At 44.0% G+C, this 134,185-nt stretch overlaps 2 protein-coding genes across 3 annotated transcripts; both read left to right on the plus strand.

Annotated features, from left to right (window-relative positions):
* The first annotated feature begins 15,957 nt into the window (after nucleotides 1-15,957).
* On the plus strand, nucleotides 15,958-91,756 carry TMC4 (transmembrane channel like 4). 2 transcript variants are annotated; one of them, XM_056543299.1, is made up of 16 exons: nucleotides 15,958-16,076; nucleotides 36,028-36,223; nucleotides 38,887-39,035; nucleotides 40,688-40,849; nucleotides 44,753-44,832; nucleotides 51,753-51,898; nucleotides 58,852-58,999; nucleotides 62,606-62,779; nucleotides 76,569-76,726; nucleotides 76,908-77,034; nucleotides 81,276-81,373; nucleotides 81,477-81,660; nucleotides 81,760-81,890; nucleotides 86,161-86,316; nucleotides 86,406-86,484; nucleotides 91,011-91,756. In XM_056543299.1, the coding sequence occupies exons 1-16, from the start codon at nucleotides 16,022-16,024 to the stop codon at nucleotides 91,050-91,052; spliced, it is 2,085 nt and encodes a 694-aa protein (XP_056399274.1). In that variant the 5' UTR covers nucleotides 15,958-16,021; the 3' UTR covers nucleotides 91,053-91,756. The 2 variants fall into 2 exon arrangements, with proteins under 2 accessions (XP_056399274.1, XP_056399275.1); XM_056543300.1 differs by lacking the exon at nucleotides 15,958-16,076 and adding an exon at nucleotides 19,038-19,199.
* A 17,075-nt stretch (nucleotides 91,757-108,831) lies between these two features.
* Nucleotides 108,832-114,574, plus strand: LENG1 (leukocyte receptor cluster member 1). The gene is made up of 4 exons (XM_056542355.1): nucleotides 108,832-109,516; nucleotides 111,415-111,591; nucleotides 111,667-111,947; nucleotides 114,154-114,574. The coding sequence occupies exons 1-4, from the start codon at nucleotides 109,385-109,387 to the stop codon at nucleotides 114,359-114,361; spliced, it is 798 nt and encodes a 265-aa protein (XP_056398330.1). The 5' UTR covers nucleotides 108,832-109,384; the 3' UTR covers nucleotides 114,362-114,574.
* Nucleotides 114,575-134,185: the final 19,611 nt, after the last annotated feature.

The raw sequence follows: 134,185 nt of genomic DNA on the forward strand, positions 1-134,185 counted from the left end.
CCTCATACCACCCTCATGGAGTCTGTTTCTCACCGTTTGAGTGGGCACATGCACATTTGGAGCCTGCTGGAGGTCATTTTGCAGGGCTCTGGCAGTGCTCCTCCTTGCACAAAGGCGGAGGTAGTGGTCCTGCTGCTGGGTTGTTTCCCTCCTACGGTCTCCTCCACGTCTCCTGATGTACTGGCCTGTCTCCTGGTAGCGCCTCCATGTTCTGGACACTACGCTGACAGACACAGCAAACCTTCTTGCCACAGCTCGCATTGATGTGCCATCCTGGATGAGCTGCACTACCTGAGCCACTTGTGTGGGTTGTAGACTCCATCTCATGCTACCACTAGAGTGAAAGCACTGCCAGCATTCAAAAGTGACCAAATCATCAGCCAGGAAGCATAGGAACTGAGAAATGGTCTGTGGTCACCACCTGCAGAATCATTCCTTTATTGGGGGTGTCTTTCTAATTGCCTATAATTTTTACCTGTTGTCTATTCCATTTGCACAACAGCATGTGAAATTGATTGTCAATCAGTGTTGCTTCATGCGTGGACAGTGTGATTTCTCAGAAGTGTTACTGACTTGGAGTTACATTGTGTTGTTTAAGTGTTCCCTTTATTTTTTGGGGGCAGTGTATATACATATATACACACATATATATCCATTACAATCCCCCCTTAAAATAACTATTTTATCCTAATTTTTATCATCCCAACTCATTTTCCCCAATGTGTTTTCTCTAACGTTTCACTGTACTTTAGACGACCCATAGCTTGTCCATGGACCCCCTTAGAGCCAGACTTAACACATATGGAGTCAGATGTAGTCCCTATGGTTCACTGGTTTTATAGATGGCATTGAAGCTCTGTAATAGGGTTTAGGCTTCATCACTAGTCTCGAAGTCCAAATTCGTCATCACTGGCGTGGCATTCTCGACAGCCTTCTCACACATCTTCTTTAAGCAAGGCAAAACACAACACACAGCAAAAGCAAGGATTATCAGGATTATAAGTATGGTTATTCCTATTTGGGCCAAAGTCTTTTTCCACCCTCCCATCCAATCAAAGTATTGATCCCAAGGGTCTGAGATTCCAGAATTATTTTTAAGTTCTACTGATAGGTCTTCTAGTTTCTTAATGGCTATGGTTACTTTACCATTGGGTCCTGTATTGGCTGAGATATATGGGCAACAGGTCTCCCCAAACATTTTACAACCCCCCCCCCTTTTTCCGCTAACACCATATATAATGCCATACGATTTTGGAATGTCATAGTGGATGTGGCACTTAGTTGTTCGGCCTGACCTTTAAGAGCATCCACTGAGAAATTTAGGAATCACTGCTGGTTGTAATAAATATAATTAATCCAAACTACATTCTTGTTTATGGAAATCTGGGGTATTATAGACTCCAGCTTTTACTTCATCTCTAGCTTTAAATTTATCTGGGACCCCCCTTGGGACTCCTATAGCATCAATATACACATGGGGGTCAAGGCTCCCAGCAGGGGCTGCATGTTTACTTCTGGAGTGTGGTTCGGGTTCCTCTGTAGGTCCGGTAGTGAAAATGTGTATGGGCATAAGATCCTTGGCTAATATGCATTCTCCAGTCCAATTCCCTTCTAATCGGGTTCTGAGCTTCATGCCCCAAAGTATCCCATACCTTTACTCATCCCACTGGCTGGGCCTATCCTTTCTATATTTTTTCAAGTATTCCTTTTCCTTATAACATTGCTTCTTTACTATACAATCCCTTGACAAGATCATTAATAAATATATTAAATAGAATAGGACCCAAGACTGACCCCTGTGGAACCCCACTAGTAACAGTCAGCCAATCAGAATAAGTACCATTAATAACCACCCTCTGTTTCCTATCACTGAGCTAGTTACTTACTCACTTGTACACATTTCCCCCAGCTCAATCCTTCTCATTTTATGCACCAACCTTTTATGGGGAACTGTATCAAATGCTTTTGAAAAATCCAGATATGCGACATCCAGTGATTCCCCCTGGTCCAGTCTGGAGCTCACCTCCTCATAAAAGCTGATCAGGTTAGTTTGACAGGACCGATCCCTCATAAAGCCATGCTGATGTGGGGTCATACGTTTATTTTTATTAAGATACTCCAAAATAGCATCTCTTAGCAAACCATCAAACAATTTAAATACAACAGAGGTTAAACTAACAGGCCAATAATTCCCGGGGCCACTTTTTGGCCCCATTTTGAATATTTTGCTATGCGCCAATCCTGGGGAACAGTCCCTGTCACTATAAAGTCCTTGAATATTAAAAATAGGGGTCTGTCTATTATATTACTTAACCCCTTAAGGACATAGGGCGTATCCATACGCCCCTGTTTCCAAGTCCTTAAGGACCGAGGGCGTATGGATATGCCCTGAGCATTTCCGGCCCCCACCGCTAGCCGGAGGGGAGCCGGAGCCGGATGCCTGCTGAAATCGTTCAGCAGGCATCCCGGCATATCGCCCAGGGGGGTCATTATGTCCCCCCATGTCGGCGATTGCCGCAGATCGCTGGACAATTCAGTCCAGCGATCTGCAGCGGATTCCGGGTCAATCGGGTCTCCAGTGACCCGATGACCCGGAATTACTGGCTGATCGGGGCCGTCAGAGACGGCCCCGAACAGCCAGAGTCTGCAGGAGTGAGGTGGCACTGGTGCCACCTCACGATCGCCCTGATTGGTCGAACGGATTACCGGCCGACCAATCAGGGCGCCTGCTGCGGGTGTCACTCCCGCAACCCGCTCCGCCCCTCTTCCGGAGGACGTGAGCGGGTGCGGGAAGACGACCCCCGGTGCTGGGGACCCCGATCCCCGGCGTCCCTGTTGGGATCGGGGCCCCAGGAGTAGCGGCGGCGGCGGAGACGACGAGGGACTGACCTGTGCGGCTGGATCGTTGGAGGTGAGTGACAGCCTCCTGCTGTTGCTTAGCAACAGCTCCCAGCATGCAACAAGGGCATGCTGGGAGCTGTAGTTATGCAACAGCAGGAGGCAGACCACCACAACTCCCAGCATGCCCTTATGGGCATGCTGGGACTTGTAGTTTTGCAACAGCTGGAGGCACATTCTTTCTATGTAAAAGTGTACCTTCAGCTGTTGTGTAACTACAACTCCCAGCTTGCACAATCAGCTAAAGTGCATGCTGGGAGTTGTAGTGGTGCATCTGGTGGTTGCATAACTACAACTCCCAGCATGCCCGTTGGCTGTCGGTGACTGCTTAGAGTTGTAGTTTTGCAACAGCTGAAGGCACACTGAGTTAAGTAGTAAACCAGTGTGTCTCCAGCTGTTGCATAACTACAATCCCCAGCATCCCCAGCCAATGTAGTATGCCTCCGGCTGTTGCATAACTACAAGACCCAGCATGCCCTTCCGCTGTCCGTACATGCTGGGGGTTGTAGCTTTTGCAACAGCTGAAGGCACACTGGTTGCAAAACACTGAGTTTGTTACCAAACTCGGTGTTTCACAACCTGTGTGTCTCCAGCTGTTGCAAAACTACAACTCCCAGCATGCACTGATAGACCGTACATGCTGGGAGTTGTAGTTTTGCAACAGCTGGATGTCCCCCCCCCCCCCCCCCCCCCAATGTGAACTTACAGGGTACACTCACATGGGCGGAGGATTACAGTAAGTATCCGGCTGCAAGTTTGAGCTGCGTCAAATTTTCTGCCGCAGCTCAAACTGCCAGCGAGAAACTACTGTGAACCCCCGCCCGTGTGACTGTACCCTAAAAACACTACACTACACTACCACAAAATAAAATAAAAAGTAAAAAACACTACATATACACATGCCCCTACACAGCCCCCCTCCCCAATAAAAATGAAAAACGTCTGGTACGCCACTGTTTCCAGAACAGAGCCTCCAGCTGTTGTAAAACAACTACTCCCAGTATTGCCAGATAGCCACTGACTGTCCAGGCATGCTGGGAGTTTTACAACAGCTGGAGGCCCCCTGTTTGGGAATCACTGGCGTAAAATACCCCTATGTCCACCCCTATGCAATCCCTAATTTAGGCCTCAAATGCGCATGGCACTCTCACTTTGGAGCCCTGTCGTATTTCAAGGCAACAGTTTAGGGCCACATATGGGGTATCGCCGTACTCGGGAGAAATTGGGCTTCAAATTTTGTGGGGTATTTTCTGCTATTACCCTTTTTAAAAATGTAAAATTTTTGGGAAAACAAGCATTTTAGGTAAAAAAAAAATTTTTTTTTACATATACAAAAGTCATGAAACACCTGTGGGGTATAAAGGTTCACTTAACCCCTTGTTACGTTCCCCGAGGGGTCTAGTTTCCAAAATGGTATGCCATGTGTTGTTTTTTTGCTGTCCTGGCACCATAGGGGCTTCCTAAATGCGGCATGCCCCCAGAGCAAAATTTGCTTTCAAAAAGCCAAATGTGACTCCTTCTCTTCTGAGACCTGTAGTGCGCCAGCAGAGCACTTTTCACCCCCATGTGGGGTGTTTTCTGAATCGGGAGAAATTGGGCTTCAAATTTTGGTGGGTGTTTTCTGCTATTACCCTTTTTAAAAATGTAAAAATTTTGGGAAACCAAGCATTTTAGGTAAAAAAAAATAAAAAATGTTCACATATGCAAAAGTCGTGAAACACCTGTAGGGTATTAAGGTTCACATTACCCCTTGTTACATTCCCCGAGGGGTCTAGTTTCCAAAATGGTATGCCATGTGTTTTTTTTTTTTTGCTGTTCTGGCACCATAGGGGCTTCCTAAATGCGGATTGCCCCCAGAGCAAAATTTGCTTTCAAAAAGCCAAATGTGACTCCTTCTCTTCTGAGACCTGTAGTGTGCCAGCAGAGCACTTTTCACCCCCATATGGGGTGTTTTCTGAATCGGGAGAAATTGGGCTTCAAATTTTGGGGGGTATTTCCTGCTATTACCCTTTTTAAAAATGTAAAAATTTTGGGAAACCAAGCATATTAGGTAAAAAATAAAAAAAATCTTTTTACATATACAAAAGTTGTGAAACACCTGTAGGGTATTAAGGTTCACATTACCCCTTGTTACTTTCCCCGAGGGGTCTAGTTTCCAAAATGGTATGCCATGTGTTTTTTTTTTTTTTTGCTGTTCTGGCACCATAGGGGCTTCCTAAATGCGGCATGCCCCCAGAGCAAAATTTGCTTTCAAAAAGCCAAATGTGACTCCTTCTCTTCTGAGACCTGTAGTGCGCCAGCAGAGCAATTTTCACCCCCCATATGGGGTGTTTTCTGAATCGGGAGAAATTGGGTTTCAAATTTTGGAGGGTATTTTCTGCTATTACACATTTTAAAAATGTAAAATTTTTGGGAAACCAAGCATTTTAGGTAAAAAAATAAATTATTTTTTTTACATATGCAAAAGTCGTGAAACACCTGTGGGGTATTAAGGTTCACTTTACCCCTTGTTACGTTCCCTGAGGAGTCTAGTTTCCAAAATGGTATGCCATGTGTGTTTTTTTGCTGTTCTGGCACCATAGGGGCTTCCTAAAGGTGACATGCCCCCCAAAAACCATTTGACGCTCCTTCCCTTCTGAGCCCTCTACTGCGCCCGCTGAACAATTAACATAGACATATGAGGTATGTGCTTACTCGAGAGAAATTGGGTTTCAAATACAAGTAAAAATTTTCTCGTTTTTACCCCTTGCAAAAATTCAAAAATTGGGTCTACAAGAACATGCGAGTGTAAAAAATGAAGATTTTGAATTTTCTCCTTCACTTTGCTGCTATTCCTGTGAAACACCTAAAGGGTTAATACACTTACTGAATGTCATTTTCAATACTTTGGGGGGTGTAGTTTTTATAATGGGGTCTTTTATGGGGCATTTCTAATATGAAGGCCCTTCAAATCCACTTCAAACGTGAACTGGTCCATGAAAAATAGCGAGTTTGAAAATTTTGTGAAAAATTTCAAAATTGCTGCTGAACTTTGAAGCCCTCTGGTGTCTTCCAAAAGTAAAAACTCATAAATTTTATGATGCAAACATAAAGTAGACATATTGTATATGTGAACCCAAAAAAAAATATTTTGAATATCCATTTTCCTTACAAGCAGAGAGCTTCAAAGTTAGAAAAATGCAAAATTTTCATTTTTTTCATCAAATTTGGTGATTTTTCACCAAGAAAGGATGCAAGTTACCATAAAATTTTACCACTAAGTTAAAGTAGAATATGTCACGAAAAAACAATCTCGGAATCAGAATGATAACTAAAAGCATTCCAGAGTTATTAATGTTTAAAGTGACAGTGGTCAGAATTGCAAAAAACGCTCCGGTCCTTAAGGTGAAAAAGGGCTCAGTCCTTAAGGGGTTAAAGGGGTACTCCGGTGAAAACCTTTTTTTTTTTTTTTTAAATCAACTGGTGCCAGAAAGTTAAACAGATTTGTAAATTACTTCTATTAAAAAATCTTAATCCTTCCTGTACTTATTAGCTGCTGAATACTACAGTGGAAATTATTTTCCATTTGAAACACAGAGCTGTCTGTTGACATCACAAGCACAGTGCTCTCTGCTGACATCTCTGTCCATTTTAGGAACTGTCCAGGGTAAAAGGAAATCCCCATAGCAAACATATGCTGTTCATAAAATGGACAGAGATGTCAGCAGAGAGCACTGTGCTCATGATGTCAGCAGACAGCTCTGTGTTTCAAATGGAAAATAATTTCCACTGTAGTATTCAGCAGCTGATAAGTACAGGAAGGATTAAGATTTTTTAATAGAAGTAATTTATAAATCTGCTTAACTTTCTGGCACTAGTTGATTAAAAAAAAATAGTTTTTCACTGGAGTATCCCTTTAATTCCCTTAGAACACTGGGGTGAATGCCATCTGGACCGGGTGATTTGTCTATTTAGATTTTTTGTAGGCGGCACCGTACTTCTTCCTGGGTTAGACAGGTGACCTGTACTGGGGAGTTTACCTTATCACACTGTATTTCACCTGGCATTTCATTTTCCTTAGTGAGTACAGTGGAGAAGAATGTGTTTAATATATTTACTTATTCCTGATCTCCGTCTATAAGTCCCTCATACAGCTCCCATATAGTTTTATGCCCTTTATACAGTCCCCATTTAGTAGTAAGGCCCCTCATACAGCCCCCATATTTTAACTAAGCTATGCCCCTCATACAGCTTCCTTATAGTAGTAAGGCCCATCATACAGCCCCATATAATAATAAGGCCCCACATATAGCCCCAATTAGTAGTTATTCCTCTCATATAAGCCCATATAACAGTAAGGCCCCTCATACAGCCCCCATATAGTAATAAGGGCCCTCATACCGCCTCCATATAGTAGGTAGGCCCCTCCTTCCGACCCCATAAGTGGCAAGATTTAAAAGACAAAAATAAAACAAAACAAAATCCTCACCTTCACTACAGGTCATCTACTCTGCAAAGATGGGTTTATCTGCACAGTGGAGTTTCATTCTACACAGGGATTTTTTTTTAAAGTTATTTAAAAAGGCACTGTCACCAACATAAAAAATGTTGCAGATATAGTAATTCTATGATTCTCTCTCTAATATATGTCTTTAAAAATGTACAGTGATCCCTCAACTTACAATGGCCTCAAAATACAATAGTTTCAACATACAATGGTCTTTTCTGGACGATTGTAAGTTGAAACTAGACTCAACATACAATGCTACGGACAGTCCAGATATGTGAAACGCGTCAATGGCCGGAAGATCTGACTAATCAGAATGGGCATTCACTGGTAATACACCTGTATTACTGAAGTGCATGCACTGACTGGTGTCTGGTAGAGCCCCCTACTGTACAGGGAGGTATTATATGTTCTGTAATCTTTACCTGTACCAGGGTTAGCTGCTCCTTTGGACACCAGGTGAGGGCGACCATATGTTACTTTTTTTAGGACATTGTGTAGTGTACAGGACCCTGAAGAAGCTCCTGTCCTCTACATAGACCAGTGTTTCCCAAGCAGGGTTCCCCCAGCTGTTGCAAAACTACAACTCCCAGCATGCCCGGACAGCCTTTGGCTGTCCGGGCATGCTGGGAGTTGTAGTTTTGCAACAGCTGGAGGCTCCCTGCTTGGGAAACACTGACATAGACAGAGATTTACAGCTTCCAGCAGATCTTTCTTACTTTTATATGTAATGACTTGCTTTATCTATATTAGTTATCTACTTATTTTTCTTTAATCCTAATTTTTTCCTATTTTTGGATGACATTTTGGTGGCTTCAGAACCAATTACCAGGTTTCCATAGAGTTCTGGTCTCAACATACAATGGTTTCAACATACAATGGTCATCCTGGAACCAATTAATATTGTAACTTGAGGGACCACTGTAGCGGTTTTTAACTTATATTTGGCTGTTCTAATTCTGGCCACTAGATGTCCCCATACAGGCTAATTTAATATTCAGAATTTTATATTCAGTTCCTGGCCAAGTCATCTATTCTGCTGTGTACTCACACCAGGTTATCTGGATCCCTGTATCAGGGACTGAGAGACACAGAGAGTATGAAAGAAATGACACACAAGAAATGAAAGCTGACAAAGTTTGCTCATGCCCCCTGCTAGAGAGAGGAATGCAGGAGACCAGAGCAGCACAACGGGGCCGTTATCTGCACAGAACTATAATCAACACAAATAAAAGGGACATGCACTTGATCCTCATTAAAGTGTGAGTAACTTCCTTGTGATTTTTTTTTCTTCATTTTCCTTGGTGACAGGTACGCTCAAACTGAACTTTAATGTAATAAACAACCCTTCTTTCTCTCCTACTATTGAACTACCACTCCTGTCACGTGATAACCATCATCACAGGTTCTTCAGCCACATTACAGGTCCTACACCTCCAGCATCTAGCAGATACAGAGCAGGTCCTGGTTGTGTAGTCACTGCTGTTGAGTTGGTGTTGAGATCTTTGCACCTGAGTGTGATTGGTCAAGCAAAACTGGGGGAGATTCTGTCATTATGCCCTCCCCCCCCCCCCTCCACACATGATTTTCTGGGGGGGATGTGTCCCCCATCATTCCCAGTTCCTACACCAATGGCAGCTAAAATAAACTGGGTGCAGCTGGGTTTAGGGCAGGCTCAATACATTGTTGACGGCCACAGGATGTGTATATTTGTCCTGTGTCGTCAATAGGTTAAAGGAGAACTCCAGAATAGAAAAATTTCCTCCATACTGCCGGCAGTAAAAAAAAAAAAATAGATACATACCTTCCTTCGCTCCCCTGTGTTCCGGTCTTCGCCGCGATCCTGGTTACCGGTGGTCGGCGAGTCATACTGCACTCCCCCGCAGCAGGTGCCGGGACTGAAAACGTCACACTGCCGCTCAGCCTATCGCCGGGCGAGTCGGGACTTTGCTGCAGCCGGTGATTGGCTGAGTGCAGTATGACTCGCCGACCACCGGCAAAAAGGAAGAGGATCACGGCGGAGACCGGAGTGGGTTACCGGAGGCACCAGGGGAGCAAAGGAAGGTATGTATCTATTTTTTTACTGCCGGCAGTATGGAGGACAATTTTTCTATTCTGGAGTTCTCCTTTAATAAACATTTTTCTCCTCCATTCATGGACAACCATGGCAACAACTCCAGGTGTCTCCTCCAAGACAGAGACCTGCGGGGGCCACCACAGGATAAAGGCTGATCGTGTAAGAGCAGCCTTATAGAGATCAGTTAATTGGTCTCATTACGATGTTTGTTTCTTCTGCCTGGCAGGATGAGATAACTAGTTAACCCCTTAAGGACCGAGCCCTTTTTCACCTTAAGGACCAGAGCATTTTTTGCAATTCTGACCACTGTCACTTTAAACATTAATAACTCTGGAATGCTTTTAGTTATCATTCTGATTCTGAGATTGTTTTTTCGTGACATATTCTACTTTAACTTAGTGGTAAAATTTTGTGGTAACTTGCATCCTTTCTTGGTGAAAAATCCCCAAATTTGATGAAAAAAATGAAAATTTTGCATTTCTAACTTTGAAGCTCTCTGCTTGTAAGGAAAATGGATATTCAAAATAATTTTTTTTTGGGTTCACATATACAATATGTCTACTTTATGTTTGCATCATAAAATTTATGAGTTTTTACTTTTGGAAGACACCAGAGGGCTTCAAAGTTCAGCAGCAATTTTACAATTTTTCTCAAAATTTTCAAACTCGCTATTTTTCATGGACCAGTTCAGGTTTGAAGTGGATTTGAAGGGTCTTCATATTAGAAATACCCCATAAAAGACCCCATTATAAAAACTACGCCCCCCAAAGTATTCAAAATGATATTCAGTAAGTGTATTAACCCTTTAGGTGTTTCACAGGAATAGCAGCAAAGTGAAGGAGAAAATTCGAAATCTTCATTTTTTACATTCGCATGTTCTTGTAGACCGAATTTCTGAATTTTTGCAAGGGATAAAAAGGAGAAAATTTTTACTTATATTTGAAACCCAATTTCTCTCGAGTAAGCACATACCTCATGTGTCTATGTTAATTGTTCAGTGGGCGCAGTAGAGGGCTCAGAAGGGAAGGAGCGACAAGTGGTTTTTGGGGGGCATGTCACCTTTAGGAAGCCCCTATGGTGCCAGGACAGCAAAAATAAAAACATGGCATACCACTTTGGAAACTAGACCCCTCGGGGAACGTAACAAGGGGTAAAGTGAACCTTAATACCCTACAGGTGTTTCACGACTTTTGCATATGTAAAAAAAAAAATTTTTTTTTTACCTAAAATGCTTGGTTTCCCAAAAATTTTACATTTTTTAAAAGGGTAATAGCAGAAGACACCCCCCAAAATTTGAAGCCCAATTTCTCCCGATTCAGAAAACACCCCATATGGGAGTGAAAAGTGCTCTGCTGGTGCACTACAGGTCTCAGAAGAGAAGGAGTAACATTTGGCTTTTTGAAAGCAAATTTTGCTCTGGGGGCATGCCGCATTTCGGAAGCCCCTATGGTGCCAGGACAGCAAAAAAAAACCACATGGCATACCATTTTGGAAACTAGACCCCTCGGGGAACGTAACAAGGGGTTAAGTGAACCTTTATACCCCACAGGTGTTTCATGACTTTTGTATATGTAAAAAAAAAATTTTTTTTTTAACCTAAAATGCTTGTTTTCCCCAAAATTTTACATTTTTAAAAAGGGTAATAGCAGAAAATCACCCCCAAAATTTGAAGCCCAATTTCTCCCGAGTACGGCGATACCCCATATATGACCCTAAACTGTTGCCTTGAAATACGACAGAGCTCCAAAGTGAGAGCGCCATGTGCATTTGAGGCCTAAATTAGGGACTTGCATAGGGGTGGACATAGGGGTATTCTACGCCAGTGATTCCCAAACAGGGTGCCTCCAGCTGTTGTAAAACTCCCAGCATGCCTAGACAGTCAGTGGCTATCTGGCAATACTGGGAGTAGTTGTTTTGCAACAGCTGGAGGCTCCGTTCTGGAAACAGTGGCGTACCAGACGTTTTTCATTTTTATTGGGGAGGGGGGCTGTGTAGGGTATGTGTATATGTAGTGTTTTTTACTTTTTATTTTGTGTTAGTGTAGTGTTTTTAGGGTACAGTCGCACGGGCGGGGGTTCACAGTAGTTTCTCGCTGGCAGCTTGAGCTGCAGCAGAAAATTTGCCGCAGCTCAAACTTGCAGCCGGATACTTACTGTAATCCTCCGCCCATGTGAGTGTACCCGTACGTTCACATTGGGGGGGGGGGGGGAAACATCCAGCTGTTGCAAAACTACAACTCCCAGCATGTACGGTCTATCAGTGGATGCTGGGAGTTGTAGTTTTGCAACCGCTGGAGGCTCCGTTTTGGAAACAGTGGCGTACCAGACGTTTTTCATTTTTATTGGGGAGGGGGGCTGTGTAGGGGTATGTGTATATGTAGTGTTTTTTACTTTTTATTTTATTTTGTGGTAGTGTAGTGTAGTGTTTTTAGGGTACAGTCGCACGGGCGGAGGGTTCACAGTAGTTTCTCGCTGGCAGTTTGAGCAGCGGCAGAAAATTTGCCGCAACTCAAACTTGCAGCCGGATACTTACTGTAATCCTCCGCCCATGTGAGTGTACCCTGTACGTTCACATGGGGGGGGGGAAATACCTCCAGCTGTTGCAAAACTACAATTCCCAGCATGTACGGTCTATCAGTGCATGCTGAGAGTTGTAGTTTTGCAACAGCTGGAGACACACAGGTTGTGAAACACCGAGTTTGGTAACAAACTCAGTGTTTTGCAACCAGTGTGCCTTCAGCTGTTGCAAAAGCTACAACCCCCAGCATGTACAGACAGCGGAAGGGCATGCTGGGTCTTGTAGTTATGCAACAGCCGGAGGCATACTACATTGGCTGGGGATGCTGGGGATTGTAGTTATGCAACAGCTGGAGACACACTGGTTTGCTACTTAACTCAGTGTGCCTTCAGCTGTTGCAAAACTACAACTCTCAGCAGTCACCGACAGCCAACGGGCATGCTGGGAGTTGTAGTTATACAACCACCAGATGCACCACTACAACTCCCAGCATGCACTTTAGCTGATTGTGCAAGCTGGGAGTTGTAGTTATACAACAGCTGAAGGTACACTTTTCCATAGAAAGAATGTGCCTCCAGCTGTTGCAAAACTACAAGTCCCAGCATGCCCATAAGGGCATGCTGGGAGTTGTGGTGGTCTGCCTCCTGCTGTTGCATAACTACAGCTCCCAGCATGCCCTTTTTGCATGCTGGGAGCTGTTGCTAAGCAACAGCAGGAGGCTGTCACTCACCTCCTGCTGCTGCTCCACGATGCCGCCGCACAGGTCAGTCCCTCGCCGCCACCGTCGCTCCTGGGGCCCCGATCCCAACAGGGACGCTGGGGATCGGGGTCCCCAGCACCGGGGGTCGTCTTCCCGCACCCGCTCACAGCCTCCGGAAGAGGGGCGGAGCGGGTTGCGGGAGTGACACCCGCAGCAGGCGCCCTGATTGGTCGGCCGGGAATCCGGCCGACGAATCAGGGCGATCGTGAGGTGGCACCAGTGCCACCTCACCCCTGCTGGCTCTGGCTGTTCGGGGCCCGACGGCTCTGACGGCCCCGATCAGCCAATAATTCCGGGTCATCGGGTCACTGGAGACCCGATTGACCCGGAATCCGCCGCAGATCGCTGGACTGAATTGTCCAGCGATCTGCGGCAATCGCCAACATGGGGGGACATAATGACCCCCCTGGGCGATATGCCGGGATGCCTGCTGAACGATTTCAGCAGGCATCCGGCTCCGGCTCCCCTCCGGCTAGCGGCGGGGGCCGGAAATGCTCAGGGCGTATCCATGCGCCCTCGGTCCTTAAGGACTTGGAAACGGGGGCGTATGGATACGCCCTATGTCCTTAAGGGGTTAAAGGGATACTCCGGTGCTTAGACATCTTATCCCCTATCCAAAGGATAGGGGATAAGATGCCTGATCACTGGGGTCCCACCGCTGGGGACCCCCATGATCTTGCACGCAGCACCCCAGTTAAAATCAGTCCCCGGAGCATGTTTGCTCCGGGTCTGATTACCGGCGACCACGGGGCAGGCGGCGTGTGACGTCACGCCTCCACCCCCGTGTGACGTCACGCTCCGCCCCTCAATGCAAGCCTATGGGAGGGGGCGTGATAGGGGATAAGATGTCTAAGCGCCGGAGTACCCCTTTAACCCAATTGTTTGCTTTGCTGCCTTAGAAGTATGGAAAGATGATGTTTTGCTAAGTAAATTTGAGCTGTAATACATTAAATTTTGGTCCAAGAGAAGAGAAAGAAATCGGCAACTCACCATTCAGCTGGTATGTTCTTCTTTTATTGAAGCATACTCACATGAATATAACAAAAGGAGAGAGGGTAGTGGGGGGATAGTGATATGCGACCGAGCTCCTGTTTCGCACACTAAGTGTGCTTCCTCCGGAGGAAGCACACTTAGTGTGCGAAACAGGAGCTCGGTTGCATATCACTATCCCCCCACTACCCTCTCTCCTTTTGTTATATTCATGTGAGTATGCTTCAATAAAAGAAGAACATACCAGCTGAATGGTGAGTTGCCGATTTCTTTCTCTTCTCTTGGAACATATGAATATCTCATTGTGTCAGAGCACCACCAGCAGCATCTAGCTACACCAACGCATATCCAACACGTTTATTTCCACTAATACCGCAGTGCCGTGCTACTTCTTATATGAACATTAAATTTTGGGGCGAGCTCTGCAGCAGAAAACGTTGCACCTGTTTCCATGAGTGCAGGTATAGATGTCATAACACTTCCCCCATGCCTTGTTGTTTGACACTGTTTTCTTTTAAAATGTATGCAAGAGTTTTAGTGAAGTGTGTAGCATTGCTTAGGGAACCTGTGCTGTATAATGTGCTGTCAACATATGTATGGTGAATGTATTATTTATTGTATATGTGATTGACGATTGATTGCTAATAAAGGTATAAAAAAAAAACACTTTTAGTAGAAGCAATGATACATCACACAATTACAGTGACCGCCCCGACCTACGATGGCCCCGACATACGATCATTTCAACATACAATGGCCTCTCAGAGGCCATCGCATGTTGAAGGCAGCATCAACATACGATGCTTTTGTATGTCGGGGCCATCGCATAAACGGCTATCCGGCAGCGCAGACTGCTTCAGCTTCCACCGGATAGCGGTTTACGGTGCCCGTGTGGTCCGCTGACGATCACTTACCTGTCCTCGGGGCTCCGGCGCGTCCTCTTCAGGATCCCCTGCATCGTTGGCGCTCTCCATCGACGTCATCACATTGCTGCGCACGCCGTCCCGTCATCCAATAGGAGCGGCGTGCGTAGCGACGTGATGGCGGCGACGTGAGAGCGAGGATGCCGGGGTAGCAGAGGCCTTGCCGGAGCGTCGGGGACTCCCTGGGGACGCGCGACATCCAGGGCAGCGGTGACGAGCGGTGACGGTCCGGAGCGGCGGGAACACATGAGTATAACCTCCAATACCAGTGGTCTTCAACCTGCGGACCTCCAGATGTTGCAAAACTACAACTCCCAGCATGCCCGGACAGCCGTTGGCTGTCCGGGCATGCTGGGTGTTGTAGTTTTGCAACATCTGGAGGTCCGCAGGTTGTAGACCACTGTCCTATACTTTACATTGCACGGATCCCTCAACATGCGATGGTTTCAACAAACGATGGTCCATTTGGAACGGATTACCATCATATGTTGAGGGACCATTGTATTCTTCTGCATAGCTACACAGGAGTCTTGAAAATCTGGGTAAAAATCCCTGTGTAGCAATACCGCATATATATATATATATATATATATATATATATATATATATATATATATATATAGCAACAAGAGAATACAGCAGCACACTGCTAGCGAAAAGATATAGATAAAACATGAGTATATAGATAAAACATGAGTATATAGATAAAGCATGAAAAGCTTTACAGCTGTAATGCAATAAATGAAGATATGAAATTATGAGGTACTTAGCTTGCAAATTTGGTGCCAAATAGTGTGGACCGTCCCACCACGGTAAGGTGACCTCATTCTGGGACGGACCCTACAATATGAATATGCCTCTGTGTGAACAGTACAACAGGCATTGCAAGGTCTGAAACATCCAAGGCACCTTATATACACCTAATAGAGGTGGGTGGGGTGCAGGATATATATATATATATATATATATATATATATATATATATATATATATATACACACACACATATATAATGTGACAAATGTGACTATTTTAAATTTAACAAAAGCAGATGCCTGTACAGTTGGTTGTGTTTGGCTTTGTCTCTAGGTTCCTGGCTGGCACTATGGTACATTTACACATCAAACCTAATCCTAATTCTTGCCTGACCACTTTATTTACTTGGCTCCTCCAATAACTGTCTCCCAGTCTACGTCTCGTACATGGTATCACTCAGGGGCCACTCCTGTTTTATAGCTACATAAATACCAGCAACAAATCATTAACCAGCTGCTGGTAACATAAATTTCCCCGAGCACAGGCAGCTTCCTTGTTTCTGACTTTACTGAACTGCACAAGGAACTGGACACTGCTGGACATTTCCATGCAGGATGCATTATATTGAGAACGGAATTTCGGAACACAATGCGCATCCATTTGGGACCGGTAGGTGACAACTATAATTCACTTGTCAGAGAAGCACAGAAAATTCAGCTATGCGGGGTATGGAAGACGTATAGGTGTATACATCATATAGTACTGTATGGATCAGCGGGCACTGACTTGTAGCTGTCCAGTTAAAGGGGTAGTCCAGTGGTGAAAAACTTATCCCCTATCCTAATTATAGGGGATAAGTTTGAGATCGCGGGGGGTCCGACCCCTGGGGCCCCCTGCGATCTCTCTGTACGGGGGCCAGGCTCTCCGGCCAGATAGCGGGCGTCGACCTCCACACGAAGCGGCGGCCGACACGCCCCCTCAATACATCTCTATGGCAGAGCCGGAGATTGCCGAAGGCAGCGCTTCGGCTCTGCGATAGAGTTGTATTGAGGGGGCGTGTCGGCCGCCGCTTCGTGCGGAGGTCAACACGCCCCCTTCCCGCAGGCTGTCGGGGCTCCGTACAGGAGATCGCAGGGGGCCCCAGCGGTCGGACCCCCCGCGATCTCAAACTTATCCCCTATCCTTAGGATAGGGGATAAGTTGGTCACCACTGGGTCACCAACTGGACTACTCCTTTAATGGTCTATTACAACTCCCAATATGAGCTGTCTGAGAATGCTGGAAGGTATAGTTCTACAAAAGTTCGAGAGTTGAGTTGGAAACCACTGATATAGACTGTCAGCCAGGAGGTCATACAGGTGGGTGGCTGGACGAATGGGTCAAGTTATACTAAAGTCTGGTTTGGGTGGGGATTACAGTTGGTGTTGTTGAAAACATATAGGGGGCATTTATCAATTTTGCCTGTTGACAGTTTCTTTTTAGCCTTTTTTTTCACTTTGGTTTTCGTGGACATGGACCAAATTTATCATTTGGTGCAAGTTGTTAGTAATTTTGGCGCAAATGTTGAAATCAGCCGTTCACAGCGCCTTTTACACAGAACTTACCACCACAGAGGACAGTGTATTCTACCCTGTAGAGCAGCCATTTCGGGGTCCCTCCTGCAGTATATCAGCAAGCGATATGAGTTATTTTCTTTTGTGGGGTTTATAGCCACCATGTGAAATGGATTTTATTTTCAAGTTGGGTAGTTGTTTTTTTTTTTGTTACTTTAGTGCAGTGGTCTTCAACCTGCGGACCTCCAGATGTTGCAAAACTACAACTCCCAGCATGCCCGGACAGCCGTTGGCTGTCCGGGCATGCTGGGAGTTGTAGTTTTGCAACATCTGGAGGTCCGCAGGTTGGAGACCACTGCTTTAGTGCTTTACCTTTCCTGAACCTGTGCGGCCATGTCCAATCCTGGCTCAACGGAGGGTGAAGGTTCCTCAGAGACAACTATGTCGCAGGATAGTATTGAGCAGCACTGGAGGCGTCGCTGCTTTCACAAAAAAAATGTTTTAATGTATTTTGACGCCTTTACATTTTCTGACATTGCTAAGTGTGTTTTCCATGTGCAAAATTTCTTGGCGGTGATTTGCGCCCAAAAAAAACTAAAGGCGCAAAATTGCGCCAAAGATCGATTGGCGCAAATGATGAATTACTGACTAAAGTTAAAATCACACACAGGACCGTGTGATTTTGATAAAGTTGTAAAAATGACAGTGGATAAAATGCACCAAACTTTGGCGCAAAAAGACACTGCGCCAAAGCATTGCGGCAAAGTTATGTTTAAAAAAAACACATAAATCCTTTGATAAATACCCCCCATGGTGTCCTTTCTGATTTTCATATGTAAATCAACAGATGAGCAACCCTCCAGTAACCCTCCACTTCTGCTGGAGCCCTCTTTTCTCTCTCTGCACAACGCTTAAAGGGGTACTCCGGTGGTCAACATGTTTTTCCGTTTTTGACTTACCCTATTTGTTTTGTTTCATTTCTATTCTTGTTGTTTAGGCGACTCTATTTCCGTTCTTTGTTGTCTTTTTATCCCCCACTTTGTTTTCCTATCTTTGCTTCTATTTCCTGTTTCTTGCTGTGCTGAAAACTACAAATCCCAGCATGCCACATGCCTTGCTGGTTTGGGGCGGCTCCTTTATTCTATTTTTGTTTGTTACGCCCTTTACCCACCCTACTATTTTCCCAGGTCAGCCCCCTTATTCACAGTACACTAATATAATCAGCCCTGGTTGGGATACACTGTCATACACACACAAAAGGGACTACAACTCCCAGCATGTGTCATTCAGGAGTCTTCAGTCTGTAGTATAACACCAGCATGCTGCTTCTGTAGTCTCCTGGGGGTTGTAGTTCACCACACCTCTGTAGGGCATACACCAGTGTTTCCCAACCAGGGTGCCTCCAGGTGTTGCAAAACTACAACTCCCAGCATGCCCTGACAGCCTTTGGGCATGCTAGGAGTTGTAGTTTTGCAACAGCTGGAGGCACACTGATTTGGAAACACTGGTGTAACATGATGTGTATGCTGAATAGGCTAGAACAGTGTTTCCCAACCATTGTACCTCCAGCTGTTGCAAATCTACAACTCCCAGCATGCCCAAAGCCTGTCAGGGCATGCTGGGAGTTGTAGTTTTGCAACAGCTGGAGGCACACTGGTTTGTAAACACTAGCATACATACACACACACACAACAGGGACTACAACTTCCAGCATGTGTCATTCAGGACATATAGTGGGAGATTTATCAAAACCTGTGCAGAGGAAAACTTGCCCAGTTGCCCATAGCAACCAATCAGCTTGCTGCTTTCAGTTTTATGAAGGCCTGTGAAAAATGAAAGAAGCGATCTGATTGGTTGCTATGGGCAACTGGGCAAGTTTTCCTCTGCACAGGTTTTGATAAATCTCCCCCATAGAGATCTTTCCCAGTATGAGATTTCTTCCCCTGCAGTCCATACATCCCCAGCCCGTGCACCTTCTCATCCTCCCCTTCAGATAACACTTATCTTCTCTGTGTTTCTTCTCCTGTGCAGACCTGCGTCCTTAGAATACAGAGCAGGGGGGAGGGGAGGTGAGGAGCTTTGTACTCAGCAGGATGAGATGAGGGGGCGTGGCTTATTCCTCTCATGCAGACAGAGAGAAAAAAAAATGCTGTGACATCTTGTCCACAACAGACTCAGAACTGTGGACGACAGTAAAAGAAAACCCTCTGAACTACAGAACTTCCTGCCAAACAAACAGGTAAGAAAAACACATACATGCTGCCAAAACATATAACACATGTATATTGCAAAAAAACTAAACTTACAAAGAAGATGCCATATAGTCAAAAAAATTCACCACCGGAGTACCCCTTTAATGGCTTTCCTGGGATTTCGATCCCCAAGGTCTATCCTTTTGGCTGGTGCCTACCATGATCAGTTGATAAGACCACTGTGCTTTGGTGAAAGTTGTATTTTCTTCAGGCTATGTTCACACAACATTTTAAACTTAGCTATGAATCTCACCATCTTCCAGCCAAAAACAGATGTTTTTTTGAGCCTTTCGATTTTGCCATACTTCTAGACTTTTACAACAAACAGCTGTCATTTGGGACTTTTACATCAAAATATGTCCCAAATTACATGCCAAAATAATACATACTGTATTTTGAGATGTAAACGGCTGAAGAGAAAGCTTTAGCACATTTTACAGACACAAAATGAAAGCGAGTGTACACAAAGGGAGAGACTTCAGTAGGAAAAATCCAGCCCTTTTTGGAGTTATTTGAGCTACGGTGGATAACTTTATTTTATTATTATTATTTTTTTTTTATCAACTGGTGCCAGAAAGTTAAACAGATTTGTAATTTACTTCTATTAAAAACTCTTAATCCTTCCAGTACTTATTAGCTGATGAATACTCCAGAGGAAATTCTTTTCTTTTTGGAACACAGAGCTCTTTGCTGACATCATGACCACAGTGCTCTCTGCTGACACCTTTGTCCATTTTAAGAACTGTCCAGAGTAGGAGAAAATTCCCATAGAAAACATTTGCTGCTCTGGACAGTTCCTTAAATGGACAGAGATGTCAGCAGAGAGCACTGTGGTCATGATGTCAGCAGAGAGCCCTGTGTTCCAAAAAGAAAACATTTTCCCCTGTAGTATTCAGCAGCTAATAAGTACTGGAAGGAATAAGATTTTTTTAATAGAAGTAATTTACAAATATATTTAACTTTCTCGCACCTGTTGATTTAAAAAAAAAATACTATTTGGATGGGGAAATTGAAAAGAAAACCGCAATTTAGCAAATTTTGGAAGGTTTCGTTTTCCCGCTGTACAATTTACGGTAGAAATTACAGGTCAGTATGATTAAAATAATACCCATGATTGCATACTTTTCTATTATTGTACCACTTAAAAAAAATTCTCAAACCTTTTAACCAAATTAGTACATTTAAAATCCCTGTATTTTGACGGCCTATAACTTTTTCATTTTTCCGTATAAACAGTGGTATGGGGCTCATTTTATAAGCGGTGGTATGGGGCTGTTTTTGCGGAGTGATCTGTACTTTTTTTTTTGATACCCCATTTGCATATATCAAACTTTAAGGCTAAGTTTCCGATTGTTTTTTTTTCTGGCAGTTTTTGGAAAGCTGTCACTGCAGTTTTTGAGCCAAAGCAAGAAATGTATTCAAAAGGAATAGGACATTACACTTCTCCCTTATGGATCCACTTCTGACTTTGGCTCAAAAACTGCAGTGGCAATATTCCAAAAACTGCCAGAAAAAAAACAAGTGGAAACTTCGCCTAAATTAAAAAAAAATGTAATAAATTTTGGGAATATTATCCGATCATCCATTTTAGTGACCGCACTGCGGCAAATGGTGTAAACGTAAAAAAAATATCAAAGTCCAAAGTTGCTGATTTTTGGTCACATCATATCCCTCAAAAAATAAATAAAAAGTGATCAAAAAGCATATATGTGTAAAAGTGCAGATCAGGGTGAAAAAAAGAGGTGATTTACCAGCAAAATGCCAATTCTGATTGGTCAGTTCCTCCAGTTGTGACAGGTATCACAGATCTGGACTGTCTGTACATTCATTGTATGTTGAGTCTGGTTTCAAGTTACGATGGTCCAGAAAAGGGTCAGAATACAGCTATTTTAAACATACTCATTTCGTTTAAAAAATGTGGCCTTTTTTAAAAGCAAAAAAAAAGGTCAAATGTATTCACCCACAAATAATATATATTTCTTTTGTTTCGCAGATTTTATGGTAAAATCAATAGTGTCATGACAAAGTACATCTGGCCGTGCAAAATACAAGCTCTTATATGGTTCTGTGGATTGAAAATAAAACAATTATGTCTCTTTAAGGGCAAGGAGAATAAAACAAATATACAAAAAAATGGAAATTTACTGATCCCTAAGGGCAAAATGGGCTGCGTTCTTTAGGCTAAGTTTCCACTTGTTTTTTTTTCTGCCAGTTTTTGGAAAAATACCACTGCAGTTTTTGAGCCAAAGCCAGAAGTGGATCCATAAGGAATAGGACATATAAAGGAAGGACTTACACTTCTCCTCCCTTATGGATCCACTTCTGACTTTGGCTCAAAAACAGAAAAAAAAAAAACAAGTGGAAACTTAGCCTAAAGGATTTAGGAATATAATAGGTAGCTGCTTTACAAGAAGATGCCTACGAACATTTCTAACCAGACTAGCTTCCATCACAACATGAAGTGACTTAATAGAGCTCAGCGGCGACAGGGAAATGACATCTTCCATGGCTACTATCTAGTCTCAACATTGTTAACACAATAAAGGTGGGTCATTTGTGAGTAGATAGAGGTTGGTGGCAGGGGCGTTGCTAGGTCTCCAAAAGACCTGGGGCTAGAGCCCACAGCACAGCCACGCCCCTAACCACACCCTTAACCCCTTCCCGACCTATGACATACCTGTACGTCATGAGTGGGAAGGTGTTCCCGACCCATGACATACAGGTACGTCATGAACATTTTTGCCGCTACTCGCGGCATCCCGCAGCGCCCGGTAAGATGGTGGCTATCACTGATAGCCAGCCATCTTACCATGCGACCACGGGGGGTTTCATCCCCCCCCCCCCCCCCCCCAGCGATCGCTGCTATCAGCTAATCAAATCTGACTAGCTGATAGCAGCGTTTCGCTATGAGAATACCTAGCAGCGTGGTGTGTGAGTCCCGATCACGGGGATCGGGACACACACCGCTCTGCTAAGTGTCCCTTACCCGTCCCCCGGCGTCACTTACCCGGCCATGCAGTGTCCCGAGCGGTCCCGGCGCGAGCGGCGTCCTCCAGGCGGTCCCGGAGGTGGTGCGTCCCGGCTGTGAGTTTGCAGCAGCAGGGCGGCATCTTCATTGGCAGCAGTGAGATCGCCGTAAAGCGATCCCACCGCTGCCTTTGGGAGTTTCAAAACTGCAACTCCCAGCATGCCCAGACAGCCTTTGGCTCTCTGTGCATGCTGGGAGTTGCAGTTTTGCAACATCTGGAGGTCAACAGTTTGGAGACCACTGTATAATGGTCTCCAATCTGTGCTCTTCCAGATGTTGCAAAACTACAAATCTCAGCATGCTCAGTCTGTCCAGGCATGCTGGGAGTTGTAGTTCTGTAACATCTGGAAGAGCACAGATTGGAGACCATTATACAGTGGTCTCCAAACTGTGGACCTCCAGATGTTGCAAAACTACAACTCCCAGCATACCAGACTGCCCAGGCATGCTGGAAGTTATAGTTCGGCAACATCTGATCCTTCAGATATTGCCGAACTACAACTTCCAGCATGCCTGGGCAGTCTGGGCATGCTGGGATTTGTAGTTTTGCAACAACTGGAGGCACACTGGTTTGGAAACACTAAGTTAAGTAATAAACTTTCAAGTGTTTTGCAACCAGTGTGCCTTCAGCTGTTAGATAACTACAACCCCCAGCATGCACGGACAGCACCCATCTTGAAAAGTCCCCCCCCCCCTCCCATATACTAATGTGCCACAAACAGGAAGTTAATATCCCCAACCATTCCGATTTTATTAAGGTGTATCCATATGAATGGCCCACCCTGTACTATACTGGTGCAATTACTAGTACCATTTCCATAATGCTATACCAGTGCTATATATCCATAATACTGCTACAATTAGTATGACTGATACATAGAGCACTGGTATAGCATGGTGGGGGTGAAAGTAGTAATAATATGCCTGACAGTAGAATATAGAATAAGCAGCCCATTCTTCGGTGGGGGTTCAACTGCTGAGACCCCGGCGATCACCTCAGTTCAAGTGGCTCTCCAGCTGTTGTAAAGACAACTCCCATCATACCTGGAGAGCCTCAGGCGTTATGGGAGTTGTAGTTTTCTAACCGCTGTAGAGCCACAGATTAGGGTACATTGTCACCCATCATAACTGCAGAACTTACAAGTGATGGATACAGTCAGGAGAATACACAATAATACAGTGATCCCTCAACTTACAATGGCCTCAACATACAATAGTTTCAACATACAATGATCTTTTCTGGACCATCGTAACTTGAAACCAGACTCAACATACAATGAATGTACAGACAGTCCAGATCTGTGATACCTGTCACAACTGGAGGAACTGACCAATCAGAATTGGCATTTTGCTGGTAAATCACCTCTATTACTGAAGTACAAGCACTGAATGGCTGTCTGGTAGCGCCCCCTACAGTACAGGGAGGAACTACAAGTTCTGTACTACTCCTTACCTGTGCCAGGGTTAGCTGCTCCTTTGGACACCAAGTAAGGGTGGCTCCATTTGGGACACTGAGTGTACTGTATAGGACCCTGAAGAAGATCCTTTCCTCTACATAAACCATTGTTTCCCAACCAGGGGGCCTCCAGCTGTTGCAAAACTACAACTCCCAGCATGCCCGGACAGCCGTTGGCTGTCCGGGCATGCTGGGTGTTGTAGTTTTGCAACAGCTGGAGGCTCCCTGGTTGGGAAACACTGACCTAGACAGTGATTTACAGCTTCCAGCAGCTCTTTATCACTTTTATATGTAAGGATTTGCTTTATCTGTATTAGTTATCTACTTATTTTTCTTTAATCCTCCCTTTTTCCTATTTTTGGATGACATTTTGGAGGCTTCAGAACCAATTACCAGGTTTCCATAGAGTTCTGGTCTCAACATACAATGGTTTCAACATACAATGGTCGTCCTGGAACCAATTAATATTGTAATTTGAGGGACCACTGTATCAGTGACCTGAGTGATGTCTTCTGTTGTTGTTGCTGCTTTTCTTCTCTACTTCTTCTTGTCGAGGCACCAGGACATTTTCCAGCTTCATCTTCCTCTGCAGAACCTGACGTCCGGACATTAGTGTTAATTTCTTAGCAGATCCTCATCCTCTATATGAAGATAAAAATTATTATCCCCCTGCCAAAAACTGGGCCACCTGAATATAACCATGTCAGACATCCTCCAGACCCCTCTGTCCACCTCCTCCTCATCTACACTCCTCCAGGCTCATCTGTCTTCCTTCCAGCTCCTCTGTCCTCTTCCTTATCCAGACCTCTGTCCTCCTCCAGACCCCTTTATCATCTGCCTTCTCCAGACCCCTCTGTTGTTTGCCTCCTCCAGACCCCACTGTACTCTTCCTCCAGACCCCTCTGTACTCCTCCTCCAGACCCCTCTGTACTCCTCCTCCAGATCCCTCTGTACTCCTCCTCCAGACCCCACTGTACTCTTCCTCCAGACCCCACTGTACTCTTCCTCCAGACTCCTCTGTACTCCTCCTCCAGACCCCACTGTACTCTTCCTCCAGACCCCACTGTACTCCAGCTCCAGACCCCACTGTACTCTTCCTCCAGACTCCTCTGTACTCCTCCTCCAGACCCCACTGTACTCTTCCTCCAGACTCCTCTGTACTCCTCCTCCAGACCCCACTGTACTCTTCCTCCAGACCCCACTGTACTCCTCCTCCAGACCCCACTGTACTCTTCCTCCAGACCCCACTGTACTCTTCCTCCAGACCCCTCTGTACTCTTCCTCCAGACCCCACTGTACTCCTGCTCCAGACCCCTCTGTATTCCTGCTCCAGACCCCACTGTACTCTTCCTCCAGACCCCACTGTACTCTTCCTCCAGACCCCACTGTACTCTTCCTCCAGACCCCACTGTACTCTTCCTCCAGACTCATCTGTACTCCTCCTCAAGACCCCACTGTACTCCTGCTCCAGACCCCACTGTACTCTTCCTCCAGACCCCACTGTACTCTTCCTCCAGACCCCACTGTACTCTTCCTCCAGACCCCTCTGTACTCTTCCTCCAGACCCCACTGTACTCCTGCTCCAGACCCCACTGTACTCTTCCTCCAGACTCCTCTGTACTCCTCCTCCAGACCCCTCTGTACTCCTCCTCCAGACCCCTCTGTACTCCTCCTCCAGACCCCTCTGTACTCCTGCTCCAGACCCCACTGTACTCTTTCTCCAGACTCCTCTGTACTCCTCCTCCAGACCCCTCTGTACTCCTGCTCCAGACCCCTCTGTACTTCTGCTCCAGACCCCTCTGTACTTCTGCTCCAGACCCCTCTGTACTCCTGCTCCAGACCCCTCTGTACTCCTGCTCCAGACCCCTCTGTACTTCTGCTCCAGACCCCTCTGTACTTCTGCTCCAGACCCCTCTGTACTTTTGCTCCAGACCCCTCTGTACTCCTCATCCAGACCCCTCTGTATTCCTGCTCCAGACCCCTCTGTTGTTTGCCTCCTCCAGACCCCTCTGTTGTTTGCCTCCTCCAGACCCCTCTGTTGTTTGCCTCCTCCAGACCCCACTGTACTCCTGCTCCAGACCCCTCTGTACTCCTCCTCCAGACCCCTCTGTACTTTTGCTCCAAACCCCTCTGTATTCCTGCTCCAGACCCCTCTGTTGTTTGCCTCCTCCAGACCCCTGTGTTGTTTGCCTTCTCCAGACCCCACTGTACTCCTCCTCCAGACCCCACTGTACTCCTCCTCCAGACCCCACTGTACTCCTGCTCCAGACCCCTCTGTTGTTTACCTCCTCCAGACCCCTGTGTTGTTTGCCTCCTCCAGACCCCACTATACTCCACCTCCAGGCCCCTCTGTACTCCTGCTCCAGACCCCTCTGTTGTTTGCCTCCTCCAGGCCCCTCTGTACTCCTCCTCCAGACCCCTCTGTACTCCTCTCCTCCAGACCCCTCTGTACTCCTGCTCCAGACCCCTCTGTGGTTTGCCTCCTCCAAACCCCTCTGTACTCCTCCAGACCCCTCTGTCCACCTCCAGACCCCTAAGTCTTCCTCCAGGGTTCTCTGTTACATCGCATCCCCCCACCTCAGACCAAAACCTCCCCCGGAACCCTTAGTTTTTTTCCAGACTCATCCCCCCCCCCCAGATCCCTAAGTCATGTATATGTATATATGTAAGATGGCTGTGTTCCCCCTACAGACCCATTTGAGGGCTTGTTTTTTGCACCACCAATTTTACTTTGTAATACCACCAATCATTTCACCACAAAATCTATGGCGAACCAGAAAGAAAATATTTGTGGGGCAAAATTGAAAAAAAAAAAGCCATTTTGTAACTTTTGGGGGCTTCCGATTCTACACTTTTCGGCAATAATGATACCTATCTTATATAGGTTTGATTTAGTTATACTTCTGTTAAAAAATGATAACTTTTTTCACCAAAATTAGTACATTTAAAAATGTCCTCTTCTGACCTCTATAATTTTTTTATACAGGGCTTTTTTATACGGGGCGATATGAGAGGTCATTTTCTGCACCGTGATCTGTAGTTTTTATCTGTATCATTTTTGTTTTGACTGGACTTTTTGATTGCTTTTCAAAAAAAAATTTAGTGTATACAAAGTGATCACAAATATGCAATTTTGGACTTTGGTATTTTTATATGTAATCGCTATTGACTGTGCGGTACTCCCTGATGTCCTGGTACTTTAGGACACAGGGCATACTTGTACACCCAGAGTAATTCCGGTCCCTGCCACTAGCCAGGCGGAGAACGGACCGGGATGCCTGGTGAGTGGCAGGCACCGCGTGCAAACCCCTGGGTGACCCAGAAAAAAAGGGTGAACAGCACCTATCACCCTTTAGCAGAGAATGTCATTTTGAATACTTTGAGGGGTGCAGTTTCTATAATGGGGTAATTTATGGGGTATTTCTAATATGAAGGCCCTTCAAATCCACTTCAAAACTGAACTGGTCCCTGAAAAATTCCGATTTTTAAAAGCTTGTGAAAAATTTGAAAATTGCTGCTGAACTTTGAAGCCCTCTGATGTCTTCCAAAAGTAAAAACATTTCAACTTTATGATGCCAACATAAAGTAGACATTTTGTATATGTGAATCAATATATAATTTATTTGGTATGTCTATTTTCCTTACTAGCAGAGAGCTTCAAAGTTAGAAAAATGCTAGAATTTTTCACAAAGAAATTATGCCAGTATCGACAAAAATTTACCACTATGTTAAAGTAGAATATGTCACAAAAAAACAATCTCTGAATCAAATTCATAAGTGAAAGCATTCCCGAGTTATAAAATGCTTAAAGAGTACCTTTCATCAAACAAACTTTTTATATATGATAGATTTATATATGATAGAATCAACTTTCAAATTGGTTTTCATTAAAAAAATGTGCTTACTTTTAATTATTACTGTTTAAAAAAGTGACCACTAGGGGTCTCCCTAGCAGTCCTGGCCGCAAGCCTTTGTATAGATTTCGGACTCATACCGAAATCTATAGAGTCCGAAATCTCAGACTGCGGCCGGGACATGTGACCAGCACAGCGCTGCTCCCTGCCTGTCAATCAGACAGGAGGGAGCGAGTGCTGTGCTCGTAGCTGCTCCGGACGGGAGAAGCAGTACCCCCCCCCCCCCAGCAGGCTTCAGTGACGTAGCACCTGCTGGGGCACGTCCACATCCTACTGCCGGCAGCTCACACTATGTGAGCAAGAAGAAAGGTGAGATACAGAGCTTTTTATAGCTCTTTAAAAAAAATTAAGATCAGGGGGGGGAGTGTTAGGTGTAGGTAGGGAACATAGCCTGAGTTAGTTTAGAAAAGTTTACTTAGTGATAGGTACTCTTTAAAGTGACAGTGGTCAGATGTGCAAAAAATGCTCTGGTCCTTAAGGTGAAAATGGGCTTGGTCCTTAAGGGGTTAATAAACGTTATATTTTTATAGTTCGTACATTTACATACGTGGCGGTACTACATTTTGTTTTTTAAATGGGAAAAGGGGAGTGATTCTAACTTTTATTAAGGAAGGGGTTAAATCACTTTCATTAACTTTTTTACACTATGTTTTTTAGTCCCCACAGGGGACTGTACCATGCAATCTTCTGTTTGCATGCACTGTTAAATGCTATGCCATAGCATAGCATTGATCAGTGTTATTAGTGCTTTGCTGCTCCAGCCTGACATGGCTGACTGGAGCTTCAGAGCAATGATTGGATGAGGAGGCAGGTAAGGGCCCTCCCGTCGTCCTCTTAGCTGATCGGGACATTGCGTTTTTACAGCAGTGGTCCCTATCAGCTCCGCTGGGCTGCCCGGTCTTTTTTTATTTTTTTTATTTTAGACGCTGCAATCAACTTTGATTGCGGCGTCTAAGGAGTCAATGCCAGGCATCACCGGGACAGTGATGTTCGGTATCAGCCACGGGACCAACCCACTATGACGCGGGGTCAGCTCCTGAGCCCACGTCATAGAAGGGAAGTGGGACGAGGGCGTACAGGTACGCCTTTCGTCCTTAAGGTGTTAAAACTTCACTTTTTACATTAAAGATCAATAAAAAATCTAAAAATTAAAAATCATACATACATAATACATCTATCATACATACATCTAGCATAAATTCATACATCTTTCATGCATGCACACATCTATTATACATACATTTATCATGCATGCACACATCCATTTTTCATACATCTCAAGACGGAATTTCCACCACAGATACCACGGGCGGCACTAGGACTGCCCATACTGCGTTGCTGTCCCCATACACAGCAATGCGTTTTTGAGCAGATTTGCTCAGAAATAGAAATTCATTGCCGTCTTTGGGGACTGCAACACAGTATGCGTGATCCTTGAGCTGCCCATGGGATCTTCGGCGTAAATCTGTTGGGATATTTCAAAGTGTAAACCTGGCCTTATACATACATCTATCATGCATACATACACATACTTCCATCATGCATACACACTTCAATCATACATGCATATATTATTATACATACACATATCATACATACATACATCTATCATACATACAAACATTATACATATAAACATCTATAATACATACATCATACATACATCTATCATACATATATACATCTATTATGCATACCTTCATACCTTCTTGCCAAAAAAAATGCCAGAAAAAACACTAACACATTTTCCTGTGTTTGGCGTTTTTTTCTTGCGTCTTTTTGGGCATTTTTGCCTTTGTGTGGAAACTGCATTTTGGCCCCATTGGTGTCTTTTTAAGAATTTTGTTGGGTACCAAAAAAATAAAAAAGGATGCAGTAAAGATGAAAAAAATAGTATTTAACGAAATTTATATTTTTTAGAACAAAATTTTTGTAAATTTTTAAACAGATACCAATTTATGTGGTCGGGCAGGGACCTAAAAATGTAGCCGACAATATAAAAAATGTATTAAAGGGCCATTTAATTGTAAAAATAATATATTTTTTTATAATTAAATTTGTGAAATTTTTTATTAGTAATGCATTTTAATTATGTGTTTAATAAAGTGTGTGTTTTTTAGGTAGTACGACTACTCCCAGCATGGAAAAGACTGTACCTGTACACCTGATGTGATCGTCCTTTATATTGCAGAGATGCGGAGCGGCTCTTTACAGCGCTCGCATCTTTGCTATGAACTTCGGGCCGGCCAGCGATGTGAATAGAAATTCTCATCACTGATTCATATTTCCCGCTGAGAATGGTGATTGGCTGCCACATCCATAAATATGAATAAGTGAGGTGAATTTCTATTCACATTACTGGCTGGCCCGGAGTTCATAGCTGTAGCATCTCTGCAATATAAAGGACAATCGCAATGGGTGTCAGGAGTGACACCCGGGGCGATCTCTTAGTACAGGTACTACTACTCCAAGCATGGAACAGTCTGCTCCATGCTGGGAGTAGTAGTATTGCCTAAAATTTTTTAAAAATAATGAAAAAAAATGTAAAAAACACACACTTTATTAAACGCATAATTAAAATACATTACTAATAAAAAGATTCACAAAATTAATTATAAAAAATACATTATTTTTACAATTAAATGGCCCATTTATAAATTTTTTATATTGCCGGATACATTTTTATGTCCCTGCCCACCCACATAAATTGGTCCCTGTTTAAAAATTAACAAAAATTTCATTCTAAAAAATATAAATTTAGTTAAATACAATTTTTTCCATCCCTACTGTATTTTTTTATTTTTTATGGTACCCTACGAAATTTAATTATAAAAAGGTATCTCCATCCCTTTTTTGGATTGCTTAAGTCGAAAATAGCATAAAAACCACCTGCAAAAACGCTAAAGTTAAAACCCACACAGCGTTTTTCTTTAGCTTCTATGGGAGTAAAAATGACACGATTTCAGTGAAAAAAAAACACCATATGAAAAAACCCAACATGCTGTGATTTTGAAAAACTGGCAAGGAGCTGAAAACGGCAAAAGGATTTAAAAAAAAAATGCCAAACTGAAAAACGCCAAGTGGAAAAGGCATTTTGCATTTTCCTATTGACTTGCAGCTAACATCTGGCCACAGCATTTTTTTCACTGAAAAAACACCATGCGGCAGATTTGGCGTTTTTATTGGCGTTTTTGCCACACATAAAAACAAGTGGAAACTTAGCCTAAGGCCATGAGTAAACATAGTGGATTTGATGCAGAGTAGATGTAAATTATCTGTGCTTATATCCATGCTAAAGATTTGCTACAAAATTACAGTACAATGAATGTAAATTTGGGTCCTGCACTGACTATGCAGTGTAAACTCTGGACTCTCTGGGGGAGATACATTAAAACCTGTCCTAAGAAAAAGTTGCTAAGTTGCACATAGCAACCAATCAGATCGCTTCTTTCATTTTACAGAGGCCTTATTATAAAATGAAAGAAGCAAGACCGCATACGGGTGAAAAATGAGCCAACCGGAGTCACCATTTGACTCCAGTCGGCTCATTAAAGTAAATGGATTTCAGCGCTGGTCCGGCTGGGGTACGGGAGAGCCCGATTTGCCCCTCCCACAGCCGGATCCGGCACCCGTAACGTAAATACGAGGTGTGAATGCAGCCTTAGGCCAATAACAACACATTGAAGTATGTTCCCAAATCTGACACCCACAATACTCCCTGATTATTTGTCATGTTGTCTTGTTTTCCCTTCAATGTCATGTATTTATTAGACTTGTGCACTAGAAAAATTTTCGTTTCATTTCGTTTCGTTTTTTCGTTTTGGAAAAAAATTTCGGTTTGGCAATATTTTCAGTTTAGATTTTTCGGATACATTCGGTATTCGGGTATTCGTGTTGGTTTTTTCGGATACATTCGGTATTCGGGTACATTCGGTAAATCTTTAGTCTTTTTTTGGACTTTAGCAATCCTAATAAATAATTGAGATACCTTTTTTATTAAAATTTCGCAGGGTATCATAAAAAATCATAATAAAAAAGATACAGTGGTGATGAAAAAAATTGTATCTAACGAAATGTATCTTTTTTATTATGAAATGTTTATTCATTTTTAAACAGGGATCAATTTATGTGAGCGGGTAAAGCACTAAAAATGGAGCCGACAATAATGAAAATGTAGTGTGTGCGTGTTTTTCACTTTTTTTTAAAACATTTTTTAGGTAGTACTACTACTCCCAGCATGGAACACACTCTTCCATGATGGGAGTAGTAGTTACCTGTACTAATTGACAGATTGCAGGGGTCCCTTGCGATCCTCTTGTATAATGTATAGATGCGGCGGCTGCTCTTCTATGGTCCCCTGCACTCACGTATATGTACACATATTCATATTTCCCGCAGAGCTGTGATTGGCCAGATGGTTCCAGCCAATCACAGCTCTCTGTGAGAAATAGGAATATGTGTATATATACGGCCGTGCAGGGGACCATAGGAGAGCGGCCGCCGCATTCATACATTATACTGGAGGATCGCAGCGGGTGTCAGGAGTGATACCTGTAGTGATCTTCGCTTTACTACAAGTACTACCACTCCCAACATGGAGTACACTTTGCTCCATGCTGGGAGCTGTAGTACCTGTATTAATAGACAGATCGCAGTGGGTGTCAGAAGTTACACTCGCTGCGATATGTCTATTAATGCAGGTACTACAGCTCCCAGCATGGAGCAGAGTGTGCTCCATGTTGGGAGTATTAGTACCTGCAGTAAGGGACAGATCCCAGTGGATGTCAATCCTCCTGACACCCGCTGCGATCCTCCTGATGTGAATGTCGGGATCAGCTGTTCTCAGGGCTACAGAGCCAGGAGAACAGCTGACGCTGAGCCGTAGGTATATATCGTATATCTACTGCCCAGCAAGAACTTACAGTGAGCCTGCAATGTGTATATACAGTATACACATTGCTGGCTCACTTAACCCCTTGCTGAGCTGTGCGCTATGCGCAAGCCCAGCAAGGGAAGAGTTAACTTACACTGCTGGACAGTGTAGGTTAACCCTTTGGGCGGTATACACTATATACAGCTATCTATAGATAGCTGTATACAGTGTATACAGAAGACGAAGTCCAGCTTACTTCCCTCGAGTCCCGGGCCGGGTTCGTGTAGCTCCGCCCCCTAGTGATGACGTCATTAGGGGGTGGAGCTACAGAAGGGAACAAGGCTAGTTTATCTGAAGCTCTGTTCACATTGTACGTTTTGTATAATGTGAACAGACCCTTCTGGCAGTGTCTACCCAGACAGGGAGACTCCAGCTGTTGCTAAACTACAACTCCCAGCATGCCCAGACAGCCAAAGGCTGTCTGGGCATGCTGGGAGTTGTAGTTTTGCACCAATTGGTGGCTCCCTGTTTGGGTAGACATTGCATCATGGGTGCTCTCCCCAGCGGACAGCGGCAAAAATGTCATAACCAATTTTTTGTGTTTTTTTTTCTTCTCGTTTCAGATCCGTGTATGCAGAGGATTACTGCGGATTCGATGGATTACAGCGGATTATTTTTTTTCCCTTTAATAAAATGGTTAACGAGGGCTGTGGGGGAGTGTTTTTTTAAATAAAATAATTTTTCCAATGTGTTGTGTTTTTTTTTTTATTTTTATTGAATTTTCAGGGTTAGTAGCGGAAGCTGTCTTATTGACGGATTCCATTACTAGGCCAGGGCTTAGTGCTAGCCCCAAAAACAGCTAGCGCTAACCCCCAATTATTACCCCGGTACCCACCGCCACAGGGGTGCCGGGAAGAGCCGGTACCAACAGGCCCGGAGCGTCAAAAATGGCGCTCCTGGGCCTAGGCGGTAACAGGCTGGCGTTATTTAGGCTGGGGAGGGCCAGTCACAATGGTCCTCACCCACCCTGGTAACGTCAGGCTGTTGCTGTTTGGTTGGTATTGTGCTGAGAATGAAAATACGGGGAACCCTATGCGTTTTTTTTTTAATTTAAATAAAAAGATAAAAAAAAAAACGCATAGGGTTCCCCGTATTTTCATTCTCAGCCAGATACCAACCAAACAGCAACAGCCTGACGTTACCAGGGTGGGCGAGGACCATTGTTACTGGCCCTCCCCAGCCTAAATAACGCCAGCCTGTTACCGCCTAGGCCCAGGAGCGCCATTTTGACGCTCCGGGCCTGTTGGTACCGGCTCTTCCCGGCACCCCTGTGGCGGTGGGTACCGGGGTAATAATTGGGGGTTAGCGCTAGCTGTTTTGGGGGCTAGCACTAAGCCCTGGCCTAGTAATGGATTCCGTCAATAAGACAGCGTCCACTACTAACCTTGAAAATTCAATAAAAAAAAAAAAACACAACACATTGGAAAAATTATTTTATTTAAAAAAACACTCCCCCACAGCCCTCGTTAACCATTTTATTAAAGGAAAAATTAAATAATCCGCCGTAATCCATCGAATCCGCAGTAATCCTCTGCATACACGGATCTGAAACGAGAAGAAAAAAACACAAAAAATTGGTTATGACATTTTTGGCGCTGTCCGCTGGGGAGAGCACCCATGATGCAATGTCTACCCAAACAGGGAGCCACCAATTGGTGCAAAACTATAACTCCCAGCATGCCTAGACAGCCTTTGGCTGTCTGGGCATGCTGGGAGTTGTAGTTTAGCAACAGCTGGAGTCTCCCTGTCTGGGTGGACACTGCCAGAAGGGTCTGTTCACATTATACAAAACGTACAATGTGAACAGAGCTTTAGATAAACTAGCCTTGTTCCCTTCTGTAGCTCCGCCCCCTAATGACGTCATCACTAGGGGGCGGAGCTACACGAACCCCGCCCTGGACTCGAGGGAAGTAAGCTGGACTTCGTCTTCTGTATACACTGTATACAGCTATCTATAGATAGCTGTATATAGTGTATACCGCCCAAAGGGTTAACCTACACTGTCCAGCAGTGTAAGTTAACTCTTCCCTTGCTGGGCTTGCGCATAGCGCACAGCTCAGCCAGGGGTTAAGTGAGCCAGCAATGTGTATACTGTATACACATTGCAAGTTCACTGTAAGTTCTTGCTGGGCAGTAGATATACGATATATACCTACGGCTCAGCGTCAGCTGTTCTCCTGGCTCTGTAGCCCTGAGAACAGCTGATCCTGACATTCACATAAGGACGATCGCAGCGGGTGTCAGGAGGATTGACATCCACTGGGATCTGTCCCTTACTGCAGGTACTAATACTCCCAACATGGAGCACACTCTGCTCCATGCTGGGAGCTGTAGTACCTGCATTAGTAGACATATGGCAGCGAGTGTAACCGCTGCGATCTGTCTATTAATACAGGTACTACAGTTCCCAGCATGGAGCAGAGTGTGCTCCATGTTGGGAGTATTAGTACTTGTAGTAAAGGAAAGATCACTGGGTATCACTCCTGACAGCCGCTGCGATGCTCTTGTATAATGTATGAATGCGGCGGCCGCTCTTCTATGGTCCCCTGCACGGCCGTATATATACACATATTCCTATTTCTCACAGAGAGCTGTGATTGGCTGGAACCATCTGGCCAATCACAGCTCTGTGGGAAATATGAATATGTGTACATATACGTGAGTGCAGGGGACCATAGAAGAGCAGCCGGCGCATCTATACATTATACAAGATGATCGCAAGGGACCCCTGCAATCTGTCAATTAGTACAGGTAACTACTACTCCCATCATGGAAGAGTGTGTTCCATGCTGGGAGTAGTAGTACTACCTAAAAAATGTTTTAAAAAAAAGTGAAAAACACGCACACACTACATTTTCATTATTGTCGGCTCCATTTTTAGTGCTTTACCCGCTCACATAAATTGATCCCTGTTTAAAAATGAATAAACATTTCATAATAAAAATGATACATTTCATTAGATACAATTTTTTCCATCACCACTGTATCTTTTTTATTATGATTTTTTTATGATACCCTACGAAATTTTTATAAAAAAGGTATCTCCATAATTTTTTAGGATCGCTAAAGTCCAAAAAAAGAATAAAAAGATTTACCGAATGTACCCGAATACCGAATGTATCCGAAAAATCAAACTATCTATATCCTTTTTATTATATTTGTTATCAGAATGAATTATTCACGTTCGTTTACAGATAACGAATGCATTCGTTATTTACAGCTTTATGGCTGGGAAATAACGAATGTATTCGTTACTTTGCTATTCGTATTATCGTGGCTATTCGGGAATGTTCAAAATATGTTTTCGTGCATTCGGTTCGGTCCGAATGCACGAAAACGGTAAAATTCGTTAATTTAGACATTCGTGCCGAACCGAATTGCACATGTCTAGTATTTATTGTTGTCCGTATGTCCTGACTGTAGTCATGGAGTAATTCTATGAATGAAAAAACATTAAACACAAATACTGGTATGTGATCGGCAGATGTAACGTGGCAGAAAAATGAGCTGCCTGAGTCATTACTACGGTACCGAGGTCATGAAGAACAGCCATGGTCAGAAACTATCCCGCCGCCAAGAGAAGGTATTCTGGAAGACAAGTGGGTGGATATGTGGCTAGAGGATGAAGACAGGCCTATAAAAGACTTTTGTTGCTCTATGCAGAAGAAAAGGGAAATAAGGTAAATTATTATTTGCATGTTTTTATCCACACAATATTTCTTTTTTTTTTCTTTTTCACAATATGTAGTCAGATGCTACACTCCTTTCCATCTGACCCATACAATGTGTTAATTTTGGATATAAAGAGTTACTGTTTCTTAAATAAACTTCTGACTTTGTGACAATGTTGTTGAGATCCCCTAAAATGATTAAAGGGGTACTCCGATGAAAACCTTTTTTCTTTTAAATCAACTGGTGGCAGAAAGTTAAACAGATTTGTAAATTACTTCTATAAAAAATCTTAATCCTTCCTGTACTTATTAGCTGCTGAATACTACAGAGGAAATTCTTTTCTTTTTGGAATGCTCTCTGATGACATCACGAACACAGTTCTCTCTGCTGACGTTATTATAATAATAATGCTTTATTTATTGTTGTCCTTAGTGGGATTTGAACCCAAGTCCCCAGCACTGCAAGGCAACAGTGCTAACCACTGAGCCACCATGCTGCCCTTAGCATACATCTGCTATGCATGGCTGCTAAAATGGACAGAGATGTCAGCAGAGAGCACTGTGCTCGTGATGTCATCAGTGTTCCAAAAAGAAAGGAATTTCCTCTGTAGCATTCAGCAGCTAATAAGTACTGGAAGGATTAAGATTTTTTAATAGAAGTAATTTACAAATATGTTTAACTTTCTGCCACCAGTTGATTTAAAAGAAAAAAGGTTTTCACCGGAGTACCCCTTTAAATATATCTGGGTAAAGCGGATACCTGTGCACCTCACTCCCTGGCTCACCGCTCAGTCCAACTGAGATAGGAGACAGGTTCCATTAGTCTATGGAGCCTGTCATCTGCAATTAGTCAAACTAAGTGGTAAGCTGAGGATTTAAACACACAGCAGTGTGCTTCACCTGGCTATGTGTAATGATCAGAAGGGGGAAATGAGACCCTGACTAATCTAAACTTTATTTAACCCCTTCCCATGACGGCTCTAATCTGTCTTAGAGCCGCTAGGGTGTGTAGAGTGGGGTCCCGACTGATTTCAGGAGCCAAGGGCTGTTGCTAGTAGCCTGCGTGTGGCAATTGACGCCCAACGCTATTAACCATTTAGAAAGCAATGTCAAAATGTGAGTAAGTAGCATTATTGGTGGTGCAGTGGGTCAGATCTCCTGGTCAGGGGATCCGTTGTTCCGGCAGCCAGAGTGCTTACCTGAGCCTTGATGGCTGCCGGGGACTTCCTAGAGCCTGCCTGTAGAGCCCAGATCTGATGGATCAATGCAGGACATGTGTTTATCACTAATCCCAAACAGTGAATGGCATAATTAAAAAAATTAAAATAAATGTCAGACGTGATTCGCAGAAAAGCAAAAAGTCTGATCAATGCCAAAATGGTACCGATAAAAACTGCTGATTATCATCCCCAAAACTAATAATAAAAAAAAGTTGTATGTGTACAGACCTAAAATATCAAGGTAAGATGTCAGTTTGGCTTCATTGAGTATGAAATAAAAAACATTTCACCTCACAATTTTTTCTTTTAGTTTCGCAGCGTATTTTAATAGAAAAATAAATTAGTTATGGCCATGAAAATGCGAATAGGAAAAAAAAAAAGAAAAATTAAAGCTGATCCAATCCTGAAGGGGTAAAATGACAGTAAAAGCCCCACTAAATTTCCTTCAGTGGATCTGCTCCACCCAGATTCAACGTTAATTTTGCATAGAATTTTCAGCCAAAATAAACTTCTAAAATTCAAAGTTCCATTGGCTAATGGGCTTTTTTGGGCAGATTCAGCTATAAAAATAAAGATGTTCATTCTTTAAAGGGGTTTTCCGGTGCTTACACATCTTTTCCCCTATCCAAAGGATAGGGGATAAGATGCCTGATCGCGGGAGTCCCGCCGCTGGGGACTCCCGGGATCATGCATGCGGCACCCCGTTTGTAATCAGTCCCCGGAGCGTGTTCGCTCCGGGTCTGATTACAGGAGACCACCGGGCCGGCGGTGTGTGATGTCACGCCTCCGCCCCTGTGTGATGTCACGCTCCGCCCCTCAATGCAAACCTACGGGAGGGGGCGTGATAGCCATCACGCCCCCTCCTGTAGGCTTGCATTGAGGGGCGGAGGCATGACATCACACGGGGGCGGAGGCGTGAAGTCACACGCCGCCCGCCCTGTGGTCGCCGGTAATCGGACCCGGAGCAAACACGCTCCGGGGACTGATTACAAACGGGGTGCCGCATGCATGATCCCGGGGGTCCCCAGCAGGGGGGACTCCAGCAATCAGGCATCTTATCTCCTATCCTTTGGATAGGGGAAAAAAATGTGTAAGCACCGGAGAACCCCTTTAAGGGGAATTCAATTCCTTATTGGAAGCTCCGCTATGGAAATTACGGTGTGAGAAATACACTGTTTTAACCGAGCCTAAGACTGTATGCTATTAAAAGCACAAGCTCAACACAAACTCACTAGAAACCATTGCAAGGATAATTGACTGCCCCCTATAATGACAGAATTGTTATAAACTACAAGTAACTAAACCACTAATAAAAACAAGATTATATTGTAATAGATACACACGGATAGAGTAGAAGTGCAAACAATGAAAATAAAAAGCATCATTTTAACATGTAGAATGAGTAGCACAATTTTTATTCTGTTTTTATGCATACACATTCTTCTTGTCAAGGAAAAAACAGGAGAGAAAAATAGCAAAGAAGACAGGATGGGAGTCTTGGAAGGACGAAAGAACAAGATCTTGGAGAAAATTTAAGAGTATGACATCAGGTGTTCTACAATACTTTGTTCTATGGAAAGGCACTCTGCAAACTATTGGAGGTATGTGGGAAAATCCAATAAATAAATAAAGCTAATAATAAAATGTAACTCCAAGGAAATCACGCTGTCTACTCAGGAAGCAACACTGACTGATAATCAATTTCACATGCTGTTGTGCAAATGGAACAGACAACAGGTGAAATTATAGGCAATTAGCAAGACACCCCCAATAAAGGAGTGATTCTGCAGGTGGTGATCACAGACCCCATCTCACTATAGGTGCAGGCCATGCTGACTACATTTGACTTGACTTACTGACTTGTGGCTGCAATTTAGGTTGAGGCCTCCAGATGTGCTGGTCACTGACCCTGAGACGTCTGGACTGGACTCGTCAGAAAGTGAAACACAAGAGAGAAAAGAGAGAGAATGTAGTACCCCCCCCCCCCCCCCCCCCCAGCAAGGAGCCCATAGGCCAAATGCTGGTCAACTGGTCACCTGGTTCTCTCTGGGTAACAAACATATGACTTAAACATGTGACAACATTATCATGTGACTAACAATCACGTGACCCACTTCAAAGGGCCTTTACACTTAATATACAACCTAATCACATTATGGGGGAACACTGCAGGAGAGCCCTGAGGACGTACAGATACTCAACCAGACAGGACTGTAGGAACATATCCCGCACTGGGACATCAGAGTCAGCGTAGTGTCCAGCGCATGGAGGCGCTACCAGGAGACAGGCCAGTACATCAGGAGATGTGAAGGAGGCCGTAGGAGGGCAAAAACCCAGCAGCAGGACCGCTACCTCCTCCTTTATGCAAAGAGGAACAGGAGGAGCACTGTCAGAGCCCTGCAAAATGGCCTCCAGCAGGCCACAAATGTGCATGTGTCCACTTAAACGATCAGAAACATGAGGGTGGTATGATGGCCCAATGTCCACAGGTGGGGATTGGGCTTACAGCCCAACACCGTGCAGGACGTTTAGCATTTGCCAGAGAACACCAAAATTGGTAAATTTGGGACATCATATCTCGCTCCATCCACCAACGCCACATTGCACAACAGACTGTCCAGGAGTTGGCAGATGCTTTAGTCCAGGTCTGGGAGGACATCCCTCAGGAGACCATCCTCTACCTCATCAGGAGCATGCCCAGGCGTTGTAGGGAGGTCATACGGGCACATGGAGGCCACACACATAACTGAGCCTCATTTTGACTTGTATTAAGGACATTACATCCAAGTTGGATCAGCCTGTAGTGTTGTTTTCCACTGTGATTTTGAGTGTGACTTCATATCCAGACCTCCATGGGTTCATACATTTGATTTCCATTGATCATTTTTGTGTGATTTCCTTGTCAACTCATTCAACTATGTAAAGATGAAAGTATTTCATACGATTAGTTCATTCTTTCAGATCTAGGATGTGTTATCTTAGTGTTTCCTTTATTTTTTTGAGCAGTGTAGTTATCTGATAAAGTTCATGATATCCCGGATCAGGAAGGCAAAGAGAGCTGGCTTCAGCAAGGGTCAGGGCCGCCATACAAAAACAGGACCTTGCATCTACCATGTATAATTTAGAATATTCTTTTTTTTTTTTTTTTTTTTCATGTGGCAGCAGGGCCTGGGTACAGCTTTAAAATAATGATATAACTTAGTAGAAAAAAATCGTCTTTCATGAATATGTTTTTAATTTCTGTCTTATACAGGTCAATTTGGAACTGGAATACAGTCATACTTCACTTTCCTGAGGTTCTTGGTGCTCATGAACTTTGTTACATTCCTCCTTATTGCTGGATTCATTGTGATTCCCAACATCGCTTTTAATGAACTGGGTTTACAACAGACCTTTCCCATTTTTAACATTAGTGGTAAGTTTTAAACTCTGCAAGTGAGTTTGCAAATTGAATTATAAAAAAAATTATTGTCATTAACAACTTCAGGACTGCAGGAACATTTTCACATTTAAGACACTGTATTCTGAAAGTCAAGGGACTGACAGAGGGATCCATTTTCCTTTCTTTAGCCACCTACATAATTTTGACTCCAAAAAAGGGGGGGGGGAAGAAAGGGGGATTGAAGGATGAAATGTAAGGTAAACATTGACTGGGAGAGAGAAAGAGAAAATGAGCAGTGTGGTTGGATCTGGACCGAAAGTTGGATTTTGAGGGGGAGAGGAGACAAATGTTACTTTTCTAGCCTGATTGGTACTAATGATAGGAAGGTTTATTTAGGGGGGAGGGAGGTGGGGAAGAGGAGGAGAGGTAGTATTAGATAAGGCTAAAGGTGTATTTAGATGACGAGGGTCGGACAGGGCACTGGAACCAGATTGGAGAAATGTATAGGCGGGAGGGGAGGGGTAAAAGGAAAATTTTTCTGAAATATTGTCAATAGACAAAGAAAAATGTAAATGTGATTTTATATATGGTATGTGTAATTGTATTGGAAATAAAATTAATTTAAAAGGGACAAAAAAAAAAAAATACTGACTCCAAAGCCAATGCTTGATTTTCTTTCACTTGGGGCAAAGGCTCATTTTATTGTATGTAAATACACTGACCAAGGCAAAGTGATTTTTTTGTGGACCCCCCCTAGCAGTCAGAACCTGGGGCACATTTCCCAGTTGCCCTCCCCTAGTTACACCAATGCTATTGACCGGGTGTTAAACAGTTGGGCTTGGAATTGATGTAATGTGCATATCATAGCAGACACAGGTTGGCACAGCTCCTTTGTCCACACTAGATGTAACTATACACTCAGTGGGAAGGCAGTGCCAAAAGGAAGTACATCTATGTCCAAATGCAGCAAGGAGTTTAACTGTTCTGGTTTCATTAAATGTAGCTGTGAATGGTTGCTATAGGCAAGATTTCTTCTGTAATAGTTCCAGGAACTAAGGCTTTCATTAAAGGCAAACATGATATTGTGTTAATGTGTTCGCCCATAAGGTTAGTTTAAGCAATCATATAACATTACAAAAAAGGTCAAACCTTAAGTTTTGTGTTCAATTTTTGTGAATATTATGGGAACATCCTGGGTAAAACTGATGTATTGTGTTATGATAAGGGGGTAGTGCATGGCTTGGAGGTCCATTAACCCCTTAAGGACCCAGGGTTTTTCCGTTTTTGCATTTTCGTTTTTTCCTCCTTACCTTTAAAAAATCATAACTCTTTCAGTCTTTCACCTAAAAATCCATATGAGGGCTTATTTTTTGCGCCACCAATTCTACTTTGTAATGACATCAGTCATTTTACCCAAAAATCTATGGTGAAACGGAAAATCAATGTGAGACAAAATTTAAATTAAAAAAACGCCATTTTGTAACTTTTGGGGGCTTTCGTTTCTGCACAGTACATTTTTCGGTAAAAATGACACCTTCTTTTTATTCTGTAGGTCCATACGGTTAAAATGATACGCTACTTATGTAGGTTTGATTTTGTCGTACTTCTGGAAAAAATCATAACTACATGCAGGAAAATTAATATGTTTAAAATTGTCATCTTCTGACCCCTATAACTTTTTTTATTTTTCTGCGTATGGGGCGGTATGAGGGCTAATTTTTTGCGCCGTGATCTGAAGTTTTTAGCGGTACCATTTTTGCATTGATAGGACTTATTGATCCCTTTTTATTCATTTTTTCATGATATAGAACCAAAAAAGGGGAAAAGAAACCACTTGAAAGCGGACCGTGTATAAAATAAAATAAATTTTATTTAGGATAATTCAAAGACATGTAAAAATACACACACAGCGTGGACAAACAAAAGTGGGAACCAGGGAGCAGGGGGAGACAAAGAAGGGGGTAAAAAATATATATATATAGTCCAGGTGTGCTAAACAATGGTGCAAAAAGACAGGTATATCAAAGTGAAATTGAAGAGATTATATACACATAAGGCACATATAAGGGCAACATTGCCTCATAAAAATAATAAATATGCACTTGTCAATTGCAGTGCAAATCACATGATTAAAGTGCCAAAAACAAGCAAAATAGATAGATAAGACCAATATGTTTGAAAAAGCACACAAAAGCGGATCGCAATGAGAACCACATGTAATAGGGGCATGAATCAATAGAACTCCCTCCGCTCCCCAGTTACCCACCAGACCTCCAACGCGTTTCACCCAGCGGGGCTTTCTGCACAGTACATTTTTCGGTAAAAATGACACCTTCTTTTTATTCTGTAGGTCCATACGGTTAAAATGATACCCTACTTATGTAGGTTTGATTTTGTCGTACTTCTGGAAAAAATCATAACTACATGCAGGAAAATTAATACATTTAAAATTGTCATCTTCTGACCCCTATAACTTTTTTATTTTTCCGCGTATGGGGCGGTATGAGGGCTAATTTTTTGCGCCGTGATCCCTTTTTATTCATTTTGACCAATGATTTTTGAATTTGGCATTTTTTGGCGCACACGCCATTGACCGTGCGGTTTAATTGACGATATATTTTAATAATTCTGACATTTCCGCACTCGGCGATACCACATATGTTTATTTTTATTTACACTGTTTTTTTTTTTTTTTTATGGGAAAAGGGGGGTGATTCAAACTTTTAATAGGGGAGGGGTTAAATGATCTTAATTCACTTTTTTTTCCACTTTTTTTGCAGTGTTATAGCTCCCATAGGGACCTATAACACTGCACACACTGATCTCTTATACTGATCATTGTTATCCCATAGGGACCTATAACACTACACACACTGATCTTTCACATTGATCACTGGTTTTTCATAAGAAACCAATGATCGATGATTCTGCCGCTTGACTGCTCATGCCTGGATCTCAGGCACTGAGCAGTCATTCGGCGATCGGACAGCGAGGAGGCAGGTAGGATTTCACCGCGGCTATCCCAAACAGCTCCCTGAGCTAACCGGCATGGTTTCACTTTCATTTTAGACGCGGCGTTCAACTTTGAACGCCACGTCCAAAGGGTTAAAAGCGCGCGGCAGTGCGATCAATGCCGTGCGCTATTAGCCACGGGTCCCGGCCGTTGTTAGAGGCCGGGCCCGACCCGCTATGACGCGGGGCCACGCCGTGGCCCCGCGTTATAGATCGGGAGCGGACTCAAGGCGTACAGGTATGCCCTGGGTCCTTAACAGGTAAAAAAAAAATCAAGGATCAATGCATAACAGAAGGTATACGTTTTGCCTGAGTTACCCTTTAAAGGGGTACTCCCATGGAAAACTTTTTTTCTTTAAATCAACTGGTGCCAGAAAGTTAAACAGATTTGTAAATTACTTCTATTAAAAAATCTTAATCTTTCCAGTACTTTTTAGGGTCTGAAATGGTTTTCTTTTTGGAACACAGTGCTCTCTGCTGACATCACGAGCACGGTGCTCTCTGCTGACATCTTTGTCCATTTTAGGAACTGTCCAGAGCAGCATATGTTCTCTATGGGGATTTTCTCCTACTCTGGACAATTCTTAAAATGGACAGAGATGTCAGCAGAGAGCTCTGTGCTCATGATGTCAGCAGAGAGCTCTGTGTTATAAAAAGAAAACCATTTCCTCTGTAGTATTCAGCAGCTAATAAGTAATGGAAGGATTAAGATTTTTTTTAATAGAAGTAATTTACAAATCTGTTTAACTTTTTGACACCAGTTGATTTAAAAAAATAAAAAGTTTTCACGGGAGTACCCCTTTAGCTAAAAGTACCCCTGACCTCAGGGCTCCTTAATATATCCATCCCTGATGTAGGGTAGACCATTTACAATATAATGCGATAGGAGTGGTCTTCAAGTTATTCTTTCTTCTTTCTTCCTAGATAAGTGTTTTGAGTACAATCCGAATCCACAAGGACTACAGAGATTTTACATTTATATTATGGACATCCTCATGGGAACGGTGAGTATAAACATAGACAGTATGTTTATTCTATGACATTTAATGGCTTAGTCCTTGGTTAGTTTGATATGAGCAATGAGCTATGAGTTGGATCATTAGACCTGCAAATCTGGCTCGGACATTCAGCTCCCAGTGCAGGAAGGTTTGTACAGAGACTCTGCCTGCAACTGAAGTCCAAGCTGTATGATAGGACAGGGAGCCATTGGTTCTGTCCTGTTGCGGGCTCAGTGTTTTTTTTTTTTTAACTATGTGTGCAACACAGTTGAAAGCCATGCACTTGAGGGATCCAGGACATCTGTCCCAAATATCCCCAGATGGGCCCCCAATCCCTTGCAAATTGTTAGGATTGGGGGCCCATCCTGAAATATCATATGCCTACCTAAAAAGATGCATTCATAGGGAATGTTTAAAAGTGTTAAGAACTGAATACCAGATAAATGGCGCAAAAAGTCTTGAAGACAGGAGAAGATTCATCTTGGATCGTTGACAGGACATAGTACATGGGTAGATTTGAAGACAGGTGAGAGTGCGGATGTAGGGAAGTACTGTGGAGAGCTTTATGGTGAGATTGAGGAGCTTATATTGTATTCTAAAGTGAATGGACATCAATGCAGTTAATGGCAGAGGGAACGGGTTGGGCAGAAAGAAAAGTCTGGCTGCTGGATTCAGGATGAACTGGTGAGGGGAGATTCTGGAAAAGGAAAAACATGTTAGTAATAACTTATTGTGATGTGGTGAACCATGAATTCACGAACAGGATAGTATAGACTTATCTAGAGATCCTTTTAGTATCACCATTTTACTTTACTTTATTATGCATCTATTGACTATGCATTAATTTTCTTTTTTTTTTTCTTGACTGACAAATAGACTATTATTCGACTAGAAGTATGTATAATGACTTGGATGTTTCTACATACCAGAATAATAATCTCAATTATTATTTTGTTTTATACAGCATTTTCACTATACAACATATTCATTACCTAAATTATACACTTGTTTCGGATTAGTTTGCCTGAAGCTCTCTGACCAATGCCTTAGCTACTAGGGTATATTGGTTCTACACTCTTACCCCTAGAACTCTAACTAGACAACACTTGTATACTGTTACCTTTCTGGATACGTGCATTTTACTGAGCTACAGGAGCATCTTCTGGCCAGGAAGAGCATCCTGAACATGTAGGAGACAAAAGAACACATTAGTGCATAGACAGTGGTATGGAACTGCAATATAGCATGTCACAGTCCCTAAAGCTTAAGTTTTGTATTGTGTGAGATATATATTTTTGCATTAGGTGTACTGAAGTTTATTGTGAAGTACACTAGTGGAAGTTATGAGATGTACTATGTGTACATGATATTGGATGAAGTCAGTCTTGGTATCTTATGGGAATGTTTCCCATTAGGTGTCAGTGAGAGTGGCACAAATGTTACTCCTAGAGGAGCTGGGAGGGCACCTTGGAATAACCACTATAACACCTGAAAGAAAATGTTACCTTGTGTACAGAAACTGAGGTTCCTGTACAATAAACACCTACATTTATTCAACCTTTTACCATAAACCTTTTATTTAACCAGACAAAAAATTTCAGGTACTTTCACCTGCTGTATAAGTGCAAATCTTTAGCACACAGAAAATATATTACTCTATGGATCTGTACAGCAAACAGTCACACAAGGATCAACAGTCCACCTGTGCTAAGAGTCCATATTTTAACACGGCTGCTACCAAGGCCAGACACACACTTAGGAATCTCCCAGAACCAGGAGTCTCTCGGCCAGGGGCCGGGCAAAAGCTTGAGTGGTTGCATTGCTTAACCAGGAACTCTTCATGGCATAGTCCTGCCAGGTACCTTTCTTGAACAGGTTACTTAATAGCATAGTCTGTCAGGGAAACAAAGGTACTGGGTACCAGATAGTTAATAACAAGCAAAACAAGATATCAGCAGCTTTACATGTGGGATCTTCTGGAACCCCACCCTCACCTGCCAGGATTCTTTCTCCTCTTGAACATGAAACGAAGAGAGCAAGGTGGGTACCCCTTCATGGGGCTGATGGCAGTGTCCCACACAATATTAGTAAGCTTGGACTGCGACACAGAGGGGTTTACACTTACTACAAAATTAATGGCAGCTGCTGAGGCCACTGGAACTCCGGTTGGTGCCGGTTGATTCGGCCTTACCTCCTTCAGTTGGTGACTGTTGGTTAGGCCAAACCTCCGGGCATGGAGTAGGCCTAGGCACTTGTGAGGTTGGTGAATTCAGGTAGAAGAAACAGACATGGTCGCACATCTACAATCTTGTATAATGATCTAATTGCTTCTCAGCATAATATCAAAAACTAACAGGTTGTTAGTATACATTTTTGATCAAAAAGTACAAGCCCACTCGCCACGTCAAGGTCACCTATTTAGAGTGGGTCCCTAACGTCCCCAGCATAAAATGGCGTAGCACTGGGCGGCGACCACCACCGCCGTGACACCAGTGCCCACGGGTGGGAAACGACCCACTGGCAGAGCGGCTCCAATGCCACTCAAACCAGTCTATGGGTCGCACCTCCCCACAGACACGGCGCCACGGCAGCAACGGACGCCGCACAGCACCACACCAGTGTGAACAAGGTGTAACAGCACACTTACCATGCTCTCCCAGTCAGACTGGGAGGCTGCTAGGAAAGAAATGGCCCTTGTGTAGCTAAATACTACTTGTGAGGTTGGTGCCCACTGGTTAGGCCAAACCTCCTCAGGAGGAGTAGGCCTGGGCACATCTTCAGATGTGGAGACATCATGGTGGAACCTTGGCTGGCTTTTGTGATCCATGATGAGGGTGCTGACTCTTTCCTCTTCTCCACAGGCTGTTGTGGGTAGCCTTGTCTGCCTGAGTCCAAACGGATCCCCCTCCCAGTCTTCAGAGGGAAAATAGGCGAAGGGGAGTTGAGTCGGGTTCTTGGGCCTTGTGACTGCTGCGGCCCATTCTCCCCGCAGACTCTTGACCGGGGTGTACTAAACTATCTCCCCTGCCTCCAATGAGTGGTACTTTCTGGGCAGGTAGTCCTGCTGCACAGCCCTCCGGTTCACCAGGATGGTCCCCCCATGCCTGCAATCTTGGAGGGTACCAAATCCCTGGCATTGTCAAATTTAATGACAGTAGCGCGTCGGTGCTCTAGCGGTGCTTCACCCTCTCGGGGGTAATCCCACATTCTTATATAAAGGGCCTCCAGCTGTTTGGTATCCCTTTGTTGCTCTACCCTCACTTCATAGGGGAGATTCTTTGGCGCATAACGCTCCCTGTGCTGGGCTCTCAGCTTTTCTATAATTTCAGCAGTTTCAGCCTCCCTGCAGGCCCTTTCTCTCTGGGCTGTGGGGACCGGTGGATGGGACTTCCCAGGATGGGGGAAAACATGGTCCCACATATATTGGATTAACTCAGGTTCATCCCCGAACACCCATTTTGGAAGAGGGGGTGAGCGTGGGCGTGCACTCGGCAGGGGATCTCTGGCTCTGGGCTAGATGAGGAGGAGAAAGCGGCTTCAGCAAGAGTACTCACATCTGATTCCTCCGTTGGGATCTCAGCCCAGGACCCCCATGTCCGATGGTGAGGGCACAGTCTCAACGGTGGTGCTGCTGGCGATGTCCCAGGTGATCCCCCTTTTGGGGTAGCCGGCCACTCGTTGTCCTCAGGCAGCGGTGGTAGGTCGCAGGGCCCTTCGTTGCTGATGGACAACTGCTGCAAACGATCGGCCAAGTCTTGAAAGAGTTGCGCTGCGGCCGTGACAACTTTTCGGGCGCCATCTTGATGCTCACACCACGTGTAGCACTGTGCTCCGCCATGTCTGTACTCCTTGCTTCCATCTCCAGACTGAAGAGGTCCCGCTGCGGGGCTTCTTTTATGTGAGGCTTCCACAAAATGGCTGCCGGCCGGAAGGATGTCATCAGTGCAGCTCTGACTTCCCGTCCCCGGCGAACATCATCAGAAGATTAAAGTTCAACCTCGGCATCAGCACGTGTACTTGATGTCCACGCCCAGGGACGGGTCACCTATTTAGAGTGGGTCCCTAACGTCCCCAGCATAAAATGGCGTAGCACTGGGCGGCGACCACCACCGCCGTGACACCAGTGCCCACGGGTGGGAAATGACTTACTGGCAGAGCGGCTCCAATGCCACTCAAACCAGTCTATGGGTCGCACCTCCCCACAGACACGGCGCCACGGCAGCAACGGACGCTGCACAGCACCACACCAGTGTGAACAAGGTGTAACAGCACCCTTACCATGCTCTCCCAGTCAGACAAGGGAGGCTGCTAGGAAAGAAATGGCCCTTGTGTAGCTAAATACTACTTGTGAGGTTGGTGCCCACTGGTTAGGCCAAACCTCCTCAGGAGGAGTAGGCCTGGGCACATCTTCAGATGTGGAGACATCATGGTGGAACCTTGGCTGGTTTTTGTGATCCATGATGAGGGTGCTGACTATTTCCTCTTCTCCACAGGCTGTTGTGGGTAGCCTTGTCGGCCTGAGTCCAAACGGATCCCCCTCCCAGTCATCAGAGGGAAAATAGGCGAAGGGGAGTTGAGTCGGGTTCTTGGGCCTTGTAACTGCTGTGGCCCATTCTCCCCGCAGACTCTTGAATGGGGTGTACTCAACTATCTCCCCTGTCTCCAATGAGTGGTACTTTCTGGGCAGGTAGTCCCGCTGCACAGCCCTCCGGTTCACCAGGATGTTCCCCCCATGCCTGCAATCTTGGAGGGTACCAAATCCCTGGCCTTGTCAAATTTAATGACAGTAGCGCGTCGGCGCTCTAGCAGTGCTTCACCCTCTCGGGGGTAATCCCACATTCTTATATAAAGGGCCTCCAGCTGATTGGTATCCCTTTGTTGCTCTACCCTCACTTCATAGGGGAGATTCTTTGGCGCATAACGCTCCCTGTGCTGGGCTCTCAGCTTTTCTATAATTTCAGCAGTTTCAGCCTCCCTGCAGGCCCTTTCTCTCTGGGCTGTGGGGACCGGTGGATGGGACTTCCCAGGATGGGGGAAAACATGGTCCCACATATATTGGATTAACTCAGGTTCATCCCCGAACACCCATTTTGGAAGAGGGGGTGAGCGTGGGCGTGCACTCGGCAGGGGATCTCTGGCTCTGGGCTAGATGAGGAGGAGAAAGCGGCTTCAGCAAGAGTACTCACATCTGATTCCTCCGTTGGGATCTCAGCCCAGGACCCCCATGTCCGATGGTGAGGGGACAGTCTCAACGGTGGTGCTGCTGGCGATGTCCCAGGTGATCCCCCTTTTGGGGTAGCCGGCCACTCGTTGTCCTCAGGCAGAGGTGGTAGGTCGCAGGGCCCTTCGGTGCTGATGGACAACTGCTGCAAACGATCGGCCAAGTCTTGAAAGCGTTGCGCTGCGGCCGTGACAACTTTTCGGGCGCCATCTTGATGCTCACACCACGTGTAGCACTGTGCTCCGCCATGTCTGTACTCCTTGCTTCTATCTCCAGACTGAAGAGGTCACGCTGCAGGGCTTCTTTTATGTGAGGCTTCCACAAAATGGCTGCCGGCCGGAAGGACGTCATCAGTGCAGCTCTGACTTCCCGTCCCCGGCGAACATCATCAGAAGATTAAAGTTCCACCTCGGCATCAGCACGTGTACTTGATGTCCACGCCCAGGGACGGGTCGCGGAGCAGCGCGGGACATTTTCGCATGGAGCATGGCTTCACTGCGGATTTTGCACATTTTCACAGCAAAACAATTTTCGCCTCCCCCCTTACTTTTTCCTGTGCACCAGTGAAGCACAATCTCAATAGCAAAGTCCCGTACACTTTTGTGCACAATGATGATTGCAGCATGCGAAAATTTCAAACAGTCCATATAACACATTTCTTGATAGGGGGAGTACTATTGCTTTAGTAATGGTGGCTGAACAGCTGTAGGCACACACCCGAATCCTGTTCGTGACACCAAAAAGTTATGTGGTAGCCTGGAGGAGTGATGGTGTCTGGGGTATTGCGGAGTGGTAGTGTAGGTTATATGATTAACCCTTAGTTGTCGTGACACCAGGATGCGGTTTCTTTAGGGTAATGGTCCTACCGCCAACTGTCCCAGAAACGGTAGGGAGAAATAATTGAATGTCCACAACGGATATTGATGAAAACCGGAATAAACTTTACTGCATATTTTATGCAACTGCAGGTAACAAAACAGTCTTTTGTAAGAGGACCATGGTACAGGCTCCTCAAAGGTTTGCTGGGACTTCTGAGGTAAATGAGCTTAGATTTGCTAGCCACTGTGCTACTGACTTTAGGGTAATTTTGAGTTGCAGAAGTCACATAGGATTTGGTAGTTTTGAGCTGGATAACTCACGGTTTAGTAGCTGTGGAAGATTTAGGCTTCAGGCCTGGCTTGAATTGTAGAATTGTGCTGAGATGTGCTTTCTTTAAGTACCAGGAACAAGAGAGATGTTGCTTGCTTTGCAACCAGGAACTAAGAGCGAATTTAGTGGCAGCAGCCCCTTATATATTAAGGGGGCAGGTACAAAGCTCATTGGTTCTGCAAACCTGTCAGTCCTGACCTAAGGAACTATGGGTATGTCACTTGACCCAAAGGTCCTTGAACCTTAGCATAACATAATTTTATTTAAAGGCACGTTACATAGGTTTACTATAATTAAATATATAAATATATACACCAGTATACGTTAATACACATTTATATGAGGCGACTAGGGGTTAGCCCTCCAGGAGAGCCCTACTAGCATGGAGGGACTCTGGCTGAGGGGACTTCAGACAATGGGTCAGGACCAAGTCCTGTACCGGGACACCACAGTAACCTAGATCAAAATGAATAGAAGTAAAAAATCTGTTATTTGGTGTCTTGCTGCAATCTTCCTCTATGATTTTTACTATTTTTACATTTACACTTTCTTCCAGGGATTTATGGAGTTAACTTACATGTTTTATGGATTCTACAAGAAGATGTCTGTGAATTTGGCTTCTTTTTCTTATAATATTCCTCTAGCCTATCTTGTAACAACTCTGGTTTACTTTCTTCTCAGTTTGCTGTGGACAGTGACCAGGTAAGAATAGAAGTACGACACAAGAGCCTATTCAAGGGAATAGGCCTATACTGCAATAGCAGACACCATCCATGCACTGGCCCATATTTATCAATCAGCCTGAAACCCTAATTGTCTGTTTTTTTCCATTACAACCAATCACAGCTCAACTTTCACTTTACAAGAGCATGTTAAAATATGAAAGTTGTGCTGTGATTGGTTGTTACTGTGTTTCAGGCAGAATGATAAATCTGATTTCTAATCCTAGACAACATATTTCAAACCCCCAGCCCCTCTTTAAAGGGGTACTCTGGTGGAAAACTTTTTTTTTTAATCAATTTTTTCCAGAAAGTTAAACAGATTTGTAAATTACTTCTATTAAAAAATCTTAATCCTTCCAGTACTTATTAGTACTCTGTCAAGTAAGATAGGAGCAAGTGGCAATTGCTCAACAGCAGCAGACCTCACTAGATAGTGATAAAGTCTTAAGTATAAGGAGGCTGGACGCATTTCAGGATCACCATAGATTCTTTCCTCAGCAGCAAGGGTAAGATATCAATATCAGAATCATATCTTACCCTTGCTGCTGAGGAAAGGATCTATGGCGACCCTGAAATGCGTCCAGCCTCCTTATACTCCGATGTGGCGGTGCTGTAGTGCTGTCTCCTTAAAGATCCGTGTAGGTCAAGTTCACGGTGATGGATCTCTGCTCTGCAGCAGATAAGGGTAACTTCAGCATCCACGTGTAGCAATTGAGAACGAGGAGCTCGCAGATAGACAGAGTATTATCTGTCAAGTAAGATTGGAGCAAGTGGCAATTGCTCAACAGCAGCAGACCTCACTAGATAGTGATAATGTCTTAAGTATAAGGAGGCTGGACGCATTTCAGGATCGCCATAGATTCTTTCCTCAGCAGCAAGGGTAAGATATCAATATCAGAATCATATCTTACCCTTGCTGCTGAGGAAAGGATCTATGGCGACCCTGAAATGCGTCCAGCCTCCTTATACTCCGATGTGGCGGTGCTGTAGTGCTGTCTCCTTAAAGATCCGTGTAGGTCAAGTTCACGGTGATGGATCTCTGCACTGCAGCAGATAAGGGTAACTTCAGCGTCCACGTGTAGCAATTGAGAACGAGGAGCTCGCAGATAGAGTATTATCTGTCAAGTAAGATTGGAGCAAGTGGCAATTGCTCAACAGCAGCAGACCTCACTAGATAGTGATAAAGTCTTAAGTATAAGGAGGCTGGACGCATTTCAGGGTCGCCATAGATCCTTTCCTCAGCAGCAAGGGTAAGATATGATTCTGATATTGATATCTTACCCTTGCTGCTGAGGAAAGAATCTATGGCGATCCTGAAATGCGTCCAGCCTCCTTATACTTAAGACATTATCACTATCTAGTGAGGTCTGCTGCTGTTGAGCAATTGCCACTTGCTCCAATCTTACTTGACAGATAATACTCTGTCTATCTGCGAGCTCCTCGTTCTCAATTGCTACACGTGGATGCTGAAGTTACCCTTATCTGCTGCAGAGCAGAGATCCATCACCGTGAACTTGACCTACACGGATCTTTAAGGAGACAGCACTACAGCACCGCCACATCGGAGTTGCGCTGACAATTCCAGTAGTTGTAAGTATAATTGCTGTACCTGCACCAAGGCAGAGCCGGCTTCATACAGCCCAGACTAACGGAGTTGCGCCGCCGACTCTAGGAACTGCGAAAATCACGGCCGCAATCTACACTCCTGGCTCCTGCTTGCAATTGGAGGGAGAGGTGAGAGGTGCACAGCACCACCGTTTTGTTATTCACTCCTAAAACCCAGTTACAATTATTTCCTTGCCGGACATGGGTGCATAGCGCCGCTGTAACACTTGTGCAGTTACATTGTTGCAAGACCTCTAAAAACATCACTGAACAGTTATACAGTACAGTGGTCCCTCAAGTTACAATATTAATTGGTTTCAGGACGACCATTGTATGTTGAAACCATCATATGTTGAGACTATAACTATAACCTGGTAATTGGTTCTGAAGCCACCAAAATGTCATCCAAAAATAGGAAAAAGTGAGGATTAAAGAAAAATAAGTAGATAACTAATATAGATAAAGCAAGTCCTTACATGTAAATCACTGTCTATTTCAGTGTTTCCCAACCAGGGTGCCTCCAGCTGTTGCAAAACTACAACTCCCAGCATGCTGGGAGTTGTAGTTTTGCAACAGCTGGAGGCAACCTCTTTGGGAAACACTGGTCTATGTAGAGGACAGAAGCTTCTTCAGGGTCCTGTACAGTACACGCAATGTCCTCAGAAAAGGAAAATGGAGCCGCCCTCACCTGATGCCAAAAAGGAACAGCTAACCCTGGTACAGGTAAAGAGTAAAGAACATGTAATATCTCCCTGTACTGTAGGGGGCGCTACCAGACACCAGTCAGTGCAGGCACTTTAGGAATGCATGGGTTTTACCAGTGAAATATCCATTCTGATTGGTCGGTTCTTCCAGCCATTGACACGTTTCGCAGATTCCATAGCATTGTATGTTGAGTCTGGTTTCAAGTTACAATGGTCCAGAAAAGACCATTGTATGTTGAAACTATTGTATGTTGAGGCCATTGTAAGTTGAGGGATCACTGTAGTAACATTTCTGCAGTTACATTACTGAATTACTTTTAAAAGACTTTTTTTTTTTTTTTTTTTTGCTGGATTAAAAGCATCTGCAGGTCATTTTGCCGGATTACTGGACATTTGAAAATTTTTTGCTCTAATTAGAGACTATTGCATCAATTCTATATAGCAGTGGTCTCCAACCTGCGGACCTCCAGATGTTGCAAAACTACAACTCCCAGCATGCCCGGACAGCCAACGGCTGTCCGGGCATGCTGGGAGTTGTAGTTCTGCAACATCTGGAATTCCGCAGGTTGAAGACCACTGCTATATAGTGTTATAAGAATTGCATTTTTAATCAGCAGCAGTCCTCGATATATTGTATTCTACTATTTTTATGCTTTATTGTATTTTATAACTTGCTTATTCGTCATCATATAGCTTGAAGTAAGCCACAAGGGCCATGTAGCTTTTATAGACAGCTATTAGAGATGAGCGAACTTACAGTATATTCGATTCGTCACGAACTTCTCGGCTCGGCAGTTGATGACTTATCCTGCGTAAATTAGTTCAGCCTTCAGGTGCTCCGGTGGGCTGGAAAAGGTGGATACAGTCCTAGGAAAGAGTCTCCTAGGACTGTATCCACCTTTTCCAGCCCACCGGAGCACCTGAAAGCTGAACTAATTTATGCAGGAAAAGTTATCAACTGCCGAGCCGAGAAGTTTGTGACGAATCGAATTTACTGTAAGTTCGCTCATCTCTGACAGCTATATATACATATATAACATCGATATATTTTCAACAACTGTATGTATTGTGATTTTTTTTAATAAATACAATTTTTGTATATATTTATTTACAATTATTGAGACCCAGTATCCATTTAAAGGGGTTATCCAGGTAAAAACTTTTTTTTATATATATATCAACTGGTTCCAGAAAGTTAAACAGATTTGTAAATTACTTCTATTAAAAAATCTCAATCCTTTCAGTACTTACGAGCTTCTGAAGCTAAGGTTGTTCTTTTCTGTCTAAGTGCTCTCTGATGACACGTGTCTCGCCCAGTTTAGAAGAGGTTTGCTATGGGGATTTGCTTCTAAACTGGGCGGTTCCCGAGACACGTGTCATCAGAGAGCTCTTAGACAGAAAAGAACAACCTTAACTTCAGAAGCTCATAAGTACTGAAAGGATTAATATTTTTTTAATAGAAGTAATTTACAAATCTGTTTAACTTTCTGGAGCCAGTTGATATATAAAAAAAAAAAAAAAATGTTTTTCCTGGAATACCCCTTTAACTTCGAGCACAGTCACTTTCTATTCGTCCAGTTCCTAAAATGGAGAGAGTTGTCAGCAGAGAGCACTGTGGTCGTAACAGAAAATAAATCCCACAAGAAAAGAATTTCCTCTGTAGTATACAGCCGCTAAGAAGTACTGGAAGGATTAAGAATTTTTAATAGAAGCCATTTACAAATCTGTTTAACTTTCTGGCACAAGTTGATTTTAAAAAACAAAGTTTTCCTCCGGAGTACCCCTTTAAGAATATAAGATTCCTAGTACTGTCAGAAGATGCAAGCTTTTCTATGTAGCCTGTGCCTGAACTGCTGCAGTCAAATGAAATCTGCTGGCAGGTTTGTGGACCAATGGTGGCAAATTTTACATTCTATGCAGGCCTGCAGGTTACTACTACTATCAAAACAAAGAGATCAGTCCTCAGTGTCTCACCTGGTGTAATTTATAAAGCCAGTTGCAATTTATATACTATTTAATATACAATAATAAAATATTAATATCAAATTTCTCTAAAAGTTGCGCCTCCGCAGGGCCCTTGCAGTAAATAGGCTCACTTAAACGGGTATTCCAGGAAAAAACTTTTTTTATATATATCAACTGGCTCCAGAAAGTTAAACAGATTTGTAAATTACTTCTATTAAAAAATCTTAATCCTTTCAGTACTTATGAGCTTCTGAAGTTAAGGTTGTTCTTTTCTGTCTAAGTAATCTCTGATGACACGTGTCTCAGGAAACGCCCAGTTTAGAAGCAAATTCCCATAGCAAACCTCTTCTAAACTGGGCGGTTCCCGAGACACGTGTCATCAGAGATTACTTAGACAGAAAAGAACAACCTAAACTTCAGAAGCTCATAAGTACTGAAAGTATTAAGATTTTTTAATAGAAGTAATTTATAAATCTGTTTAACTTTCTGGAGCCAGTTGATATATAAAAAAAAGTTTTTTTCCTGGAATACCCCTTTAAGAGAATTTGTTAATACAATTCTTTAAAGAAATAGTGATCTAATATATTACTGCGGTTCACCCTTATACAAATTGTTAAATGTAAAAATCATATACAAAACCTGCAAAGAAAATGCATAGGAATAAACCTGTAAATAATAATATTGCCAAAAAAATATATATACAGTCCTATAGTGGAATAACCTGTAAAAATAAAGTCCTGAAAAAATAATAATGAAATGCAAAATCCAATTATATTGATTCCTAATGTTTCCAATCCTGTAAGTAAATGATATGTCCAAATTTGATACAATAATATTATTCCCAGCAGGCACTGTATCTTTAAATTAATAAATAATATTATTGTATCAAATTCGGACATATCATTTACTTACAGGATTGGAAGGGTTAAGATTTTTAAATAGAAGTAATTTACAAAACTGTTTTACTTTCTGGCACCAGTTGATTTAAAAAAATGTTTTCCACCGGAGTACCCCTTTAAAGGGGTAGTCCAGTGGTGAAAAACTTATCCCCTATCCTAAGGATAGGGGATAAGTTTGAGATCGCGGGTGGTCCGACTGCTGGGGCCCCCTGCGATCTCTCTGTACGGGGGCCAGGCTCTCCGGCCAGATAGCGGGTGTCGACCCCCGAACGAAGCGGCGGCCGACACGCCCCCTCAATACATCTCTATGGCAGAGCCGGAGATTGCCAAAGGCAGCGCTTCGGCTCTGCCATAGAGTTGTATTGAGGGGGCTTGTCGGCCGCCGCTTCGTGCGGAGGTCGACACGCCCCCTTCCCTTGGGCTGTCGGCGCTCCGTACAGGGTATCGCAGGGGGCCCCAGCGGTCGGACCCCCCCGCGATCTCAAACTTATCCCCTATCCTTAGGATAGGGGATAAGTTGTTCACCACTGGGTTCACCACTGGACTACTCCTTTAAGTACATCGCATATTGTAGGATTTAGTGGTGTGGATCTGTAATATAACAACCACAGACCTATATGAACCTATACTTCACCTCCAATAGCCTCTAATTACTAAGGTTTTTTTTACTCACATATGTTGTATGAATCTTTGAGAATAAACATAATGGAATGCTCTAAAGTATAGTTTATTACAGTGAGGTTCACACTGGGGGGTATTTATCAAAGGATTTATGTGGGTTTTTTTAACGTGACTTTGGCGCTCTGTCTTTTTGCGCCAAAGTTTGGTGCATTTTCTCCACTGTCTTTTTTACATCTTTATCAAAATCACACGGTCCTGTGTGTGATTTTAACTTTAGTCAGTAATTCATCATTTGCGCCAATCGATCTTTGCGTCTTCAGGTTTTTTTTTTTACACAAATCACCGCCAAGAAATTTTGCACATGGAAAACACACATAGCAATGTCAGAAAATGTAAAGGCGTCAAAATACATTAAAAAAATTTTTTTGTGAAAGCAGCGACGCCTCCAGGGCTGCTCAATACTGTCCTGCGACATAGTTGTCTCTGAGCGACCTTCACCCTCCGTTGAGACAGCATTGGACATGGCCGCACAGGTTCAGGAAAGGTAAAGCGCTAAAACAGTGGTCTCCAACCTGCGGACCTCCAGATGTTGCAAAACTACAACTTCCAGCATGCCCGGACAGCCGTTGGCTGTCCGGGCATGCTGGGAGTAGTAGTTTTGCAACATCTGGAGGTCCGCAGGTTGAAGACCACTGCACTAAAGTAACAAAAAAAAAAAACTACCCAAGTAGAAAATAAAATCCATTTCACATGGTGGCTATAAACCCCACAAAAGAAAATAACTCATGTCGCTTGCTGATATACTGCAGGAGGGACTCCGAAATGGCCGCTCTACAGGGTAAAATACGCGTCCTCTGTGGGGGTAAGTTCTGTGTAAAAGGCGCTGTGAACAGCTGATTTCAACATTTGCGCCAAAATTACTAACAACTTGCACCAAATGATAAATTTGGAGCATGTCCACGAAAACCAAAGTGAAAAAAAAGGGTAAAAAAAACTGTCAACAGGCAAAATTGATAAATACCCCCCATTGTGCCTACATACTAGTGCCACCCTAAAGGCTGTGTGCATGTGGCGATGCTTTGAGCCTACAACCTGATATTAACACTAAGCCTTATGTTTAATACACTTTGTTTCTTCAGATCAGTTCAAGGTTTCAAGCAGAGTTTGATAACAGAAAATTCATCAATGGCAAATTACACAGATAAAGTTCTCGCAGGCTGGGATTTCTGCTTCAAAGATGAAAAGATTGTAAAGCTGAAGCAGAGAAGTATTCGCTACGAGCTAAAGGTCCGTCCCTATTTCATGTCCTCTCACTGCACTGTACTGCCATATAATAGGTTGTGCGCAGCACATGTGCCAATACCAGAAATTGCTTTAACCCCTTAAAGGGGTAGTCCAGTGGTGAAAAACTTATCCCCTATCCTAAGGATAGGGGATAAGTTTGAGATCACGGGGGGTCTGACCGCTGGGGCCCCCTGCGATCTCTCTGTACGAGGGCCAGGCTCTCCGGCCAGATAGCGGGTGTCGACTCCCGCACAAAGCGGCGGCCGACACGCCCCCTCAATACATCTCTATGGCAGAGCCGGAGATTGCCGAAGGCAGCGCTTCGGCTCTGCCATAGAGTTGTATTGAGGTGGGGTGTCGGCCGCCACCTCGTGCGGAGCTCGACACGCCCCCTTCCCGCGGGCTGTCGGGGCTCCGTACAGGAGATCGCAGGGGGCCCCAGCGGTCGGACCCCCTGCGATCTCAAACTTATCCCCTATCCTTAGGATAGGGGATAAGTTGTTCACCACTGGGTCACCACTGGACTATTCCTTTAAGGACGCAGGGTTTTTCAGTTTTTGCATTTTCATTTTTTCCTCATCACCTTCTAAAAATAAAAACTCTTTCAATTTTGTACATAAAATTCCATGTGTTGGCTTATTTTTTGTGCCACCAATTCTACTTTGCAGTGACATTAGTCATTTTACCCAAAAATCCACGGCGAAATGGAAAAAAAATTAATTGTGCGACAAAATTGAAGAAAAAATGTCATTTTGTAACTTTTGGGGGCTTCCGTTTCTATGCAGTGCATTTTTCGGTAAAAATAACACCTTATCTTTATTCTGTAGGCCCATACGGTTAAAATGATACCCTACTTATATAGGTTGGATATTGTCGTACTTCGGAAAAAATCATAACTAGATGCAGGAAAATTTATATGTTAAAAATTCTCATCTTCTAACCCCTATAACTTTTTTTTTTTTCCCTGTACGGGCCGGTATGAGGACTCATTTTTTGCGTCGTGTTCTGAAGTTTTTATCGGTACTATTTTAATATTGATCGGACTTTTTGATCATTTTTTCATTATATAAAAGGTGACCAAAAATTCACTATTTTGGACTTTGGAATTTTTTTGCGCGCACGCCATTGACCGCGCGATTTAATTAATGATATATTTTTATAGTTCGGACATTTTCACATGCGGCGATACCACATATGTTTATTTTTATTTACACAGTTTTTTTTTTTTATGGGAAAAGGGGGGTGATCCAAACTTTTATTAGGGAAGGGGTTAAATGACCTTTGTTAACTTATTTTTTCCCCTTTTTTTTTGCAGTGTTATAGCTCCCATAGGGACCTATAACACTGCACACACTGATCTCCTATGCTGATCCCTGTAAAGCCATAGCTTTGCATGGATCAGTCAGATAGGGGCTCGATTGCTCAAGCCTGTAGCTCAGGCTTGGAGCAATCAATCGACGATCAGACGCTGCGGAGAGAGGTAAGGAGACCTCCGACTGCGTCCCAGCTGATCGGAACATCGCGATTTTATCGCGATGTCCCGATCAGCCCGACTGAGCTGCCGGGAAGCGTTTACTTTCGCTTTCAGACACGACGGTCAACTTTGATCGCCGCGTCTGAAGGGTTAACAGTGCGCGGCACAACGATCGATGCCGCGCGCTGTTAGCCCAGGGTCCCAGCTATGAGTAGCCGGGACCGACCCGTGTGATGCGGGTCACGGCATGACCACGTTTTAAACACCGGGGCAGGGCGTATGGCGTACAGGTACACCCTACATCCTTAAGGAGTTAAAGGGCAGAGGAAAATCCTGGAACTATGGCCCTCATTTACTAAGAGTGTTGTGTAGGTTTCTTTATGCATTTTAATTCCCTACAATTTTTTTTCCACGGTATTTACTAAGGTTTCCCTACATTTTCCACTTTCCCTACATTTTGCTTTCTTTACACATGCTCTGATCTGTCTGGTTTTCCTCACCTCAAATCCACCACATTTTCTGTGGAAAACTTATTAGTTAGTAAATATGTTGGGTTTTTGTGAAAATGTTGGGAACACGCCCCTTTTCGGAGACCACGCCCCCTTTTCAGGTTTTCTTTGCAAAATGGAGAGTCAGTCGGGGTTTTTTCAATTCTGGCGCAAATTCTGGCGCAAAATCTGGTGCAGACAGAATTTCTGGTGCAATGTGACAGAATCTGGCGTACAACCCGACAAAACATGTCGGGTTTGCAATAGTAAATGAGGGCCAATATGTCAGTGGACAGCTGAAAACTTTACATAGGTGACATCCATAAGGGTACCTAAAGGCACTTTTTATACCTGCCCTTTATTTATGATCCGTTTCAAGCCTTGACTTTAAAGGGGTACTCCCGTGCTCCAGCGTTCTTAACATTTTGTTTAGAGCGCTTCGAGCGGGCGGCCGTGATGGTAATTCTTTTAGTGGGTCAGAAACCCTGAATTTCCAAGTGTGAACCGTGCAGTAGAAGTCAATTGAAAACAATGGGACTCTGCTTCAAGCGGAATTTCCTAGCAGATATTTGACTGTGGAAACAGGCTCGACTTCTCTTAGCCACACTCCCTTTTCTAGAGACTTTTCGAAACATTTAAAACACCAATAAAGCCATCATTCTGGTATATTTTGCTTAGTATATCTCCCAAAATATTAGTGGCCACTGAAAGTGGCAGATGGAGTATTACATACGAGTTTCTGGGTGGCTCATGACAGTAGCTGCTCAGTTGTTATGTTACCATTGTGTGCTGTAGTTTAGTTTATTTCTATGCTGAGTACAATTTAGCTCATGCAGCATCACTCCATTGTTATGTTCTACAAGTGGATATCTAAGGACATCTAATAGGATGGATAAACTAAGCTTACGAAGCCTAGCTTATGTCATACAATATTTTAATGTGAAAACAACTAATTAAAAGCTCTCCTTTCCATACATTCTATTAGGACATAAGGATGCCATAAGGGGAGGGGGGGGGGTCCTGCACTTGACCACCCTCTAAGAGCCAAAGTGGACAGCAACTAAGTAAAAGTGGTTCCCACTCTTGTGGACCTGGTTTAACAATGATATCATGTAATTCATGAACAACAGGTTATGAAGCAAGCTTAAACAGGTGTTTTAGTTTATGAAAACAAATGGTGATAATTAAATAAAAAAGTAAGCATACTCACCTGCCGTGATCCCCTGCTGCTGCTTTTCTCAGGGCTCCTTTTCACCACTGATTTCTGGTTCCTAGGATGCATAGACCCAACAGGGATTGGCTGCTCAGCCAGTCACTGACCACAATGGTGATCTGTCTTGGCCAGTGATTGGATGAGCAGACAGTTCCTGCAGGATTGATGCATCACGGGAATCAGGGGGCAGCAGTAAGTGGCATGGGGAGAGAACAGTAAAGTAGTAGCAGGGGATCTGCCAGGTGAGTATGTTTTGTTTTGTCTTATTATCACCTTGGCTAAGAAGTAAATTTTTGGGGGGTGGACAGCCTATTTAATATGTTGATGGTTATAATAACAAAATAACTGTCATCGCTGTTCCTTTAGTATGTGATATGCAGCTATAAGCTGAAAGCTGTCTCTTTCTTCAATAACTATACTTATGATCCATCCAGGTTACTCTTGAAGAGGAAAAAATGAGGCATCTCCGTGCACAACGTACCATGGGTCAAAGAATTGGTATTTACTCGATCAGAGTCTTCCTCAATTTCATTGTGATCGGCCTCATATGTGGCGCTTTCTATTGTATCTATCGCTCTACACAAGAATCACAGAAGCTGCTTGAATCGGTGAGAATGGGCATATTACATGTTTAGAATGTTCATTTATTGCAGGTTATAAGTAGGGTATACTCCCATATTACAGAAAATGTGAAACCTCAAAATGTAGAAATTCCTGCGACATTCGAGGACACAACCTTTGTGAATATTGAATGCTGTGCTCATAGCCTCTAATGCCTCCTGACATTACCCTAAGGCTCTTTTTTCCACTTGGTAGTTTTTCTGGCAGTTTTTGGAATACTGCCACTGCAGTTTTTGACCCAAAGTCAGAAGTGGATCCATAAGGGAGGAGAAGTGTAAGTTCTTCCTTTATATGTCCTGTTCCTTTTGAATACACTTCTGGCTTTGGCTCAAAAACTGAGCTAACTGAGGCTAAGTTTCCACTTGTTTTTTTATTTTTTTTTCCTGAGTTTTTTTTTTGTGTGTGAAAGAAACGGCAGAAAAAATGCCAGTGCAATTTCCTGCGTCTGAAGTTTTTTTCTGGTGTTTTTGCATTTGAATGGATGCAGTAGGGATGGGAGAATATTTATTTAACAAAATTTTTATTTTTTATAACGAAATTTTAATAAATTTTTAATAAAGTGTGTGTGTGTTTCACTTTTTTTCCTCTACTTTTACATTTTTTTAGGTAGTACTACTACTCCTAACATGAAACACACTGTTTCATGATGGGAGTACTAGTACCTTTACTAATAGACATATCGCCCCGGGTGTCACTCCTGCGGAGCTGCTCTATACAGCGCTCGCATCACTGCACTATACTCTGGCCGGCAAGTGTTGTGAATAGAACATCACTATTTTCCGGATCGGCCGGATGGTTGCAGCCAATCACCGCTCTCAGCGGGAAGTATGAATGAGTGATGTTCTATTTATATCACTGGCCGGCTGGATAGTGCAGAGATGCGAGCGCACGAGAAAGCCGCTCCGCATCTCTGCAATAGATAGGACGATCGCATTGGGTGTCAGTAGTGATACCCGCTGTGATCTATCCTTAACTGCATGTACTACAACTTCCAACATGGAGCACACTCTGCTACATGCTGGGAGCTGTAGTACCTGCATTAATAAACAGATCGCAGCGAGTGTAACTTCTGACACCTGTTGCGATCTGTCTATTAATGCAGGTACTACAGCTCCCAGCATTGAGCAGAGTGTGCTCCATGTTGGGAGCAGTAGTACCTGCAGTTAAGGAAAGATCACAGCGGATGTCACTCCTGACACCCACTGTGATCCTCCTGTATAATGTATAGAGGCGGCCAGCTGCTCTTCTACGATCCCCTGCACTGACGTATATATACACCTATTCATATTTCCCACAGAGAGTTGTGATTGGCTGGAACCATCTGCGGGAAATATGAATAGTTGTATATATACGGCAGTGCAGGGGACCAGAGAAGAGTGGTCAGCCGCATCTATAAATTATACAAAAGGATCGCAACGGACGCGGGGCGATCTGTCACTTAGTACAGGTAACTACTACTCCCATCATGGAACAGTGTGTTCCATGCTGAGAGTAGCAGTACTACCTAAAAATTTTAAAAATAAAGAAAAAAAAGTGAAAAGTGAAAAACACACACACACTACAGTTTCTTTAAATAAATTTTTTTCCAACACTACTGTATCTTTTTTCTTTTTTTATGATACCCAACGAAATTTTATTTAAAAAAAAGGCATCTCCATCACTTTTTTGGATAGCTAAAGTCCAAAAAAGAATACCATCTGGAAAAACGTCAAAGTTAAAACCCACATATCGTTTTTCTTGGCATTTTTTTTACTCCCATAGACTTCTATGGGAGAAAAATGCCATGATTTCAGGGCAAAAAAAACGCCATAGGCTCAACATGCTGCGACTTTGTAAAACCGCCAAGGAGCTGAAAAACGCCTAAAAAGAGTGCATTTTTTCATTGATTTACAGCTGGCCGCATGGGGGCCGTTTTGGGCAAAACACTAAAAAAAAACAAGTGGAAACTTAGCCTTACAGCTCCCGGTCTCTTCCGACTACAGCTGTAAGGCTTAAACTGCCGGGACTGAAGTATACATTGGTCCCGGTAGTGCGGCAGGTCCCCGCCTGTCTGGGATTACACACAGCACCCCGCAATCATGTTGTCGGTTGCTGCTGGGGAGACAGAGCGATCTCCCTCACTCTGTCAAACCACTTACAGGCTGCGGTCGCTTCTGACCACAGCTGTAAGGGTTAAACAGCCAGGACCGAAGTTCACTTTGGTCCCGGCCATGTGGCAGAGTCCCGGCTGTATGTTACAGCTGAGTCCCTGACGCAATCTTGTGGGTACATTCGGCAGTACCCACGAGAACATGGATGTGTATACTCACCCAGGTGCGGGAACGTGTATAAACCCTGGACCTGTATACATGTACATGGTCGTTAAGGTGTTAAGTTATATTTAAATGGGCACTCTCATTAAAAAATTTTTTGCTATTGCACTTCGTATGGTAAATAAAAAATCTTTCTAATGTACTTTGTTTTAAAAAAAAATGACATTTTCTATGTTTTATTTGTGTTTAAACCCTTAAGGACCACAGGTTTTTCAGTTTTTCCACTTTTGTTTTTTCCTCCTCAACTTTTAAAAATCATGGCCCTTTCAATTTTGCACCTAAAAATCCATATGGTGCCTTATTTTTTGCGCCACCAATTCTACTTTGCAGTGACATCAGTAATTTTACCCACAAAATTGAAAAATGAATCATTGTGCGACGAAATTGAAGAAAAAACGCCATTTTGTAAATTTTGGGGGCTTTCATTTCTACGTAGTAAATTTTTTGGTAAAAATGGCGCCTAATCTTTATTCTGTAGGTCCATACGATTAAAATGATACCCTACTTATATAGGTTTGTTTTTGTCGTACTTTTGGAAAAAATCATAACTACATGCAGGAAAATTTATACGTTTAAAATTGTCATCTTCTGACCCCTATAACTTTTTTATTTTTCTGCGTATGGGGCGGTATGAGGGAAAATTTTTTCTACGTGATCTGAAGTTTTTATCGGTAGCATTTTTGTATTGATCAGACTTTTTGATCGCTTTTTGGACTATCGAATTTTTTTTTGCGCGTACGCCATTGACACTGCAGTTTAATTAATTATATTTTTTTACAGATCGGACATCTACGCACGCGGCGATACCACATATGTTTATATTTGTTTTTATTTACATGGTTTTTTATATGGAAAAAGGGGGGTGATTTGGACTTTTATCAGGGAAAGGGTTAAATCACATTTATTAACTTTTTTTTTACACTTTTTTATTGCAATGTTATAGCCTCCATAGGGGGCTATAACACTGCATACACTGATTGCCAGCACTGTTGCCAGCCATAGCTTTGCATTGATCAGTGTTATTGGAGATCGATTGCTCAAGCCTGAATCTCAGGCTTGGAGCTATCAATCACCGATCGGACGCGCCGGAGGAAGATGAGTGACCCTCCGCTCGCGTCCTAGCTGATCGGGACACCGCATTTTCACTGCGGTGGTCCCGATCAGCCCCAATGAGCAGCCGGGAAGGTTTTACTTTCGTTTTAGACGTGGCGTGCAACTTTGAACGACGCGTCTAAAGGGTAAATAGGGGCCTACAAAGAAAAGAACACAATACCTACAGTGAAATATGGTGGAGGTTCAATGAAGTTTTGTGGTTGTTTTGCTGCCTCTGGCACTGGGTGCCTTGAATGTGTGCAAGCCATCAAGAAATCTATGGATTACCAACAGATCTTGGGTCGCACTGTACAGCCAGTGTCAGAAAGCTGGGTTTGCATCCGAGATCTTGGGTCTTCCAGCAGGACAATGACCCCAAACATCAAAAAGCTCAAAAAGCACCCAGAAATGGATGGCAACAAAGCTATGGGGAGTTCTGAGGTGGCCTGCAATGAGTCCAGATCTAAATCCCTTTGAACACCTGTGGAGAGATCTTAAAATTGCTGTTGGGAAAAGGCGCCTTCCAATAAGAGAGACCTGGAGCAGTTTGCATAGGAAGGGTGGTCCAACATTCCGGCTGAGAGGTGTAAGAAGCCTATTGATGGTTATAGGAAGCGACTGATTTCAGTTATTTTTTCCAAAGGGTGTGCAACCAAATATTAAGTTAAGGGTGCCAATAATTTTGTCCAGCCCATTTTTGGAGTTTGGTGACATTGGGGGAGATTTATCAAAGGATTTAGACTGGTTTTTCCTGTCTAAATTTGTCGCACAGAAAGTCGCAGTCTAAATATGTCCGACTTTTCTGAGACTTTTGCTGTAGAGGATTTTTAGAACATGATGCATGCAAGTCTATTTTAGACGGAAATGCATTGGAAAATGCATTGGTGCTGAATTTATCAAGTGCGACTTTTGTGCGACAAGTCGCATCTGCCCAAAATACGCTGAAATGTCAGACCATGTTGGAGCAGGTCTAAATGCAGTTTAAGCTGTAGACCCTGAAGTCTGAGCACAGAATTTATCAAGGGCTGTGAGACCTTTGATAAATTAGGAGCACAATAGACAGGAGACTACCACATACGCTGGTCTATAAGCATACCCAGAATAGACTAGATTAGGAAATCTCCCCCATTATGTCCAATTTGCTTTTTTTCCTCCTATTTTTGGTTTCAATACACACAAAGGGAATAAACATGTGTATAGCAAAACATGTGTTACTGCAATCCTTCTCTCTGAGAAATACTTCATTTTCTTGAAAAATTTCAAGGGCGTAAACATAACTGCATGTGTATGTGTATATATATATATTATTTATTTATTTATTGTAGTTTATACATCAAACTTTCAATATTTCTTTGGGCATTCGCTAGATTATCAGATATCCTGGATCACAGTATGGTCAAGACAATAACTATTGTTCCACTACAATCAAAATAGTTTTGCCATGTTTTGCGTTTAGAAGACAAAATATTTCTAACATCGATTCACAGACTAAAATAATTTCTTATCACACGAATAAAACTTTACCCAATGGCTGTATGAGACTTAAAGGCATCCAGGATAGATTGTACAAGAGAACATCACTAACTTTACTGCACTCTACTATATTAACTTTACATTTACTTCATGTAAAATCCATTATTAAACTGTAATTTTTGAAGTTTTCATGATTCCTACCTCTTAGCTTCATGGCGTCTGTCCCTACAGTATCCCTTTGCCTTAGAATGACAAAATCTTCTTTAAATTTGCAAAATTGTGCAGGTCTAGTGGGAAAACAAGTTCACCACCGAACCGAGGAAATAAGTGTTAGGGATTGGATTCTACCCTGGGGAAAGTCTCCTAGATGTATGATGTCACAGCAGATGACATCACGTGTCTGTGTATCCATGGTAATTGTTGTGTACTGTACATTACTTACACTATGCAGAGTTATATACTGGGGATTTTGCTAACAATTCTAAGGACACAGCCCATTTTCGGCATGAGGACACAGGAAATTTTCATTTTTACGTTTTTGTTTTTAACTCCTTGCCCTCTGAGAACCATAACTCTGTTATTTTTCCATCTCCAGATCCATATGAGATCTTGTTTATTGCACGACCAATTGTACAGGGTGGGCCATTTATATGGATACACCTTAATAAAATGGGAATGGTTGGTTGTATTAACTTCCTGTTTGTGGCACATTAGTATATGTGAGGGGGGAACTTTTCAAGATGGGTTGTGACCATGGTGGCCATTTTGAAGTTGGCCATTTTGAATCCAACTTTTGTTTTTTCAATAGGAAGAGGGTCATGTGACACATCAAACTTATTGGGAATTTCACAAGAAAAACAATGATTTGCTTGGTTTTAACGTAACTTTATTCTTTCATGAGTTATTTACAAGTTTCTGACCACTTATAAAATGTGTTCAATGTGCTGCCCATTGTGTTGGATTGTCAATGCAACCCTCTTCTCCCACTCTTCACACACTGATAGCAACACCGCAGGAGAAATGCTAGTACAGGCTTCCAGTATCCGTAGTTACAGGTGCTGCACATCTCGTTTCTTCACAGCATAGACAATTGCCTTCAGATGACCCCAAAGATAAAAGTCTAAGGGGATCAGATCAGGAGACCTTGGGGGCCATTCAACTGGCCCATGATGACCAATCCCCTTTCCAGGAAACTGTTCATCTAGGAATGCTCGGACCTGACAACCATAATGTGGTGGTCACCATCTTGCTGGAAAAACTCAGGGAACGTGCCAGCTTCAGCGCATAAAGAGGAAAACACATCATCATGTCGCAATTTCGCATATCCAGTGGCCTTGAGGTTTCCATTGATGAAGAATGGCCCCACTATCTTTGTACCCCATATACCACACCATACCATCAATTTTTGTGTTCCAACAGTCTTAGAGAGATCTATCCAATATGGGTTAGTGTCAGACCAATAGCGGTGGTTTTGTTTGTTAACTTCACCATTCACATAAAAGTTTGCCTCATCACTGAACAAAGTCTTCTGCGTAAACTGAGGGTCCTATTCCAATTTTTGTTTTTTCCATTCTGCAGTACCTGAAACCACGGATACTGGAAGCCTGTGCTAGCATTTCTCCTATGGTGTTGCTATCAGTGTGTGAAGAGTGGGAGAAGAGGGTTACATTGACAATCCAACACAATGGGCAGCACATTGAACACATTTTATAAGTGGTCAGAAACTTGTAAATAAATCATGAAATAATAAAGTTACGTTAAAACCAAGCACATCATTGTTTTTTCTTGTCAAATTCTCAATAAGTTTGATGTGTCACATGACCCTCTTCCTATTGAAAAATTGGATTCAAAATGGCCGACTTCAAAATGGCTGCCATGGTCACCACCCATCTTGTAAAGTTTCCCCCCTCACATATACTAATGTGCCACAAACAGGAAGTTAATATCAGGAACCATTCCCATTTTATTATGGTGTATCCATATAAATGGCCCACCCTGTACTTTGAAATACCTTCATTAATTTTACCATAAAATGTAAGGTGCAGCCAACAATTTTTTGAGTGGGGAAATTAAAAAGAAAACCGCAATTTTGTAAATTTTGGATGGTTTTGTTTTCACGCTGTCAAGCCTGCTGGGAAATGCCCCTTCCCAGTCTGTGAATCTGACTGAGACTAAGCAGAAAATACAGAGCAATATCAAGGTAGAAAACAAAAAAATTATAAAAACAAAGGCAGGGGGTGGTTTATCATGATGAGGGCAGTGAACTGTGAAAATTATAAAATTTAACAATTTCAGGAGAGGTACTCTTTAATGGTGCGAAATGAAAGGGAAAAATTATTGAACACACTTACTGATATTTATTTAATATTTTATGCCATTGTTGGTAATGACAGCTTCAAGAAGCCTCCTGTATGGGGAAACTAATCTTGAAGGTTCCGTGGGCCTCTTCTATGAATCATGATCTTCAAATCTTTCCATGTATTTTCAATGGGATTTAGGTCAACTGACTCATTTTTCCACTTTAGTCTTTGATTGAATCCTAATACCCTGCAAAAGTCAACCACCCATTAGGACAAATCACGTGCAAAATTTAATGCGGAATGGACATTATCTTCTATCTCCAGTACGAACTTCATTTTTAACCTGGGAAATTTTCCTTGAATTGTGCAGAAAATATCAAGTGACCCAGAGCCCACCACGTGGAGGTGGCTGCATCATAGCGGGTTGGTCCCGGCGGCTAATGAAATCCGGGACCCTGGGCTAATAGTGTGCTGCACCGATCGTTGTGCTGTGCGTTATTATCCCTTTAGACATGATGTTCAAATTTGATTGCTGTGTCTAAAGAAACAAAAATACAATCCTGACAGCTCAGTTGGGCTGATCGTGACCATCAGGGTGAAATTGCGATGTACCAATCAGCTAGAACGCAAGCGGAGGGTCCATTACTTGCCTCCGGCGCGTCCGTTCGGCGATTGATAGCTCCAATCCTGAAATCCAGGCTTGAGCAATCGACCGCTGATAACACTGATCATTGCAATGTTAATGCATGGCAATGATCAGTGTAGCAGATCAGTGTGTGCAGTGCTATAGCCACTAGAGGGGGCTATAACACTGCAAAAAAAAAAGAGTGAAAAAAAGTTAATAAAGATCACTTAACCCCTTCCCTAATAAAATTAGGAATCACCCCCTTTTTCCCATTTAAAAAAAAAATTGTGTAAATAAAACTAAACACTTGGTATCGCCATGTGCAGAAATGTCCAAACTATAAAAATATATAATTAATTAAACCGCATAGTCAATGGCATATTCACAAAAAAATTCCAAAGTCAAAAATAGCTTATTTTTGGTCACTTTTTTATCATGAAAAGAATAAAAAGCGATCAAAAAATCCTATCAATACAAAAATTGTACCGCTGAAAACTTCAGATCACGGTGCAAAAAATTAGCCCTCATACTACCCCGTACACAGAAAACTAAAAACATTATAGGGGTCAAAAGATGACAATTTTAAACAGATTAATTTTCGTAAATTTTTTACAGAAGTAAGACAAAATCAAACCTATATAAATAAGATATAATTTTAATCGTATGGACCTACAGAATGAAGAAAAGGTGTTACTAATATGCTGCTGATTTGCGCCGTGTGATCCAACACATTATGTATTTTTATTTTTTATGATATTTATTTAATAAATGTATTTTAAAAAATGTTACACTTTTTTTTACATTCTTTTACACTTTTATTAAACTTTTTGTACATATGTCAAACTCCAAAGGCTAAGTTTTCACTTGTTTTTTTCCTGCATTTTTTTGTGTGAAAATTTCCTGTATCTGATGTTTTTTCTGGCATTTTTGCATTTGAATGGAAATTGCATTTTTGGTGCCTTTTGGTGTTTTTTTCAAAATTTGTACGGTACCAAAAAAAAAGGATGCAGTAGGGATGGGAAAAAATTTAATTAACTAAATTTTTCTTTTTTATAACAAAATTTTCTAAAATTTTTAATAAAGTGTTTTTTTCAATTTTTTTTCTCTATTTTTAAAGTTTTGTAGGTAGTACTACTACTCTCTACTGTTCCATGATGGGAGTAGTAGTACCTGTACTTATAGACATATCGCCCCGGGTGTCACTCCTGACAACCGATGCGATCTTCCATAATATAGCAGAGATGTGGAGCGGCTCTATACGGCCAGCTGGAGTATAGTGCAGAGATGTGGAGCACAGGAGAAAGCCGCTCTGCATCTCTGCAATAGATAGGACGATCGCATCGGGTGTCAGGAATGACATCCGCTGTGATCTGTCCCTAACTGCAGGTACTACTACTCTCAACATGGAGCGCACTCTGCTCCATGCTGGGAGCTGTAGTACCTGCATTAATAGACAGATCACAGCAAGTGTAACTTCTGACACCTGTTGCAATCTGTCTATTAATGCAGGAACTACAGCTCCCAGCATGGAGCAGAGTGCACTCCATGTTGGGAGCAGTAGTACCTGCAGTTAAAGGGGTATTCCAGACAAAACTTTTTTTTATATATATAAACTGGCTCCGGAAAGTTAAACAGATTTGTAAATTACTTCTATTAAAAAATCTTAATCCTTCCAATAGTTATTAGCTTCTGAAGTTTTCTGTCTAACTGCTCAATGATGATGTCACGTCCCGGGAGCTGTGCATGATGGGAGAATATCCCCATAGGAACTGCACAGCTCCCGGGACGTGAGTCATCAGAGAGCAGTTAGACAGAAAACAACAACTCAACTTCAGAAGCTAATAACTATTGGAAGGATTAAGATTTTTTAATAGAAGTAATTTACAAATCTGTTTAACTTTCCGGAGCCAGTTGATATATAATAAAAAGTTTTGGCCTGGAATACCCCTTTAAGGAAAGATCACAGCGGCTGTCACTCCTGACACGCGCTATGATCCTTCTGTATAATTTATAGATGCGGCCGCTCTTCTATGGTCCCCTACACTGACGTATATATACAACTATTCATATTTCCCACAAAGAGCTGAGTGGCTGGAACCATCTGGCCAATCACAGCTCTCTGCAGGAAATATGAATAGGTGTATATATACAGTAGTGCAGGGGACCATAGAAGAGGGGCCGGCTGCATCTATACATTATACAGATGGATGGCAATGGACCCTGGTGATCTGTTAATTAGTACAGGTACTACTACTAAAAAAAAAAAAGTGAAAACCACACAAAAACTACATTTTCAGTGCCCTGCCTGCACACATAAATTGATCCCTGTTTAAAAATTAATAAAAATGTTATTAAAAAGACAAATTTCATTAATGACTAAGGTCCGTTGTTAGGACCGAAATGCGTCACTTTGTCATGTCCTCTCTGTACTGAAGCTTTTATGCAATAAAGAATTAGTTCCTTCATCTGCGCTGGACATCCTGTTCATTTGCACTAACATGTCTGTTGGCGTTGCCCACGCCAGTCCTGGCGCTACGGGCGTAAGGAGTGAGCTGGACTTTCTTCTAATTAATTTTTTCCATTACTACAGAATCTTTTTAATATATTATTCTTAATGGTACCCTACGAAATTTTATTTAAAAAAAAAAAGGTATCTCCATCACTTTTTTGGATCGCTAAAGTTCAAAAAAGAATAAAAACTGCCTGCAAAAACGCCAAAGTTAAAACCCACATGGCATTTTTCTTAGCGTTTTTTTGCTCCCATTGACTTCAATGGGAGAAAAACAATTTCAGGGAAAAAAACACCATAGGCTCAACATGCTGCGACTATGCAAAACCGCCAAGGAGCTGAAAAACGCCAAAAAAAAGAGTGAAAAACACGCCAAAAGGATTTTTTTTTAAATGGCAAACTGAAAAATGCAAAGTGGAAAAATAATTTTGCGTTTTTTCATTGATTTACAGCTAACATCTATCCACAGGGGTTTTTCAATGGAAAAAATGCCCTGGGGAACAAAGGAACAAGTAGAAACTTAGCCTCACTGAGGCATATGCTCATTTTTTATCATAGAGGCCTATGAATGATGTACACAACTATGTGGTTTTATAATGGCATATGTTGCAGCTGTACATTTGGCAAACACAGTACAGTGCATTTGGAAAGTCTTCAGACCCTGCTGCAGCCTTGTGCTAAAATAAAAAAATATTCACATATTCTCCACATCATACTGCACTCAATACATAATGACAAAGTGAAAACAGAATGTTAGAAATCTTTGCAAATGTAATAAATAAAAAAAAAACTAAAATATTGCATTTAACATAAGTATTCAGACCCTTCACTCAGTACTTAGTGGAAGGACCTGTCTGCCATTCTTCCCTGCAGATGTCCTCAAGCTCTGTCAAGTTCAATGGAGAAGCCAGAGATTTTTGAATGGGTTCAAGTCAGGGCTCTAGCTGGGTCACCTGCTTAGAAAACTGACCACAAGACTGTATATAAATAGCCAAGTTTAATTTTCTCCCCTTCTGCTATGAGGTGTTTTTTTTTTTTTTTTGAGAAGGGTAGAGGGAGGGGTTGTTGGTAGTTGACTACTGTTTGTAAGGGGAGGCACACACACTCACCCATCCAGCGCAGCGCTCCTTCTCACCGGGCGCAATGCGAGTGACGTAACTGACGTCCCCCTGCGCGGCCATGCGGTGTGACGTCAGGCCGGCGCAGACGTGGGAGCGGAGGCCGGGCACAGTGCTGGTGAAGGTGAGGGGGGGCGTGATGACGGATGGGCGCACTGAAGGGGGGGGGGGGGGTTGCTCACGGACGGGCGCACAGCACACATAGCACAGGGGGGGGGTGTGCTGACGGATGGGAGGCCGGTCGGGCACATAGGGGGGTGTCAGTGTAGCTGGGGAGGGGGTGTGGGTGCTGCGGAGCGTCTTGGTGTCACCCCATTAGGTTGGTGTCACCCGGTGCGGGCCGCACCCCCCGCACCCGGGTCGCAACGCCACTGTCTTTTGTATACATACAATGGTAAAATAAAGTTGTCATTTAATTTAGTCTTGTGGTCAGTTTTTAAGTTAGTAGTTATTTAGCATTAGCAAATCATTAGTGTGCGGCTGGTGGTGTAGGTTATTTGTTTATTTCTTTTTTCTGGACATTCAAGGACATTCACAAAGTTGTCCCTAGCCAGTCCTGTGTTGTCTTGGCTGTGTGCTTAGGATTATTGTGTTCCTGGAAGGCGACCTTTCCGCCTAGTCTAAGGTCCAGAGTAATCTGGATCAGGTTTTTATTAAGAATATCTTTGTACTTTGCTCCATATACCGTAATCTTGGTTTCATCAAAACAGAGAATCTTGTTTCTTAATCTAAAAGTCCTTTAGATGCTTTTTTTTTGCAATCTCATTCATGTTTCATTTTACTTAGGATAGGCTTCTTTCTGGACAGTTTGCCACAAAGCCCAGATTGTGGAGTGCTGCAGTAATGTGTTTGTACCCTTCTCTAGATCTGTGCCTCCACACAATCCTGTGTCTGAGCTCTACAGGCAATTATTTCCTCCTCATGGTTTAATTTTTGTCTCTGATGTGCATTGTCAGTTGTAAGACCTTATATAGACAGGGCTGTGTCTTTCCAATTCATATCCAATCAAACTAATTTTACCACAGGTGACTCCAATTAAGATGTAGAAACATCTCAGAGATTATCAAGAATAATGGGAGTCCCCTAGAGCTAAGTTTTAAAGGGGTTATCCAGGAAAAAACTTTTTTTTATATATATCAACTAGCTCTAGAAAGTTAAATAGATTTGTAAATTACTTCTATAAAAAAAATCTTAATCCATTCAATACTCATGAGCTGCTGAAGTTGAGTTGTTCTTTGCTGTCTAAGTGCTCTCTAATGACACCTGTCTTGGGAAGTGTCCAGAGTAGAAGCAAATCCCCATAGCAAACCTCTTCTACTCTGTGCAGTTCCCGAGACAAGAAGAGATGTCAGCAGAGAGCACTGTTGCCTGACAGAAAAGAACAAGTAATTTTCAAATCTGTTTATCTTTCTGAAGCCAGTTGATATTAAAAAATAATTTTTTTTTCCTGGAATACCCCTTTAAGTGTCATATAAAGGGGTCTGAATACATATGTAAAAAAAATTGCTAAAAAATTCTAACTCTCACTGACTCTATCCCCGTCTTCATTTGTACCCAAAACCGCCTATAAATAACATTTTTCATCCCCAGCGTCTGCTCAAATTCCTGCCGTGAGCTAGGGAGAAAGGGGGCGTGGCCTGGGAGTCGCATCATCTGATGCCTGCCGGGGCACACTTCCTCCCTTCTTCCTCTTCACAGCTTGGTTTTTGTTGTAGATTGGTGACACTACCTACAATTCGACCGAGTTTAATTTTTTTCCTGTATATAATAAGGTCATATTATCATAATAAGATCAAATCATAACCTTTTTAATGAAGAATGGGTAGGAAAGTATTAAAGGGGTGCTCCACTGGCCAGCGTTCTGAACTTAAAGAGTACCTATCATCAACTAAACTGTCCCTAATCCCCCCTCCCCATCTGTCCCTGACTCTCACTGACTCTATCCCTGTCTTCATTTGTACCCAAAACCGCCTATAAATAAAAAAATTTCATCCCAGCATCTGCTCAAATTCCTGCCGTGAGCTAGGGAGAAAGGGAGCGTGGCCCGGAAGGCACAACGTCATATGGTGTCTGCCAGGGCACACTTCCGCCCTTCTTCCTCTTCACACAGGTATGTATATATAATGCCCATTACCTTGCTGCTTCCTGCTGAAGACCTCGATCAGACTCAGGAGAGGCAGACCCAATCCTCTTCATTGCATTGAGGGGGCGTGACCGTGACATCACAAGGGGGCGTGGCCAACCCCGGCAGCGCAAATACAGCGCTCGGAACATTTAGTTCTGAACGCTGGCCAGTAGAGTACCCCTTTAAGAAATAATTGAGGATCACACCTTATGTATTTTACAGGAATCAGTGAAGGGTAACTTTATCCTGGAACTTCTGGCTGGTTATCTGCCTTCAATCGTCATCACTGCTGCCAACTTCCTTCTACCGCTGTTATTTAATATCAGTATCAAGTGGGAGAAGTATACGCTCAGCATGGAAATAAGGCTGACACTAATAAGGTTAGTACAGAACTGAAGACCCCCCATGCAATAAATGTCCATTTTTCTGAAGATATAAGTGAAATAAAATACTTTACAAATACATTTTGTTAAACTAGAGCTCAACTTTTGAGTTCCTGAAACTGCAATAACATGCAATATGCAGGGTTGACAGATTGCTAAATTATTTAAATTTTTATAGGTGCGTATTTCTGCGGCTGGCCAGTCTAGGAATGTTGCTATACTCTCTGTGGAACAACATTACTTGTGAAAACATGGACAACAAAACACCGTGTGAGATGTGCGGATACAATTATGACTACAGTAATGTAAGTGATAAGGACAAATTACAGGAAAAAAGGACAACAAATGGGGGAAGATTTATCAAAACCTGTGTAAAGGGAGAGTGGAGCAGTTGCCCATAGCAACCAATCAAATAGCTTTTTCAATTTTTAACCCGTTAAGGATGCAGGGAGTATGGGCAAGCCCTTGCATACTGGTACTTAAGGACGCAGGGTGTACCTGTACGCCCTGGTCCCGTTACTGGGGTTTGAAGCGTGCTTACGAGCTGAGCATGCTTCCCACGTGGTGGGTCCTGACTGCTAGCAGCAGCCAGGACCCAGGGTTAAAGGCGTACTCCGCCCTAGACATCTTACCCCCTATCCAAAGGAGATGGGATAAGATGTCTGACCGCGGGGGTCCCGCTTCTGGGGACCCCCACAATCTCTCCTGCAGCCCCCCCAGTCATCACTGCACGAAGCTAAGTTTGCTCCATGCGTGATGACTCACAATACAGGGGCCGGAGTATCGTGACATCACGGCTCCGCCTCCTCGTGATGTCACGCTCCTTCCCCTCAATGCAAGCCTGGGGAGGGGGTGTGGCGGCCATCACACCCCCTCCCATAGACTCATACAGCCCCGTATGCAGAAAAATAAAAAGTTATAGTGGTCAGAAGATATTAATAACATAATAACTAACATAAAAATTTTGGTGCATGTAGTAAATTTTTTTTAAAGTAGGAAAATAAAATAAAACCTACATACATTGGGTATCCTTGTAACCGTATGGACCTACAGAATAAAGTGAAAAATTGGTGACGCAAGAAAAAAAAAGCCTATATATGGGTCTGTAGGTGCAAAATTGAAAGCATTATGGGGGAGATTTATCAAAACCTGTGCAAAGGAAAAGTTGCCCAGTTGCCCATAGCAACCAATCAGCTCGCTTCTTTCATTTTTAACAAGGCCTCTGCAAAATGAAAGGTGATCTGATTGGTTGCCATAGGCAACTGGGCAACTTTTCCTCTGGACAGGTTTTGATAAATCTCCCCCTATGATTTTAAGAAGGGGAGGAGGAAAAAATGAAAGCTCAAAAATGAAAATTGGAAGTCCTTAAAGGGGTACTCCGCCCCTAGACATCTTATACCCTATCCAAAGGATAGGGGATAAGATGTCAGATCGCCGCGGTGCCGCTGCTGGGGAGCCACGGGATCCTGCTGCGGCACTGCGCTATCATTACAGCACCGAGCGAGTTCGCTCTGCACGTAATGACGCGCAATACAGGGGCCGGAGCATCGTTACGTCATGGCTCCGCCCCCTCGTGACATCAAGGCCCGCCCCTTTCCATACAAGTCTATGGGAGGGGGCGCTGCGGTCGTCACGCCCCCTGCCATAGACTTGCATTAAGGGGACGGGCAGTGATGTCACGAGGGGCGGGGCCATGACGTCACGCGGCTCCGTCCCCTGTATCGCCCGTCATTACGCACAGAGCGATCTCGCTCTGTGCTGTAATGATAGCGCAGTGCCGCAGCAGGGATCCCGGGGCTCCCCAGCAGCGGGACCTCGGCGATCTGACATCTTATCCCCTATCCTTTGGAGTAGTGCAGTGAAAAATTACTTATCCCCTATGCAAAGGATAGGGGATAAGTTATAGATCATGGGGGGGTCTGACCGCTGGGATCCCCCACGATCTCCTGAATGGGGCTCTGGCAGTCTGTGGAAGCCGCCGTATCAACTCCCGCAGGAAACGGTGACCGACATGCCTCCACCATGTATCTCTATGGGATACATGGAGGAGGCGTGTCAGCTGCCGCTCCGTGCGAGGTCGGCACACCCCCTACCAGCAGACTGCCGGGGCCCCGTTCAGGAGATTGTGGGGGGTCCCAACACTCGGACCCCCCACGTGATCCATAACTTATCCCCTATCCTTTGTGAAGGGGATAAGGTATCTTTCACTACACTACTCCTTTAATTTCAGCTATACAGTGGTCCCTCAAGTTACAATATTAATTGGTTCCAGGATGACCATTGTATGTTGAAACCATCGTATGTTGAGACCATAACTCTATGGAAACCTGGTAATTGGTTCTGAAGCCCCAAAATGTAGTCCAAAAATAGGAAAAAGTGAGGATTAAAGAAAAATAAGTAGATAACTAATACAGATAAAGCAAGTCCTTACATATAAAAGTAAGAAAGATCTGCTGGGAGCTGTAAATTACTGTCTATGTCAGTGTTTCCCAACCAGGGTGCCTCCAGCTGTTGCAAAACTACAACTCCCAGCATGCCCGGACAGCCAAAGGCTGTCCGGGCATGCTGGGAGTTGTAGTTTTGCAACAGCTGGAGGCATCCTCTTTGGGAAACACTGGTCTATGTAGAGGACAGAAGCTTCTTCAGGGTCCTGTCCAGTACAGGCAATGTCCTAAAAAAAAAAAGTAACATGGGGTCACCCTTACCTGATGTCCAAAGGAGCAGCTAACCCTGGTACAGGTAAAGAGTAGTACAGAACATGTAATACCTCCCTGTACTGTAGGGGGCGCTACCAGACACCAGGCAGTGCATGCACTTTAGGACAACAGGGGTTTTACCAGTGAAATGTCCATTCTGATTGGTCGGTTCTTCCAGCCATTGACACGTTTCACAGATTCCATAGCATTATATTCAAGTTACAATGGTCCAGAAAAGACCATTGTATGTTGAAACTATTGTAAGTTGAGGGATCACTGTATGCCCATGTCTGCAGCTCTGGGCATGACATTGCTGATTAATTTTAAATTGAAAAGGGTATGCTTTAAAAGGAAAGGGATGTGGCTTAAAGGGGTACTCCGGTGAAAACCTTTTTTCTTTTAAATAAATCAACTGGTGGCAGAAAGTTAAACATATTTGTAAATTACTGCTATTAAAAAATCTTAATCCTTCCTGTACTTATTAGCTTCTGAATACTACAGAGGAAATTCTTTGCTTTTTGGAATGCTCTCTGATGACATCACAAGCACAGTTTTCTCTGCTGACGTTATTATAATAATAACAATGCTTTATTTATTGTTGTCCTTAGTGGGATTTGAACCCAAGTCCCCAGCACTGCAAGGCAGCAGTGCTAACCACTGAGCCACCATGCTGCCCTTAGCATATATCTGCTATGCATCTGCTATGCATCTGCTATGCATCTGCTATGCATGGTTGCTAAAATGGACAGAGATGTCAGCAGAGAGCACTGTGCTTGTGATGTCATCAGTGTTCCAAAAAGAAAGGAATTTCCTCTATAGCATTCAGCAGCTTATAAGTACTGGAAGGATTAAGATTTTTTAATAGAAGTAATTTACAAATATGTTTAACTTTCTGCCACCAGTTGATTTAAAAGAAAAAAGGTTTTCACCGGAGTACCCCTTTAAGATGTGACCAAAATGTATACATAGGGGGACATGTATCATTATTTGTGTATGGTAGAAGCATTTTACCCCTTTTCCCGAATTCTAAATTATGTGCAGAAGTGCTAAATTTATCAATCAAGTGCAATGAGCTTCATAAATTGCGGGTAAATATAGTAATCTCCTAAATCCACTCTTTGGAAAATAGAATCAATGATTTAGAGCATCTTGCTACGTTAAGTCCAAGTTGGCTTATATTTGCGCAAAAAAACCAGCTCTTGTGGCAAAATTTTTGGTGTAAAAAAAAGTACGCAGTTAATAAATCCATGTGTACTATAGATGTCACTCCAAGGTACCCTGATTCAGCCACATCTGGAGGACATGCTCTACCAAAACGTGCGCAAAAAAATTGCGCAAAAAAAGGGCTTGCGCAAAATTTTGCGCAAAAAAATACACACAAAACAGGGGTAAAATCTTTGATACATGTCCCCCATAGACTATAAACTCAATTTCTATAAAAGTAAGTCCAAAGTTCTGACACATTTATCAAGCAGCATGCGCTACTGTGATAAACATGGACCATTCTAAGACTAAGTTTATACTTTCAAATAGAGATGAGCGAACTTACTGTAAATTCGATTCGTCACGAACTTCTCAGCTCGGCGGTTGCTGACTTTTCCTGCATAAATTAGTTCAGCTTTCCGGTGCTCCGGTGGGCTGGAAAAGGTAGATACAGTCCTAGGAAAGAGTCTCCTGGGACTGTATCCACCTTTTCCAGCCCACGGGAGCACCTGAAAGCTGAACTAATTTATGCAGGAAAAGTCAGCAACTGCCGAGCCGAGAAGGTCGTGACGAATCGAATTTACTGTAATTTCGCTCATCTCTACTTTCAAACAAGCAACATATTCATTCTGATCTTGTGTTTGCAGTGCTGGGAGACACGGGTCGGTCAGGAGATGTATAAACTGCTGATCTTTGATTTCCTCACCGTCTTGGTGATGATACTACTGGTGGACTTCCCACGAAAGTAAGACTGGCCAGAACATACATTTTCATGAATGTGTGCGCGGTGTCCACCCTTATTACATACATATTTACATAAGTCTTTTTCTTATCTGTTTTTGTTGCAGGATGATAGTTGACCACTGTTCATGTAAGCTTATCCAGTTTTGGGGCCAGCAGGAATTTTTGGTCCCCCCGTTTGTGCTGGACATTATCTATGGTCAGACAGTTTGCTGGATCGGAACCTTTTTCTGCCCTTTTCTTCCTCTCTTAAACACAATAAAATACTTTATAATATTTTATATGAAAAAGGTAAGAGTTATTTTTCTACTGTAAAGTGGAAGAGAAGTGGTGGAATCAGCCAGAAGTATTGTGATAGGAAACCGCTAATAACAATTAATGTCTTTATAGGTAACACTATTCAGCAACTGCCGACCAGCCGATCGCACGTTTCGAGCATCCAGTGCAAACTTCTTTTTCCTGCTGGTATTGCTCCTTGGTCTTGCTGTATCTTGGGTGCCAGTTCTGTATAGCATATTTTCGTAAGTATTAGAATAATAAATACATAAGGGGGGAATTTTATCAGCCCAGCCTTCTACAGTACAAAAGTCACATATTTTTGCACATGCCACATTTTGCACAAGCATTTTGTGACTTTTTCTTACTTTTATGTGCCTCTGAGGCTGGAACTCCACTGAGGTTTTTTTTTTTGCAAAAAGCCATTTAAAATGCCAATTTTCCCCCACAGCGTTTTTTCAGTGAAAAAACGCAGCTTCCAGATGTTAGCTGCAAGTCAATACTAAGCTGCAAAATGCCAGATTCAATTGGGGTTTTTCTGTTTGGCGTTTTTTTAAGCCTTTTGGCGTTTTTCAGCAATTTGGGGCTCAGAGGCTGGATTTTCAAAACGCCGGACAAAACCTAGTTTGGCGATTTTTGCCCTGAAATCGTGGCATTTTAATTCTTTTTTGGACTTTAGAGATCCAAAAAAGTGATGGAGATACCTTTTTTATTAAAATTTCGTAGGGTACCATTAAAAAAAAATTAGAAAAAAGATACAGTAGTGATGGAAAAAATTGTACCTAACGAAATTCATCTTTTTTATTACGAAGTGTTTATAAATTTTTAAACAGGGATCAATTTATGTGGGCGGGCAGGGCAATAAAAATGTAGCCGACAATAATAAAAATGTAGTGTGTGTGCGTGTTTTTCACTTTATTTTTTTATATTTTTTAGGTAGTACTACTGCGCCCAGCATGGAACACACTGTTCCATGATAGGAGTAGTAGTACCTGTACTAATTGACAGATCGCCCGTTGTGATCCTCCTGTATAATGTATAGATGCGGCCGGCCGCTCTTCTCTGGTCCCCTGCACTGCCGTATATATACACATATTCATATTTCCCGCAGAAAGCTGTGATTGGTCAGATGGTTCCAGCCAATCACAACTCTGTGGGAAATCGGAACGTGCAGGGGACCATAGGAGAGCGCCGGCCGAATCCCTACATTATACCGGAGGATCACAGCGGTTGTCAGTAGTGATACCTGCTGTGATCTTTCCCACTACTACTCCCAACATGGAGCACACTCTGCTCCATGCTGGGAGCTGTAGTACCTGCATTAATAGACAGATTGCAGCAGGTGTCAGAAGTTACACTCGCTGCGATCTATCTATTAATGCAGATACTACAGCTCCCAGCATGGAGCAGAGTGTGCTCCATGTTGGGAGTAGTAGTGCCTGCTTAAGGACACATGACAGCAGGTGTCACTACTGACACCCACTGTGATCGTCCTGTCTATAGCAGAGATGGAGCGGCTGTATACATCGCTCACATCCCTGCTCTGCACTATACTCTGGGCTGGCCACTCACTCATTCATCTTTTCCTCAGAGCTGTGATTGGCTGAAACCATCCGGCCAATCACAGCTCTGGGCGGAAAATATGAACGGCCAGTGATGTGAATAGAGCAGAGATGCGAGCGCTGTACAGAGCCGCTCCGCTTCTCTGCTATATAATGGACGATCGCATCGGGTGTCAGACTGACACCCGGGGCGATATGTCTATAGTACAGGTACTACTACTCCCAGCATGGAACAGTGTGTTCCCTGCTGGGAGCAGTAGTACTACATAAAAAATGTTTTAAAAAAAGTTAAACACACGCACACACTTTATAAAAAAAAATTATGAAAATGTTGTTATAAAAAAATAAACATTTAGTTAAATACATTTTTACATCCCTACTGCATCCTTTTTTTATTATTATTTTTTTAACCCAACTATTTTGTAAAAAAAAACACCAAAGGGGCCAAAAACAGCAAATTCCACACAAAGGTAAAAACTCCAGAAAAAAAGCCAGAAAAAGACACAAGAACGCATGAAAAACTGCTGCAGTTTTTCTGGCGTTTTTATGCCACAAAAATCGCAGGGCAAAAATCTCAGTGGAGTCCTAGCCTTACAGTAGTTTTAAAATTTAGCTTAGAAATGTCCTCAGCTGCCTAACAGATTTTCAATGATATAAATAAGAACATAAATCTTTGATTTGCATCTTTTTATTAAAGGGGTACTCCGCTGCTCAGCGTTTGTAACAAACTGTTCCAAACGCTGGTGACGGCGCCGGGAGCTCGTGACATCATAGCCCCGCCCGCCGCCACGCCCCCTCCCATAGACTTGCATTGAGGGGTCAGGGCATGACATCATGAGGGGGCAAAGCTATGATGTCACGAGCCCCCGGTGTCGTCTTCAAGCGTTTGGAACAGTTTGTTACAAACGCTGAGCAGCGGAGTACCCCTTTAAGACCAACATAAATGTAATCTATACTTCATACAGCCAAAGGTTGGTGTGATTATAAAGTGTTAAAAGCCAACTACCAAAAATATAGAAAATAACTTTCACTGGTTCACAGACAGTATTTGGTCAGTCAAAACCAGGAGTGGGTTCAAAACACAGAAAAAGGTGCAAATATTTCCATAATAGTTTTCTCTGTATTCGTATTACTAATCCTTTCAGTAAGGGCCATATGGGGTTCAAGGGGAGAGGGTCTTGCTATGATGAGGACCCCTCATGTCTTACAATTTAGATGTTTCATTGTGATACAATGGCTGTCATTATGGCTTTTCTTCTGTGTTTTTATAAAATAAAGGAAGCACAAGTAAAAGGTGGGAGCAGTAATGGAGGGGATGTCTGGGAGTATGGATTAAAAAGAAAGTTTTCCAGAAACAGTAATACTTCTGTCCATGGGCTGTGACTGCTATTACCCATCAGCATTTACTTGAGTAAGAATGACTGCAGTACCAGTCAACGCTCACAAACAAGGAGTGGTGCTGTTTCTGGGACAGGAAATCAGATAGAGTGTCCTGGCCAGACAGGAAGTTGGGCTGAAAACATAGAGCAGTCCGTGTGTCAAAAGCAGAAGGAAAGCATGTAAAACAAGTAAAAATAAAAAAATAAAAAATAATAAAAAACTTTTAATTACCAATATATGTTCATTTATAAATACGTTTTAAAAAAAATTGGCTTTTTGGTCAGACAACCCCTTTAAGCTTTTTTTGTTCGAGTTAAAACGGCAAAGGATAAAAATGTAAAAACAATGATGAAACATGATAGAGATCGATATTCAAGGGTATCCTGCCAGAGTGACCATCACATATCTCTGGACATTGCTTGGACAAGCTCTGGTCAAGGCTATTGCTATTATACCTTGTTTTATTCAATTTTTGTACTGATTTTAGGTGGGAATCACAAGGGCCCTACGATACGCGCGTGTATTTTATTAGTAATAAATTCACATATTTACTTGTTGTACTCGATTAGGGGTCAGATGTCTCTCTTTTCGTACGACTCTGATTTCTGTCCATTTCTTTTATTCTTTCCCCTTCCTCCATTTTCCCTCTTTCCCTCTTTTTCTATATACTCAGCACTCCCTCCACTTCTTTCTGAATTATACCATCACTGAAAGTTCATCCCCAGAACTAGTATTATACTACAGTGGTCCCTCAAGATACGATAGTAATCCGTTCCAAATGAACCATCGTTTGTTGAAACCATCGTATGTTGAGGGATCCGTGCAATGTTAAATATAGGACGTTGTACTCACCTGTCCCCGCCATCACCGCTGCCCTGGATGTCGCCGTCCATCGCAACGTCTGTTGCCTGGGATCGTCGTTCCTCATAGCCGCCATTATGTCACTACGCACGCCGCTCCTATTGGATAACGGGACAGCGTGCGTGGCGACGTGATGACGACGATGGAGAGTGACGGCGATGCAGGAGATCCCGAAGATGACGTCCTGGAGCGCCACGGACAGGTGAGTGACCATCACCGGAGCTTACAGGGTCCCATAAATGGCTATCCGGTGGCCGCTGAAGCAGTCTGCGCTGCCGGATAGCCGTTTCTGCGATGGCCCCGACATACAAAAGCATCGTATGTTGATGCTGCCTCTGAGAGGCCATCGCATGTTGAAATTATCGTATGTCAGGGCCATCGTAGGTCGTGGGGTCACTGTATTACCTATACTCCCAGTATCATTAGCATTGATATCACTACTATTACCATTACTGTATACCCACCGTGTTCCAGTTTTTCCCTATAGAGAACATTAAGGACTGTACCCTTTTTTCTTATAATTTTGTATATATCATAGCACCTTGGGTATTGAGTGCTCACAGTTAACCTCTGTTCCCTACTTTCCAATCTATCTTTTGAGCTGCACATATCTACATATATCTCTGGACAAGCCATATACATTGTGATTACAGTCATGAAAGTCTTTATATCATTGATCAGAGTTACATTGTCTTTACCTTTCTATTTCCAGTATGACTCCATCCAAAGCCTGCGGTCCCTTTAGGAACCAGGTGTCTATCTGGGATACCATCTCCACATCAGTTGAGGCATTACCAACAGTTGCAAGGGAGTTCCTGCAGTTCATTGCCTCACAGGCATTTGTGGTACCATTGTTCTGCCTTTCATGGTGAGGTTAATAAAATCTTCGATGAGGATTTAAAATTGAAGCCTCGGTTTCTCTTCTACCTAATAAAATCCCTGTATTCTCTCCTACAGTATTGTCATGTTTTACCTCATGGCACTTGGAAGTTCATATGGAAAATTAGTGAGTGCACTCAAAGACCAACTGCAAATGGTAATCACAACTATATGGCTATTAAAGTGTATGTAAGAGACCTGATGCCCAGGGTTAGAGGTCAACACATTGATGTATTATCTCTATGTTTTTCCCTTATGTTATATACTGAATACCTGCTGCTTTTAGAAGCTTATGCATTGTGCGTTGGCAGTGCAGTGGGGAGCATGAAGTGGAACAGCAAGGTGTACAAACTGGAGTAACCAGGCCGGAGGCTTGGGCACAGACATGGTAAATTAAATTTAAAGGGGTTATCCGGGAAAAAAAACTTTTTTTTATATATCCACTGGCTCCAGAAAGTTAAACAGATTTGTAAATTACTTCTATTAAAAAAATGTTAATCCTTTCAGTACTTATGAGCTTCTGAAGTTGAGTTGTTCTTTTCTGTCGAAGTGCTCTCTGATGACACCTGTCTCAAAAACTGTTCAGAGTAGAAGCAAAACCCCATAGCAAACCTCTTCTACTCTGTGCAGTTCCCAAGACAAGCAGAGATGTCAGCAGAGAGCACTGTTGCCAGACAGAAAATAACAACTCAACTTCAGCAGCTGATACGTATTGGAAATAATTTACAAATCTGTTTAACTTTCTGGAGCCAGTTGATATGAAAAAAAGTTTTTTCCTGGAATATCCCTTTAATGTGGATTAATGTAAGGTTATACACTTGAGCTGTAAAAACAAAAAGTACAAATATGTACTAAATAATAAGACATTAGAAGAAGCTACTACTGAAAAGGACTTGAAGATATTGGTGAACAGTAAACTCAACTTAAGTGATCAGTGCCAGGCAGCAGCTGCAAAGGCTAACAAAGTCATGGAATGTATCAAGAGAGGCATAGAGGCCCATGACAGGAACATAGTCAGACCACACATCGAGTATTGGCCCTCATTTACAATTGCAAACCCGACATGTTTTGTCAGGTTGTGCGCCAGATTCTTTCACATTGCGCCAGAGTTGGAAAAAACCCGACTAACTCTTCATTTTGCTAAGAAAAATGGAAAATGGGCGTGGCCGCCAGTGAAAGGGGTGTGGTCTCCGAAAGGGGCGTGTTCCCGACATTTTCACAAAAACCCAACATATTTACTAAGGTTTCCACATAAAATGTGGTGGATTTGAGGTGAGGAAAACCCTACAGATCAGAGCATGTGTAAAAAAAAAAAAGCAAAATGTAGGGAAAGTGGAAAATGTAGGGAAACCTTAGTAAATACCGTGGTAAATAAATTGTAGGGAATTAAAACCACAAAGAAACCTACACTCCACTCTTAGTAAATGAGGGCCATTGTGTCCAATTTTAGGCACCTGTATATAAGTATATGGCTTAGGGCTGGTTCACACTATGATTTAACTATATGGGAACCGGATAAGACTGGGGGGAGCAAAAACCAGGTGCTCCCGTATCCCAGCCGGACCCGGCCCTCATCTAATTAATTTCAATGAGCCTACCGGAGTCAAACTGTGATTCCGGTCGGCTCCTTTTTGCCCCATATCGGTTTTCTGACCAGACCTAAAACCACCTATGCCACAGTTTTAGGTCCGGTCACAAAATTGGATATGGGGCAAAAATGAGCCGACCGGAGTCACCGTTTGACTCCGGTAGGCTCATTGAAATTAATTAGATATGGTCCGGGTCCGGCTGGGATACGGGAGCACCGATTTTTGTTCCCCCCAGCCGTATCCAGTTCCCCTATAGTTAAATCCTAGTGTGAACCGGCCCTTAACTGGAGAGGGTGCAGAGGAGGGCAACAAGGGTAATTAATGGTATGGAAGGATTACAGGACCAAGACAGGTTATCAAGCTTGGGGTTATTTACAGAGATTCTTTACTGAAAAAGCAGTGAGACTATGGAACTCCCTGCCACATGTGTAAGTGTCCACTATCTAAAGAGATACATAATATGAAAAATAAAAAATAGGTAAAGTCCAAAGAAGGGTTTAGAGCTACCTAAAACAGTGTGAATGATAACTTCCCTAATATGCAAGCCAAATCATGCCATTGCAGATCTCTAATTTGGGATTTACATGTCTTTCAATATTAGTTTCTGGTCTCATTAAACACTGTAAGCTTTCAGATAAACCTAAAGAGCTTGAAGTTCTTTAAAATGGTACTCCGCTGCTCAGCGTTTGGAACAAAATGTTTCGAATGCTTAAAGCAGGCGCCGGGAACATGTGACTTCATAGCCCCGCCCCCTCAATGCAAGTCTATGGGATTGGGCATGACAGATGTCATACCCCCTCCCATAGACTTGCATTGAGGGGGTGGGACGTGACGTCATGAGGGGGTGGGGCTATGACGTCACGAGCTCCCGGCACCGGCTCTAAGCATTTGGAACATTTTGTTCCAAATGCTGAGCAGCGGAGTACCCCTTTAACCCCTTAACGACGCAGGACGTATATTTACGTCCTGCGCCGGCTCCCGCGATATGAAGCGGGATCGCGCCGCGATCCCGCATCATATCGCGTGGGTCCCGGCGCTAATCAACGGCCGGGACCCGCGGCTAATACCACACATCGCCGATCGCGGCGATGTGCGGTATTAACCCTTTAGAAGCGGCGGTCAAAGCTGACCGCCGCTTCTAAAGTGAAAGTGAAAGTGACCTGGCTGCTCAGTCGGGCTGTTCGGGACCGCCGCGGTGAAATCGCGGCGTCCCGAACAGCTGATCGGACACCGGGAGGGCTCTTACCTGCCTCCCCGGTGTCCGATCGACGAATGACTGCTCCGTGCCTGAGATCCAGGCAGGATCAGTCAAGCGCCGATAATGCTGATCACAGGCGTGTTAATGCACGCCAGTGATCAGCATTAGAGATCAGTGTGTGCAGTGTTATAGGTCCCTATGGGACCTATAACACTGCAAAAAAAATGTTAAAAAAAGTGTTAATAAAGGTCATTTAACCCCTTCCCTAATAAAAGTTTGAATCACCCCCCTTTTCCCATAAAAAAAATAAAACAGTGTAAAAAAAATAAAAAATAAACATATGTGGTATCGCCGGGTGCGTAAATGTCCGAACTATAAAAATATATCATTAATTAAGCCGTACGGTCAATGGCGTACGCGCAAAAAAATTCCAAAGTCCAAAAAAGCGTATTTTGGTCACTTTTTATATCATTAAAAAATGAATAAAAAGTGATCAAAAAGTCCGATCAAAACAAAAATCATACCGATAAAAACTTCAGATCACGGCGCAAAAAATGAGTCCTCATACCACCCCATACATGGAAAAATAAAAAAGTTATAGGGGTCAGAAGATGACATTTTTAAACGTATAAATTTTCCTGCATGTAGTTATGATTTTTTCCAGAAGTGCGACAAAATCAAACCTATATAAGTAGGGTATCATTTTAACCGTATGGACCTACAGAATAATGATAAGGTGTAATTTTTACCGAAATATGCACTGCGTAGAAACGAAAGCCCCCAAAAGTTACAAAATAGCATTTTTTTTTGATTTTGTCGCACAATGATTTTTTTTTCCGTTTCGCCGTGCATTTTTGGGTAAAATGACTAATGTCACTGCAAAGTAGAATTGGCGACGCAAAAAATAAGCCATAATATGGATTTTTAGGTGGAAAATTGAAAGGGTTATGATTTTTAAAAGGTAAGGAGGAAAAAACGAAAGTGCAAAAACGGAAAAACCCTGAGTCCTTAAGGGGTTAAGGAGGTTTTCCAGGGTTTAAAAAAATACAAAGATCTTAAAGTGATAATTGTCATTGTTAGGGCTGTTTGTAGTATCACACAGTGTCTCATGTGTGCGCTGTAAGACCTTTTTCTATATCAGACTCTCATAGGAATACATAGAGAGACAGACTTTTGCTCTATGCAGAAAACAATATGAGTGTTTGATATAGTCTGAGAGAAGGACACATGATTAAAGGGGTACTCCGGTGGACAACTTTTTTGTTTTTTTTAAATCAGCTGGTGCCAGAAAGTTAACCAGATTTGTAAATGACTTCTATTAAAAAAATCTTTACCCTTTCAGTACTTTTTAGCTGCTGTATGCTGCAGAGGAAATTCTATACTTTTTGAATTTCTTTTTTTTCTTGTCCACAGTGCTCTCTGCTGACACCTGCTGCTCATATCAGGAACTGTCCAGAGCAGGAGGAAATCCCCATTGCAAAGCTATGCTGCTCTGGACAGTTCCTGACACGGACAGAGGTGTCAGCAGAGAGCACTGTGGACAAGACAAAAAAGAAATTGAAAAAGTATAGAATTTCTTCTGTAGCATACAGCTGCTAAAAAGTACTGAAAGGGTAAAGATTTTTTAATAGAAGTCATTTACAAATCTGTTTAACTTTCTGGCACCAGCTGATTTAAAAAAATATATATATATGTTTTCCACCGGAGTACCCCTTTTCTGATTTACAGTGGGGCTTGTAATTCAGAAATAAAGACAGCCATAAGAAAAGTAAGAAATCTTCTATTTACCTCACCTACATTACCAAAGGTAATAAAATGCTTGTAGTGCTTCATAAAAGTCTCAAAAGCTTCCCCGTTTTCGCTGTATTAATCCTGTTATGTATTTTTGGTTTATAGGAAAGAAGTAGAAAGATACTTCTGAATCAGGCGTACCAGTAGACACAGATTCAAAAACATCAATGAAGATGTCCACAAGTATAAACAATCTGAAGTGGATGGATGTTATTTTTTTAGCAAACCTGCACATATAGCACAGAACATGAGTTGGAGTCATGTTTGACATTAGTATAACTGTAATGTTATTGCTTGAAGCCCATGAGCCGGTAGCTTTAATCCATTATGGAACTAGAAAGCTCGGATGGTCCCTGAGGAGGCTGAAGAGTCTAATGACAGAGCAGCATTAATAATAATCCCCATGTCCAACCCAAAAAAACATAATTTTCATATAGGTAAAAGACCACCACAAGCCCCACACCAAAATATGTGCTATCTTTCTATAGTGGAAGCAAATCATTTCATATCAATAATATTGCTCCAATTTTTATCATCATTTTCAAAATCTATATAAGGTCAGATATCTCATATTATCTTGTAGAATGCCAGCAGATGTGATTGAATCCATTGCATTTCTTGAACAAAAATATTCAAGCAGGGACAACATCAATACCAGGCAAAACTAGGAAGATGGCAGGGACCACTAGACAGAGACCCTACAATTACAATGTACAGTAGATCAATTTACCACATCATTTGGAGCTGCCCATTAATGGGGTACTCTGGAACAGTTTGTTCCAAACACTGAGCAGCGAACGCTGGAGACGGCGCCGAGAGCTTGTGATGTCATAGCCCCGCCCCCTCATTATGTCATGTCATGCCCCCTCAATGCAAGTCTATGGGAGGGGGCATGACAGCAGTCATGTCCCCTCCCATAGACTTGCATTGAGGGGGCGGGGCATGATGCCATGAGTGGGCAGGGCTATGATGTCACGAGCTCCCGCCGCCGCCTCCAGCGTTCTTAACAGTTTGTAGCAGAGTACCCCTTTAAAGGGGGTTTACCATGAAAATAAATAGGTCTAAACTGATGACTTATATGAAATGAGACATATTTGCCACTACAAGTAAGTATCAGAAGTCAACCATTTTTGAAAGGCAGCCCTACTAATATAGGCTGAATGCTCACTTGTTTTATACTTGTTGCCATGGGATAGGTACTGTAGGCAGTTTTCTCTTCTGGTCAGACATGCTCAGTTGCTCAGTTCTCCTCACACATAGTAAATATACCGCAGCATACAGCAGCTACACTGGCCTATCACAACCTTCTAGAAGTGTATGTGTTAGTCTGGCTGAATATTAACTGGCCATGATGAGGTAAATATACCTCATAATATTGGGGAAGATTTATCAAAACTTGTCCAGAGGAAAAGTTGCTGAGTTGCCTATAGCAACCAAGCAGATCGCTTCTTTCATTTTTAACAAGGCCTCTGAAAAATGAAAGAAGCGATCTGATTGGTTGCTATGGGCAACTCAACAACTTTTCCCCCATTATGTACTGCCACAGCTTCTATATTACACTACATTATAACACTTCCATAATGTAACATTAAATTAACTTGGCAGGAGAGAACGAAGGATATTGTTCTCTATAAAACACTGTGGCCCAGATATATCAAAGAATGTCTACGGTAGAGTTATTTTCCCATGTTTATTTGAGTGGTGGGTTTGACTAGCGTGCATCTTATTTATCAAGATGGTGCAGCAGGATTATGAATTTTGCGCAGCTCTTCTGTGGTGGGAAAAGCTCTACCATATACACTTTTTCTAGACTCTTGTGAGGGAGGGAAGTAGACACTTTCCCGGGTCCAGAATTTGGCAGGTTAGGTGTTTTTACTTACTTTCACAGAGCTGCCGAAAATTTTTTACTTGCATTCTAGACGTTACAATCAAATTTTATTGCGGTGTCTAAGGGGTTAAAGCTGGGCATCACCGTGATCGGTGATGTCTGGCATTAGAGATGGGTCCTCGTGGCAGATAGCCGCCAGGACCACCTAGCTATGACCCGCGTTCATTTCCTGAGTGCGTCATAGAAGGGGAGTGGGACCCTGTCGTCCACAAGGGGTTAAAGGTTGAATTGTGGAAGGTAGAAATTATTCTCACGCCTACTGGTAGGTGGTGTAGCTTTGCGCCTAAAAAAGTACCTTTGTGCGTACAATAGCAACTTTTGTCAAAAGTCGCAAATGATAAATACGTGACCACTGCATGGTCAAAAAGAATGAAACTGTCTATATCAAAAGGCGCATAAAAGTCTCAAAATATGCTGCTTGTGCCTGAACTGCGCCAAAACATAAACAAAAAAAATGCTCTAAAAACAATCATAAATCTCCCACTTTATGCTATGTGAGGAGAGAAGAGATAACTTTACCACGATGAAGATTACAAAGTTCAAAGCAAAGCATGTAAACGTTAAAAGTTCAGCCCACTATGGATAAAAAGAGAGGATAAAAAAGATAAAAAGAGAAGATAAAAAGGATAAAAAGAAAGGATAAAAAGAAGGCAGAGACAAAAAAATAAGTCATAAATCATGTCTGCATTTATTTTCATTCACCCTAACTGCTGTGGAAAGTGGATCATGGTAAAACCCTTTGAATCTAGCACACTATCCCACCATTCCTCAATATGGGGTGCATGTCTACTTTTCCCTCTTTTCACATGATTGAGAAGGGTCCATAAGCCGATACATCTCTGGTCTGAAGGGAAGCGTTGGTGTTCTATCCTGGTGACAATTTTAGCTATATGAATATTTGACTATGATAATGATACATTATTTTATGTGTTTTATTTATTTTATGATTGAAGAAAAAAACAAATTAAATGAGTTTCCTGAACTGAGAACAGTTTTCCCAATGCAGAGTTCAGGGACCTTGTCCACATATACTATTTGTTTATATCAAGTGTGTCTACATAGAATTGTGTAAATAGAGAGATCTACTGTATGTCTGAATTGATATAGAGTTAATAAAAGAACCAGCATCCTACATTATCATTAACCCTGCGGCCTAAAATAGGTTAATAGAGACGCTGTTATGATTCGGCAGGCTGGATGTGGATCCTCTGTGTCAGCGAGGGATTGGCGTGGACCGTGTCGGTGGACCGGTTCTAAGATGCTACTGGTATTCACCAGAGCCCGCCGCAAAGCGGGATGGTCTTGCTGCTGCGGTAGCAACCAGGTCGTATCCACCGGCAACGGCTCAACCTCGCTGACTGCTGAGAAGGCGTGGGACAGAAGGACTAGGCAGAGGCAAGGTCAGACGTAGCAGAAGGTCGGGGCAGGCAGTAAGGTTCGTAGTCAATGTGGATAGCAGAAGATCTGGAACACAGGCTTTGGACAACACTAAACGCTTTCACTGGCACAAGGCAACAAGATCCGGCAAGGAAGTGCAGGGGAAGTGAGGTAATATAGACAGGGAGCAGGTGGAAGCTAATTAGGCTAATTGGGCCAGGCACCAATCATTGGTGCACTGGCCCTTTAAATCTTAGAGAGCTGGCGCGCGCACGCCCTGAGGGGCGGAGCCGCGCGCCAGGACATGACAGCCGGGGGCCGGAACAGGTGAGTGACTTGGGATGCGATTCGCGAGCAGGCGCGTCCCGCTATGCGAATCGCATCCCCGCCGGCAATGTCAGTGCAGCGCTCCCGGTCAGCGGGTCTGACCGGGGCGCTGCAGAGAAAGGAACGCCGCGAGCGCTCCTGGGAGGAGCAGGGACCCGGAGTGCTCGGCGTAACAGACGCCCTATTGACACCTACAGTATCCTGCCCATATTGGATGCTGCAGATTTGATGCTGTGTTCAGTCATTTAGTTTACACAAAATCCTCAGCTTCAAATCTGCAGTTGTCTTTATTAAACAATTCACTGAAATGTTAAAGGGGTTTAAATGGGTTTATTTGGCTTTCTGATATACTTTCTTTAATTGATTTTTACAACATCAAATTCACTGCTCGCTGCCCTTTATTGTTTACACTGCAATTTACAAAATTAGGAAACATGAGTGAATCCAGCTGGATATATTTTTTTGATTTATTTTATGTCTTTATTACAACTATTCTTGGAAAACTAAGTTTAATTTCACTGTCAGACATAAGAGTACATAAGAGCTTACAGCTCCAATGCTTAGGTATTTCCAACTAATCCTGTATATAAATATATGTTTTTTTCATGATAAATGGGAAAATTTCTGAACTTTTAAAAACCTGTTTACCTATTCTTAGGGAAATCTGGCGCACAACCCGACAAAACATGTCGGGTTTACAAAAGTAAATCAGGGCCAGTATGTTTCAAAACACTTTATAGGTTGTAAAGAACTGAAAATTGTCATTTGTTGTGTTTGCAGCATATTTACTGAAATCAAAAGCTATTTCAATCAAACTTTTAACAACATTTTAACTTTTTAAACATTTTAACAGGTCACGTTACATTTCAACATAGGCCCCCTTATTTGATAGTAGCTTCTAAAGTCTTGCGTCCATTGAAAATGTCAGTTTCTGCTTGAATTTGTTTGCAAGATGTTAGAATAGCCTCCTAGAGTTGCTGTTTGGATGTAAACTGCCTCCCACCCTCATAGATTTTTTGCTTGAGGATGCTCCAAAGGTTCTCAATCGGATTGAGGCAAGGTGAGGATGGAGGCCACACCATGACTTTCTCTCCTTTTATCCCCATAGCAGCCATTGATGCAGAGTTATTCTTTGCAGCATGATATGGTGCATTGTCATGCATGAAGATGATTTTATTATGGAAAGCATAGTTCTTCATTCTATAGCACGGAAGAAAGTGGTCAGTCAGAAACTCCACATACTTTGCAGAGGTCATCTTTACACCTTTGGGGATCCTAAAGGGGCCAACCAGCTATCTTCCCATGATTCTGGCCCAAAAATGACTCCACCACCGCCTTGCTGACACGGCAGCCTTGTTGAAACAGGGTGGCCGTCCACCAACCATCACGGCACTCAACAGTAAACAGGACTGTTTGAAAATTACGATAAGAACAGACAATCTCCAGAGAGCAAGGCGGGATGGATAGGAGCGCTGAGACAAGGTAAAGATTAAAAATGGTTTATTTCCCATCATGCAACGCGTTTCACGGACACCCGCTTCCTCAGGCAATATGCCTGAGGAAGCGGGTGACCGTGAAACACGTTGCATGATGGGAAATAAACCATTTTAAATCTATACCTTGTCTCAGCGCTCCTATCCATCCCGCCTTGCTGTCTGGAGATTGTCTGTTCTTATCATGTTTTTATCCAAGCGGGAAGAAGCTGCAGAGACACCTTGATGAAACACATTGTTCCATTGTTGTACTTGGCTGTAGTACAACTCCTTGTGGTAAGCGCAGTTCACATATAGCGTTACCGATTACACCCTGGTGTTACACTACGGAGCGCATCCGTTTGTGCTTTTTTATTTCTGTTTGAAAATTAGTCTTCATGTATTTTTCTGCCCAATGCAGCCGTTTCTGCTTGTGAGTATTGATTAGTGGTGGCTGAATAGAAGGCTTATGCACAGTTGCAAGACTCTGGAGGATTCTACACCTTGATGTCCGTGGGACTCCAGAGGCACCAGCAGCTTCAAATATCTGTTTGCAGCTATGTAATGGTATTTTAGCAGCTGCTGTTTTGATCCGATGCATGGATCTGGCAGAAATCTTCCTCAATGTGCCTTTATCTGCACAAACCTATCTGTGCTCTGAATCAGCCACAAATCTCTTAATAGTGCGATGATCACGCTTAAAGGGGTACTCCGGTGCTTAGACATCTTATTCCCTATCCAAAGGATAGGGGATAAGATGCCTGATCGCGGGAGTCCTGCTGCTGGGGACCCCGTGATCTTGAACGCGGCACCCCGTTTGTAATCAGTCTGATTACCGGCGACCACACGGCCGGCGGCGTGTGACGTCATGCCTCCGCCACCGTGTGATGTCACGCTCCGCCCCTCAATGCAAGCCTAAGAGAGGGGGCATGACAGCTATCACGCCCCCTCCCGTAGGCTTGCATTGAGGGGCGGAGCGTGACGTCACACACCGTCGGCCGTGTGGTCGCCGGTAATCAGACCCGGAGCGAACGCGCTCCGGGGACTGATTACAAACGGGGTGCCGCGTGCAAGATCACGGGGGCCCCCAGCGGAGGGACTCCTGCGATCAGGCATCTTATCCCCTATGCTTTGGATAGGGGATAAGATGTCTAAGCACCGGAGTACCCCTTTAAGTTTTCGCAAAATATCTAATGTTTTCATACCTCGTCCAAGGCATTGAACTATTTCACTCTTTTCGGCAGCATATAGATTCTTTTTCTTCCCCATATTGCTTGCAGAGCATATTGCTCTGATTAATAATGTGGAACTCCCACCATTAGTAGTTTTTCCCTACTAGTTTTTCCAAGGTGTCCGAGATTGTTTTCAGTGATCAAAAGAGCCCTGAGACACAATGCCATCCATGAGTTAAACTGAAAAACACAATATTTAATCTTTGTGACACTTAAATAGAATATGCATAATAATTTGGAACAGGGTGCAGACTGTCTGTAGATCAAAAGTAAAAAATCATTTAGATGTGTTTCCAATACTTTGAGTTTAAAGGGGTATTCCAGGCAAAAAAAAAATTTTATATATCAACTGGCTCCGGAAAGTTAAACAGATTTGTAAATTACTTCTATTAAAAAATCTTAATCCTTCCAATAGTTATTAGCTTCTGAAGTTTTCTGTCTAACTGCTCAATGATGATGTCACGTCCCAGGAGCTGTGCATGATGGGAGAATATCCCCATAGGAACGGCACAGCTCCCGGGACGTGAGTCATCAGAGAGCAATTAGACAGAAAACAACAACTCAACTTCATAAGCTAATAACTATTGGAAGGATTAAGATTTTTTTATAGAAGTAATTTACAGATCTGTTTAACTTTCCGGAGCCAGTAGCTATATAAAAAAAAAGTTTTGGCCTGGAATACTGTACCCCTTTAACCCTAGGCTATAGCAGAAAACTTTTTACATGGATGCATGTAATAGCCTTCCTGTAGATATGGTAGCTGCAAATACAGTGAAGGAGTTTAAATGGGCACTGTCATTAATCCCTTAAGGACCCGGGGGGTTCCGTTTTTGCATTTTCATTTTTTCCTCCTTACCTTTAAAAAATCATAACTCTTTCAATCTTTCACCTAAAAATCCATATGATGGCTTATTTTTTGCGCCACCAATTCTACTTTGTAATGACGTCAGTAATTTTACCCAAAAATCTACGTCGAAATGGAAAAAAAAATCAATGTGAGACAAAATTGGAAAAAAAGAACGCCATTTTGTAACTTTTGGGGGCTTCCGTTTCTGCACAGTACATTTTTCGGTAAAAATTACACCTTCTTTTTATTCTGTAGGTCCATACGGTTAAAATGATACCCTACTTATGTAGGTTTGATTTTGTCGTACTTCTGGAAAAAATCATAACTACATGCAGGAAAATTAATACGTTTAAAATTGTCATTTCTGACCCCTATAACTTTTTTATTTTTCCGTGTATGGGGCGGTATGAGGGCTCACTTTTTGCAACGTGATCTGAAGTTTTTTAGCAGTACCATTTTTGCATTGATAGGACTTATTGATCGTTTTTTCATGATATAAAAAGTGACCAAAAATGCACTATTTTGGACTTTGGAATTTTTTTGCGTTCACGCCATTGACCGTGCGGTTTAATTAATTATATATTTTAATAATTCAGACATTTCCACACGCAGCGATACCACATATGTTTATTTTTATTTACACAGTTTTTTTTTATGGGAAAAGGGTGATTCAAACTTTTAATAGGGGAGGGGTTAAATGATCTTTATTCACTTTTTTTTTCACTTTTTTTTGCAGTGTTATAGCTCCCATAGGGACCTATAACACTGCACACACTGATCTTTTACATTGATCACTGGTTTCTCATAAGAAACCACTGATCGATGATTCTGCTGCTTGACTGCTCATGCCTGGATCTCAGGCACTGAGCAGTCATTCGGCGATCGGACACCAGGAGGCAAGGTAGGAGATCCTCTAGCTGTCCTGTAAGCTGTTCGGGATGCCGCGATTTCACCGCGGCTATCCCGAACAGCTCCCTGAGCTAACCGGCATGGTTTCACTTTCATTTTAGACGCGGCGTTCAAATTTGAATGCTGCGTCTAAAGGGTTAATAGCGCGCGGCAGCCGGCCACGGGTCCCGGCTGTGGCCCCGCATTATAGAACGGGAGCGGACTCAGGGCGTACAAGTACGCCCTGGGTCCTTAACTGGTTAAGGACCAACACAAGTAAACCTGTACGCCCCTGAAAGACCAGGCCTGTTTTTTTTTAAGTCGGGGATATCTGACTTTATTAGAGAATAACTCTGGTAATGTTTTGCCAATCACGATAATTCTGACTTTGTTTTTTTTTTGTCACAAGTTGTCCTTCATGTACATAGTAAAAGTAAGCCGATATCATTTATAGTTTTTTTTACAATGCAAAAAATCATGAAATTTAAAAAATATATATTTTAACACTAATAGGTTGCAAATATTTATACTTTCTGACCAAATAGTTTATGAAACATATACTTTCAGATGTCTTCTTTATTTTGAAAGCAAGTCTTTTGTTTTTAACTCCTTAACGACGCAGGACATATATTTACGTCCTCCGCCGGCTCCCGCGATATGCCGCGGGGTCATATCTGGTCGATCCTGGTGGCTATCAGCGGCCGGGACCCGCGGCTAATACAGGACATCACCGATCGCGGTGATGCCCTGTATTAACCCTTCAGACGCGGCGATCAAAGCTGACCGCCGCGTCTGAAGTGAAAGTATCCCGGCTGCTCAGTCGGGCTGTTCGGGACCGCCGGGGTGAAATCGCGGCGTCCCGAACAGCTGACAGGACACCGGGAGGGCCCTTAAAAGCCTCCTCGGTGTCCAATCAACGAATGACTGCTCCGTGCCTGAGATCCAGGCAGGAGCAGTCAAGCGCCATTAACACTGATCACAGGCGTGTTAATACACGCCAGTGATCAGCATAGGAGATCAGTGTGTGCAGTGTTATAGGTCTCTGCGAGCTATAACACTGAAAAGAAAAAGTAAAAAAAAAAGTTAATAAAGGTCATTTAACCCCTTTCTCTAATAAAAGTTTGAATCACCCCCCTTTTCCCTTAAAAAAAATAACAGTGTAAATAAAAAAAATTAATAAAAACATATGTGGTATCGCCGCGTGCGTAAATGTTCGAACTATAAAAATATATTATTAATTAAACCGCACGGTCAATGGTGTACGCGCAAAAAAATTCCAAAGTCCAAAAAAGCGTATTTTTGGTCTCTTTTTATACCATTAAAAAATTTATAAAAAGTGATCAAAAAGTCCGATAAACTAGATCGCCTTGAAATTTTAAGGACAAGAGAGAAATCGGCTAAATGGTTTTTTAAGAAATGAAAAACGTCCATGCTGGCCTTTTATTCGAATGAGGAATTGATTTCTTTGATGCAACCATTTACAGATACGACCTGGTATCTTACTAGATCCATATCCGGCTCGTTGGGTAGGCTTCGAGTCCCTGTTTAATGTTGATCTATATTTATTTGTTGGCTTCTGGGTATTCGATGCGGGGGGATCTCACCTACAGTTTCATGATGATCTCCTGAATGGTTTTCGCTGGTTGGCGTTTTGATTATGGCTTAGGATGGGATGGGGGGAGTGATGCGGGTTGCTCGATTGATTTGATAATGCTGTATCGTGATATGTTTTGCTGATATGGTTAATATATCTATACTTCACATTATTTCACAGGGAATGCCCTGTGTACATGTTTATAAAATTTGGAAAATTTTGAATAAAAATATGTTAAAAAAAAAAAAAAAGTCCGATGAAAACAAAAATCATACCGATAAAAACTTCAGATCACGGCGCAAAAAATTAGTCCTCATACCGCCCTGTATGTGGAAAAATAAAAAAGTTATAGGGGTCAGAAGATGACATTTTTAAACGTATACATTTTTCTGCATGTAGTTATGATTTTTTCAAGAAGTACGACAAAATCAAACCTATATAAGTAGGGTATCATTTTAACCGTATGGACCTACAGAATAATGATAAGGTGTCATTTTTACCGAAATATGCACTGCGTAGAAACGGAAGCCCCCAAAATTTACAAAATGGCGTTTTTTCTTCAATTTTGTTGCACAATGATTTTTTTCCGTTTCACCGTGAATTTTTGGGTAAAATGACTAATGTCACTGCAAAGTAGAATTGGTGACGCAAAAAATAAGCCATCATATGGATTTTTAGGTGGAAAATTGAAAGAGTTATGATTTTTAAAAGGTAAGGAGGAAAAACGAAAGTGCAAAAACTGAAAAACCCTGAGTCCTTAAAGGGGTAGTCCAGTGGTGAAAAACTTATCCCCTATCCTAAGGATAGGGGATAAGTTTGAGATCGTGGGGGGTCCGACCGCTGGGGCCCCCTGCGATCTCTCTGTACGGGGCCCCGGCTCTCCGCCCAGATAGCGGGTGTCGACCCCCGCATGAAGCGGCGGCCGACACGCCCCCTCAATACATCTCTATGGCAGAGCCGGAGATTGCCGAAGGCAGCGCTTCGGCTCTGCCATAGAGTTGTATTGAGGGGGGCGTGTCGGCCGCCGCCTCGTGCGGAGGTCGACACGCCCCCTTTCCACGGGCTGTCGGGGCTCCGTACAGGAGATCGCAGGGGGCCCCAGCGGTCGGACCCCCCGCGATCAGCAACTTATCCCCTATCCTTAGGATAGGGGATAAGTTGCCCACCACTGAGTCACCACTGGACTACTCCTTTAAGGGTTAATTAAAAATGTAACTTGAAAATGTGAAAAGTACATGTGCTATGCAAGGTTAGCAGAAATTTGAAGGTGGTAGAACATAGGAACCCCCCCCCCCCCCCCCCCCACAATGACCTCATTCTAAAAATTAGACCCCTCTAGGTATTCACTAAGGGGTACAGTGAGTATTTTAACACCATAGTTTTTTGGCAGGAATTATTACAAAGTCAGTGTTAAAAATTCAAAACTTGCTTTTTTTCACAAATGCATCATATAGAACCCTCACAAGTGACCCCATTTTGGAAACTACACCCCCCTTAAGTATTCACCTAGACCAAAAATGAGTACTGTGATTCCTTTTTGTGTGACTGGAGTGGTTGCAAAGTCAGTGGGAAAATTTTAAGTTTCTTTCTTTCTTTCATTTTTTTTTTTTTTTTTCTGGGACATATTTTTTGTACATTGCATCTGAAAAGTAGAAAATGTGCCCCATATTTTATTACACTGTTCGTCCCATGTTCGGTAATACCCCCGCTTAGGCCATATTTGGTTGCATGGCCACATGGTGGGACCCAAAAGGAGAGGAGCACCATTTGGCTTTCAGGATATCATTATACAAATGATAGGTCGCACTTCACCTTGCAAAGCATTCTCGCTGTCAGAACAATACTGCACCCCCAGAAGTGACTCCATTTTCGAAACTACGCCCCCTACAGTATTCACCTAGGGCAAAAGTAAGTACGTTGAGCCCTTATTGTGTGGCTAGAATTATTTGAAAGTCAGTGGAAAAAAAATTGCAATTAGCTTTTTTTTCCCACAAATTATTTGTGGGACATCATTTTGGTAAATCGCTTTTGAAATGGAGGAAATGCGCCCATATTTTATCACACTGTTCGTCCCGGGCTGGCAGTACCCCTACTTAGGCCATATCTGGTTGCCTGACCGCCTGGTAGGACCAAGAAGGAGAGGAGCCCCCTTTGGCTTTCAGGGCATCATTATATGAATTATAGAACCCACCCCATACCTGCAAAAGGATCAGAGCTGTCATAACAATACCGCACCCCTACAAGTGTATTGGCTGAACCAGGCACCACTCTGATAGGTCCCTGGTCGGCTAGCAGTGACGCGGGGCTGTAACATACTGCTGAAATGGACCAACCATGGCTGTAAGGGTTAAACTGCCGTGACCGAAGTTCCCCGGCAGCCCCCACCCGCCGGGAATTACACACAGCACCCCGCTATCGCACTGCGGGGTGCTGCAGGGAAGACCGAGGGAGCTCCCTCCCTCTGTCAAAACACTTACAGCCCGCGGTCAATTCCGACTGTGGCTGCAAGAGTTAAACTGCCGGGACCGAAGATTACTTCGGTCCCGGCCGTGCAGCAGTGTCCCGGCTGTGTGTTACAGCCGAGTCCCTGCCGCAATCTCGTGGGTGCACTGGGCAGCACCCACGAAAACCATGGACGTGCATACTCATCCTGGTGCGGGAATGTGCGTCCCCCTGCTGGGTAACGCCCCTTCCCAGTCTGTAAATCTGACTAAGACTGGGCAAAAAATACAGAGCAATATCAAGGTAGAAAATTAAAAAGTAATACAATTAAAGGCAGGGGGTGGTTTATCATGACGGGAGCAGTGAACTAGGAGGATTATAAAATTTAACAAAATAACGACAGGTTAAGCATGCATGGGATAGGCATAAGGCCTTCATAGAAGATAGGACCAGGGACTTATTCTGCTGACAAATTCTATGTTTCCATGCCAAAATACGATATGCCTTCTCCTTTGATAAGGCACATCTGATGGAGTTGTCCTAAACTTCTACCATTTTGGGAGGTGGTCAACTTGTGTCTGAAGTTTCAGGGGTGTCCATTCCCCCAAAAACCTGAAGTGGTCGTTCTCTATATGTTTCCCATGTCGCTGTCTAAAAACAAAAAATACTTGTCCAGACACCTACTCCAAGCAGCCTAAACAGTTATTCCTAGGTGCCCCACCTTGGAGGACTGATTTGCATATTCCGCACATGGAGGGCCGGGTGTCGGTTTCTCCCAGCGATGTGGATCAATATGAGGATATCTACAGCCCCTGGTAGGACATTTGTTCCTTCCGAAGTTACTGGATGGTGACGTGATCTGTCTTTGTCTTGAATTTGTGTGGGTATTCGCCTCTTCGCCTACTCTTTTCCTTCGGCCCTTGTAAGGGTGGTTTCACACCACGTACTGTACTTACTTGTACTTACGGTTCCCGTATATGGCTGGGAGGAGGGGGCGGGGCTTAAACACGGTGCTCGCACTGGCTCCGGAAAGTTAAACAGATTTGTAAATTACTTCTATTAAAAAATCTTAATCCTTCCAATAGTTATTAGCTTCTGAAGTTGAGTTGTTGTTTTCTGTCTAACTGCTCTCTGATGACTCACGTTCTGGGAGCTGTGCAGTTCCTATGGGGATATTCTCCCATCATGCACAGCTCCTGGGACGTGACATCATCATTGAGCAGTTAGACTTCAAAACTTCAGAAGCTAATAACTATTGGAAGGATTAAGATTTTTTAATAGAAGTAATTTACAAATCTGTTTAACTTTCCGGAGCCAGTTGATATATGTAAAAAAAAGGTTTTGCCTGGAATACCCCTTTAAGGGAATCTGTCAGCTCTGTATTATATTTAGAGCTGCAGGCATGGGCAGATAAACCAAATGATACTGGGCAAAAACATTTTATCCCCTAGGGGGGGATGCGGGGGGCCTGCTGCTCAGATTCCCCCCCCCCCCCCCCCCCGATCTCCCTGCAGCACCCGAATCTCCAGTTTCGGAAACCGCCGGGTTTCCGGGAGGTGACGTCACGCTACATCCCCTCCATTCATGTCTATAGGAGGGGGCGTAATGGGTGTGGCGTCCCCAGTCCCGGAAACCCGGAGGTTTACGAAACTGGAGATTCAGCACCCGCATAGAATGTTGCTGGGAGATCATGGGGGGCCTCAGCAGCGCCCCCCCCCCCCCACGATCAGACATCTTATCCCCTAGGGTATAAAATGTTTTTGCCCGGAATACCCCTTTAATATACAGGGTTTGACTTCCAGCATTGAGCCTTGCATGTCATTCATGAACGACAGGGAAGGAGAAGGCATGCATACTGCAGCCCCCCACTGCCCCTGTGACTCTTGAGCTTATAAGAAATACTTAATTTTAAAACTTTGCAAAAAGCCATCAGCTAAGAAACAGGTATCAATATATATATATATATATATATATATATATATATATATATATATTTATTTACAAATTTTTATTAGATTCTCAAACTATAATATTAATAGTAAGCCGGGCAAATACCACTACATGTTAGCATGTACATGACATAGGATAACCATAATAGAAAGGACATTTGGGACAAAGGCTCAAACCAGAGCGTGACAAAAAAAAAGGGTAAGCAAAACAGGAACATCCCCTAACCCCCCACCAACAAAGTCCATTAGGGACCCTGAAAGGGCAAAATTCAGATGATGTATCCGAGTGAAGCCAGAAGCCAAGGAAGAAAAATACTGTTAAAGGGGAACTCTGGTGGAAAAAAAAATGTTTTCAAAGCAACTGGTGCCATAAAGATAAACAGATTTGTATATTACTTCTATAAAAAAAAATCCTAACCTTTCTAGTACTTATCAGCTGCTGTATACTACAGATATACTTCAGAGAAATGTGTGAAGTTCTTTCCAGTCTGACAACAGTACTCTCTGAGGGCCTGACACCTCTGTCCATGTCAGGAACTGTCCAGGGCAGGAAAGGTTTTCTATGGGGATTTACTTCTAATCTGGACAGTCCCTGAAACTGACAGAGGTGTCAGGCTGGAAAGAACTTCACAAATTTTTCTGTAGTATACAGCAGCTGATAAGTACTGGAAGGCTTCAGATTTTGAAATAGAAGTCATTTACAAATCTTTTTAACTTTCTGTCACAAAAAACACACTAGGGCTTATTTTCAGGGTAGGGATTATTTATTTACTGTATGTACATTGAACAACATTTAACGATATTTACCCCCCCCCCCCCCCATCATCATCATGTGATGGGTGCAGCTCTGCGCCCCCCCCCCCCCCCAACGTCCCCCGCCACCGGTTTATCAGCCCAGCGCTGCACCCCACATCGGGAGACTAATCGTATGTCACCCGCGAGCACAGCTTCTCTCCCCCCCCTGCCAAATAATTATCACTACTTGTACTTTGTATTCCTGTGCCCGGGCTGCAAATATTAAAAAACTAATTTTAACTCTACCTTCGTCCTCCGTTCCCCCGTTGCTAAGGAACCGGCCTCATGGTCCCTCCGCTGTTCTTGCTGCTTCCTGGGGATGGGAACGTCACAGAGCCTTCAGCCTATCACCGGCCGCAGCGATGTCCCGCCTCGGCCGATGATAGGCTGAGCCCACTGTCATGTAAGAAGCCGGCCGGCTCCTCACATGACAATGCGCTCAGCCTATAATCGGCCGAGGTGGGACATCGCTGCGGCCGGTGATAGGCTGAAGGCTCTGAGACGTCCCAACGGGGGAACGGATGACGAAGGTAAGTTAAAGTTTGTTTTTTAATATTTGCAGCCCGGGCATTGCCTAGGTCAGTGGTCTTCAACCTGCGGACCTCCAGATGTTGCAAAACTACAACTCCCAGCATGCCCGGACAGCCAACGGCTGTCCGGGCATGCTGGGAGTTGTAGTTTTGCAACATCTGGAGGTCCGCAGGTTGAAGACCACCGGCCTAGGTCTTATTTTCGGGGTAGGGCTTATATTGCAGCCCACCCTGATAATCCAGCTAGGGCTTATTTTCGGGGTAGGGTGTATTTTCGGGGAAACAGGGTACAGCCTTCCATACCTTGGACCACCCCTCCAAAATCGGGAGAAATAAAGGCATCCAAAGACGTTTGCGTATGCACCATCAAGAAGGGCATGACCTGACAATAAGGGAGATAGTGTTTGGGGCCTAAACTATATGTCTCAGATAGCTCAGGGAAGTGAGGTATCTCGGTTCACCCTCACACCCTGGGAAATAGAGTTGAATAGCCGATCAATTGTTTTATCTATCTGCTCTCTATCCTTTTCTGCAGATTCCTTTTAACATCTCTTCTTTAGCTGCAACAATGGTAAAAAAATAAATACAGACTACAACAATAAGTAGCTATAAATCTTCTTGTACTCTATTACCATTGCTGCATCACAAAAAGGTCTTAATGCCTTGAAACCTATTATGTGCATGGTTATTTGTACAAATAGTTATTCATCATCCTTCACAGTGAGCTGTACTGACAGGACCGGCACTACAATGGGTCCTGGTGGGTCCATTGGTCCCATGCAGCACTGTAACATGGGTAGCACTTCGCTGCTCCCAATTTTTTTTTTTATTTAGTTCCAGGCTTGAGGCTGATGGCCGATCACTGGAAGGAGCCGTGAGTCTATGTTGCTGTTCTGCTATTTTCAGTGGTGCCAGAGAGCATGGGGACAAAATGTTTTTTTTTACCTATAGCCTTGTTCCTCCAGCCTCTTGACTTATACCCTGTGTCTTTAAGGTTAGGGGAGAGTGCCACAGTCTTAGACTGTCATGTTAGTGCATGGTAAAAGTTGTAGTTTTGCCATAACTAGAAAACCACAAGTGGGAAAATACTGCTCTAGAACATGCAGCTGCTATTGGCGTATGCAGGGATGCCCAGCTGGCAGCCAACATGTTCCATATAAGCGAAGGAAATGAATGTGGCATTCTTGCCATCCCCTGGATAATGAGCAGACGGCTGTACCTGTACCTTGAGGGCTTTGTCCAGTGATAAACAGCAGAGAAGTTACCTTGTTTCTTTCCTTAAGAGGGAACCGTGCTATATATTAGCTTGATAATACACTATTTTCTCACACGGCTTAGGTTATGTCTACATTACGCTTTGCTTTTACATATACAGTGACCCCCCGACCTACGATGGCCCCGACATATGATGAAATCGACATAAGATAGGCCATCCTGTTGAGACCAGAACTCTATAGAAACCTGGTAATTGGTTCTAAAGGCACCAAAATGTCATCCAAAAATAGGAAAAAGTCAGGATTAAAGAAAAATAAGTAGATAACTAATACAGATAAAGCAAGTCCTTACATATAAAAGTAAGAAAGATCTGCTGGGAGCTATAAATCACTGTCTGTGTCAGTGTTTCCCAAGCAGGGAGCCTACAGCTGTTGTAAAACTACAACTCCCAGCATGCCCGGACAGCAAAAGGCTGTCCGGGCATGCTGGGAGTTGTAGTTTTGCAACAGCTGGGGGCACCCTGCTTGGGAAACACTGGTCTATGGAGAGGACAGGAGCTTCTTCGGGGTCCTGTAGAGTACACACAATGTCCTAAAAAATAAATATGGAGCCGTCCTCACCTGGTGTCCAAAGGAGCAGCTAACCCTGGTACAGGTAAAGTGTACAGAACATGTAATACCTCCCTGTACTGTAGGGGGCGCTACCAGACAGGAATTCAGTGCATGCACTTCAGTAATACAGGTGTTTTACCAGTGAATGCCCATTCTGATTGGTCAGTTCTTCCGGCCATTGACACGTTTCACAGATCTGGACTGTCCGTACATTGTATGTTGAGTCTGGTTTCAAGTTACAATGGTCCAGAAAAGACCATTGTATGTTGAAACTATTGTATGTTGAGGCCATTGTAAGTTGAGGGATCACTGTATTAGTTTATTATTTATTCTGGGCACTGAGAGAGATTTATCAAAACCTGTGCAGAGGAAACGTGGACCAGTTGCCCATAGCAACCAATCAGATTGCTTGTTTCATTTTTGAAAAGGCCTCTGAGAAATGAAAGAAGCGATCTGATTGGTTGCTATGGGCAACTGGTCAATGTTTCCTCTGCACAGGTTGTGATAAATCTCCCCAATTGTCTTGAAGAGGTCTGTAGTTATACTGGGGTCTGAATAACTTTAGGGCAGTGGTCTCCAAACTGTGGACCTCCAGCTGTTGTGAAACTAAAACTCCCAGCATGCACTGACAGCCTTTGGCTAGCTAGGCATGCTGGAAGTTATAGTTTTGCAACATTTGGAGGTCCGCTGGTTTAGTGCATCCAATGACTATTTATTCTGGAGTTTTTATTAGCTTAGGGGGTCTGTGTTAGGTTTTAAGTCTAGGTCTGGGGGTCTTAAAGAGGTCATATGCACTATTTGATGTTTAAAGGCTGTAGCCTATATACATGGGACGTAACATTAAAGATTTTACGTCACACTAAGCACACAGCTTCTAGAAAGCAGAATCAGCGTCATGCAGCTCACTGAGCGATATGAGGACACAGCTCAGCCATAACACGGATATTCCAGAATCAAACATGGCCGATACGGGAAGTTGACGTAAACGTCGGCCCACGTGACTCCTTTTCGGTCACGTTTTTTTTTTTTTTTTTACTGCTCTACCAATAGGAACGAAACGTCGACCCACGTGACTCCTTCTTGGTCACATGTTTTTTTTACTGCTCTACCAATAGTAACTAGGCGCTTCCTAATGACGTCACTCTCGCGGCGCGTTTACGCTTGGTTGGTAAGGAAGTGAATAGCTCGTGATAGAGAGCGACAAAGACGCGTTTATACTACAAATGAGAGTTGTGGAATTACGGGGGCCGCGAAGTGCTCATCGCCATCTTATAAGGGAAAGGCCGGGGCTTTTTGACATCGGGTTTTGAAGATGAATATCCTGCCTAAGAAGAGCTGGCATGTGCGCAATAAGGACAACGTTGCGCGGGTGCGGAAAGATGAGGCTCAGGCCGCGGAAGAAGAGCGCCAGCGCAGGAAGAGGGCGGAGCTAGCAGAGCAAGAGGTGGGTGCCGATAGGTGGGTGGCTGTCTGACACCTCTCCTCAAATGTCGAGATCTTAACACTATAGATGAGCGAACTTACAGTAAATTTGATTTGTCACGAACTTCTCGGCTCGGCAGTTGATGACTTTTCCTGCATAAATTAGTTCAGCATTCAGGTGCTCCGGTGGGCTGGAAAAGGTGGATACAGTCTTAGGAGACTCTTTCCTAGGACTGTATCCATCTTTTCCAGCCCACCGGAGCACCTGAAAGCTGTACTAATTTATGCAGGTAAAGACATCAACCGCCGAGCTGAGAAGTTCGTGACGAATCGAATTTACTGTAAGTTCGCTCATCTCTACTTAACACTCTTTAATTTTTTTTTTTTCATTATAGGAGTTAGAACTAGCAGAAACAATTCCCAACCAGTGTGCCTCCAGCTGTTTCAAAACTACAACTCCCAGCATGCTGGGAGTTGTAGTTTTGCAACAGCTAGAGGCACACTAGGTAGGAAAGCCCTGTCTAGCAGAATAGAGTATCATCCTCAGCTACGGCTTCATTCACTGTCAATAAATGGGCAGTCATTACAAAAAAAAAATAATAATAATTTTGACTAGTTGTAGAGACATGTCAAAGAAAAGAGGGGCTAAGCGCGTTCTCTCGTACTATGTTAGACGGACTTACAGTATGAGTCTTTGGTTGTGTTTTTAAAGGGTTACTCCGCTCCCCAGCGTTCGGAACATTGAGTTCCTGAACGCTGTGTGCGGGCTTCTGTGTTCACACCCGCCCCCTCGTAACGTCCCGCCCCCTTAATGCAAGTCTATGGGAGACGGCCATCACGCCCCCTTCCCATAGACTTTCATTGATGGGGCAGGCCGTGACGTCACAGAAGCCTGCACACAGCGCCCAGGAACTGTTAGAGGTGGAATTTTGCGGGCGCTGGGGAGCGGAGTAACCCTTTAAACCACGATGCCTACAGCTGTTGTAAAAGGCATACTGGGAGTTGTAGTTTTTGCAACAGCTGTAGACACCCTGTTTGGGTAACATTGGTCCATAGGTCGCTGGCACAGAGATCTGGGGGAGAGAAGCGCTTTGCTACGCATTTCTCGCCTAGATTGTTCTAGCGATCGGTCAGATGCCGACCAATCAAAAGTTTTGGTATGATTTTTATATATATATATATATATTTTTTTTTTAAGTAATGTGCACTTTATAAGAGCATCATAAGGGTCATTTGTGTATCTTACTAACATATAGAGGGAAATGTTAGGCCCCTCATTTAGTGCCAATTGGAGTCACAATAATAACATGGACAATAGGAAAGATTCATTAAATGGGCACTCGCATTAAAAATAGATTTCGCACTCCTTATGGTAAATAAAAAATCTTTCTAATGTACTTTGTTTAAAAATATGAAGTTTTCTATGTTTTATTCGTGTTTAAAAAAGATAAAAAAAATAAATAAAAATGCCACTAGGTGTCTCCCTACTTGTCTAGAGCACATTTTCCCCCAATCTCTTGCACAGACTTTGGACACCTGCTGGCCTGGCAGAAGTCCAAAAACAGGAAGTGCTGTTTGGAGTGCTGAGGGGTGTGTGGAGCCTTAGCCAATCACAGCTCATCTCACACTGAACTGCTTTGGTGTGTGTGTAGCAGAGTGAGGGAGGAAGTTCTCCCCTGTATGGCTTCATATGATGTCACGCCTGCTAAGGAACGCCCCTTCCCAGTCTGTGAATCAGACTGAGCAGAAAATACAGAACAATCTCAAGGTAAAAAACTAAAAAAAAATAAAGGCAGGGGGTGGTTTATCATGATGGGGGCAGTGAACTGGGAGGATTATAAAATGTAACAAGATCATGACAGTTACTCTTTAATGTATTCACAGTGTCAAAAAAACTAAACAAAACACTTTGCATTTTAGGCTCGTACTGATTTTCTGCGGAAAAAGGCTCGCCTGTCTTTACCAGAGGCATCCGATCGTTCCGCAGTGGAAGTATACCAAGCGTCTGGCCACATCAATTTCTTTGAAGATGTGGAGGAGGGCAAAGGGACCAACCGTGGAAATAAGGAATATGAAGAGGAGAAACGCAAAGAGAAGGTCAGTACTGCTCCTCGAATACACAGTTTGTGTTATGGAAACAAAAGGTTTTCATTTTTAAAGTATTTATTCTAGGAACGTCAAGAAAAAGCTTTGGGGATTCTGACGTATCTGGGACAAAGTTCAGCAGAAGCCCAGACTTGTCGCCCCTGGTACCAAGAGGTTCCTGCCCGCCACCAGAAGGAAAAAGACAAAACGGAGAAAGATAAACCGGGAAAGGATGAAAAGCTGAAACGGATTCTAGATCCTCTGAATGAAATGGAGAAATATCTTCATAAGAAAACGGGGGAGAAAAAGAAGCACTCTGCTAAAAAGGAGCACAAGAAAGTAAAGGAGAAAGGAAACGATAAGAAAGGGTACGTGAGATGCCACAGTGCTTGTAAATGTACATTGTCGGGGGCAGCGTGTTTTTTTACATATACTGTATGTCGGTGTTTTCCAAACTGTGTCTCCAACTTTGGCTGGCCGGGTATGCTGGGAGTTGTAGTTTTGCACCAGCTGGAGACACACTGTTTGGAATGTGCAGTGAGAGGGGTGATTAAAAAGAACCTTCCTTGCTTTTACGCCGCTGCTAGTACCACAGAGCTCCAATCCCCGATTCCAGGTTATGGGACGTAATGTCACACTTCTTCTGCTGATTGGCGGAGCGGGCGTGTGACATCGCTGTGGCTGCTGATTGAAAAGGCGTGTGACATCATGCACTGCAGGAACCAGAGCTCGGGTGCGAGGAAGCTAAGAGAGTGCTGTTCTTTTTAATCATCCCAGCCCTGTACATATATGTGAAAAAAAAAAATAATGATTTGTATAGTTTCCGTCATGTTTTACTAATTTAAAAAAAATTCTGAACTTTTTTATTTTTTTTTTTTATTGCCATTTTTTGACCCCTGTAGCTTTTTTAAATTTTTTTTTTTTTCGCATACCAGGCTGTATGAGGGCTAATTTTTTGCACCATAATCTGTTTTGTATCGGTACCATTTTTGTATTGATCTGGCTTTTTAATCGCTTTTTAACTTTTTTTTTTCTGAGATATTATAAAAATTGCAATTCTGTGGTTTTGTGTTTTTTTTTTAATTTTAATTTTATTTTTACATTTATGCCATTTACCGTATGGGATACATAATGTTATATTTTAATAGTTCGTACAATTACGCACGCAGCGATACTAAATATGTTTATTTTTATTTTGTTTACATGTTTTTATATAGGAAAAGGGGGTGATTTGAACTTTTAACATGGAAGGGGTTAATTTGTCTTTTACACTTTATTAGACATTTAGGAGAAATCATTAGATTCCTCATACAGATCTATAAAGTTCTATTGAACTCCATTGATCTTTGTGCTCTGCGATTCAATGATAGAGCCTTGTCCAGCCAGGCTCTATCAATGACACAGCCACGGGACACCAGGGAAGCAGAGGCAAGCCCTCCGGCTACCTCTATATCCACCCCACTAGCCCACCAGGGAGCATTCACGTGTCCCTTTAGACACCCCAGTCAGCTTTGACAGTGGCGATCTAAAGGGTTAATAGCCAGCGGCGGCGATCGCCGCATGCTGCCTATTAGCGGCGGCCCCCGGCTACTGCAAACAGCCGGGAGCTGCAGAGTACGGAGTGGGCAGGAGTCAGGAACCGCTCCATACAGACTGCTGAGCACCGCCGTGCTCGTCGGGTCCGGCCCTGCTTGCCCGAAGCAGGGCTAAGGGCCGGAAAAATTCACCTGCCCGGTGCCCGGAACTGCATGTCCTGGGCTAAGGGCGATAGGAATTCCACATTCCTGATTACATGCAATTTTCTGATTGCATACACTGTTCAATGCTATGCCAGAGCATAGCATTGATCAATGTTATCGGTGCTCTGCTGCTCCAGCCTGCCATGACTGACTGAAGCATCCGAGCAACGATCGGAGGGCAAGGAGGCAGGTAAGGGCCCTCCCACCATCCTCTCAGCTGATCAATACACTGTGGTTTTACCGCAGTGGTCCTGATCAGCTACGCTAAGCTGCCAGTTTTTTTTTTTTATTTTAGACGCTGCGATCAACTTTGATCGCACAAACTGAAGGGTTAATGCTGGGCATCACCGCGGGTCCCGGTGGGGTCAGCTCCTGAGCCTGCATCATAGAAGGGGATCGGGACAAGGGCGTAGAGGTACATCCTTCATCTTTAAGGTGATAAAAATGAAAAGACGCAATCAAGTTGCTATGGGCAACTGCACCAATCTTCCTCTGCACACGTTTTGATGAATCTCCACTATCTGTTGTACAGTTTGCACTGAAAATGGCTAACAAGCCGTAAATAGTTGTACATGTTTTATAAACAAGTGTCTCTGGATGAATAAACCCCTTGTTTTTTGGATAACATAGTATGACTATCCTGGGACATGCCCATTTGCCAGCACATGTTGAATGTACCCTAAAACAGAGTGTTTTTATTGTTATACCCATCTTCTCTCTGCCAACGGTTTTCATCTATGAATAGTAATAAGTAGACGTAATTGAATGCTCAGGTGTTACATTGCACAGCTGTGAGGAGTAATGGTTGCTGGTTTCATTGTCTTTTACCACATAGTGCACCAAAGCCATCAATTGAACAGCTGAGACAAGAGAGGCTGAAGAGAGAAGCTGCAGAGAGCGCGCGTGCTGAAGCTCTGCTGTCAGGTAAAAAGGATCAGCCTACTGCAGAACAGGAGATGGATGACAGAAAGAGGCGCTACAACACTCAGTTTAACCCTCAGTTGGCACGAAAACCTAAAGTACGAGAAGAACAGTGGCAATAAACAGACAAATGGCAGACAGTCCGAAGACAGCGGCTTCTGCTGAATCAGTTGCTAAATCGTCCTCTGGCAGATAACAAACTCAGTATGAACAGAACTGATTGATGTATTCGCGGTTGGTTACTATGTAAAAAGTCTTAATAATTGGATGAGATCACATGGATGAGGTTTTCCCGTGCCATATTGGCATTTTTATTAAACGTTATGTAAATGAGATATTCTTCACCCAGACAATTATGGCATATCTGCAGGATATGGTTTGTATTTCTGATATGGGGCCCCACACCTTTCTGTAGAACAAGGGTCCCCAAATGCCTATACTACTAGCTGAGGCATCCAGGCAGAATATGAATGGAGAGGTGGCCACACATATTCATGGCTCTCCCTTTGCTAGACTAGCATGTTTGGCTGTTTCTATGACTTTTTGGCTGTAAGAGCATCATGGGAGAGATGTAGTCCATAATCTGCAGTGCTGAAGGTTGCCTATACAGTGACCCCCCCGACCTACGATGGCCCCGACATACGATCATTTCAACATACGATGGCCTCTCAGAGGCCATCGCATGTTGAAGGCAGCATCAACATACGATGCTTTTGTATGTTGGGGCCATTGCATAAACGGCTATCAGGCAGCGCAGACTGCTTCTGCTGCCACCGGATAGCCGTTTACGGTGCACCATGTGGTCCGCTGATGATTACTTACCTGTCCTCAGGGCTCCGACGCGTCCTCTTCGGGATCCCCTGCATCATCGGCGCTCTCCATCGTTGTCATCACGTCGCTGCGCACGCTGTCCCGTCATCCAATGTGTCCCGTGTGTAGCGACGTGATGGCAGCGACGGAGAGCGAGAATGCCGGGGAAGCAGAGGCCTTGCCGGAGCGTCGGGGACACCCCAGGGACGCGGCGACAGCGATAGAACGCAACATCCAGGGCAGCGGTTACAAGTGGTGACAGTCCGGAGCGGCGGGGACAGGTGAGTATAACCTCCAATATCAGTGGTCTTCAACCTGCGGACCTCCAGATGTTGCGAAACTACAACTCCCAGCATGCCCGGACAACAGTTGGCTGGCCGTGCATGCTGGGTGTTGTAGTTTTGCAACATCTGGAGGTCCGCAGGTTGTAGACCACTGTCCTATACTTTACATTGCACGGATCCCTCAACATACGATCGTTCATTTGGAACGGATTACCATCGTTTGTTGAGGGACCACTGTACCTGTTCTATGAGAGACACGCACGGCCACTTCAAAATTCATTGTGCTTTGGCTGAAGCCTGATAAATGTCCAAGGTGGGAATACCCCTTTACATTCTGCTGCTCTCTTGAGAGTACCTGTCGCCACAAAAACTTTTTATATTTTTTAAATTTATTAGAAACAACTAACGTGATTACTTTTAAAAACCGACCACTAGGGGTCTCCCTAAATGTCCTGGCTCATAGAGTTCGGACTCAGGCCGGCCTGGCATGAGTCTGAAATCTCAGTGCAGGTGGGACACTGAAGAGCACAGCGCAGCTCCTTGTCTGTCAATTAGCAAGCGCTGTGCATGCTAAGGCTGGGTTCACAGCACGTTTCGTTAACTACAGTTCCCGTATACGGCTGGGAGGAGGGCTTAATCGCGGCACTCGCACTCAGCCGTATTCGGGAACCATATTTAATGCATGTCTATGAGCCGACCGGAGTGAACCGCAGCCTCCGGTCTGCTTCGTTTTCGGCCGTATGCGGTTTCCCGACCGTAGACAAAAACGCGGTCGACCACGTTTTTGCCTGCGGTCGGGAAACCGCATATGGCCGAAAACGAAGCAGACCGGAGGCTGCGGTTCACTCAGGTCGGCTCATAGACATGCATTAAATACGGTTCCCGAATACGGCTGAGTGCGGGCGCCGCGATTAAGCCCCCCCCTCCTCCCAGCCGTATACGGGAACTGTAGTTAACAAAACGTGGTGTGAACCCAGCCTTACCCGGCAGGCTTCAGCTGACTTCGCACCGGCCGGGTAACACCCACCTGAAAAAGCTCACAAGCAGTGAGCAAGCTTTACAAGAAGATAAATAAAGAAATACTTAATGAAATTGAAAAAGGAAAATTGCGGAGGACACCGAATGAAGAGGGGGAACACACCAGCAACATATAATATACAGTCTTTACATGGTGGCAGGTACTCTTTAAAGGGGTTTTCCAGGATATAAATAAACATCACCATGTCTATCCTCAGGTTGTGTGTGGTATTGCAGCTCAGTAACATTGAAGTGAATGGAGCCAAGTCGTGTAACCACACACAGCCTGAGGACAGATGTGGTGCTGTTTTTAGAATTTGTTCTGTTTTCAAATCCTAGATAAGTCCTTTTAAAATGGGTGAAAGTAGCTATCTTCAGTCCAGACCAGTACCTCACCTTAACTCATGACTGTCCAAATAAACTGGGGACATTTATCAAAGGAAAAGTGGAGCAGTTGACTATAGCAACCAGGCAGATTGCATCTTTTATTTTATAAGGCCCTTTAAGAAAAATGAAAGCAGCAATCTGAGTTGCTATGGGCAACTGCTCCACTTTTCCTCTGTTCAAGGTTTGATAAATCTCTCCCAGTGCGTTTGATGATGGCGTGTCAAGGGCAGGCTTCTCACTGGGTAAATTAGTGGGTATTGCACCATTTCAAAGAGCCTGAAAAAGCAGTGATACAGAACTAATCATCCATTCACTCTGTTGAATATGTCACTGATGGGAGGTCTCTTATTGGGTACAGTTGCATCTATTCACCAGTTCAGCATAGTTAACCGCTTAAGGACGCAAGGCATACGGGTGCTCCCCCGTTCCAGAGTCCGGGTACGGGTTAAACCCCATGTGTCCCGGTTGCTACGTGCAGCCAGGACCCACGGCTAGCGCCGGGCACCGCCGATCAGGCCGATGCCCAGCATTAACCCTTTAGACGCCGCGATCAAAGTTGATCTCTGCGTCTAAACTGAAAGTAAAACTATCCCGGCAGCTCAGCGGAGCTGATCAGGACTATGGCAACAGAACCGCGATGTCCCGATCAGCTTACTGGACGACGTGAGGGTCCTCATCTGCCTCCTTGTCGTCCAATCGACGATCTACTGCTCCATGGTAAAAAAAAAAAAAAAAATGTGAATAAGCTGCCCCCCCCCCCCCCAATAAACTTTTTAATCACCCCCCTTTTCCTATTTTTTAAATAAAATTGTGTAATAAAAAAAAAACAAATGTTACCGTCGCATGTGTAAATGTCCGAACTGTTAAAATATAAGGTTAGCTAAACCGCACGGTCGATGGCGTACACGTAAAAAGTCCAAAATTGTGCATTTTTGGTCACATCATATACCATAAGAATATTAATTAAAAGTGTTCAAAAAGTCCCATCAAAACAAAAATGGTACCAATAAAAACTACAGACCACGGCGCAAAAAATAAAAAAATTTTAAAAAGTTATAGGGGTCAGAAGATGACAATTTTAAACATTCTAATTTTGGTGCATGTAGTTATAATTTTTTTTTTAAGTAGTAAAATAAATAAATGGGTATCCCTGTAACTGTATGGACCTACAGAATAAAGATAAGGTGTCATTTTTACCGAAAAGTGCACTGCGTACAAATGGAAGCACTAAAAAGTTGCAAAATGGTGTTTGTTTTTTTCATTTCACTCTACAATAATTTTTTTGGGTTTTGTCGCAGATTATGTTATAACATAAGTAATGTCATTACAAAGTACAATTGGTGATGCAAAAAACAGGCCCATATATAGGTCTCTAGGTGCAAAATTGAACGCGTTATGATTTTTAGAAAAGAGGAAAAAAACGAAAGTGCAAAAACGAAGATTGTTTTGAGTCCTTAAGGGGAAAATGGGCGGAATCCTTAAGGGGTTAAAGGACAAGTATCATGAACAAAAATGTATCCCCTATGCGAATGGGATAGGGGTGCTGGGGCCCCCTGCGATTTCCTGTTTGGAGCCCTGGTTCTCGCACAGGAGCTCATCACGACCCCCGCCCAAAGCGGGAGCTGCCACGCCCCCTCCATATATCTCTATGGGACAGCCATTTGGCAATCTTCAGCTCTCCCATAGAGCTTTATGGAGGGGGCGTGATGAGCACCTGTGTTAGAGAACTGGGGCTCCCTTCGGATAGGGGATACTTTTTATTTATGATACTATTCCAGTGGAGTACCCCTTTAAAGGACAACATTTTCTTTTAAATCAACTGGTGCCAGAAAGTTAAACAGATTTGTAAATTACTTCTATTAAAAAAATCACAATCCTTCCAGTACTTATCAGCTGCTGTATAATACAGAGGAAGTTCTTTTCTTTTTGAATTTCCTTTCTGTCTGACCACAATGCTCTCTGCTGACACCTCTGTCCATTATAGGAACTGTCCAGAGTAGGAGCAAATCCCCATAGCAAACCTCTCCTGGTCTGGACAGTTCCTGACATGGACAGAGCTGTCGGCAGAGAGCACTGTGGTCAGACAGGAAACTCTGTAGTATACATCAGCTGATAAGTACTGGAAGGATTGTGATTATTTTTTAACAGAAGTAATTTATGAATCTTTTTAACTTTCTGGCATCAGTTGATTTAAAAGAAAATGTTTTCCAGTACCCATTCAAGGTTTTTCTTTCAATAGTATTACAGTCATTCCTTAAAAATGAATGGCCTATTCTCAAGGTAGGCCATTAACCCTTAAAGGACTAGAGCATTTTTTGCACCTCTGACCACTGTCACTTTAAGCATTAATAACCTCTGGGATGCTTTTATTTATGAATTTGATTCCAAGATAGTTTTTTCATGACACATTCTACTTTAACATAATGGTAAATTTTCGTCGATACTTGCATAATTTCTTAGTGAATAATTCCAAAATATCATGAAAAATTTGAAAATGTAGCATTTTTCTAACATTGAAGCTCTCTGCTTGCAATGAAAATAGACATCACAAATAAATTATATACTGATTCACATATACAATATGTCTACTTTATGTTTGCATCATAAAGTTGACATGTTTTTACTTTTGGAAGACATCAGAGGGCTTCAAAGTTCAGAAGCAATTTTCCAATTTTTCACAAAATTTTCAAAATCGGAATTCTTCAGGGACCAGTTCAGCTTTGAAGTGGATTTGAGGGGCCTTCATATTAGAAATAGCCCATAAATGACCCAATTATAAAAACTGCACCCCTCAAAGTATACAAAAAGGAGATTTTTGTACTCACCGTAAAATCTCTTTCTCGTAGCTCTCATTGGGGGACACCGAACTGATGGGGTATATGCTCTTACCACTAGGAGGCGCTGACACTAGGAAAAAAAAGTCGGCTTCTCCCTGGCAGGATATACCCGCCCACTGGGAGAGAGGAAACCAGTTTTGTCACAAAGCAGTAGGAGAAGCCAACAAGAAATACGTCCAAAGAACCCCAGAAAGGAATCCCAGAGAAACAACTCAAGAACCGGAAAGAATAATCCGGAAAAAGGAAGAAGAAATGGGTGGGTCCCCCAATGAGAGCTACGAGAAAGAGATTTTACGGTGAGTACAAAAATCTCCTTTTCTCTGGCGCTCTTCATTGGGAGACACCGAACTGATGGGATGTACCAAAGCAGTCTCCTAGGGTGGGAAAAATACAACCACCGGAAAGAAGGGATTAGTCCCAAGACTGAACCCCAGAGTCCACGGCGTCCGTGGACGAGCCCCCCGGTCGGAGACAGACCAGTGCCAGAAATTGAGCTCCCAGAAGAACGCCTGACCAAGAATAGGGACTAGGACCCCAAGGAAAAGGCCGACCTCTGGGGGGACCAGACGAGAAATTGATATGTCAGGGTCACCTGGAAAACGAACAACCCCAGAGGAGTAAGGAAAAGCAGACGTCCGCGAAAAGACACCGGACGACCACTACCTAAAGGAAAATGAAGAAGAGAAGGAGTGCAGTAGAGAAAAAACCGCCCCGCCTGATGGGCTAGCGGTGGTGTGGGTCGAAACAACACAAGCCCAAAATCGGAACCAGCACCAAGGGTGAACTGAAAAAGCTGCCTGAAAGGAAGGCACGCCACAGCAGCCAAGGACCAGAAGTCATAGATCCAGTGGACCCTAGAACTCTGAAAAAACATCCCGCCAGAACGGGAACGGAGGGGGGGGGGGGAACAAAGGAGAGCCCAACTGGGACTCCCAGGGTCTGGGCGCAGGAAGGATTGTGCCCGGAGGACTAGGTGTCAGTGCGGTACCACTGACACAGACAAAAAAGGGAAAGAAGAACTAACCCTTCCCTGGGGATGGCACAAAGTCCTCCAGCAGAGGAGAGATGCCAGGCTGCGTGAGCAGCAGTAGAAAAACCAAAAAAGGTGGAAGAGAGCCAGGCCGCAAAGGCCGGCAAGCCCACAGCCCAGACAGGAAGAAACTCTGAGGAGGACCCACAGAAAAGCCAAGGGCCCCCCAATATCCCACCTAAAAGGGGGAAACAACGAGACGTCATCATCTCGGAAGCAGAAGCCAGTAAGGACCCGTGCCAAGCACCGGGATCCCCACACCCCCTGTGGAAAGGCCATGGGACAAGAGGGAGGTGGACAGAGCCCCCGACTCTGTCCAGAGGGGCAACAGGAGACCCCAGAGGGAGCGGAAGCCAGGACACTGGAGCGGGGCAACGATAGCAGTGGGGTACCAAGGCCACCACACAAAGAACAAAAAAACGCAGACATCCCAAGGAAGAAGGAATGTAGCGCAGGAAACCTGCAGACACAGGTAGACTCACAGGGAGAAAGGGCGTCAAGAACCCGTAGGTACACACACAGCGGAACTGTCCCTGGAAAAGGACATCGGACAACAGCCGCGGCCACAAAGTAAAGAGGAAGTTGACCAGGTGGTTTAGAAAAACATGCAGACACAGTCTGGCTATGTGGCATAGGGACCATGGGCAGGGCCAGTCCCGCATGCAGAAAACACAGCGAGAAGAGAGATACCTGCCGTCGGACAGGGTACACCCTGCCACTCAGAGTCTGATGCATGGAACAAAGTCCATAGAGAGACACGGGAGACGCACTGAAAACAACACCTTGGCAGTGGGTCACCTGAACTACCGCCCATAGAGTGGGAGATGTATGGAAGATAACTGGAGTCAGTAGACAGCCACGTGGCAAACCGACTGGCCGACAAGAATAGAATTCCCGAGCACCCAAGATGACTCCAGTCAGCCCCCCACATAAAGTGGGGAACTAGAGTGCGGTCCGACCAAACGGTTGATCAGGTGGAGGAGAAAGACCCAGTACCCGAGGAACGTCCCGAAGGAACGTCCAACTGACAGCAAACCTGCGTACCTGTGGGGACCTCACCCCAGTTCCCGCACTCAGTGGAGAGTTACGGAAAAACAGGCTATGCTCGCTGCGGCCCTGAGGTCAGGGACCGATAGCAGCGGAAAACGAGTAGACAACAGACTAACTGAGCGAGGGCAACGCCCGAAGCGTGAATAGAAGAGACAAAGTCAGTAACTGTGCTACATAGACACAGGCTAGAGGGCGGGGAGGTCAAGGAGACATGGACAGAAACCCCGCTCCTGGAGATAGGAGGGAGGCAGAGGAGCCATGGGATGCCTCCCTGTCAACCTCATAGGGTCCCTGGAACACAATGAGATAGTTCCGTGCATACCACGAACAGCAGTGGGGAACCAAGACTCCAGCCGCAAGCCGTCAGCTGCGACAGGAGGCAGAGGAAAAATGCCGACCACGGTGTGGCGTAGTGGTATGGAACCCTAGGAGAGAACAAGCCATTCGGCAGGCACCCAACACCATAGGAGGTACCAGAACTCCAGCCACGGATACATCAGCCGTGAGATGTGAAACAGGCGGCGTAGGGAGCCATGCAGACCAGCACCTGGTCAACAGGTACGGGTCCAGAGAAAACCCTGAACCGGTCCGTCGACACCACGCAAAACAGCAGGGTACCGAAGCTCCCTCCGCAGATACAGCAGCCGGGTGATGTAAGCCAGGCAGTGTAGATCAGTACAGATATGGGCCAGAGGAGACAGTGAGACCCTCCGACAAACACCTTGCAGAGTAGTGAGGTACCGGAACATCAGCCATGTGATGGGTAACGGGCGGTTGTAGGAACCACGCAGACAGCTGACTGACTAACAAGAATGGTTCAATAGCAGATGATGGGTAGTTCCGGCAGCACCCGCACGAAAGCGGTCGCTGAGACACCCACTGCAAATGTCTCAGCTGAGTGATGGACAAGATGCGGTGTGGACCCACAGGCAGACCCCTGTCTGGCTCACTGGTATGGGTCCACAGGAGATAAGGGAACATCCCATAGGGCACCTCACAGGAAAGAGGCACCAGAAGTTCAACCGCAGAATCGCCAGCCAGTAAAGGTATGGGAAACCATGCAAAGAACTACTGGCACAGGTCAATGTAGACAAGGAATCGGTCCGCCTGTACCTCGTAGTAGAGAGGTACCAGAGATCCAACTGCAGCAAGTCATCCGTGTGACGGGTGAGAGGCGGTTGCAGGAAAACCATGCAGAGAACTGTCCGGCTTACTGGTATGGGTCCATAGTAGACAGCGAGTTATCCTGTCTGTACCACGCACCGCAGTGGGGTACCGGGACTTCAGCTGCAGATATATCCGCCGTTTGCTGTGTGACAGGCGGTGTAGGGAACCATGCAGACCAATGTCAGTCTTACTGGTATGGGTCCAAAGTAGACAACAACTCATCCCATCGGCACCTCGCCCAGTAATGAGGTATAGGAACTCCAGTCGTAGGTACTTCAGACATATGATGTATGACAGTCGGTATAGGAGACCACGCAGACCACTGTCTGGCTTACTGGTATGGGTCCATAGTAAAGAACGGAACACTCCATCGGACGCCTCACATAGTAGTGAGGTATCGGAACACCAGAAGAAGGTACATCAGCCATATGATGTATGACAGTCTGTATAGGAAACCATGCAGACCGCTGTCTGGCCCACTGGTATGGGTCCATAGTAGATAATGGAACACTCCATCGGACGCTTCATACAGTAGTGAGGTATCGAAACACCAGGTGCAGATGCACCAGCCGTGTGATGTATGACAAGCGGAGTAGGTAACCATGCAGACCACTGTCTGGCTTACTGGCATGAGACATGGGACCATAATGGACAATGGGACGCTCAGTCAGACACCTCCAACAGCAGTGAGAGACCGGAACTGCAGCCGCAGATACAGCGGCTGAAAATGTATGACAGGTGGTAGAGAAGGCACCTCGCACCAGCAGTGGGGTACCGAGGGAGAGCCGTGGAAGCGGCAGCCCCAAAAAGAGGGACAGTCGAAACTACTGTCCGCATAAGAAAAACCGGTCTATTCCATGACATGAAGAAATATACTCATGAGGACTGTGCGCCGGATGAGGGTATCCGGAGCCCTAGCCGCAAAAGCTATAGCCCGTGGGGAAGGGAAAACTACAGCATGACATGCCTGGAACACCCCTAGGATGGGTGGGCGGCAGACCTGGTAGATGAGGAATCTGGAAAGAAACATGAACGTCCGCCAGGGGCACGGAGGAACTTGCTCATTGCGGTGGAAGGGAAAATATCGCTGGAACAGGACCCCCTACACCAAGGGAACACAAGTCCCAGGTAACAGCCCGCCTCTGCGGTGTACATGTGGTCCATGAAATGAGCAACAATAGAAATCAGACTGTAAGTGTTGGCCACAAGAGGGAACCAAACACCAACAAATGGTCTGAGTGACCAAGAAAAACTAATGTTTTTTTTTTAATTATTATTGAAATATACCTGAGAATGTGGCCTGTACCCCAGTTCCCCAATAAAACTCCCCCAGAAAGTGCTGCCCGTAGCGGCAGAAAACAAACCCTCAGGAGGAGCGACGGCTCAGAGCAGAGCACATAAGTGCCTGCCAAGCCGCCGCTCCGGAAGGGGTTAATGGGGAACCGGGACGCGAGCCCCTGCGGCAGTTGCCATGGGAGCCGCACTGGTGCCCGCGTTGCCCGGAACAGGAAGGGAGGGCGGGACAATCACCCCCAGCAGCGCGTGAGCGGGAGGGAGGTACTGCCGGTTCGCGTGTTGAACGGGGAAGAGGGGCGGAGCTAGCCGCCGTAATATGGAAAAGGACCCCGGGAGGCGGCCACATGCCGTCAGGGACCCGGACCCCGGCGGCAGAGCTCCACAGAGCCCGCTCGCCGCCGGAAGACACGGTGCCGACCGCACTCGCACGGTGCGGTCGGCGCGAGAGGTGAGACGCCCCATAAGGCAGAAGCAAGACCTCCTGGAGGAGCGACGGCGCAGAGCAGAGCACATAAGTGCCCGCCAAGCCGCCGCTCCTCCGGAAGGGGTTAATAGGGGTCCGGGACGCGAGCTCCTGCAGATGCCGCCCGTGCCAGAACAGGGAAGGAGGGCGGGACAATCACCCCCAGCAGCACGCGAGCCGAAGGGGAGGTACCGCCGGCTCGCGCGCTGAACGGGGAAGAAGAAGAGCGGAGTTAGCCCCGTAATGGAGACCCTGCTCGCGGCGGCCCAGAGAGGCGGCCATGAGCCGCCGGAAGACAGAGTGTCGGCCGCACCTGCGCTCGCACGGTCCGGTCGGCATCAAACAGAATAGGCGTGAGAAGGCTCACCCCGGGTGTGGCACATGTCCTCCACCGGACCGTAAGTAAAACACCCAGCCCCCCCCAGGCAACCCGAGGGACCCCCAGTATGAAGCCCCCCAAATAAAGCAGAGTCCCAACCGCTAGGGGGAGGGGACCGCCAGATGGGAGATGCAGCCGAAGTTGCATAAAGGGGAGAGGGGGTTAACCCTTTGCTGGCCGGACCCCAAACTCGCCAGCAACAGGGACCTACAGTGGCGGTCCCGGGCGGATTGCTCGTCTATACCTCAACCGCCACATACTCACCTCGAAGTCTTCGACCAGCTAGTGCCACCCGCCTTTTGCCGACATGGCAAACAGGGGCGAATGGGGGACCCGGACCCAGGGTACACCGCCAGGCGCTGGTTGTTGGCTAGGAGGGGTTAACGGGTCATTCCCATTCCAATGCACCGTGCCCCTAGCTCGCATGTGGGGGATCAGGCAGCGCCATGCTCCTGTCGCCCAATGCTAGAAAAAATAAAAAAGGAGAGAAAAACTAAACTTTAGCCCAAAGCTAGGAAAATAATAAAGAAGATAAGGTCTGGAGAGCTCCAGATCTGTGTGCACCTAACTGACACTAGAAAAAACTGGTTTCCTCTCTCCCAGTGGGCGGGTATATCCTGCCAGGGAGAAGCCAACCTTTTTTTTCCAAGTGTCAGCGCATCCTAGTGGCAAAAGCATATACTTCATCAGTTCGGTGTCCCCCAATGAAGAGCGCTAGAGAAACTAGCTTTTGCCCGCGGCTTCGCTCGTGTTAAATTTGGGGTAACATAGATTTACTTTTTACGATCCTATAGTAATGAGGCCGCTCTGGGTAAAGTCTACGGGCATCCAAACAACCTGAAACATTACATCTGCTGTTTCATGGAATTGAAGATCAACACCCTTTGAGGACTTTTACAGAGTCTGCGCGCAGGGGAACCCGCCTTCTCGTGCTGCTTACATACTGCCAACAGTCCTCATATCCCAACCTCCTATCCCGTCCTCCTATCTCGATCTCCTAACCCGACCTCCTATCCCAACCATCCCATCCTCCTATGTCGACCTCCAATCCCGACCTCCTATCCAGATCATCCTGTCAGCAGGAGGCCAGCCTTACCTCCTCCTGCCGCCACTGTCTCTGCTCCGGGGGCCCCGATCCTGCTGCCCCCAAGTGATAGGTGTCGTCCGACTAGGCGCCTATCATCCTTTTTTTTTCGCATACATGGGGGAGGGGGGGGAGCTGCTGGGGGTGTCAGGGGGTTTGCACAGGGTGCCTGCTGAACGATTCCAGGCGGGGAACGGAATTCCCATGGGTGTACAGGTACGCCCTTGGTCCTTAAGTACCAGGACATCAGGGCATACCCATATGCCTGTGGTCCTTAAGGGGTTAATATTAGATCAGCAAGGGTCTGACTCCATAGACCCCTACCAATCAGCTGAATAAAGGGGCTGCAGTATTTGCTGTACTGTCTGTAGTGGTAATGGAATGTACTGTAGCTTTGTCTATTCACTTGAATGGAACAACAATGCGTGAAGTGCTTTGCTGCTACAAATAGTCTACAAAGGTCTATTCAAACAGTGACCCTAAGTAGTGGATAAATTCTGTGTAAATTAGCTGTGCCAGCCAGATACATACTTTGCCGTGCAGCCTTTTAACATAATTGTGATCAGTCTTTAGTATGAGAATCCTTATGTACTCATCTACCCTCATTTGTGCTAGAAAGATAGCCTTGCATTCCACTTACAGGATTAGATCTAATTTTATAATTATAGTTCTCATCCATGGAGCAAAAAGTACTATTTTCCAAAGTTCAGCAGCAATTTTCCACAAAATTTTCAAAATCTGAATTTTTCAGGGACCAGTTCAGTTTTGAAGTGGATTTGAGGGGCCTCCATATTACAAATACCTTATAAATGGCCCCATTATAAAAACTGCACCCCTCAAAGTATTCAAAATGACATTCAGAAAGTTTGTTAACCCTTCATTTTCATTCGGTCAGCGTTTTAACCCTTTAGGTGTTTCACAGGAATAGCAGCAAAGTGAAGGAGAAAATTCATAATCTTCATTTTTTACACTCGCATGTTCTTGTAGACCCAATTTTTGAATTTTTACAAGGGGTAAAAGGAGAAAATGTATACTTATATTTGTAGCCCAATTTATCTCGAGTAAGCACATACCTCATGTCTATGTAAAGTGTTCGGCGGGCGCAGTAGAGGGCTCAGAAGCGACAAGGGGATTTTGGAGAGTACATTTTTCTGAAATGGTTTTTGGGGGGCATGTTGCATTTAGGAAGCCCCTATGGTGCCAGAACAGCAAAAAAAAAAAAAAAAAAAAACACATGCCATACCATTTTGGAAACAAGACCCCTTGAGGAACGTAACAAGGAATTAAGTGAGCCTTAATACCCCACAGGTGTTTCACGACTTTTGCATATGTAAAAAAATTAAAAAAAATTCACTAAAATGTGTGTTTCCCCCAAATTTCACATTTTTGCAAGGGTTAATAGCAGAAAATACCCCCCAAAATTTGTAACCCCATCTCTTCTGAGTATGCAGGTACCCCATAAGTTGACCAGAAGTGCACTACGGGCGAACTACAATGCTCAGAAGAGAAGGAGTCATATTTGGCTTTTTGAGAGCAAATTTTGCTCGGGGGCATGTCGCATTTAGGAAGCCCCTATGGTGCCAGGACAGCAAAATAACCCCCACATGGCATACCATTTTGGAAACTAGACCCCTTGAGGAACGTAACAAGGGGTACAGTGAGCATTTACCCCCCCACTGGTGTCTGTCAGATCTTTGGAACAGTGGGCTGTACAAAATTTTTCATTTGCACAGCCCACTGTTCCAAAGATTTGTCAGACACCATTGGGGGGGGGGGGGGGTAAATTCTCACTGCACCCCTCATTACATTCCGTGAGGGGTGTAGTTTCCGAAATGGGGTCACGTGTTTTTTTTTTTGGTTTTTTTGCGTTGGTCAAAACCGCTGTAACAATCAGCCACCCCTGTGCAAATCACCTCAAATTTACATGGTGCACTCTCCCTTCTGGGCCTTGTTGTGCGCCCCCAGAGCACTTTGCGCCCACATATGGGGTATCTCTGTAGTCGAGAGAAATTGCGTTACAAATTTTGGGGGGCTTTTTTTTCCCCTTTTACCTCTTGTCAAAATAAAAAGTATAGGGCAAGACCAGCATGTTAGTGTAAACAATGTATTTTTTATTTTATTTTTTACACTAACATGCTGGTGTAGACCCCAACTTCACCTTTTCATAAGGGGTGAAAGGAGAAAAAGCCCCCAAAATTTGTTAGGCAATTTCTCCCGAGTACGGCGATACCCCATATGTGGCCCTAAACTGTTGCCTTGAAATACGACAAGGCTCCAAAGTGAGAGAGCGCCATGCGCATTTGAGGCCTGAATTAGGGATTTGCATAGGGGTGGACATAGTCCCAGCATGCTTGGACAGTCAACGGCTGTCCGGCAATACTGGGAGTTGTTGTTCTGCAACAGCTGGAGGCTCCATTTTGGAAACAGTGGCATACCAGACATTTTTATTGGGGAGGGGAGGGGGGCTGTGTAGGGTTATGTGTATATGTAGTGTTTTTTGCTTTTTATTTTGTGTTAGTGTAGTGTAGTGTTTTTAGGGTACAGACGCGGGGGGGGGGGGGGGGGGATTACAGCGACTTGCAGCCTGATACTCACTGTAAGCCCCCTGCCCATGTGAATGGGGGGGGGGGGGCGGAACCTCCAGCAGTTGCAAAACTGCAACTCCCAGCATGCACAGTCTATCAGTGCATGCTGGTAGTTATAGTTTTGCAACAGCTTGAGGCACACGGGTTGGGAAACACTGAGTTAGGAAAGAGACAATGTTTCCCAACCAGTGTGCCTCCAGTTGTTGCAAAACCACTACTCCCAAACAAACATTCTCAGGCATGCTGGAAGTAGTAGTTGGGCAACATCTTTAGAGCCAGATCTTGCCGAACTACAACTCCCAGCATGCTTGGAGTTGTAGTTTTGCAACATCTGGAGGACTACAGTTTGCAGACCACTAATACAGTGGTTCCCAATCTGTGCCCTTCCAGATGTTGCAAAACTACAACTCCCAGTATGCCAAAATTGTCCAGGCATGAGTTGTAGTTCTGCAAGGGCAGGGCGGTAGGAAGTAACCGCGCCCCCCCCCCCCCCCCCCCTGCGATTGGTCGGCTAGCTAACCGAGGAATCGCAGGGGATAGGAGGAGGTGGCAGGCTTGCCACCAAGCTCCTTGCCTTCAGCATGGTCCTGGCTGTCTGTGACAACTGGGATCATGCAAAATTACTGGGCGGTCGGGTCCCAGAGATCCGATCAGCCCGGTATCGCCGCAGATCGCAGGGACGATTTCCCTCGCGATTTGCGGCGATCGCCGACATGGGGGGCAGACATGGCCCCCCTCGGCGTTTGCCCTGGATGCCTGTTGAAGCATTTCAGCAGGCATCCGCTTCCGATCTCTGCCCGGCAGGGACCGGAAAACGCCAGGGCATATGGATACGCCCTGGGTCCTTAAGGGGTTAAACTCCTTCACTGTATTTGCAGCTACCACTTCTGCAGGAAGGCTATTCCATGCATCCACTACTCTCTCAGTAAAGTAATACTTCCTGATATTACTTTTAAACCTTTGCCCCTCTAATTTAACCCCTTAAGGACTCAGCCCATTTGGGCCTTAAGGTCATAACTCTTTTATATTTTCATCCACAGACTAGTATGAGGGCTTGTTTTTTGTGCAACCAGTTGTCTGTTGTAATGCAATCACTCACTTTACCATAAAACATAGAACGCAACCCAAAAAATACTATATGTGTGGGTAAATTAAAAAGAAAACCGCAATTTTGCAAACTTTGTAAGGTTTCGCTTTCACGCCGTACAATTTATGGTACAAATGACATGTATTCTTTGGGTCAATACGATTAAAATGATACCCATGATAACATTTTTCTATTACTGTTGCGCTTAAAAAAAAAAACCGCAAACTTTTTAACAGAATTAGTACGTTTAAAATCCCCCTATTTTGAAGACCTATAACTTTTTCATTTTTCCATATAAGCGGCAGTATGAGGGATAATTTTTTGCGCCCTGATCTATACTTTTTATTGATACATTTTTTTTGTTTTTTTATAAAATGTTATAAAAAAGAAGCAGCAATTTTGGACTTGTTTTTTACGTTCACTGTACGGTATCATTAACATTTTATTTTAATAGTTCAGATATTTACGCACGCGGCGATACAAAATATGTATAATTTTATTTTATTTTATTTTTTTTTACACTTTTTGGGGGTGAAATAGGGAAAATGGGACAATTTACGTTTTATTGGGGGAGGGATTTTTCACATTTTTTTTCCCTTTTATTTTTACACTTTAATAGTCCCCATAGGGGACTATTTATAGCAATCATTTGATTGCTAATACTGTTCAGTGCTATGCATAGGACATAGCACTGATCAGTATTATCGGTCATCTTCTGCTCTGGTCTGCTTGATCGCAGACCAGAGCAGAAGACCCGTGGAAGACAGCGGAGGCAGGTGAGGGACCTCAGTCTGCTGTTCTGGATGATCGGATTGCCGTGGCAGCGCTGCGAGCGATTCGATCATTTTAGTGACCGCGATGTTGCAGATGCCGTGATCTGTATTGATCACGGCATCTGAGGGGTTAATGGCGGACATCCGCGTTACCGGCGGGTCCCTTGCTAGCATCAGCCGGGACCTGCCGCGCATGACACGAGCATCGCTCCAATGCTCGCGGTTATGCTTAGGACGTAAATGTATGTCCTGGTGCGTTAAGTACCAGCTCACCAGGACGTACGTCATTAAGGGATTAATACTATGGCCTCCTGTGCTAGTTTTTCTTTTTAAATATGCTCTCCTCCTTTACAGAGTTGATTCCCTTTATGTATTTAAAAGTCTCTATCATATCCCCTCTCTCTCTTCTTTCTTTCAAGCTATACATGTTAAGGTCCTTTAACCTTTCCTGGTACGTTTTATCCTGCAATCCATGTACTAGTTTAGTATCTTCTCTGAACTCTCTCTAGAGTATCTATATCCTTTTGGAGATACGGCCTCCAGTACTGCGCACAATACTCCAAGTGAAGCCTCACCAGTGTTCTGTACAGCGGCATGAGCACTTCTCTCTTTCTACTGCTTATACCTCTCCCTATACATCCAAGCATTATGCTAGTGTTTCCTGCTGCTCTATTACATTGTCTTCCTACCTTTAAATCTTCTAAAATAATTACTCCAAAATCACTTTCCTCAGATACTGAGGTCAGGACTGTATCAAATATTCTATATTCTGCCCCAAGGTTTTTACGCCCCAGGTGCATTATCTTGCACTTAACCACATTAAATTTCAGTTGCCAGAGTTCTGACCATTCTTCTTCGGATCCCTCCAGGAACATCAACCATGTTACATATCTTTGTGTCATCAGCAAAAAGACATACCTTACCATTGAGACCTTTTGCAATATCACTAATGAAGATATTAAACAAAATTGGTCCCAGTACAGATCCCTGAGGTCCCCACTGGTGACAAGACCTTGCTCTGAATATTCTCCATTGACTACAATCCTCTGTTTGTCACTCAGCCCCTGCCTTATCCACTCAACAATATGGGAGTCCAAGCTCAATGACTAGTTTAATGATAAGCCTTCTATGTGGGACAGTGCCTTACTAAAATCTAGATATGCGACATCTACTGACCCTCCGCCATCTATTATTTTAGTCACCCAATCAAAAAAATCAATAAGATTTGTTTGACATGATCTCCCAGTGTTTTTCATCTTGCAATCCATGGTATTTTAGATGTTCCACAATCCTATCCTTTAGTAGGGTTTCCATTAATTTCCCCACTATGGATGTCAGACTTACTGGCCTATAGTTGCTTGATTCCTCCCTACTACCTTTCTTGTGAATGAGCACGACCTTTACTAATTTCCAATCTTCCGGGACGAATCCTGTTACCAGTGATTGGTTAAATAAATCTGTTAACCGTTTTGTTAGCTCAACACTAAGCTCTTAATAATTTTGGGTGTATCCCATCAGGCCCCTGTGACTTGTCTTCACTTTAGACAGCAAATGTAGAACCTCTTCCTCTGTAAAGACACATGCATCAAACAATTCATTAGTCTTCCTCCCTAATGGAGGTCCTTGTCCTTCTGTAAAAACTGAACAGAAGTATTCATTAAGGCAGTCGGCTACCCCTTCATTCTCTTCTACATAACTTCCTTTGTTTTTAATTTAGTTATTCCTTGTTTTAATTTCCTTTTTTCATTTATATATCTGAAGAATGTCTTATCCCCTTTTTTCACAGACTGAGCTCGTTTTTCTTCTGCCTGCGCTTTAGAAGTTCTTATAACTTGCTTGGCCTCTTTCTGCCTAGTCTTGTAGATTTCCCTTTCTTCATTGCTCTGGGTTGTTTTATAATAATTACTAAATGCTAGCTTTTTGGTTTTTATGATTTTGCCCACTTCTGCTGAGTACCACAATGGTCTCTTCCTTTTTTCTGCTTTTACTGACAATTCTAATGCAGTTTTCTGTTGCCTTTAATAATGCGTCTTTTAAGTAGTCCCATTTCTCCTGGACTCCATGTAATCTGTTCCCCCCCGGATCTGCTATTGGTCGGTCGCTTCTGACCAACCAAAAGCAGGGATAGGAGGGGTGGCACCCCTGCCTCCTCATTCCTATCCCTTCAGGGGGATTGTGGGTTTCTTTAGCAGCCCCGATCCCCCTTATTTTCCGAGTCACCGGAGACCCCTAATCGCTGCAGATCGCCAGTCTGAATTGACCGGCAATCACCGACATGGGGGTCTCAGGACCTTCCCAGGGGTTTGCAGGAGGTGCCTGCTGATAGATATCAGCAGTCATCCTGGTCCCACGGGCATACAGGTATGCCCTTAAGGACCAGGGCATCGGGGCGTACCTGTACGCTCTGGGTCCCTAAATGGTTAAAGTTTTTTTTATTTTTCCGTATACGGGGATGTATGAGGGCTTATTTTTTGCGCCGTGATCTACAACTTCCAGCATGCTTGGACAGCTGAAGGCTACTACCCAACTCTCCTAGACTTCTGAATGGCCTATCAGACTGGACCCTGATTTTGTACTGCAGTGTTTCCCAACAAGGGTGCCTCCAACTGTTGCAAAACTGGGAGTTGTAGTTTGGCAACAGCTAGAGGCACCCTAGTTGGGAAACACTGATCAGTCCCTATCGCCCCCTACAGTTCAACTGGCTGCAGTGCCATTACCTGGGGGTAAGAACAAACTGTCCCTGACTGCCCCCTCCCTCAGTTTGACCCTCCGCACTCCAGGGGCCACAAACAGTCTCTCCAGTTTAGTTTTAGCCACCATGGCCCCCAGTAGAGCCGTGGGGCCACTGTGTCCCTTGTGCACCAGCACCTCCACCACCATAGGAGCCTTGTGCATGCTCTTCTCTAGTCTCTAGTAAAGCTTATCCATGATTGGGGTGGACAGGCTCCATAGCAGTCTATTGGGCAGCACTCCTGTGTAGTCACCTCCCAGAGCCGCATTCCTGTGCAAATCTACAGTGCCACAGATATCAGCTTCATAGTGTGCACAGGAGTCAAAGAGGCCGCCCTGCTCATCTGTCACCAGGGCCCTCAATGTCACAGGTGCTCCTGGACTCAGATGTGAAGCTGCTCATCCGCCAGCCCTGACTGAGGAGACACGGGTCGGTGTATAGTACGGACACTATGAGGACTCCACGCCCCTGCTGCAGCCCAGTGACCCAACACTACATGAAGCTTATCTCCGGATTAGCTGACTGCATGATGCGATCATATGACCGCATGATGGCAACAGGAGACAGGTGAGGGGACCTCCGGCTGCCATCTTAACTGATCTGATCCCCTCGGCTGTGCTGCAGGCGATCAGGTCAGCCACCGGACCCGCCAAAGGTGCCATGATCAAGGCATCTGAGGGGTTAATGGCGGACATCAGCGAAAGCAGCCGGGACCCACGGGCTATGATGCGAGCGCAGCTACTGCATTCGCATCATAGCCGCAGCGGTACTCAGGGCGAACAGGCACATTCTGATGCGCTAAGTCCCTGGCACCCAGGGAGTACCTATACGCCCTGTGTCGTTCAAGCCATGCTCCCCAAAATTTTCGGCACGAAAATGCATCAGCCGAAAATGCCAACAGGGGCATTTTGGGCTGATCTTTTTCGGCTGCCGAAATTTTGGTACATCCCTAATTTTAATCGTATG

Source organism: Hyla sarda, chromosome 10 (assembly GCF_029499605.1).
Source record: "Hyla sarda isolate aHylSar1 chromosome 10, aHylSar1.hap1, whole genome shotgun sequence".
Taxonomy (NCBI): Eukaryota; Metazoa; Chordata; class Amphibia; order Anura; family Hylidae; genus Hyla; species Hyla sarda.

Bases quoted from the DNA above. Each gene is read 5' to 3' on its own strand.
- TMC4 (XM_056543299.1), top strand. From the start codon at position 16,022: ATGCATTATATTGAGAACGGAATTTCGGAACACAATGCGCATCCATTT. The intron at 39,036-40,687 runs GTATGTGGGAAA...TGTCTTATACAG, and splicing joins CACTCTGCAAACTATTGGAG to GTCAATTTGGAACTGGAATA. The intron at 59,000-62,605 runs GTCCGTCCCTAT...TGATCCATCCAG, and splicing joins GTATTCGCTACGAGCTAAAG to GTTACTCTTGAAGAGGAAAA.
- LENG1 (XM_056542355.1), top strand. From the start codon at position 109,385: ATGAATATCCTGCCTAAGAAGAGCTGGCATGTGCGCAATAAGGACAAC. The intron at 111,592-111,666 runs GTCAGTACTGCT...TATTTATTCTAG, and splicing joins AGGAGAAACGCAAAGAGAAG to GAACGTCAAGAAAAAGCTTT. The intron at 111,948-114,153 runs GTACGTGAGATG...TTTACCACATAG, and splicing joins AAAGGAAACGATAAGAAAGG to TGCACCAAAGCCATCAATTG.